General features: G+C 42.5%; 2 protein-coding genes across 8 annotated transcripts in view; one reads left to right on the top strand and one right to left on the bottom strand.

Annotated features, from left to right (window-relative positions):
* Positions 1-19,734, top strand: part of LOC123761304 (inactive tyrosine-protein kinase transmembrane receptor ROR1) — a 521,433-nt gene extending 501,699 nt beyond the window's left edge. For 3 of the 4 annotated variants that reach the window (XM_045747238.2, XM_045747240.2, XM_045747241.2), the window contains 12 exons: positions 551-662; positions 1,519-1,643; positions 4,077-4,203; positions 4,852-5,011; positions 5,175-5,414; positions 7,310-7,543; positions 7,772-7,992; positions 10,096-10,225; positions 11,042-11,177; positions 11,926-12,058; positions 12,228-12,373; positions 17,742-19,734. In XM_045747238.2, the coding sequence (XP_045603194.1) occupies positions 551-662; positions 1,519-1,643; positions 4,077-4,203; positions 4,852-5,011; positions 5,175-5,414; positions 7,310-7,543; positions 7,772-7,992; positions 10,096-10,225; positions 11,042-11,177; positions 11,926-12,058; positions 12,228-12,373; positions 17,742-18,171 (2,194 nt within the window). In that variant the 3' untranslated portion in view covers positions 18,172-19,734. Of the gene's footprint in view, positions 1-550; positions 663-1,518; positions 1,644-4,076; positions 4,204-4,851; positions 5,012-5,174; positions 5,415-7,309; positions 7,544-7,771; positions 7,993-10,095; positions 10,226-11,041; positions 11,178-11,925; positions 12,059-12,227; positions 12,374-13,582; positions 13,666-17,741 lie in introns of all 4 variants that reach the window. The other variant, XM_045747239.2, reaches the window with a different exon arrangement.
* Positions 19,735-33,530: 13,796 nt separating this feature from the next.
* Positions 33,531-82,623, bottom strand: LOC123761303 (sodium-dependent phosphate transport protein 2B). Of its 4 annotated transcripts, none has more exons than XM_045747234.2 (12): positions 82,475-82,623; positions 64,568-64,724; positions 53,007-53,147; positions 41,276-41,404; positions 40,948-41,033; positions 40,648-40,753; positions 40,234-40,349; positions 39,310-39,652; positions 39,038-39,190; positions 38,730-38,854; positions 38,253-38,442; positions 33,531-36,773 (listed from the first exon to the last, which is right to left on the bottom strand). In XM_045747234.2, exons 1-12 carry the CDS (start codon positions 82,514-82,516, stop codon positions 36,472-36,474), a joined length of 1,890 nt encoding a protein of 629 aa, XP_045603190.2. In that variant the 5' UTR covers positions 82,517-82,623; the 3' UTR covers positions 33,531-36,471. The 4 variants fall into 4 exon arrangements, with proteins under 4 accessions (XP_045603190.2, XP_045603191.2, XP_045603193.2 ...); XM_045747235.2 differs by having other exon boundaries at positions 64,568-64,721; positions 82,475-82,616; XM_045747237.2 differs by lacking the exons at positions 64,568-64,724; positions 82,475-82,623 and adding an exon at positions 62,712-62,857.
* Positions 82,624-144,179: the final 61,556 nt, after the last annotated feature.

The following is a 144,179-nucleotide window of genomic DNA, read 5'->3' as shown; positions in this document are numbered from 1 at the left end:
CCTATAGGCTTCCTGTCCCCGCTATGGGAACCAAACTACTATACATAAAATGTTTACTTTCAATTTCTAGCTCCTGCCCCCCTAATTTTTGTCCATTTTTAAAAAGTACAGCAGTATAACGAGAAGGGATGGGATAGGATTGTCTCGCTTCTCAACAAAAAAGCACAATTTTCTGGAGAATCTGTAAACATGAAAGGAACTGCCTTATTCCAAATAATATAAAGGGAAAAAAGAAATATATATATAAATATATATATAAAGGTAAGGCTTACCTATATATATTATATAGGTAAGCCTAAGGTCAAAATGTTGTGTAGCCTCTGTGTAAGAACTCCTGATATTGCCATTGCCTATCCTATATTCTAGCTCCATTTCCAAGCTTATGTGTTTTATCTTGTAACCAAAAAAAAAGACTGTTGTACATGTCTAATGTTCAACATTTTGAATTTAAAAACTGAATTTTAATACTTTAAAAATTTTCATTTCCTCTGGTGATCATTTTGTATAAACTTTTTTTTTTATTCTGTAATGGTAACATTATTGTTTTCAGATTGCCTGGTGGTGTGCCAGGAATACCTGTGGTGGGTAATATTCCTAATCTTGGAGGCTATGTATTTCCCCCTCCTGGCCCAGAAAAGGATGAAGGACAGGGTTACTGTCAGGTAAATAAAGTGGTGTAGGCTTGTTTATTTTAAGGTACATACATACTGTACATACATACATACATACATGTATGTATGTCAAATATCTATGTTAGTTTTAACTCAAAATAAATGAAGTTAACTCCTGCATAATGAAATTGATAGCTTTATCATTTCATAATAAAAAAAAATGGAAAAATATATAAATTCAGGAAAACTTTGCTTATTAGGCAAATCGAGCCTTGCATAGTATGCCGAGTACTGTGTTCTGGCTACTAGGTACAACATAAATATATATAATATATATATATAATTTATTTTTTTTTGAAAATTTGTCTTTTAAATCAGTTTTACAAATGGCTCCCTTTGTCTTGTAAAGTCATTGAAAATTTGAAATAAAAACTTTTCACTCATTCATCAGCTTCCACACAGCGGTAATTACCAACTAGGAACACTCAAAGAAATTCATAGGTATTTTGCTTAGTTACTCATTCTAAGAGGTTCACGGCAAAATGCATTGCATTTCTTTCATACAGTATATGTATCTATGGATGATAGAAGTGGGATCTCGGTTAATGGAGTAACACTATTATATAATCAGAAGAGTAATTTTTATATTCATTTGAAGCTTTATTTTTATCATTTGTGATAAATATTTATTATTTTGAAAGTATATGGTAGTACAATATTATTATTTTGATAGTACAGTACATGTATTATTACTTTGATAGTACAGTATATGATATCATTTGTGATAAATATTGTTTTGATAGTATATGATACAGTATATGAAAATGATAGTACTTTTTGCATGTAAAGTAAAACTTTCATTTATATGAACAATTGGATATACAGTAATGTGTATTTAACTTTACAGGTATACAGAGGTGCTACATGCAGTGGCTTTATCGGTAATCGATCGATCTACATCTACTCTCCTCAGCATCTGGCAGATATGGAAAAGCGTCTTACAACAGCAATCACAGTTATCAGTCACTCAAAGTAAGCCATCCTCTCGGTTCAATAACAGTTTTGTTTAGACTTTTGAGACATTAGTATTTGTGTGCTAAATATAAACAATAGGAGTAATAAAATAAAAAAAATAAATTGAACTAAAATTTGTAAAGAAAGGGAATAATGTTTATGGAATAATGTTGGTAACCATGGCTTGTCAGTGCCAGCATTATTCCATCTAATTTATGAACAAAAGTGCAAAGTGACAGGAGCCTGAATCTGGGAAGCCTGACATGTGAACGTTTTGTAACCTCAACACTACGCACCTGTTTATAGTTGATATCCCTCAGGTGCATAAGAAAAAAAAAATCCAAAAAATTATTTTTACGTTAATACCTTCTGTGATCACGGGAAAAATAATAAAAAATATTGTCACTTTGGCTGTGGTGGAGCACGGAAAGCCTGTGATGACATCGTGATCCATGAGCATTCATGAGGGTAATCACCTGTGGCAGCCACTATTGGGCTAGGTGTGAGGCGTGAGTTGCCGTAAATACACTTTTGCATACAATACAGTATTTCAGTATCTCTGATTTTTTTTTCAATACTAATATTCAGTATGGTGTCATTTGAGAAATTTATGTAATAAAAGGTGTGGAACATTGGTATACACAAATAATTTGAGTCACTAATATGGACACAATATTTTATTCTTGGAATAACAAATCAAACTGTTTTTGCTGTTATTCCACTGCACAGTATATACATGCTATATATAATTATCTATATTATCATTCCCAATTTGGAACCACTAAGCAGTTTTGGTGGGTGTACAGTAATAGTCTAGTAATCAGTGATCAGACTTCAGCCTAGCCCTGCCTATTTTGCACAAAGTTGCAACTGCACACATTAAATATACTGTATTGTATTTTCTTTGTATTAGTAATTTTTTACCATGATCTATTTCATGTACATTGGGCTGTAAAATTTTTATTTGTATCATAGATGGCGTACAGCATACATACGCACAGATATATTCGTGTAGGTAATATGCTCCCAGTATACTGTGTATTATATTGTTTGAATAAAAAAACATTCTGTTTTTGATGTTATAAATAACATACATGTTCAGTATAATAACTGTCTACATTATTATGAACCATAAAGAACCATAAAGCAGTTCTGGTGGGTGTGGTAATTTTGTAATCCAAGCACAGCTTAGCACCACATAGTCAACTGACAATGCCACCTGACACAGCAAAAAGGCCTACAAATATATTACGCACATTTTCAACTCTAGCCACAGTACTTTTGCTCTTATCACAATCCTGGTCACTAAATCCTGAATACAAATAATTTCCCACATGTTTATTTTCTAAAGCAACATGAGGTCATGTTTCATGATGCATAGAACCACCAAGCTGCAGCTGTGTGCTGTGGATGTCTACCTTATGCTCTGAACATCATAACAAACATTAGGTTCACTGATATCTGAACTTTGTACATAGTCTTTATCACAGTCAGGATCTTCCATGATGCTGTCGTCTGAAAATAATTGCAGATACTTTTAAATGATGCTGTGACTGGGCTGCATGGCAGTGCTGTGAGCTACTGCTGCATGTGCTACTTATGGTCGTTCTCTAAATACTGTACTGAGGCCCCTCACGCCCAGAAAGGGTTATCTTCTTGAGGTTATCTTGAGAAGATTTCGGGGCTTAACGTCCCTGCGGCCCGGTCCTCGACCAGGCCTCCTTTTTGTTACCCCCCCTTTCCCCAGGAAGTAGCCCGTAGCAGCTGTCTAACTCCCAGGTACCTAATTTACTGCTAGGTAACAGGGGCATCAGGGTGAAAGAAACATTTTGCCCATATATCTCCGCCTCTACCGGGGATCAAACCCGGAACCTCAGGACTACGAATCCGAAGCGCTGTCCACTCAGCAGTCAGGCGCCCATGATTAAGGGGTGCCCATGATTTTTTTTTACAAGATGGTATCTGTTTACTGGAGGCCTGAGGAAGCAGATGTGAGCCCTGTGTACCTGCGAGAGTTTAAATCTTGCTCAGTTTTTTTTTATGGGCTGATGCCTCTGCCTAATGACAGCAGGAATGGGTTTGATTAATGTATTTAAGTTAAATTATTTTATGATTTAATATAGCAGAATGTTTGGTACAATAATCCATGGTTTCTGTGCTGTAAAAGTAATTTTGTTTAGATTTTAGAAAGCTGTATTTATTTATGGACAATCTATGGTAATTTAGAATTTTCACTGCAGTATCTCTTTATAGGAAAATATACAAGCAAAGGACAGAATAAAAAGAATTTCATCAGAAAATTACTTAAAATAAGCTTAACTGTTTTATATACAGGAACTGGCTTTCTTTGAGACAAATTTTATCATTATTGTATACATTTATTACGGTGCTTAAAATATTCCAATGTGTAATAATAATCATTACTCTTATAACCATTCTTTTCCTCGCCAGTGATCTTTCGGCAAAGTGTGAGGACTATGCAATTAAATCGCTCTGCTATGCTGCACTTCCTTTATGTAATGAGAATACACCCGAGCCAGAGCCTCGGCAACTGTGTAGAGAAGAATGTGAGATTCTTGTAAGTGCAAACTCTATTTTTGTGCACTTTGCTTTTGAGTTTTGGTTTTAAAGTGCTGAACTATTAAGGTGTAATTTAAATGGGGCATGCTGTGTTATTGATAGTAATTGTTTACCATCAGTAAGCTATTGTATGTTTTGTTTTCTTTCATTTCACTTCATAATCATGATTCTTTGTGTATTCTTATTTGCCTGTACTTTGTGGTGCCAGTGTCTAATGCAACAGGAAATTACTGAGGGGATAGGCCAGAAAGTGGACTTTTCTTGATCTCTGGAACCTAAGCCATTTTTCTTCAATGTACTGTGCTTTAAAGTTTGATATACATGGTGTTTTCAGAAACATAACCCCCATGCAAATCAAAGGAACTTTGTATAGGGTAATGTTTCTGTTGGTGACATGGGCAGTTATTATTTGCAGTATGGATAATAGAAAGTAAGCTTACCAGTGATCCATGAAAAAATGTAAATTTTCAGTATTCATTACAGAATTGTGAACAAACTGCAAACTACATACAATTTAATATGTTAATTTGAGATTTGGAGATGCTTTCATATTTTTCTTCATTGTGTGTATAGTGTGTCTATAGGTCACTTCTCTCTGCAAGTAACTTATATATATTCTTCTGTCTCTTTATTGTGTAATAAATAGGTAAATGATGTATGCAGAATGGAGTATGTTATTGCAAAGCAACATCAGTTAATTGGTAGGAAGCTTCCAATACCTGAATGTGAAGATCTTGCTCCAATCACGTCCCCAGACCATCTTACATGCATCCGCTTGGGAGTACAGAGTGAACCACTTGTTGAGGGTAAATTTAATGTACAGTAGTCATTTTTTAAACTGCACCATATGTTTTATTTGTATATTATCATTTAATATTTTGTTCCTTATTTTCTCTGATGTTCCGTTACATATGATATTGAACCAATTTTTTTGTAAGTTTTTATCTCTAATATAAGTTATTGGTCCAGATGAGAAATGCTACATGAGAAATGGAGAGACATACCGTGGAATGGAGAGTCATACAGAATCTGGACGAATTTGTGAGCCTTGGAGTCAGAATCAACTTTACATGCGAACAGCTGAATATCCAGAGCTTATTGGTGGCCATAACTACTGCCGTAACCCAGGTGGATCAGAGACACAACCTTGGTGCTTTGTGGCTACCGAACACTCGGTGTCAAAAGAGGAGTGTGCCGTACAAGTTTGCAGTAAGTCGGCATTCTTTTACAGATTTGTAGTTATGAGGTAGGAATGAAGGAAGGCTTCAGAAGATATGGGTGGACTTCAGTAAGCTTGTGTGTAAGGAAGTCGGGGAGTGAGTGTGAACATGACGAGGCTGGATGGATTGAAGTTGTTCATAAAAAAAGGTAGTGAATATTTTTGTATTTACTACATGAGAAGCTCTGCTCACTTAGTCTTTATGAAGCAGTAGGGTGCTGCTGCTGTGGAAAACTACTGGTGTTTGATGGTGTTTATTTATCCTTATGGTATACAGTATAATAAATGAGCAACTGATATTTAAATTTTTATATGTATGGTATAACTTTTTTTGTGGGGGGGTGGGATACTGAATTCCCATTTATTCTGTGAGCCTATTCTACCCACCTCACCTCATGAAAAAGGAGTAATAATAATTTGTGGGTGAAAGTAAAGTATATTGTGTATCATTTCACTGCATGTATGTCAAACATGCAAAGACCTGTTATAACCCTTTAGCTAATAGGTATCAGCACATATGCCTCAGAGTTACCGAGTGGGTCTTCCGTAAAACATTGTAGGAGTGGGTGCGAGGTGCCAATGTGAAGGTTTGAAAAGAGGGATTATAATTGCCAAATTTTGCACTAGTGCACCAGGTGATATTTTATTGTCTCTAGCAGATGGCAGCAATTAGCAGGTCTAGATGCCTGTTCTGTTTGCTTTCATGAGCAAGCAAAACATGACATAGAAATGTATTTCTAGGCATGTGGACAGAAGTTGCATATTGCAGCCAAGGCCATATTTCTTTAATTGACCGCTGTTGCATTTTGAAACCAAAATATTAAAAGTTAAAAAAAAAATCATTCCTAATGTTACTGCTGTCACAGGAATAAGAATCTGTACTTAGTCTTGTGAACAAATCTCCATTACTATGTAGAGGTATCTATGCCATTTAAAGACATTGACTTCTCAGGAACGTATCAATTTTACTTTCTTTACAAAGAATTCGGAAGAGAATGCCTTAGGTTCTGGAAACAGATCTCTAAATAACTTTATTCATTTCCCAAAGTTCCTGTACTCTTTAGCAGAGTTTTAGTGGGAACCTCAAGAGCAGGGACGTGCTGCTGAAGCACAATCTGAACCAAAACAGAAGTGGAGTCTGTTTCACCAGCCAGTTAAGTCATGAGATACACACATACACAAGACTCATCTTGCACATACGGACATTGTTTTAAATAAAATGTTCTGTACTACCGTGACGATGGTGCATTGTGAATCCACTGCTCAGGGAAATAAATTTTTCTAAGGATGAAAACCAAAGCATTTGACTGAAAACCTGATCTCGAACCTGCCCAACCAAAATCAGGACGAATCGGGACAGAAATGTAATGGTGCTAGATGTGGACTTGGGTGCTACCATCTGGTGGTGGTTGAATTTGCCTGCCTGGTGGGCAATTGGCGATTTGCACAATTTCTACTTGGGGGATCCTTGTGATGCTTGCAAATGGTTTTGAGGGTCGACTTAATGTGGGCAATCTGGGCTTTAGTTTTTCGATTCGATTAAATTTTTCAAATTGTTACCCTGCCTCGATTGTAATGACTATTTGCATTAGAGACTCGAGGGATATTGCCTTAACATCAAAAAGAGATGACACAATCAGTAGTCAAAGCACAGTAGTGCTTGGACTACTGATTTTTTAAATTTCTTGTACATTATGTACATTTATCATGACTCATTATTATGACATGAAATTGGTGGTACTGCAAATAGCACAAGTACTATTTCAGCTTTTGGAATGCCAAAAGATTCATTTGAATATTGAGGTATATTAATTGTACATATAAAATAATACCATGCATTAATTATATATTCCAAAAAGTATTGATAATCTTCCTTCCACCACAGGTGACAACACTTGGGTATACATCCTTGTTGCAGCCATCGTGGGGGGCACTGTCTTTCTCTCGCTGATCATTGCCCTTTGCATGAAACGCAAAGCCAAGTCCCCTAAGCAACCTTCACCCAAAGCCAAGACTGTGGAGCTGAATGCTCTCCTTCCTAAGCAACAGCAGCTAAGGGCTAGAGAGTTTCCATTGGCCAATGTTAGGTTCATGCAGGAGCTGGGAGAAGGAGCTTTTGGTGAGCTTATGACATTTTTTTTTTTTTTTTTGTAAAGAGCTTTTATGCCAGTTTGAACTACAGGTTATTTTGACTCGTAATATTTATGTGGCTTATATAATGGAGTATATATTGTTTCAGAAGTGGTAAAGATGCTAATTGTTGATTTTCAGTATACTAAAGCTTGTTAAATCTTGCACAGTGATGCTGTACTTTTGTCACCCTATTATATAAAAGTTTAATCAACAGGTAAAGTTTATAAAGGAGAACTGCAGGGAGTAAGTCCTGATGGCAGCTCTGTGTTGGTTGCTATTAAAACATTAAAGGAAAATGCTACTGCCAAGACACGCCAGGACTTTCATAGAGAGGTTGACCTGATGACTGACCTACGTCATCCAAACATTGTCTGTCTGCTGGGAGTCGTTATGAAAGAGGAGCCAATGTGCATGCTGTTTGAACACATGTCTCAGGTTTGTGTGTAATATTGACATTTTTTGAATTTATTGCCTTATTCAACACATACGGATTTTGAGTTGTGCACAATACCAGTACTATAACCAGAGGGGCTGATGTTGGTGTGTTTAAAGTTTCTAAAATAAGTGGAAGAAATATTGAGAGGAAAACAGTAGCCAAGTTAAATTCCACCATTTTTGTATCTAATGATCATATTTTACCTCAGTTTTGTCAGTTGTGAATTTTCATGGCTTGGGCATCTTTTGAGATGCCTCATAAGTACACCAATTTGAGGATAGAGCTAATAGGATGGGTATTGTATGAAACTTACATATACTGTGGCTATTACCTGTTATTTAAAAATTATACAAAATATTGTTAAGTCTCTTTTTAATAAACTAAATTTGTTTTAATATGTAAAAGTAATCATCACATAGAGAGTTAGGTAACATGTAGGAAAGCTAGGATGGGATAGATAGTTGTACAAATAAAGATAGAGTGGCATTCGTGTTGTCTCAAAACGCTTAAATTCTGTAATGGTATACAGAATAGAAGGAACTTTGTTAAAATCTTGGGCAGGGTTGGCTAATTGGGCACTCTTCCCTCACTCATCTTTTTGCCTGTGCACCCAGCAGTAATTGAAGAAATGAATGCATAATAGTGGACTGTGTTCCGAGAAAAAAATGGTGTTGAATACCTAGCCAGTAATAGTTTTTCTTTGTGGGCCTTAAGCCCAAAACCTATCTTAACAAAAAGCATACCCAAGTGTGTGGTTGTATTCTTGTCAAGAAACCAGAGTTTGGAAAGATGATGAGGTTCGTGGATTTATTACCTGAGTTTGTTTAAATTATATACTGAATGAATGATCATTGTGGCAGGAATCACGAGTGCTAGAGTGGGAAATTACAAGTATCAGATGTGGATAAATATTGCGTGTGAGGGAAGTTTTCTTCGGTATCTTGTGCAGTGGTGTTACCAATTAAGCTTGGTATTAGCCAGTTCTATACAGTGCTTAATATATGTGCAATATGCATACCTAGTCTATTGGCCAAATATGAGTAATAGGAGTATGTTAAATATGGATTATACAGATGATGCAATTTGTTTAGCAGAGTGAGAGATACATGTAGACAACTTGAGTATTTGATTTGTGGTGGAATGAGATAAATATTATGATTTTATTACATATATATTGCAGTAGTTGATCAGTTTAAATAGTTGGGAATTTATGCATTTAAAGTTAAGAGTAGAGTAAAGCAGAGAAGAAAGTAGCTCATGCTATGAAAATTCTGGATAGAAAAAATCATGATACTGTAGGTAGAGATGCAGTCTGTGGGATGCATGAAGGAGTAGTGCCAACCCCTGTACATTTAATATTATGCACATTTGTATAGTGTGAATGTGGAAATATAAACAACAAGGTTAGTAGAAATGAACAATCTGAAGAGTATGTGTGGTGTTATGGGTAGAAAAATAGATAAAGGAGTGAAAATATCATAGATAGATGTGGAGAGCAAGAGTCGTTAAATTGCAAAGTTATGGAAAGTGTACCGAAAGGATTTTGAGTATGTTGAACAATATGGATGCTGGTTGACTGAAGATTGTGTATTCAAGGGAATTTGAGGCCTGGAGGAGAGGAAAGATTGGGAAGATGAATGGATACAGTGAATGGGTGTGTGTGTAAGGTTGCAGTGATTGATTGTGAAGAGAACACAGGATATGGTAACAGAAAAGTCTAGATGAAAGTATGTTCATTCATTCATTACACCTGATCTACAGGATTGACGAGAAGAGCACAGTAATGAGTTGCATGTAAATAGTGCCCTGCTTCATTAAATGTTTTAAGGTGACCATAACTTTCTTTGCAATTCACATTAGTGTCCGGTGTTTTGAGATCCCTTATCCTCTTGCATCTGAGAACCTCACATTTTGGTCACTTCATGTCATGAAATTCCTTATTGTCAGAACCAGCTTAAATGAAATGATGCCGGTAAGGTAGAAATGTGTAGCTGGTTTTGAAAGTTCTTCTATCTACAGAGGGTTCCATACACAAAGTGGAGTTTCATTATATCTAATGCTCAATTCTCTCAGTGAATTTATTTTTGTATTTATTTTTTCAGGGGGACTTGCATGAATTTCTGATTGCTCATTCACCAAGGTCAGATGTCTCGGCTTGCAGTGATGATGGCATGTCTCAAGTAGTGTTGGAACAGCCTGACATGCTTATCATTGCCACCCAAATTGCTGCCGGTAAGTTTTGCTTTCATCTTAAAAAACCTGATGCAAAAATGTCTTGAATCCAGATAATTTTGAGAAAACAGATTGATAAATTAAGCAAAATTCCAAATTTCCAAACAATGGATAAAAGTTACGTATTGTACATGCAGATACATTTATTTTAAATTGATTGACTTAAAACCTATTATTAGATGAATTATGAACTAATATTAGTAAGATTGAAACTGATTATAAAACTGAGTAAAAAGTGTGGGTTATATAAATGAATTGCCAGCAGAAACAAAAAACATTAATGCTCCTGTTATTATTTACTATATATTAAATTAATATAAATTTAAACTGATGAAAAGGTGTTATTATGGAGATATTGGTAGCTAAGTAGCATACTGGTACTGTACTATGTATATTCTATTCTATGTACTATGTATGCAATTCCAATATTGCATTTAATTTGTACGAGTTCTAGTAGGATTTAAGAACTGTCATCTCCTTTTAACTGCCAAGGCTGTCAAAACTATAAGTTCTCTTTATAATGTCTATAAATCTGTTGTGTATCGACCTTTGGCTTGCTAAGTTTCATATCGGTTTTTACTTGTATATGCTGACAGAGACTTGTATCTTTTTTCTTGAGGTTAAAGCACTGATACATTTAAATTTTCAGTAAAGGTAAAAAAGTTCAGTGATCACAATGATATATATACCATATTATATAATATATATATATATACTGTATATATATTTTTAAGTACAGTACTGTGGAATTAAATATTGGAGCTGCTAATTTTTTAAAATGTTTATACACTGAATTGATTTGGTATTACTCATTAGGTATGGAATACCTGGCTAGTCATCATTATGTTCACCGTGATCTTGCGTCCCGTAATTGTCTCGTGGGGGAGAACCTTACTGTCAAAATCTCAGACTTCGGACTTTCTCGTGACATCTATTCCTCTGATTATTATAGGTAAGTTTAGTGATCAAATAAATTTACTGCTGTAAGTCGTCATGTGTTGTGAGTGGTAAGGTTCAAAATTTAGGAAAATTGCATCTGTTATATGTACCTTTTTCCAAAACATCAAATTGGCATTGTATATTTATTCAGAGGAGTATTTCCACATCTGTCAGGGCCATGTGAGATCTGAAATAATCATTCTTTTAAGATATTGGAGAGATTTGGGGAGATATTAAAGCTGGGGAAATGGTTCCCTGCTTTTTCTTCTTTCTCTTATTTGATGGTAATTTGCTTCATATATTCATTTTTTTATATAATAATAATAATAGTTTATCAAGGTAAAAGTACATACAAACAGAATGAGTTTAAAAGCCGAGTGTTGGAGCCACTAATACGCACAGCGTTTCGGTAAAAAAAAAAAGTTTTTTAATACCTATGTTACCATGTCATGCTGTATGTTTATGTATGTTTATAATACTAAAGTGCTACTTTGATGTTCATTGCACTGTAAGTTGAAGTGTCTACTGTTACAGGTTTCCACATTCTACCATAACCTGTCTTTTTTCTATTGTTTTCATCATTATCATACTAAATCATTTAAGATATTGGTACTTGCATACATTAATTAAATAACTCTGAGGATCTAGGTACCTAGATCCTATGATATTTACTGAAGGCATACCAGAAATGGGTATGCTATTACATTTAGCATTTTTTTTTTATTAACATTTTTTGGGGGTAAAACCTTTTTATATTACAGAGTTCAGAGTAAGAGTTTACTGCCAGTAAGATGGATGCCTCCAGAGTCCATCTTGTATGGCAAGTTTACCACGGAGTCGGATGTTTGGAGCTTCGGTGTTGTGCTGTGGGAAATCTTCAGCTATGGTTTGCAGGTGAGTGACCTGTAGCAGAAATTTGTTATAAATAATGACATTATTTTTTTGTTAATAAAAATTTATAGTGATATTAAGATTTAAAATCTTCTGAAATGTTTTAAAATATCTTTGAGATACCCATAACATTTGGCAACAAAAAATGATGAATAAACCCCATTTTTTTCAGCCATATTATGGTTATAATAACCAAGAAGTGATAGACATGATCAGGTCACGCCATCTTTTACCGTGTCCTGAGGATTGTCCTCCGCGAATATACGCTCTCATGGTGGAGTGCTGGCACGAGACTCCCAATAGAAGACCAACCTTCAGGTAAAATAACGGCTTAACAAGTTTGCAAGATAAATTCTGAATTTGCATTCTTTTATTTTTTGAGCACAGTGCATGTTATTGGTACCTTTATTTTACTTAGTGTATTTATAATATTAAACCTTGAATAGTAATGGAGAAATGATGCCGATATATTGGAAATTTACTTTTAACTTTTATAAAAATTCATGTTATGAGCAGCAAGAAATGCATATAAAATGTTTTTGGAAATTTATCTTTTTATTTTAGTATGCTCTTGCACCTAAATGGGTAATTAATGGAAATGTTGGAATACAGTATAGCCCACTTTGAGTTTTGTTGAAATGTTGGCATTGAGCTCTCAAATATAAAATGAAGCCATTTTCGAAAAATAGAGATGAATACAAAAGCTGTCAAATACTCAATTTCTGAGACGGTTCCCCTCAGTAACTCCCCAATGTTTATATATTTATTGGTATAGCTAAGCCTTAGTAGTCATCCCAGTCCTTTGTGACCCACACTGACCCACTGGGAGTCGGGAACATAATTCCCACACAAATCGAGGGCCACTTGTGTATATAAATGATCGAAGTGCAGACATATACTTATAGATGATGCCTAGCTACTTATTTTATGATTTTGGCTCAAGTTCATGAATAGAAACATGCTTGCACAGTGTTCATGTTATACGTGAGACCAAAGTTGTAATAAATAACATTTAAGGTCCATAGCTTAAAAACATATATACTGTAGACAAATTAGTTAAGGTTCAAAGGCTTACTATTAAATAGCTCACGTTGAATTTGAGTTGGTAGGACATGTATACCTGTATTGGAAGACGGAATTAATAGGGCATAATATGATAACACATAAAATTACAAAGGAATAAATTAGAGTAGTGTGCACCACTTTATAAGAAAGGCATGAGCTTGGTTTTTATCCAGTAATGACACCTACTGAACGAAATTACACACACAGTATAAATAATAATAATTAACCTTTACACTGCCCCAGTCGCTATCTGCAATTTCCTTCCGTGCTCCAATCGCTATAATGCGTCTTTTCTCATTTAATTTTGTAATTATTTTTAGTCATGCTCCTCAATGTAGTATTTTTAAATAGCTGTGCAGTTTAAGGGTTAATAGCTTCTTTACTTTAATATGAATTATTTGTTTATACTGTAGTTCCCTTTTTTTGTATTGTCCTATTATCTTTAACTCTGTTTTCTTACAGTGTATTGCCGTCCTTTCTGGGCGAGTGCCTCCCCACCCCATGAAAGTGGGAAACGGGGTAATGATGATGATGATGATTTTTATGTATGTACTGTATGGTTCCTTCTGTCTCTCCTTTATTATATTGATCTTATTTAATTACTGCCATTCATGCAAATTTTCTTTGGGCTTACTAACATGATTCTAGTATTGGATGATTATAGACCAACAATGGTGTCTGGGCTTGTGCATGCTCTTCAATTAGGTAGAGTAGTCAGCTGGGTTAATCAATTTGTCAGTAATTTTGTTGCTATAGATTATATTACTGTATATCTAAAATAATGGAAAGCAGGTGGAAAAACATGTAATTTTGTTTTAAATAATGGTGATCACATTTCTTGCCTATAATAACTTGCCCTGCTCTACAGGGAGTCAGAATGCATTGATACATTTTGAGCTAGTTTGTACTGTATTAGAAGTACTGAATGCAATCAAAACTTTGGAAAATATTGTAACTAGTATCTTGCCTAGATTCCAGTAGAAAACTGACATGAGAACTAGTACAGATCTGTAACTTAAAGAAAGTTAATAATAAGCAGCTCAAATGGGTAAAATATTATACAATTTGTTATATCAACTACTCTCAAGAATAGAGGAATTTCAATTTGGCTGTGGGAGTTTGTCTGTCAGAAAGGGAAAATTTTAATATAATACCATGAGCCACTCCTTCAGGACAAAAAAACAGAAGTGTTAGTATTAGCGGGTTCCATTACTGGCCGAGTCAGAAACAAATGGGCAGAGTTTCTTTTATTTGATGCTTCTGTTCACCTGACTCACATTGAGAGACTACACAGAACCTAAATAATTGCAAATTATTTTGTTATTGTTTTGCTTTGGGTGTTAGTGGCTGTACAAGAATGTAAGAACTCTTGTATATATAAATACCTCTATATATATACAAAATTCTCTCTTGTGAGATATATACCTGGGATGCAGCCATAGGATTTGGAAAGTTTTTACATTCTTGTACAGCCACTACAAACATGATTCTCGTATTGGATGATTTAACCCTTTGGCTGCAATTTCAGCTATTTTTCAGCTATTTGTCTCATATATATGAGACAAAAAAGATATGAATTTGAGGGAAAGATGGGTGGAATGGTGGAAAGATGGAGTGATGTGGTGAGTGAGGAAACCAGAAGTGTTTGAACAACACGCATGATATGGGAAGGTCAAGGCTGGAGAGGGGGAAGGAATCATTTTGCAAAGGTGCGAACACGTTTGTTTACAGTGTTCTGGCTCTCAATTCACAAGGATCAGGTGAGATACCAGAAGCACTTTAATCAGCAGATATAGCAACACTACACAAGGGCTGTAGCAAAGCATTGGTTAAAGATTCTGTACTGACCAGTTTCACTAACTTCACACAGTGAAGTCTATTCCACAGGGCAGTCTTTGTATCTCTGCTTATTCTCATTCTCATATCGGATATAGACAAAAATACAAGTCACAGCTTTGTCATACCTGGATGAGGTTCTGAGAGTTCTACTACCCAAGTGACTTGTGAGAGCTTGGTTCAACAGGCTGTTGTTCGGAGCAGCCCACAGGCCCACATATCTACTGTATCTTGGTTGGTCCTACACTTCTTGCCGGAAAGTGTCCAATTTTTCTTAGACTTCACTATTGTTCCGGCAATATTTCTTATACTGGCTTGGAGGATATTGAACAACTGTGGACTTTTGATGTTTAATCAAAGAACACTTTTTGAACATCAGAGGTCCATGGTTGTTTAGTATCCTTCCAGCAAGTATAAGAAATATTGCCACAACAAAAGTGGAAGTCTTAAAAAAGAAACTGGACACTTCTCTGCAAGGCGTGCCAGTCAAACCAGGCTGTAGTGTATATGTGGGCCTACATGCAGCTCCAACCAACAGCATGTTCGACTAACCTCTCGCAAGTTTAGCCTAGCCCTGGGCCGGTTTTGGAGAGTAAAAGTATAAAAGCCCAGACCCCTCATCCAAGTACAATCTAGGTACAAAAATGAACATGAATATTACTTCTATAGAATTTATAGTATGGTATTAGCTTGTAGTTTCTTAAGTGTGTTTTTATTTTGTCTTATAAGTTGTTATTTTTTTCATTTATTTATGGAAATATAAAAAAATAGTTCAGTGTCTAGTTGTTGGCTTCCTTCTATCTCTTGGAGAATGCGGCATGTGATGTCCTAGTGTTTTTCTGTGGGTCAGTGGGCCACTAGTATTCCATTCCATCTAAGTATTCCATTTTTCTGTGGAATTCTTGTGGTTCTCTAAAGCTATCTTAACTGAGATGACACCCCACTACTGTTTTACTTACATCAGTTCCATGAATCCTGTTTGGCCTGCTGAAGACCAGAGCCTGAACCTGGCCCCTCTCGGAGTTTTGGGGGAGTGGTGACTATTATCGTCACCCCACCAGGAAAGCAACCAGAAAGTTTGTGGAGCTTTATAGACAACTGCAAGGTTCATAGATGAATCATCAAAATGGCCAAACGACTGCAAAACTAACAGGAGAACTGAGGGAATCTCGCTATTGAGCATCAACCCATTAGCTCAAATAGCCACCATTTAGGTAGCCCAGAGCCCGGACCCACACTCATTCCACCCCTAGTTCTGTTGCTGATGCATGGTGTTCACACTGTAGTTGTGCTCTCTGGGTTGCCTGATGTTGTGGCAAGTCCCTCTGTTTCTCGGCTGCGTTTCAGCTATCTTCTGGACATTGTCCTACAGGGGCCATTTGCTTGTTTTGTTCTTTGTTGTGTATGTATCACATGTGTTTTTCTCCTGGCTTCTTTTGTGGACTTGGCTTGTTTAGTGTATCCCTCTGCGGATTCCTCTTCTGCTTGTTGGTGCCATTTCTGCAATACAGAAGGATGGCACTGCTCGTTGTTTCCAATCTGCATCACAGAAAGATGGTGCTGCTTGTTGTTTGTGCCACCCCCTTGGGCAGTTCACCCTTTTGACGGTGCTGTGAGAGGGGGCATCTGACCCATTTTGCCAGCTCCTGGTCCCACAATTTGTGTGCCTTTCAGGTTGTCTTCCTTGGCCTTTGGTGGAGTTGATTGGTTCCTTCCACTCTTTCGGAGTGCACCGGTCAGTAGTCCTCTCCACAATTGGGTCATTGTGATGTGGTTGGATTTGGACATTGTGAAAGGACTGCATCCCTTCAGTAGGTGTCTCATTTGTTCCCAGTCCTGAAGTTGGACTCGGCAGACCTTTGGTACATTCTCGATCTGTCCTGTTTGAACAGCTTCACGCACTGTCCAGCTTTTTGTATGACAACGCTGACTCAGATTTGCATGGTCTTGCAGGCAACGTCGTAGATGGTGTGTTGAATGTTGTAACCAATAACCTCTTTTTTTTTGCTATTTGCTGGATATGCGGAATTTGGGAGACGTCCTGTGTATATGTTGTTTGCCTTGGTATGGAATCATGGGTTTCCTTTTTCTGTGCATGTTTCCTGATGGATTTAATCCACAGCATTGCGTGACGTGTTATTTTCTTGCTGAAAGATGGCATCCGGTACTGGACCCAAACTTCTGTTCTAAAGGACAGATGTGTGGTCGAATGATACAGAATGTAAAAATTAATGCTTCAAGGCATTTGGAAACATTTAATCTAAAATCTATATTCACAAAGAAAGTGTACCCGCATATTGCAGCCAAAGGGTTAAATGTTTATAACTAGACAAGTGGATTGAATGAAAATTATAATGTGTTGGATCAAAATTTAACTATTTTTTTATTTATATTTATATATATTCTAGAAGGTATAAAGGGGGAGGGGTTGGAAAGTACATATTTTGGCGATTAAGTGGTACATTCTTTAAAAGCCTCTAATGTGCATATTAAACTCTTACCTGTATTTATATTTTTGTAGAAATTAAGTTAATTTTAGTATGTAGCAGGGTGAATACCATTGTTAATAGGATCTTATACCTGCCTTTTATTCAAAATCAGGCCAAGTGGTGTTAGTTGTAAATGTAATGTTACAAATGCTCCACGGCCATTCGTGTTTATTTATATAGTGATTAATTCTGTTGGTAAGAAATACAAGTACATCATCATCACTACCCATTTTCCTACCTTTGTGGGTGGGGAGGCAAACATATACAGTACAGTATTTTGTATTTATATATTACAGAGAGATCCATGGTCGCCTACGGTCGTGGCAGGGTTTAGATAATGGGGGGCTGGTAGGAGCTCTAAGTGGCAGTGTTTCAGGCCACTCAGGTTCTCAACATTCTAGTACTGGCCCCTCCAACAACACTGGCTCCACCAACCTCTCTTCAAATACTCATCCTCCTCATCTCCATCGGCCATACCACCCTGGGCCCCACTACCCTCCACCTGGGCCCCCACATTCACCGGCATACTCTGCCCCTTATCAACCACCTCCACCACCTGGGATGGTTCCTGGATTATATCCTCGTCTTTCTGCACCCATGGGGCATCCACAGCCAGTTTACTTGGCCCAACGTAGCAATGTGATGGGAGGCTCCCCAGTTACTATTAGAGTAGCTCAGCCGCAATCTCTTAATATGGGAACAGAAACCCAGTTGGCTAATCTCTGAACAAACTAAGTCAGGGGTGTTTATTTGTGAATCTCATAATTCAAGTGAAACTTTTGTACTATTGGGAGTCTTTACTGTGAGCTAGAAGCAGTGAATGTTAATGTGAGCATTTGAAAGCAACAAAAACTTTTGAATTTAATTTCTGTGGGACTTCGAAAGAAGCTGCAATAATATATTCAATATCTCCTGAGTGTTACATAGATTAGAAACTTGAGTGTCGAGAAACTGTTGTGCTATTGTTTAAATACTCATGAATACTGAATCTGCTTGTTTTCAAATGTGGAGAGAAATGACTTCATAGTGGTCTTTAAATTGACGTTGAAAGTAGGAAAAGATAAATATTCCTAATTTCGTGCAGCCATCCCATGATATGCGGCATTTAATCTCCCATGTAGTAAGATATATCAAATATATAAATTGTATGTTGAAAGCAACAGAACATATTGATTCCATTATTTTCTACAACCTTGTCTAAAATGAATAGAACTTGGAGTTTAGCAATTCCGACAAAAATGTAGGTTACTCTTCCTGTTGGTATGAGTAACAGTGTTTAGGACCAGTCAGATTTTATTTGCTTAAACAAGAAAATGTTGACAACAATTTCAGCCGGTTCATGCATATCCTGCATAATGAGATAAAAATGATAGAACTACAAATACAAAATATTGCTAAAGATTGCTTGATGACCATGTTAAGTCATGCACAAATGTGAGGCGCTTTGTAAAATGAACTATTTTTGATGCCCATCCTGTTATGCACTCTCCATGCTTGACAATGCTGTCATCAAGTTACTAAGTCAATATATTTGCTTAAATGCATTAAGCTTTAATGTGATATTTTTATCCAATTTTTCTCAATTTATTTTAAATTTGCTGACTATACCCCTTTTATTCATGGTCAAAATAATAGCCAACATAGATATAAGGATCATTTTAATTTTGTCTCAATTGTAATACATGTTATCTTTTGGCATTTAATCTTAACATTCATCTCTTAGCACAATTGCATTCTACGTTTTGAAAGCTTTCAAAGCTGAATATAGTCGGTCTGAAAAATTACTGGTCAGTTATGTACAGCAAATTGTGTTTGGTGTTATTGTTGTAAGTCAAACAACGTTAATGTGTGTCAACCTTGACGTGAAGCAAGTCACATAAGTAATTCAAGAATTTGGCTACACATCATAACAGTAATTCCATGAATATTGGCTGTAATCGTGGATGATACTAGGGATTTTCAAATGGCTCCATGACTCTACATATACTGTACTTTTGAAAATCCCTAAGTTGCATAGTCAATGGTTATATTTAAAGTAGAGGCTTTCTAATGTTTATAATTATTTTACAAAAAAAATGTGCAAGTAAAATATATTACATATATTGATTTTCAGAAAACATCAGTCATAGGTCATCTGACTGATCTTAAAAAAACTTTATTAAGGTATTAAGAAAATGTAAATAGGACTGTAGATTATGCTATTTATAACAATAACAAATCATTTTTAAGAATACCACAATCAAGTCTTTTTGTACATGCAAGCAAGTGGTAAATATATAGTAAAATTATTGTTTTAGTATCCCTTACCAAGATGAGCCTGAATGCCGAGTTGGATTATTTAGTATTAGAATGTATAGGAAGACCATTTACCATGTTGAACCACTTGCCATGTTACCAACCATTTGCCTGGTTGACCAGTCCAGCAACGAGGAGGGCTGGTCGAGGACTAGACCGTGGGGGCGCTAAACCCCGAACACACCTCAAGGAATGTTTTTATGAATATAAACCATATTTTTTCTCCCTTATATGGCATGCTTAGGGTGTAGGTTTAATTAAATGAATGCCCGAATGAATTTCTCTTTCTCTCTCTCTCTCTCTCTCTCAAACGAGAGAGAGGATACGCATACACATTACAATCCAGACTCCACACACACACACACACACACACACTTGTTCACCACACATATACACACACCACGCAGTTGGGGGCCTCGCGGATGAGTGGACATCGCTCTGGGGTCATAGTCCTAAGGGCCCGGGTTCGATTCCCAGCTGAGGCAGAAACAAATGGGCAGAGTTTCTTTCATCTTGGTGCTTCTGTTCACCTAGCTGTAAATAGGTAATGTACTTGAGAGTTAGACAGCTGCTACGGCCTGCTTTCTGAGGATGTGTGCGTGCGCACATGTGTTAATAGAAGAATGTTCAGTATTTAGTAGACAAGAAAAATAGATGAGTTAGAAAGGTGGGGTCCAAGAGCTAATAGCTAGAGAGTGTGCAGACCAGGGGCAGTCTGTCTAATTACCCAAAGGTACCCACCGCTTCCTATCATTACAATACAGTAATGAAGAACTATGATATATTTACTCACTATAATGTTGGTGCTGAATGTAGAACATGAAAAAAAACTATTTTTACTCTGAAATAATAACATTTTGTTTTTTCATGTTCTACATTCAGCACCAACATTATAGTGAGTAAATATATCATAGTTCTTCATTACTATTGTAATGATAGGAAGTGGTGGGTAATTAGACAGGCCTGGCCAGGGGTGCTGTGTGCAATATAAAACGGGAATGTGAGATGACTAAACAGAAGCAATGGGCAGAGGAATATTATAATAGGGAAATTAGGAAGAGAGACAAAAATTGGGGACTGCAATTGAAAAGCTGGATCTACTACCAGGATGGGTGTAGGGTCCTCTACCACCCACAGGATGGGTGTGGGGTTCCCTTGCCACCCACAGGATGGGTGTAGGGTCTACTACCACCCGCAGAATGTGAACTAGGGTCCTCTACCACCCTGTGAGGGGGGCCTCGTAGCCTGGTGGATAGCGAGCAGGACTCGTAATTCTGTGGCGCGGGTTCGATTCCCGCACGAGGCAGAAACAAATGGGCAATGTTTCTTTCACCCTGAATGCCCCTGTTACCTAGCAGTAACTAGGTACCTGGGAGTTAGTCAGCTGTCACGGGCTGCTTCCTGGGGGTGGAGGCCTGGTCGAGGACCGGGCCGCGGGGACACTAAAGCCCCGAAATCATCTCAAGATAACCCGCAGGATAAGTGTAGGCTCCACTACCCCCCGTAGGATGGGTGGGGGGTCCACTACCACCCTCAGGATGGGTGTGGGGGTCCCCGACCACCCAAAGAATGGGTTTAGGGATCCCCTAAAACCCACAGGATGGATGTGGGGGTCTACTACCACCCACACGATGGATGTGGTGTCCCCTACTATCCGCAGGATGGGTGTGGGGTTCTCTACCACCCACAGGATGTGTGTGGGGTCCTATACCACCCGCAGGGTGAGTGTGGGGGTCCTCTACCACCCACAGGATGGATGTAGGGGTCCCCTACCACCCACAGGATGGGTGTGGTGGTCCAGTACCTCCCACAGGAAAGGTCTGGGGACCACTACCACTCACAGGAAAGGTGTGGGGTACACTACCACCCACAGGATGGATGTGGGGGTCCTCTGCCACCCGCAGGATGGGTGTGGGGTCCTCTACCACCCACAGGATGGGTATGGGGGTCCCCTAACACCCAAAGAATGGGTGGAGGGGTCCCCTACTAACCACAGGATGGATGTGGGGGCCCACTACCACCCATAGGATGGGTGTGGGGTCCTCTACGACCCGCAGGATGGATACGGGGTCCTCTACCACCCGCAGGATGGGTGTGGGGTCCTCTACCACCCGCAGGATGGGTGTGAGGGTCCACTACCACCCGCAGGATTGGTGTGGGGTCCTCTACCACACGCTGGATGGATGTGGGGACCACAACCACCTGCAGGATGGATGTGGGGTCCTCTACCACCCGAAGAATGGGTGTCGGGGTCTTCTACACCCACAGAATGGGTGTAGGGGTCTTCTACCACCCACAGAATGGGTGTGGGGGTCTTCTACCGCCCACAGGATGGATGTGGGGTCTTCTACTACCCACAGAATGGGTGTAGGGGTCCCCTACCGCCCACAGGATGGATGTGGGGTCCACTATCATCCACAAGATGGGTGTTGGGGTCCCCTACCACCCACAGGATGGATGTGGGGGTCCCCTACCACCCACAGGATGGATGTGGGGACCACAACCACCTGCAGGATGTATGTGGGGTCCTCTACCACCCGCAGAATGGGTGTGGGGGTCTTCTACCACCCACAGAATGGGTGTGGGGGTCCACTACCACCCACAGGATGGGTGTGGTGGTCCACTACCACACACAGAATAAGTGTGGGGGTCCACTACCACCCATAAAATTCCAAAATTTCTTGTGAGATTAAAAGATTAAAATTTTATCACAAAAATCGCCCAAAATTTCGCTACTTTTTAGCCCAAATTTTCGCTACTTTTTAGCCCGAAATTGGGCTACTTTCGCTACTTTTAGCCCAAAATTTCGCTACTTTTTAGCCCAAAATTTCGCTACTTTGTAGCCCAAAATTGGGCTACTTTCGCTACTTTTAGCCCAAAATTTCGCTACTTTCGCTACTTTTTAGCCCAAAATTGGGCTACTTTCGCTACTTTTAGCCCAAAATTTCGCTACTTTTTAGCCCATAATTTCGCTACTTTCGCTACTTTTTAGCCCAAAATTGGGCTACTTTCGCTACTTTTAGCACAAAATTTCGCTACTTTTTAGCCCAAAAATTCGCTACTTTTTAGCCCCAAATTGGGCTACTTTCGCTACTTTTAGCCCAAAATTTCGCTACTTTTTAGCCCAAAATTTCGCTACTTTTTAGCACAAAATTGGGCTACTTTCGCTACTTTTAGCCCAAAATTTCGCTACTTTCACTACTTTGTAGCCCAAAATTTCGCTACTTTTTAGCCCAAAATTTCGCTATTTTCGCTACTTTTTAGCCCAAAATGTCCCTACTTTCGCTACTTTTAGCCCAAAATTTCACTACTTTCGCTACTTTCTAGCCCAAAATTGGGCTACTTTTAGCCCAAAATTTCGCTACTTTCGTTACTTTTAGCCCAAAATTATACTACTTTCGTTACTTTTTAGCACAAAATTGGGCTACTTTTAGCCCAAAATTTTGCTACTTTCACTACTTTTTAGCCCAAAATTGGGCTACTTTCGCTACTTTTAGCCCAAAATTTCGCTACTTTCGCTACTTTTTAGCCCAAAATTTCGCTACTTTTTAGCACAAAATTTTGCTATTTTCGCTACTTTTAGCCCAAAATTTCGCTGCTTTCACTACTTTGTAGCCCAAAATTGGGCTACTTTTGCTACTTTGTAGCCCAAAATTGGGCTACTTTCGCTACTTTCTAGCCCAAAATTGGGCTACTTTCGCTACTTTTAGCCCAAAATTGGGCTACTTTCGCTACTTTTTAGCCCAAAATTGGGCTACTTTCGCTACTTTTAGCCCAAAATTTCGCTACTTTCGCTACTTTTTAGCCCAAAATTTCGCTACTTTCGCTACTTTTTAGCCCGAAATTGGGCTACTTTCGCTACTTTTAGCCCAAAATTTCGCTACCTTTGCTACTTTTTAGCCCAAAATTTCGCTACTTTTTAGCCCAAAATTTCGCTACTTTCGCTTTTAGCCCAAAATTGGGCTACTTTTAGCCCAAAATTTCGCTACTTTCGCTACTTTTTAGCCCAAAATTGGGCTACTTTTGCTACTTTTCAGCCCAAAACTTCGCTACTTTCCTCTACTTTTAGCCCAAAATTTCACTACTTTCGCTACTTTTAGCCCAAAATTTCGCTACTTTCACTACTTTTTAGCCCAAAATTGGGCTACTTTCGCTACTTTTAGCCCAAAATTTCGCTACCTTCGCTACTTTTTAGCCCAATATTTCGCTACTTTTTAGCCCAAAATTTCGCTACTTTTAGCCCAAAATTGGGCTACTTTCGCTACTTTTAACCCAAAATTGGGCTACTTTCGCTACTTTTAGCCCAAAATTTCGCTACTTTCGCTACTTTTTAGCCCAATATTGGGCTACTTTCGCTACTTTTAGCCCAAAATTTCGCTACTTTTTAGGCCAATAACCCATACAGGTAGCGGCGAAATTCGCGCGATTTTTGCCCGCCAGCTGCAAAAATCGCATGGTTTCTGGCCGCTAGCGTTGAAAATAGTGCGGTTTTCGGCCGTTAGCGGCAAAAATCGCCCGATTTTTGGCCGCTAGCGGCGAAAATCGCACGGTTTTTGGCCGCTAGCGGCGAAAATCGCACTATTTTTGGCAGGTAGCGGCGAAAATCGCGATTTTTGCCCGCCAGCTGCAAAAATCGCATGGTTTCTGGCCGCTAGCGTCGAAAATAGTGCGGTTTTCGGCCGTTAGCGGCAAAAATCGCCCGATTTTTGGCCGCTAGCGGCGAAAATCGCGCTATTTTTTGCCGGGAGCGGCGAAAATCGCGATTTTTGCCCGCCAGCTGCGAAAATCGCATGGTTTTTGGCCGCTAGCGGCGAAAATCGCGCTATTTTTGCCCGGTAGCGGCAAAAATCGCGATTTTTGCCAGCCAGCTGCGAAAATCGCCTGGTTTTTGGCCGCTAGCGGCGAAAATCGCGCTATTTTTGCCCGGTAGCGGCAAAAATCGCGATTTTTGCCAGCCAGCTGCGAAAATCGCCTGGTTTTTGGCCGCTAGCGGCGAAAATCGCGCGGTTTTTGGCCGGTAGCGGCTTAAATCGCTCGATTTTTGCCCGCCAGCTGTGAAAATCGCACGGTTTTTGGCCGCTAGCTACGAAAATCACGCGGTTTTTGGCCGGTAGCGGCGAAAATCACGCGATTTTTGCCCGCCAGCTGCGAAAATCGCATGGTTTTTGGCCGCTAGCGGCGAAAATCGCGCGGTTTTTGGCAGGTAGCGGCGAAATTCGCACGATTTTTGGCCGCTAGCGGCGAAAAGCGCCCCATTTTTGGCGGCTAGCGGCGAAAATAGCCCCTTTTTTGGCCGCAAGCGGCGAAAATCGGTCGATTTTTGGCAGGTAGCGGCGAAATTCGCGCGATTTTTGCACGCCAGCTGCAAAAATCGCATGGTTTCTGGCCACTAGCGTCGAAAATAACGCGGTTTTCGGCCGTTACCTGCAAAAATCGCCCGATTTTTGGCCGCTAGCGGCGAAAATCGCACGGGTTTCGCCCGCTAGCGGCGAAAATCGCGCTATTTTTGGCCGGTAGCGGCGAAAATCGCGATTTTTGCCCGCCAGCTGCGAAAATCGCATGGTTTTTGGCCGCTAGCGGCGAAAATCGCGCTATTTTTGGCCGGTAGCGGCGAAAATCGTGATATTTTTGCCCGCCAGCTGCAAAAATCGCATAGTTTCTGGCCGCTAGCGGCGAAAATCGCGCGATTTTTGGCCGCTAGCGGTGAAAATCGAACGATTTTTGGCCGCTAGCGGCGAAAATTGCACGATTTTTGGTGCTAGCGGCGAAAATCGCCCCATTTTTGGCCGCTAGCGGCGAAAATAGCCCCTTTTTTGGCCGCTAGCGGCGAAAATAGCCCCTTTTTTTGCCGCTAGCGGCGAAAATCGGTCGATTTTTGGCAGGTAGTGGCGAAATTCGCGCGATTTTTGAACGCCAGCTGCAAAAATCGCATGGTTTCTGGCCGCTAGCGTCGAAAATAGCGCTGTTTTCGGCCGTTAGCGGCAAAAATCGGCGAGTTTTGGCCGCTAGCGGCGAAAATCGCACGGTTTTTAGCCGCTAGCGGCGAAAATCGCGCTATTCTTGGCCGGTAGCGGCGAAAATCGCGATTTTTGCCCGCCAGCTGCGAAAATCGCATGGTTTTTGGCCACTAGCGGCGAAAATCGCGCGGTTTTTGGCCGGTAGCGGCGAAAATCGCGCTATTTTTACCCGCCAGCTGCAAAAATCGCATAGTTTCTGGCCGCTAGTGGCGAAAATCGCGCGATTTTCGCCGCTACCGGCCAAAAACCGTGCGATTTTCGCCGCTAGTGGCCAAAAACCATGCGATTTTCGCAGCTGGCTAGAGGTAGAGGCCAGAGGCTAGCGGTGAAAATGAAACGATTTTTGGCCGCTAGCGGCGAAATTTGCACGATTTTTGGTGCTAGCGGCGAAAATCGCCCCATTTTTGGCCGCTAGCGACGAAAATAGCCAGTTTTTTGGCCGCTAGCGGCGAAAATCGGTCGATTTTTGGCAGGTAGCGGCGAAATTCGCGCGATTTTGCCCGCCAGCTGCAAAAATCGCATGGTTTCTGGCCGCTAGCGTCGAAAATAGCGCGGTTTTCGGCCGTTAGCGGCAAAAATCGCCCGAGTTTTGATCGCTAGCGGCAAAAATCGCACGGTTTTTGGCCGCTAGCGGCGAAAATCGCGCTATTCTTGGCCGGTAGCGGCGAAAATCGCGATTTTTGCCCGCCAGCTGCGAAAATCGCATGGTTTTTGGCCACTAGCGGCGAAAATCGCGCGGTTTTTGGCCGGTAGCGGCGAGAATCGCGTTATTTTTGCCCGCCAGCTGCAAAAATCGCATAGTTTCTGGCCGCTAGCGGTGAAAATCGCGCGATTTTTGGCCGCTAGCGGCGAAATTCGCACGATTTTTGGCCGCTAGCGGCGAAATTTGCACGATTTTTGGCCGCTAGCGGCGAAATTTGCACGATTTTTGACCGCTTGCGGCGAAAATCGCCCCATTTTTGGCCGCTAGCGGCGAAATTCGCACGATTTTTGGCCGCTAGCGGCTTAAATCGCGCGATTTTTACCCTCCAGCTGTGAAAATCGCACGGTTTTTGGCCGGTAGCGGCGAAAATCACGCAATTTTTGCCCGCCAGCTGCGAAAATCGCATGGTTTTTGTCCGTTAGCGGCGAAAATCGCGCGGTTTTTGGCAGTTAGCGGCGAAATTCGCACGATTTTTGCCCGCCAGCTGCAAACATCGCATGGTTTCTAGCCGCTAGCGGCGAAAATCATGCGATTTTTGGCCGCTAGCAGCGAAATTCGCACGAGATTTGGCCGCTAGCGGCGAAATTTGCACGATTTTTGACCGTTTGCGGCGAAAATCGCCCCATTTTTAGCCGCTAGCGGCGAAAATCGGTCGATTTTTTGCAGGTAGCGGCGAAATTCGCGCGATTTTTGCACGCCAGCTGCAAAAATCGCATGGTTTCTGGCCGCTAACTTCGAAAATAGCGCGGTTTTCGGCCGTTAGCGGCAAAAATCGCCCGATTTTTGGCCGCTAGCGGCGAAAATCGCGCGGTTTTCGGCCGTTAGCGGCAAAAATCGCAAGAGTTTTGGCCGCTAGCGGCGAAAATCGCACGGTTTTTGGCCGCTAGCGGCGAAATTTGCACGATTTTTGGCCGCTAGCGGCGAAAATCACGCGGTTTTTGGGCGGTAGCGGCGAAAATCGCGCGATTTTTGCCCCCAGCTGTGAAAATTGCACGGTTTTTGGGCGGTAGCGGCGAAAATCACGCGATTTTTGCCCGCCAGCTGCAAAAATCGCATGGTTTCTGGCCGCTAGCGTCGAAAATAGCGCGGTTTTCGACCGTTAGCGGCAAAAATTGCCCGATTTTTGGCCGCTAGCGGCGAAAATCGCACGGTTTTTGGCCGCTAACGGCGAAAATCGCGCTTTTTTTGGCCGGTAGCGGCGAAAATCGCGATTTTTGCCCGCCAGCTGCGAAAATCGCGTGGTTTTTGGCCGCTAGCGGCGAAAATCGCGCGGTTTTTGGCCGGTAGCGGCGAAAATCGCGCTATTTTTGCCCGCCAGCTGCAAAAATCGCATAGTTTCTGGCCGCTAGCGGCAAAAATCGCGCGATTTTTGGCCGCTAGCGGCGAAATTTGCACGATTTTTTGGCCGCTAGCGGCGAAAATCGCGATTTTTGCCCGCCAGCTGTGAAAATCGCACGGTTATTTGCCGCTTGCGGCGAAAATCACGCGGTTTTTGGCCGGTAGCGGCGAAAATCACGCGATTTTTGCCCGCCAGCAGCGAAAATCGCATGGTTTTTGGCCGCTAGCGGCGAAAATCGCGCGGTTTTTAACAGGTAGCGGCAAAATTCGCGCGATTTTTGCCCACCAGCTGCAAAAATCGCATGGTTTCTGGCCGCTAGCGTCGAAAATAGCGCGGTTTTCGGCCGTTAGCGGCAAAAATCGCCCGATTTTTGGCCGCTAGCGGCAAAAATCGCACGGTTTCTGGCCGCTAGCGGCGAAAATCGCGATTTTTGCCCGCCAGCTGCGAAAATCGCATGGTTTTTGGCCGCTAGCGGCGAAAATCGCGCGGTTTTTTGCCTGTAGCGGCGAAAAATTTTATCAGAAGATTAAAATCTATCACCCACAAGATGGGTGTAGGGGTCCGCTACCCCCCGCAGGATGGATATGGAGTCCCCTACCATCCGCAGGATGGGCGTGGGGTCTTCTACCACCCCGGCGATGGGTCATATTTTGCCCAAACCCCCCTGCAGTTTTCAAAATGTCTGAAATGTCCGAAATTTGACTCCTGAGCGTGATTTTTGAGCCGAATTCTGACTCTCTGCACCTATTTTCATTTTCAAATTACGACTTTTTATACCGAAAATATGCCAATTACTGAAAACGGCGATGGGTCATATTTTGCCCAAACCCCCCTGCAGTTTTCAAAATGTCTGAAATATCCGAAATTTGACTCCTGAGCGTGATAATGAGCCGAATTCTGACTCTCTGCACCTATTTTCATTTTCAAATTACGACTTTTTATACGGAAAATATGCCAATTACTGAAAACGGCGATGGGTCATATTTTGCCCAAACCCCCCTGCAGTTTTCAAAATGTCTGAAATGTCCGAAATTTGACTCCTGAGCGTGATTTTTGAGCCGAATTTTGACTCTCTGCACCTATTTTCATTTTCAAATTACGACTTTTTATACGGAAAATATGCCAATTACTGAAAAGGGCGATGGGTCATATTTTGCCCAAACCCCCCTGCAGTTTTCAAAATGTCTGAAATGTCCGAAATTTGACTCCTGAGCGTGATTTTTGAGCCGAATTCTGACTCTCTGCACCTATTTTCATTTTCAAATTACGACTTTTTATACCGAAAATATGCCAATTACTGAAAAGGGCGATGGGTCATATTTTGCCCAAACCCCCCTGCAATTTTCAAAATGTCTGAAATGTCCGAAATTTGACTCCTGAGCGTGATTTTTGAGCCGAATTCTGACTCTCTGCACGTATTTTCATTTTCAAATTACGACTTTTTATACCGAAAATATGCCAATTACTGAAAAGGGCGATGGGTCATATTTTGCCCAAACCCCCCTGCAGTTTTCAAAATGTCTGAAATGTCCAAAATTTGACTCCTGAGCGTGATTTTTGAGCCGAATTCTGACTCTCTGCACCTATTTTCATTTTCAAATTACAACTTTTTATACGGAAAATATGCCAATTACTGAAAAGGGCGATGGGTCATATTTTGCCCAAACCCCCCCGCAGTTTTCAAAATGTCTGAAATGTCCGAAATTTGACTCCTGAGCGTGATTTTTGAGCCGAATTCTGACTCTCTGCACCTATTTTCATTTTCAAATTACGACTTTTTATACCGAAAATATGCCAATTACTGAAAACGGCGATGGGTCATATTTTGCCCAAACCCCCCTGCAGTTTTCAAAATGTCTGAAATGTCCGAAATTTGACTCCTGAGCGTGATTTTTGAGCCGAATTCTGACTCTCTGCACCTATTTTCATTTTCAAATTACGACTTTTTATATCGAAAATATGCCAATTACTGAAAACGGCGATGGGTCATATTTTGCCCAAACCCCCCTGCAGTTTTCAAAATGTCTGAAATGTCCGAAATTTGACTCCTGAGCGTGATTTTTGAGCCGAATTCTGACTCTCTGCACCTATTTTCATTTTCAAATTACGACTTTTTATACCGAAAATATGCCAATTACTGAAAAGGGCGATGGGTCATATTTTGCCCAAACCCCCCTGCAGTTTTCAAAATGTCTGAAATGTCCGAAATTTGACTCCTGAGCGTGATTTTTGAGCCGAATTCTGACTCTCTGCACCTATTTTCATTTTCAAATTACGACTTTTTATACCGAAAATATGCCAATTACTGAAAACGGCGATGGGTCATATTTTGCCCAAACCCCCACACTAATTTCCACACTGCAGTCTACACTAAGGAAACGAACATAGGAATGTGCCTAAATGCCAACAGCGACTGCCCAGACAGGTACAAGAGGAGTGTTGTTAACGCATATGTCGACCGTGCTCTCAGCCACAGCTCAGAATGGAAGCAAGTCGACGAAGAACTCTGTAGGGTAAGGCAGGTCCTAGTCAACAACGGCTTCTCCAATGGTTTCGTCGAAGACATCATAAGAAGGAAAGTGAAACGCCATGCAACCTCTGAAGAGACAACTAACACAACACCTATACCCCCTATTAGACTATTTTACAGGAACTTCTTTTCCACAGCTCATAAAACGGAGGAAAGGGTCCTGAAAGATATTGTTAATAGAAACGTTATCCCTACAGACAAAAATCAGAGGATACAACTGACGATTTACTATAAAACCAGAAAAACGGCCAGCCTACTCATGAGAAACTCTCCAGACACAAAACAGAACGCTTTAAAAGAGACTAACGTCGTCTATGCCTTCAAATGCCCTCTTGGGGACTGTAAGCTCCAAAAAAACCAGTATATAGGCAAGACAACAACATCTCTTTCTAGGCGTTTAACGATGCATAAGCAACAGGGCTCCATTAAGGAACATATAATCTCTTCCCACAACCAAACCATCGCCAGAGAAATCCTAGTAAACAACACAGAAATCATCGATAGATACAGCGATAGCAGGCGGCTTGACGTTTGCCAGGCATTACACATCAAGAAGTCAACACCAGCAATCAACAGCCAATTAATGCACAACTATATTCTACCCACCTCAAGACTCAACTCCAATATAGAAGCATCAAGAAATATGGACCAATAGGCTTTCTATAATCACTTCTTTTCAATACCCATTGTTTCATGTTCTGGCTTGTGTTGATGAAATTAATACCTTATTAAATACCACCTCACCCCATCCACCTCACTCAAATGTAGATATAAACAAAATCGGAGATGCGTAAGTTCTATTCAGTTGTGTATTTGTTAACTAAAGTCTTTGAAAATGTAATATAAATATAAATAAATTATATATATATATATATATATATATATATATATATATATATATATATATATATATATATATATATCTTACCTAGTAGCCAGAACTCACTTTTCAGCCTACAATGCAAGGCCCGATTTGCCTAATAAGCCAAGTTTTCATGAATTAATATATTTTCTAAAAAAAATTTCTTATGAAATGATAAAGCTACCCATTTCATTATTTATGAGTCAATTTTTTTTTATTGGAGTTAAAATTAACGTAGATATATGACCGAACCTAACCAACCCTACCTAACCTAACCTAAGCTATCTTTATAGGTTAGGTTTGGTTAGGTAGCCGAAAAAGTTATGTTAGGTTAGGTAGTCGGAAAACAATTATTTCATGAAAACTTGGATTATTAGGCAAATCGGGCCTTGCATTATAGGCTGAGAAGTGCGTTCTGGCTACTAGGTACGACATATTTATATATATATATCTATATATATATATATATATATATATATATATATATATATATATATATATATATGTACATATATAAATATATGTATATATATATTGCACAGCAACGTACATAAAAAAGGGGCAGTGGAATTACCACTATCTTGAGTGTGGGACCCAAAACCTAGGTCGGGTCAGGAAGGTGTCGTAACTGTGATAACAGGGAGGAACACTATTCCGTCAACTGGAAAATGTTGCCATGGAGTGTCACTCCTTACCAGAGGAGTTTTAAAACATTATGTTTGCGTAAAAGCGCAGCTCCTATGACAAGTTGTCACAGGCGTTGTCAATACCCGTTGATTGACAGTTGAGAGGCGGGATCAAAGAACCAAAGCTCAACGAACGCAAACACAACTAGGCGAGTACAAAGTACAATGTATGTAAGTGAAGCAAATGTATTACAAAAATAATAATCTGAGACGTAACAGCAATTACCCAAGTCAATATGGGCCGTAGAGAACCGAATACCCACATGTTATAATACCGACGACAAACTGAACTCGCCTTCTAATGTGATACCACCCTTCCGTCACAACATTGTGGCAGGACGAAGAAAACAGACTTAAACCACTTAGCTGCTTAGGAGGGCACTATAAACATTCCTAGTCAGTCTGAGCTATTCCACCAGGACCTCTGTGGAGTGCAGGAACCTACTCTCGTCGCACTCAACACAACACTGGTGGGTTACTGTTATGTTGTTTACGTTTTCTTTCGAAGCAGGGAAGCCAGGGATTTGATTCACAGAGATCTAGACCAAAAATGAGAGATTGGATAAATGCATGGAAATGGACACAGCAAGTGGGTGACAACAATGTGAGGGAGAAACAAGATGTATGTATTTCGTCGACAGAAGCACTCCGATACTGCTTGGGGGTTCTGTCCGAGCCACCACACTGGTACCCGTTCGACTCTTCAAGCCCAACACGGGCGTTTTTCAGACTTGTAACAAACGCATCAATTCGTCCTCGTCAACAAGGCCCAAATACTCGCTTATCAAGTCACCATTGTTTAATTTTTTTTTATTTTATGTTTACAAATGAAAAACACTTTACACACAACTAACATTTGATGAAGTATGTACTTATAAGTCTTGAGCATTGCTTCGTTCACGTCCTCTGCTCAAATTGCACCTTTCTAAATGCTTCATTCACGCACTGCAAACACCATTATTAGCCAACATACCCTAACCACGTAACCAAGCCTATTCAGCACATCTTGGTATGAAATATTAACTTATACGCACTACGTTAGAATTTATGAAATGAGTCTTTGGGTTCAGCCGCCTGGACAAGCCTAGCCTGAGGTTGACAAAACTCAACCCATGGGATTTGTTTTGTTGGGCGATTAGAAGTTTTTTGCTTGCGAGTTTTGATAAGGCACACGGAAGATTTCGTTGGGCAATATAATGCAATACAATATACAATAATAATGGGCAGAATGCAGGGATTTTTTTTCAGTTTAAATCGCTTCTACACAAATGGCAGAAAGTAAAATTGACTAGTGTGTATGGATTGAGTTTGAGAATCCCGACGTCACCGGGCTCAGCGAAACTTATGAGAGAGAAGATATAACTGAAGGAGCATTCCATCGTCCATGGTAGTACCCACCTTACAATAAAGACACAAGAATAAATAACAGGTGGTGTTATAATGTGTGCACGGATTTTATCCAGGGTGAATAATTTATCGTAAAATTGAAGTACAGTATTCTAAATTTGACTAAATCTTACTTAGGCATACAAAGCTTCGTGTCTAAGTGGGATTCAGGTGAACACACACACCTAAAAAGCTTACGTGAATACAAATTCCTAGAAGCTTAGGAAAATACACCTCCAAAAGCTTAGGTGAACACAAACAGGGGAATACATTATTACATTTTATTGAATATAAGATCATTAATTGCTCAATTTTTTAATAATGTATTTACTAATATTTACATTTACTATCACAATATCTACAAATATACATCTTGCCAGAAAACGAAATGCCTCGTGACATTTATGATACATTACACTTTGGTGCAACCAGTAACATCAGACCCTTGCTAGTTGTAGATACATTTATCCTTTCACAACCAACTTACAGACTCGAAACTTTAGAAAATTGTATACAAATTACATCTGACATAATAAAGCAAGGAGAGAGATGTTACTGAAGCCTTCTTCAATAATGACTTGACCTACAAACGGATTATGAGCTCGAGAAGGCCTTGTAGGTGTCAGATAATATTGAACTTCCCTGGTAAATTATAACGATATTCACTGTAAACACAGTTTGCCCGTCATGAGTTACGAGTTCAGTTTTATGAGAAACTTGGCTTGTTTTTCCTCTTCGTATTGACATACTCAGGTACATATATGCATTTATGCAGCTACCCTACTGGGTTTTTGTTGTATTAAAAAAGTATCTACGGTGTATTTTTTTTAACATGCTGACTTGTGTAAATTCGTAGAGAAATGTTATGTTTGTTACATTCATGGCTGTTATTAACCATACACAGAATACATGACTATGGGAAAAATGTGACTTTAGCAAACAACTGCCTACTGTAAATACAATACAATATTACTTTGTATAGTGTTGTTATATGTACAATAGTGTGTTGCATACTGTACACTCAAATACAATACTGTTTTGCATTATGCAATTATACATACATTACTGTATGGCATTCTGTAATTAAAACAAAACCTACTGATAGACTAATTATTAATGCAATACTGTATTGCATGCTGTAATTATAAATGTTATATTACATACTGCATTATATAAACAAAACTGTATTGCGATCTTTCTACAGATTCTCATGTATTTATAAATGCGTGTGTTTACAGGAAAAAACATAAAATACAGTAATATATTAATATACTGCTTCTAATAAAATAATTGACACCGTTAACCTTTTGATCTACGAGTGTATTTCCTCGTGCTTGCATGCATACAGCATACGTCTTGGAGAGTATATACTGTACATACAGTATATCTCTTAAGGTGTATATGTTATACACGCGTTTACGTCTTTGACAATGCATATACTGTGAATATTCTGCACCAACATATGTCTGCACAGTACATATGTTGGACAAGCGGTATGCAAACTGAATACTGTGCATGTCTATACATAATATAATTTCAGCTGTGCATATACAAGTTGTATTTATAAGCTCATCACAGAAAGTTGTGAGAGAGAAAGGTAGTGAAAAGGTCGGCCTTACTGCGTGTTTTAAAACAACGACTCGTGCTATTTAGAAAATCTTAATATACATTACAGTGCCATGCAAATCAGCTCACGAGAAAATCATGCAAATAGTCACCTACAAAACTTAAATTGTATGAATTACAACACAAATGCAAAGTTGGTGAAGCCTGAAGTTTGAACATATACATGTTGATCATTAAAACATTGAAGCCAAACGAAATGCATAAGAACTGGGTTCGCAGCTAATAAAGGTATCCCAACTATCAGGGGACAGGCTTACCAAGGCCCCCTCCCTCCCATAGTCCAAGTCGAAGCAATCAGCGTGGTCACCCACCAACTACTGACCTGACCACAACGGTGTTTAACCAACTGGGAAAGTGACCTTCACATCATCCACTGTGCCACGCTATAGACTTGTATAAACATCAAATGCAACACGAATCTGGATAGGAATTATAAAACTGTGACTATTCAGGTACCTAAGTCTTTAATGATTACCTTGCAAGACAAGGACCTAAGTTCAACTTCAAAGTGAAAAGGTCATTGCATTTTTTTAACTCTTTATTTATGTGAGAAACAAAATTGTAGTTTCCTTCATTAACAAGAGATATCAGTATGAAAATATGAGTTGAAGTCTGTATAGATAGCTAAAATGAATTATTTTTTACAAATAATGTGTCAGATAAAGAATTATTGAGTCAGATAATACCAAAAAATATCCTAAATAATGTTTGAATTCTGATATGTTAAACAACTCTTCTTAAATTTTGCTTCTCACGTGTCAAATCTGGTTACGATGATTAAAACAATATATATTTATTGCATCATACGATTTGTGAATGCAACATCCTTGTGGTACATTGTAATGATAATGTTGATGATGATGAGTGATAATGAAGACAACGAAAATATGTTTGGATGAAAATGACCTAACATAAAAAAATAACATGTTTTAATAGTAAAAAAAAACAATAAATAAGCCTTCAGTGTAAAACCAGACCCGGAATATCTGGATCATTAAGAAATCAAATATAATAATAATAATCTGCAAGTACCCTTGAAGGACCAAGAAGATGCAGACAGCAGGTTCGAGACATATCACTTAAGGACAGCAGCGTATGTCCTTGACGAGGTGGAATTCCTAGAGATCTAGTGCCTGTCTATTAGCTCCCATTATTGACTAATAGTAATAATAATAGAGATCAGGGGCAGAAAAGTACACAACCACTGACGTTAACCTTTTTGGGGGGCTAAATGTTGCACCTTTAACATGTGTATAATGCTAAAACATTTATACTAAAGCATGACAAATGATGAGAATTAAGTACAACAGTTCAGAAAAGGAGATTTGCAACGCGAATAATTAGGCACAATATTCGTTTGAATGGAATGTAGAGAAAATATAAAAGGAATAGAAATACTGTCATGGCAGGACGTACCAGCAGTACTGTCATGGCACTTGCCACCAATACCGGCCTGGCATTAACATTCAACCATTAGTGCCATGGTAATAATTGCCAAAAGTAGGCCTACTGGCATGGCAGTAGCCGCCACCAATCGGCCTGCTGCCATGGCAGTACTCGCTACAATACTGAATCAACCAGTTTAAAACCTAGTATCAGTGCCCTCGAAAGCTTTGTTTTCCAATCCAGAATTCTTGTTGACTTCAACTCTTTGCAAGTCGTTGCTTTCGCTTTCTGAAATACGACAGGATTTGCAGCAAGGCAGAGCCAGGCAGCAGGCATCGTAGGGCTGGAGTGAATGTAGGGGCTTCGGTAACCAATTCCACGTCCGCAAAAAGCTTGGTAAGATACTGGGCTTTTTGCTTTGAAGAATGTTGATGATGACTGCAAGAACAAGGATGATTGCCAGAGGCAGACCGACGATATACATGGCTAAACTCCCTCCTGGAAATGAAAGAATCATATGTAAGCAAATTATAAAATATTCTCAAAATATTACAAACAATTTAGAAACTGATAATTTTAGTATAAATGTGTATATATATATTTTTTTAATTTATAGAGCAAGAAAATAAATTTTGTAGACAAATAATCATAAAGAATGTGTCACTAGCCGGCTAGACATATCAGAAGGCAAACACGATATCACATTCATTGACAACTGGGAAATCTATAGAATTAAATGTATACAAGAGATGGGATGCATTCATATATATGGCAGGGATTCTTTATATCGTTTCTTCATTAGAAGCTAGTGTGGTTTACGTTTGTCGAGGTCTAAACTGATAAAGTATAAGATTTGGAAATGTATTTGGGTAGAAAAGGGACATATCAGGTGTGCTGTTATAGGGTAAAGGAGGTAACTGGGTATCGTGGTGCTGTTATGGAGTAGAGTTGTACAAATTAAAACTATGCTAAAAATGAGGACAAAAAGAAAATATAGTAAAATGGCAATATTTACAGGGGCTTTAGAAAGAACTCTTAGAGATGACAGTGATAGCAGATAGTATAATAAGAAGTGGATAGAACATAGGAACACAGCAGAAGACCTATTGGTCCTCTGTGAAGAAGCTATTAATTCCTAAACAAACTCATTCATATACAGTATATATGTCTTGCCTACGCTTAAAACAATCCAGTAATCCCGTCTCCATTGTGTCCCAGAAATTTGTTCCATTAATCTAAAGCCACATTCCCAAAAAACAAATACGTAACAAGGAATTTTAGGTATAAAAAAATATCAAATTTATATAATTGTTTCAGGTTCTCTCTGCAGACACATATTTGACATCCAATTAAAATTACCCATAACATACTCTTGTATACATTTGTATACTTCGAGTCATATTCCCGCTTACTCAATGCATTTCAAGAGAATGAAAATTAAACTTCCTTAATTTCTCTTCATTAGTCTTCATGCCATGTCTTAAATTTGTCATCCTTATCTTCTCACGTCCAAGTGAATTTATGTCCATTCCGGAGTACGGAGACGAAAATTATATAATCTAATTTGGGCCTATCAGGGGGCAAAATAAAGCTATAGAATAACATTAGACGTCTAATAAGACGTCTAATATTAGACGCGTATAGCTAGTAGTGTTACCACTTACTAGGTATACGCGTATGTTACATTCAATTCCGTTTTAAACAAACATTATATATGACTAAGAGAAGTATCTAAGTGAAATTAACCGAAAAAATATATCCTTACTTACAATACAATACTGTTTTGTAGTCTCTAATTATGTATATTGTATTACATACTGTAACCAAAACAATACTGCATTGCACACTAAAAAAAAATACTGAGGGGAGCGTTATATATCAAACAAAGAGTCATAAAGAACCAGGCATATAACCAGCTCAGGAGACACCAGTTGATGACACACCCGAACACCTCCATTACTGGCGTACATCACTCACCTAGAGAGAGGAGGAAGACAAACCCAGGCACGAGGAAGAACATCATGATGAGGTAGAGGACGGCGAACCAGCGGTACTTGGCTGTGGTGTTGCCCAGGCGCTTGGCCAGCGGGATGGGGAACCTCATGAAGGGGATCGGGTAGAAGAACAGGATACCGAAGATGTTGAAGAAGAGATGGACGAGCGCGATCTGTGAGGGAGAGAGACTGGGTCAGCAGCAGTACTAACTTGTCACTTAACGAATAGTGCTGAGACAGAGAGAGACACAGAGAGAGAGAGAGAGAGAGAGAGAGAGAGAGAGAGAGAGAGAGAGAGAGAGAGAGAGAGAGAGAGAGAGAGAGAGAGAGAGAGACAGACAGAGGGGCAGAGACAGAGAAAATGACTAAAACTACTAAAATGTGAACATATTTATTAAAAACAACTAAACTGAAAACTGAATAACAGGGTTTACTTAAAGCAAAATTAATGAAAACAGACCTGGATGGCATAGACGAGGCCGTCTCCCTCTCCAGCCATAGATGCCAGAAGAGCCGTAGTGGTGGTGCCCAGGTTGCTGCCCAAGGTCAGGGGATACGACCTCTCCACCGTGATCACTCCGATCCCTAATTAGATATACCACATTTTAGCATTAAAAAAATTTCAAAATTATGAAACCAAAAACCAATTATTTCCCCTTTTTCAGAAAACTTAAATGTACAAATTATGATATTTACAAATTGTTAAATGGCATTCAAGTTGCGCAAATACGAGATGATATAATTGGGCAATGGATGCACAGGACTAACCAATGAGAGGTGTGAGTGTGGAGGTAAATATAGAGGAAGACTGCACTACGAAGGTCATGAGAGCGCCCACCAGGATAGCGATGTACCCGGTAAGCCAGGGAAGGTAGGGGATGTTGGCGTTGATGGTCTTCTTGATGATCACAGCCATCTTGCCTGTTGGAGGGGTATCATCAACACGGTTAAAATACGCCAATAAATACAATTATGGGGGAGACACAAACATCTTGCGAGGATTATTCAAGGTGTTGGAAGTTTCATTTGAGGAGCTGTACCTTTCATCATGGAGTTGAGGATCTTGACTATGGCGATGAGGGCCGAGCACAGGATGAGGAGGGAGCAAATGAGGAGGATGATGCCCACTTGTGCATCCGTAAGCGAGGTCTGATAGAAGAGGAAGTGACACGAGTTGGGAACAGCCACTTTGACACATCCAGCAGCGGTTGTGGAGGCCGCCAGGGCGGTTGTGGAAGCCGCCAGGGCGGTGCTGGTGGCTACTGGCTCGCTGGTGGAGGAAAACACCATACACGATTTCTTGCAGTACTTCTTCACGAGTGAAGTCTCGTTAACCAAAGCCCCTTGATTTGTGCTCCAAGCCGTCAGCACGTCCTTGTCCAACTGTGGAAATATTGAGAGCGTCCAGTGCATATTCCATGATATACACGCAGAGAATCAGTCACTATGTGGAAGAAAACAAATAACCCAAGCCACACATGTTATGAAGAGCGAATGACGACGTTTCGGTCCGTCCTGGATCCATCTAAAGTCGTGATTAAATAAGTCTCCAGGACTGATCGAAACTATCACTTTCGTTTAATTTTATTAAGTATGGGTTGGATTATAATGAGTTTGTTATAAACGTCTTAAGAAGGTAGACTTTGAAGAGCTTGCTGATATTGCAAGTAAATATAATGGAAGATTTTATTTACATTACAGAATAATATAAATTATGTAAATAGTTTCATTAAAAAATCTATTATTCATTTTAATGTTGACACTGATATAATAACTTGGATACTTCATTATTTTAGTCGACTGGATGCCGTATGTTAGAAAATAATCACTAATCACTTTAAAGACAGAATCTATTTGACAGGCCATTTGGCTTCACATACTTTTTACATGAATACAAAGCACGCATATAATATATATTTATATACTCGCACTGTTGTTGTTGTTGTTGTTGAATCAAAACTGACCTGTATGATGAGTTTGGTGAATGGGTCAGTGATGACTTTAAGCATCTTGATCTCTCCACCACCTTTGACCCAGGCGAGATCCGACACCATGGCCGTGGTTATTTTCTCCAACATGCCTAAAATTGGTTGAATAGAATCATTAACACATCGTGATACTCTGATATTCATCATCTCCATCACATCTTACTTTCTCTAATTTATCTTCATTTACCATCTTCCCTTGCATGACATGTCAAGCCTCACTTTACCAGATAAGTAATACGTTCTAACATGTTACAATATTCTTAATTGCTCGTATATAGTGTTCTGGTATTTTATTATCAAAAATTTCAACTGGAACAAGTTTAATAATGCCGACTCTCTCTCTCTCTCTCTCTCTCTCTCTCTCTCTCTCTCTCTCTCTCGTTTATTTACCTGTAGCGATTTCGATGATGAGGAGAGTGATGACTGAGAGCCAGTTGAACATGTCATGGACGGTAGCTCCGGCGAAGGCGCGACGAAACTCATTACGGTCACCAACCTGTTTCATGAAGAGACTATGGTGACCACTCGGCACTAACATATTGACCCGTGTAACACGAGTAAAGCTGTGAGACTCAAAAAGAAACGTGTGAGCACAGTTACAGGGTGAGAGCTTCGTCACACTGGATATATTCACGTTACATCCACCATACGAAAAACATTATTTCAACCGCACACGAACACACTACTGACCTGCGTGAGGGAGACGATAGTATTGGTGACGGAGGTGCCTATGTTGGAGCCCATGATCATGGGAATGGCTGTGTGCACATCCAGAACTGTGAAGAGTAACAATAAAAAGGATTAGCAAAATAAACAAATACTGGAATTACAATAGAAACATTATTGGCAAACTACTTGAAAATTTAAACAAAATCCTAAGTGTTGATGTACACGAGCTAGAGCAAGAGATAATGACAGATATGATAGTCAGAAACACACACACACAGACAGACAGACAGACAGACAGACAGACAGACAGACAGACAGACAGACAGAGATGGGGGAGTTGAGAACTTACTCTGAGCGGACACCATGGAGACGATGATGGAGGTTGAGGTTGAGGAGGACTGGACGAGGACCGTCACCAGGATGCCGATCATCAGGCCCACCACAGGGTTCTTCACGTACTGGTTGTTCATCACATCACCTACAATTAACAGAATTATTACATTAACAAAATAATCATTTACGTCGTCGCTTCTCCATCTTCTTAGGTGGGATTTGGTCATCATTTCAACAGCCACGTTATTGTGCCTTATATTCTGCAATTGATAGTTCCAGTGCCGTTAAGTTCATCAGGGAAATTTTGCATATAGCTGCAGAATTATTTTGGCAGCATTCGGATTCACTCTTCACGTTGCCAGTAAGTAGCCAACACGGACATGATCAAATACATTTTTAAGGTCAATACTTCCCTATGATAATGAGCAAAGCCTAGAAAATACAGATTGAATAATATCTAACTTTGAAACAGCATTATTATCACACTGTTTTATCACAATCGTTATAGCCCGGCTCCTGTGCCAGGTAAGTCCACTACGGGCTCACCATAGCCCGTGCTACTTTGAAACTTTTGTTCTAAGTACCTGAATCTAAAACAAGAACAACTTATCACACGTTTACTCTTCTGCCTCCACTGGCTGTTGTTTTTGTTGTTGTTTAAGATTCAGCTACTGGGAACTAAAAGTTCCAAGTAGCACGGGCTATGGTGAGCCCGTGACGGACTTACCTGGCACAGGAGCGGGGCTGAAACTTGCATGCTCCACTGGCACATCACCTGTAATTTAAGCAACACAGGTGAGGCGTGGAACACAAGCCAGCCAGCAACGACAAGTGTGGATACAATTCTAAAACATAATGACAATTTGACAAAGGTCAAGGTGGAGATTTAGTCACCGATGGCAAAAACGTGGGCCATCCAACCAGCTTTTATCACGTGTGGTGGAGACAACCTCCCCCCATCCTCTTCCCCATCCCTCCCTCTCCTTTTCTCCCTCTCCTCCTCTGAGTCACCTCTTATCTCTTATTTCTCTGCGTCACTTACACACTTCCCCCACCAGGACCGGCTGTGAAGAGTCAACCAGCAGCTTCTTGCTCCGGGTGTCGTCAAATACCTAAATAAGCATCGATTGATTCATTTGTTCTTCCAGGGGGACCACAAGGAGCTGGGTCGCTGGAACACGTGTGTGTGACGCTCGGGCCGTCAGTCCCGGGTAGGCCTGGGCCTGAGCTGCTGGGTGTGGTTATGAGACTTAATGAGAGGCCGAGCATGACCCCCCCCCCCCCGGACTGGGTGGGGTGGGTGGGGGTTGTGGTGAGCGGTTGGGGGTGGATGTGAGCGGGTGGGCGTTGTTTTGAGCGGTTAGGTGTTGTTCTGAACGGATGGGCGTTGTTCTAAGTGACGGGGCGGGGTTACAAACAAGTGGTCGCGGCACCTAGTGAGTGGGTCTGCAAGCTTGAGCAACACCATTCTAAGACCCAAGTGCAGGAGGATACAGGTCTGCAAGCTTGAGCAACACCATTCTAAGACCCAAGTGCAGGAGGATACAGGTCTGCAAGCTTGAGCAACACCATTCTAAGACCCAAGTGCAGGAGGATACAGAAGAGTTGACTCAACCGATTGGCTCATTCATCCCGTATTGTACAACTTTCTTGCCTCCTGAAGCAACTATGACAGTGAACACACAGTCTCATCACACTCCATCCGTCCGCTCACCCAATTAAGTCACATTATCATCAAAATCGATCAATCCGTTACAAATACAATGCTATAATAAAAGTAAAGGACCATATTATTGACATTTATCGAGCTATGACCTCGCTGGGTTAGGTGGGTGGATTGGGTTCGTACGTTTCTGGTAAGGAAATATTTGTAATAGCTAAGAGATAGCTTGTAATAGCTACCTAAGATAACAAACACTAACAATAATAAGATTATATTGACAGCATCTCTTGGCCATTCAAGAAGAGGCCAAGATATCACTATGTTATAAGAGATATGTCTAGTACTGTAGTATATTTGTATTATTTTGTATCGTGGTTCAATGCTGAATTTTATTGCAGTGCGCTATTTTGTAGCGTTAGGCATAGAAATGCATTACATTGCAGCGTAATATCCTGTGGAATAATACAGCGGATGAAATGTATTATGCTGTGTCTCAATGGCTTCTTGTGTCGCTGTACCTCCCTTTATTATAGTCATTAGCATAGTAATGTATTCTAATGCTCCGTGAGAATTTTTTTGATAGGCAAGAAATGGGCTGCATAAACTGTTTTAACTGTTTTAGACACTCATTATATCCGACGAGATAAAATAGCATCGCATTAAATATAATACGTGATGATATGAGAGAGCGAGAAAAAGCCATTTTCTGAAACAGGAAGTTACACTTTTCAATACTAAAACTTCCAGTAGCAAAACAGGATAGGTTCTTTGAGTGCGTTAAAGTCGCCTAGAAGACTGAGATAGGTGTGGAAACTGGGATGGTACAGGGAGGCGAGGGAAGGTGAAAAATGGTGCAAAGAACCGAAGTGGTGGTGCAAGGGGATGCAAGATAGTGAGGATGTCATTGAGTTACGGTGAGGTGCAGGAAGTGATTTGTGAACAAGAAATAGTACCCGATTTGCTTGTATCATGAGAGAGACAGAGAGAACTCGTTAAATTAAATTAGGACATAAACTATGAAAACGCCCTTAATGTCACACGCAGAATAAATAAAATAAATCCACTAAAATTAATTTAATAAAAAATACGATTAAATAAGAACGATAAAGCACAAGAAAATAAAATATGAGGTAGGAGGCGCCTCAGCCATGGCAAAAATGTGGAGGAGGAAAAGGAACAAGAGCAATAGCTAACAAATCGCCTAACGAACCAAACTAACTTCTTTAATAACAAACACTAACTCAGTTACGCGTGACGGACGCTGCGTGATAGACACCACCCTTATTGTACTGGGGGCGCCATACTGCCAATTGTAAATCCCTTCCCAAAGCTAAAATTCCAATCCTAGTTACCTGTCAACTACCAGTCAGCTACCACCTTCCACCAGTCAACCAACACAGTATTACTATTAAGCGCAAGGCCGCGCAGGTAAAGACTGGCCTCTTCAAGAAATCCCAATAATAAAGATGCCTAGCAAGAGAGGGTGAAGGAGGCTCCGACGAGCTCCATGATCACCTGGACCATTAAGGGTCAGTCTTCCCAGTCGCAGGTTGTGGCTTTGGCCTTGAGCGTTCCCTTCGTGAACTTCTGCATGCTTTCCCGGCATGTTTTTGTATGTGTACCGGGCGAGTGGTCACCCCCCCCCCCCTCTCCCACACTCCCTGGCCTTCACCATTTGGCTTTTTTGGCTTGGGTCGTCCGGCAAAGATGGCATTGTTACCGTCATCTCCGGGGCAGCGTGATTAACAGTTATGGCTTCGAGAAGTGGCAGTCCAGGTCGGTCAGTCTTATTATGCTGTCTTGTGTACGACGACAAAAACATTGATTGAATAGATAACTATGCAAATTTAATGATTTGGTTTCGATTATACGTGAGTTTCAAGCATTGATATAATGGATTCCTTTGTAAGGGGATGCATGGTTGGGTTTTTTTTCCTACGCTGGCAGCCGCAAAAACTGTGGCATAGGAGGTAGTGAAGACTGGATGATGATGGGCAGTGGGGAGTTTCCCCCTCTATATCGGTAGAAGGAGAGGGAAGGGAGTCTGATGGTGGTAGTGGTGGTAATGGTATTGGTGGTCATGGTGGCGGCAGTTGAGGTGGAAGTCGTTGTGACGGCGATGGTAATACTTGTGGTGAGGATAGTGGTGGTGCTAGTGGTAACGGGTGAGGTAGTGATGGTGGTGGCGGTGGTACTGACGTAAACCCACCACCGATAGTGGTAAGGGTGGTCTTTATGCCTTTGTGACAGTCTTGCGTAGGTCTTGATCATTAGAGTGACGCGATGGGCGTCACTCGGTCAACTGTGTGCACACGCTCACGAGCGCACACGTGTGCGTGTACAAACATAATAGTCCATGCGGCCGAGTAATTAAGCTTATTGAGAACCTTCTTATCTTAAAGTTATTTTGAGACGATTTCGCGGCTTAGCGTCCCCGCGGCCCGGTCCTCGACCAGGCCTCCTTTTTGTTACACATCCCCAGGAAGCAGCCCGTAGCAGCTGTCTAATTCCCAAGTACCTATTTACTGCTAGATAACAGGTGCATCAGGTCGAAAGAAAATCTGCTAATTTATTTCCACCTCCAATGGGGATCGAACCCGGAATCTCAGGACTACGAATCCGAAGCTCCGGCAGGACCCAATTACCTTGAGCAGTAATTAAAAACTAATTACTCCTCTCAGCCTCTACCCTAGTAATCGCCTTCCATTCATTCGTTAGTTTACACACACACAAGTAACGTGGTTTACACTTATTCCTTTACTTATATACCTGCACCTGAATACCATAAATATAAAACGTCATTGTTTAAATCACAAATCCAAAAACGAAAAGGATATTAGACAAAAACTAAATCGTCAGGAATATTGTTGCGAATCCCGTGTACCTGACGAAGGTGGTGATGCGATTTGATTGTTCACTTCTTTACGCACAGGTTCGACAAGTAGATACATCAAGGAGCTTAACAACTAACTAAAAACGTTACGTTTCAGGTGGACGAGTCTGGCACTGCTCATAGCAGCCCCTGCACCGTTATTGTTATGTCTCTGTTGACGTAACTATGTGGTGGTAACACACAAACGATGCAGACCCATCCAGGAGGATATAGTTGACCTCTGACCTGCTGACCTTACACCGGTTTCTGATGACCTCTCTCCCTCCTTACTTCCTATTCAACCACCACCAAATTGCAACTCCCCCCTCCCCAACCGTCCAAGTGGTTGGGCACCATTTCTTCCCCCCATCCTATCCCAGATCGTTATCCTGACCCCTTTCCCAGTGCTATATAGCCATAATGGCTTGGCGCTTTCCCTCGATAATTCCTTCCTTCCCCCCTCCCAATAAAAATATTACTACCCTCCCCTACGGAAATCCTCCTCCTTACCCCTCACTTCCTTTTAACCCACGACTAAACTACCTAACCTTGAAGTGTGAGTAGCGTTTATGACATGCCCCGAAAAGCGATCCTGGTCGCCCGGGTAGTGAGAATAGTACCAGACCCGGAACACTCCATCATGCCCCGCACCTCAGGGCATGATACCTCTCCCTACACAAAGGAATCCAGAACAGGACCACATGGGCACCCAGAACAGCTGACGGACCACATGGGCACCCAGAACAGCTGACGGACCACATGGGCACCCAGAACAGCCGACGGACCACATGGGGCCCCCAGAACAGCTGACGGACCACATGGGGCCCCCAGAACAGCTGACGGACCACATGGGGCCCCCAGAACAGCTGACGGACCACACGGGCCCCCAGAACAACTGACGGACCACATGGGGCCCCCAGAACAGCTGACGGACCACATGGGGCCCCCAGAACAGCTGACGGACCACACGGGCACCCAGAACAGCTGACGGACCACACGGGCACCCAGAACAAGGAACAATCAGGCGGAACTTAGCACCACACTTCCTTGAAAGGGTTGTTGATGCTCATATTTTTTGTTTTGTTTGGGGTGCGGGCACAAGTATGTATATAAATAGAGGTCTTCTCCAAGGACACCAGTGACCTCTGACCTTTGTGTGCAGGTGCCTTCGTCCGTATCCCACCCCCCCCCCCCTCACCCCGATACCACAAGGATCCAAAACCTGTACAGACATGAAAATTATGACGTCATAGTGGCGTCACACATCGTGCACACCACATACAAGAAGTTGTTGTTTTTGTATCATATTTGCGTTACGACGGGACGGGACATTGGGATGGGTTCGGTTAGTTTGTAGAGTAGCAATGACGTGGAGGGTTGCATACCTTTCTACGGTCTTGGATCCTACTCTCAGTCATTACCGGACACACAACTGACATGGAACACACATATACGGGCTCACCATAGCCCGTGCTACTTGGATCTTTTAGTTCCAGGTAGCGAATCTTTAACAACAACAACAACAACAACAACAACAACGGAACACACAACCGAGTTTAATAAGGACCTAGAAACTCTAATCAAACAGGATTCGGACAAAAAAAAACATACTGGGGATTTAATACACGCACACCAAATAAATATATTAACATCCTGTTTCTTAATTACAGAAGTGAATCCAAAAAATTCCCTTCACATGGTGGTGCTGACGATGAAGAAGTGTTGATGGTGGTGGTGATTATGAGGACGAAGTGTTGTAAGTGATGGTGATCTTGAAGGTAGTGTGGTATTGATGTCGGTGTTGAGGAAGGTAATGGTGATATGAGAAAGTTCAAGCACCTTGCTGTTGTATCTAGAGTTTCAAGGGGGCAGAGTCACCTGACCACCTGGCCATCGCCGCCACACCACATACGACAAGTTTTTCTCCTGTCCTGCTCTCACTCCTGCCCACCTCATCTCTTTTCACACGCTTTTAAGAGCCAGTGCAACTGCGGCTTCTGCACTTCTCAAGTAGCGGAAGATACAATCTTACTAGTATTTTTTTTCCCTAATTCTTGTAACCGGATTATTCGAGTAAAATAGTAACATATACGCTCTTGGGAATATTAAGACCGTAGTATTTCAGAACACGAGACGTGCAGCTCTCGCCAATGTTAAACACAACCTCAAGTCCAATTGTCGGAGTAAGAGTAATCAAATTATATGAAGAATTTGAGAGAAGAATGGGAGATGGTTATGAGGGGAAGTAGTGGTGCTCCAAGAGGAGATGCTATGGATCTAAAGTGAATAGAGAAAGACCACAATAATAGGCATTCTTATGGGCACTATCTAGGCAATAGGCTATGATCTCGACACAATCTACCAGACACAAAAAAAATAAATTTATTTCAAAAAACATAAATAATTTATTTGGTCGGTTGGCATACTGTGTCTATCAACTATTTTTTATTATTCTGACAAAATATTGAAGGTGTACGATGGGATCGAACCCACATCCCTGGAGGTCATTCACGAGTGGCTCTAGTTCGAAATATACTGTACAGCTGGCTGCACGTAATAAAGTATTTGGCTGCTACATTGCCAGCATTTTATTGGTATTATACTCATGAGCACCATTGAACTCCTTAGCCTCACTAGCAAGCATCACCACCGCACCACCAACACGTAGCAAACACCATCATTCCCCTTCCTGATAAAACTGACTCCAGTCTGGTCAGTTTTGTGTTAATATCAATGTTGTTGATGTTACAGTTGTCTTGTACAAGTGTCCGCAGCTGGCTCTTCATGTGTCCGTCCGTCCGTCCACGTGCTCACCACCACCTGGGAGCTGAGGTCAGCAACAGTACGTAACCAGCAGATAAACAAAAAAGTTATCCTTTCCTGTGGGCAACCTTGCAGACACATGCGCTAATGACTTCCCTGAGCTCACTTGCAACATACAAGAAGGGGCTAAATTACTGTTGCAAGACCTTATGTGCGCTGCATATCAATTGGTCTTTATGCGGGTACTCGCCTAAGTACTCGCTTTACTCATCTATTCACCTGAAACTGTATATCGAGTTATCAACAACTTCTTCATTTAATCCATTCCATTTGTATACTACTATTATGCTAAACAAGTTTCCCGTGATGTCTGTGACAGCTTTGTCTGGAATTTACATTCGTTTTCCCCTTATTTTGCTGTTCGTATCTTTGTCTAAGAAAAATTCTCATTAGAATTTTGAATGTCGGTATTATGTCCATTCTGTACAGTTTTACCAATCACTCGCTTCATGCCCGACTTAATGTCTTCCATATGCTTGGTGGGTAGAGCACAAAGACTCGCTTTATGCCCACTGTGCACCAACCATCCGACCCACCATCCACTTTAGGAAAGTTTTCCAATACAAATACGACCCACCGGCCACTTTGTGAAGGTTATTCAATACAAATTCACTAAATCGTTGCAGTAACGATGTTAAGCGCAAGAATGTCGTCGAGCCGCTTGAGCGGTGCTGCTGGAACTTTGTTTTTTTGTTTTGTTATCAGCAGGTTGAATTTTCCTTCCTGTTTCCTTATGAATTTCTCGTCACTTTACCCCTGTTTACTCAGTGAGTCCCGACAAGGAGTCCCTACATCATGGTATATGATGGTCGCTGGCAAGAGATTCGTTAGCTGGATACTAAGATTTAATCAGTGATTTCTTGAGATGTTAAATTACGGGATTTGATAAGGAATCATTAGCAAAAGAGAAACATAAGCCAGACACCACACGGTCCGGCAGAATAATTAGTTGAAATATATACACATGAATTTTGTGTGTATATATTTCAAATATATACACATGATATATTTGTATGTGTGTGTGTGTGTGTGTGTGTGTGTGTGTGTGTGTGTGTGTGTGTGTGTGTGTGTGTGTGTGTGTGTGTGTGTGTGTATTCACGTACTTGCAAGAATCGAGCTCCGTCTCCTTGGCCCTGCCTTTCTATATATCTATAAATCTATCAATTTTTGTAAAATCTCTTGTATGTATGTACCTTACCTGAATAAACATTTATTATTATTATTTTCATCCAACAACCATCTGGTATGTACGTGTGTGTGAATACCCATTTGCAATGAATCGGGTGTTTGCCCAAGTCTTTGACTGCATGTGTTCAGCTGTTCGAGCTGTGAGGTCACCTAGGCGACCCTTGGGAAAGGTCAGGCCCAGCCAGTTGTCACCTGACCTGACATATTTCAAGCCAGCCTGCCCTCCTGAGGTTTGCTAACGTCAATAAACTGTCGCACTAAAGGGCCCTATGCTAACCTACCAGAGGACCACAAATAGAAAAGGGGACAGTATGTCAATTTTGCGAGGCGCTACCATTTTCTAGTACGGCGATTTTTTTTGTCTTTTGTAAAATATACGTCAAAATACGACGTTCTATTAGGAGGACGGGTTGTTGAAAGTTAGCAAGATGTAGCCGGTAAACTAACTGAACGAGACACTCCATAAATTGGCCTTGATCTACTTACACTCAAAGTTAGATGTTCTATTGTGCCAGAGGTTATCATGCATTTTGTATTTGTAGAGAAATAAAACAATCAGTCTAAAACTCTAATGGTCTCTTGAGCTGCTTGCCCTCTAACTTGGAATATCGCTGAGGCTGGTCCTGTTTACCTCACAGGTAAAACAAGACCTACCAGGACCTGCTGTAGGTCCTGTTTATACACAACTATTTTCACTCCTGTATATCTCCGGTCAATACTTTTATATTTCCAGGTAATATACTGCTATACAGTCCTTAAAACTTATTCCACATTTTATTAAAAAAATGAAACTACATTTATCTAGTTTTTTCTTGCAAACTCTACCCATTTCAATCCACAGTTTCGTGTTCTATCGAGAGGTAATATTTGTTAGAAACCTTTAATGTGGGAAATGTGTTCATGTGGGCATAGGGCATTCACCCTATGCCCCTGTTACCTAGCAGTAAAATAGGTACCTGGGTGTTAGTCAGCTGTCACGGGCTGCTTCCTGGGGGTGGAGGCCTGGTCGAGGACCGGGCCACGGGGACACTAAAAAGCCCCTAAATCATCTCAAGATAACCTCAAGAAGATATTGAGCCAGCTGGAGATGACTCAGGTCACCAGATAAACAGTGACCCACCTCCCTCTCTCCCTGGCCTGGCGTCCTCACTGTGACGACCTCCTGGCAACCTTAACTTTTACTCAAACGAGATTTCTGGCGCTCGACCGAGGTGCTACTTCGCGCTAGTATTAACATTTATGGTGACGGCTCAACCATAAGCAAAATCTAATGGTGAGGCTCTTAATGGGCATCACTATACACCGTGTTTGTGTGTGTTTTTTTTTATAACTGAAAAATGACACCATTAAATGCCAAATATGTTTACATATAAAGAAGTAAACTCATGAAGTCAGCAACCATTTAGGCCTAAAAACTAGCAGACCTCCTAGCCGTAGGTTATAGGCTTCAACAGCAGCAGCAGCAACAACAGTAGCAGCTACAGCAGAAGCAGCAGCTACAGCAGCCACAGCAGCAGTAGCCACAGCAGCAACAGCAAAGAACGTTTCTTCCTGACATTCACTCTGATGACGCTGGTCAGAGGCAGGTCACCACAGTTCCCGACAGCAAGAACTACAATTCAACACGACCAATTCGCGCCGGCTCATGTGTGCCACACCTTAACAACCGATGAAACATGTTGATTACCTCATAATCACCACCGAGCCCAGCCGAGGGCTACTGACTCAACACAGGACTGTGCCACAGCGTCTCAATAAGTGGCTCTAACAACAGTTTGAAGCGTTGTAACCAAGAACGTTTTCGACAAGTTTGATAGATATATCTTTACGCTAAATTTAGGTAAATTTCAAACAGTGGCTACTGAGAAATTAAACAAAATATTAACACATTAAATTGCACAAGCAGCACGTATACTCTAGTCCTGGACTATGTATACGCTCAGTACATATACATCATGAAGTGGAGTACACCTCTTGGTACATATAGATATACATATCCCTTGTTATTATTGACGTGCAGGCGATGAGTCACAATAACGTGGCTAAAGTAAGTTGACCAGACCACACACTAGAAGGTGAAAGGACGACGACGTTTCGGTCCGTCCTGGACCATTCTCAAGTCGATTGTGAATGGATCACAATTGATCACAATCGACTTGAGAATGGTCCAGGACGGACCGAAACGTCGTCGTCCCTTCACCTTCTAGTGTGTGGTCTGGTCAATTATTGACGTGTAATTTGGATTAACACTACTAAACACGTGTTATAAAATCTGTATCATCAGTATCGCCCAGTTACGGGAGATATTAGTGACAGCAGGAATATATATTTCAGAGACCCGTGACCGCTGCACTATATAGATACCGTAAGCCAGTGTTGAAAGTTCTTCAGGAGATCACTTACAAACAATGTTTCTCTAAAGGAGAAGGTTCAACCTTGTCTCATACCGACGGCTGTAAAACTCCAGAAAAACTAGTTTGTGCACTCGAGGTGGTGTTGGCCGACCGTCAAAACATTGAAATTGAAATTGAAATTGAAATAAGTTTATTGAGGTAAAATACACACAAAGGGATGAGGTAGCTCAAGCTATTCTCACCCCGTTCAGTACAACGTGTTAATATATACATAGACACACATCACAAATAAACATATTACCAAACATTCTGAGAGGTAAACATATACATTTCCTCCTTCACAAGTAGTATAGTAAGGTCAAAACATTGATCCCTGCCTCGAGTGCAAATGTTTATATTGTTGTGATACATTGAGACTGTTGGAAGGCAGAAATGGCCAAGGCTACTCTATCCATTTTTAGGAACTATTATTAACTCAGTAAACTTATTTTATTAAGGTCGACGTTGAGATCTCAAGAAATCTTTGCACTTTTGACGAGGGGCGAAAGAAACGCGAGAAAAACTCGCTATGCATGATTTTTTGGTGTGTGAAATTAACCTACAGTGAACAATGACATGTAATTTATATATTCCGATCTCAAGTCCACAGTTCAAAACGCTCCTTCGTCTGGCTCTAGTACTCCCGCTGCTCTGCTCAAACATTACTAAGTGGAGAAAAACCAGTTTGTCTCTACCTATTCCACTCAAGCGAATCGGATCCAAAGCCTACAGCAAAAACAATTATTACACGGAATATTATACACAATGTATAAAACATCTGGAAAATAAAATAGTTCGGAGGGCCTACCTGTAGTCTTGCCAGCGATGAGTCTGAAGGATGAAGAGAGGAAGTCGAGGGAGCAGATGAAGAGGTAGAGGAAGCCCAGGACGAGGACCACCTTGGAGATGTTAATCAGGACCCTCTTCACCTTCTGCGTCCCCGTCAGGTCTGCGGGAAGAACAACACACACAAGGGCAGTCAGTCACACCGTCTGCACACACAAGGTGAACTTTCAAAACGCCGCAGAGATTGTTCAGAATGACAGGGTTAATTGTGAAGCTCTTTTTGTCAACTAGAAACTTTATAATTTTAGTTTCGAGTAAATTTAGTGAGGCACAATAAGTTGGTATAGAAGTGTTTTCTCATTAGGTATACTTTATAAGGAAAAGTTATCACATTAATACAAGTTTATAAGCCTTTATTCATTAAGTAAACTTATTAATGAAACGCCTTACCTACTATCCATACACGCCCACACACACACACACACACACACACACTAGTTTTCTGTCCGACAAAACGAATTATACTTTAGTCCATGGACTCTGAGAAGATCAATACACCTTGCGGAATACATATTCCTTGTTTAATGATTCTGATTGCGACAGTGTGGCAAATAAACTTAATCCATGATCAATATAGCTCAATACCCGCATATTACCGTCTGAATTACGCAAATGAATTAAGTACAATCTTACGAATACTAAACAGGAACATTAACAAAATTAATTGTAGCAAATGGTTAGTGTAAAGATTATTTAATAGCTAATATTATGACAGGCGACAAATAGGTAAATGACACCCAATGACCTAAGTGAGGGTATTTTACCTATGATTGCTGGGTGTAATAATCAATAAATTTGTATGTAAAATTCACCGGTGCAATATAACAGTGACTCAAGATGGGAAAATTACTGTTGTCGGTACTGAGAACCAGCATTAACTTCTCCACGTGGAGGAGTTAATGTAGCCGGCAACTATAGGATACAAATTACTGGTGACATTAATTCCCTTGTGTATTGTGAGTGTTTGTGTTGTGGTTTGGTCAGTGTATTGTGAGCGTTTGGTCAGTGTATTGTGAGGGTTTGGTCAGTATTGTGAGCGTTTGGTCAGTGTATTGTGAGCGTTTGGTCATTGTATTGTGTGTTGTGGTTTGGTCAGTGTATTGTGAGTGTTTGAGTGTGAAGCTTGTGTGATGTGTGTTGCATGTTTGGCACAGACACGACACCTAACGTAATCCTGGACAAATCCAACAGTAGCCTTGATGGGGGGTTCGAATCCATGCGCTGAGTGTTCCTATGCTCGACTCTAGTCTAATCTCTAGTGCGTAATCCTGGAGGTTGTTCAGTAAGCTAGTTCGTGGCCAGCTATACCCATCTGGCGATGACTTTCCTGGACGTACGAACAACGAGACGCTGCCTCCTACGCAACGACAATTAATGGCATGACTCTAAACATCATTTTTCCCCAATTCAAGGCAAAGCCTGCGAGCGTGCTTAGGCATGGAGACCCAGATAATAGGGGCCAGGACTCTTCAAGATATTTACGCGACCATTTACAAAACCTGTACATGTATAATCACTGAGGCTTTATTTTCAATTATTAAATAGTTTATAAGCTTCACTATCCAAGATTATTATTGTTGTAAACAACCTCGTAGCCTTCCGGAACTCACATTGTTTACGCCGTTATAACTGAGAAAAGATGCACAGGTTTCGTAAGTAATTGCGTAAATGCTTGAAGAGTTCTGATCTAGGACGGTCACACGTTCACGCCAGCCAACGCAGGAGTTATTGATGATAACGGCCAAGGGAGTGCCACCTGTTATATGTGGGAGAGTGAGAGAAGAGAGAGAGAGAAGAGAGCGAGAGAAGAGAGAGAGGGAAGAGGGAGAAGGGAAGTGTGAAGAACAGCTTCTGGATTCTTCCAACTCCTTGTAATTGACTTTACAACAATTGCATGCCAATTCACACACAACCAATACTCAACATTCTGGTTGTGGGCAGAGGTGGTGTGGAGGTGATTGGTATTGTTATAGATTCAGCTATTCGGAACACGTTCCAAGTAGCACGGGCTATGGTGAGCCCGTAAGGTGTGAAGGTGTGGGTTTAGGCTAAAGCACCAAGTGTTACACACACAACACAACCATGATATGCCCCCCCCCCTCACATGTAGATGTGCTGCACCCTTTGTTGTCTACCTGCTGACTGTTCCGAGGATCATTTCCCCACGGCCCGGTCTATGGTCAGACCTCCTGGTTGGAGGTGGCATTGCCCGCGATGTAAGAAGGATGATAGGGAGGAGATGCATAAAAGGCCCATGGTTCGAGACTCCTACATCCCGGGTGAATGGAATAGGAATGTTCCCAAATATAAAATAATATAGTTATATATTAGCATACTGTGCATATTTTGGCATAAGTTAGGTTAGGTGTTTAGGCGATTATTTGTATTTGTGGTACGTGGGTGAAGCATTTACAGCGTTGGGGTTCGAACAAAAGTCGACAGCGAAGCCCTTTTTCCGGAAGTGTTCGGACGTCATCAGTTGTTAATCGTGTGTAAATCGTTTTTCATTCATAAACGGGGGGTTGGCGGGTGCATGGAATGGACTTTGGCCTTTGTTTACGAGTACTGGCTGCACAATGAAAGACCCTCGTTTGTGAATCTCTGACGCTTGGAGATTCTCAGCTGTACCGTACGCATGTATTCTACGCATGTATCCTACGTCTGTACCCTATACCTGTACCCTACACCGGAGGGCTTCGTCTTCTGTACTTCAGAACTAGAGTAACAAGGTTATTTTTACAGTTTATTTATTTTATTAAATTCTTCTTCTGTGTCCCGAACATCGCGGTGTTCTCTGAGGCCACTTGGGTGTAACACCAGACTAGATTTAATAAGTTTTCTCTTGCTCAACAGTATTACAAGCAAGGCATTCGAGGGCCAGCAGGAAACACACTTACGTGCAATACTGCCACACCCATCCACCCCCCTACCACTCTCACCATCACCCTCACCATCGCTACCCTCACACCACCTCCAAAACTCGGTATCACCATCACCTGCAGTTAATGCAAAATCCCCTGTGAACATCCACATCAGCTGCATTAAACTAACATCACCTGACGTGTAATCTAACAGCGCACTATAACCTAAGACCCAACACCTGAACTCTCTCAACAATGCCTATGGATAGTACAAACAACACCTGTAACAGTCAATGAGGCACCAGTCTCCTCTCAGAAACTGTAATTTGCCACCATCAACCAGGATCACTCACGGAGAGTGTTCGACCATGGCATTACGAACCTGGCCACACGAACAAACGTTTGTTCGACCACCGGCAAAGTACATGCGTGTATAAACTAGCGTTGCAATATCTATAGGTATTGACCTGTGATCTCTGACCAAACAATTTCCTATAAATTAAGGTCAAGGGAATGGTGCCGTGGCTGGATTATCATCACAAAAACGTGTATGGTTCGTCACCGCCCGCGACCACATTCTTATGATAAATTAGGCAAGTGTAACAAGCTGAGTCCCGCAAGGGGCAGTACTAGGTCTTAACTGTTCGTGATACATATTAACTACCCTGTAATTTAGAGGACTTGTGATAGAAAATGTAAGACTATTTTGTCAGACAGCAGCAATACTACAAAAAGTGGCTATTAGTGTTCATAGTAAGTGCAATGTAATGAAACCTGTGTTCCAAGAAATGTTGCTGGAGACAACATATCTTTAGGGAAAAAGCTTCAGTTGTCAGGTGCAGAAATAGATCAGATGTAGAATCTATTACCTCATCTATCACACACTACATCGGCTAACATCAATGTCGTATGCAAGTTTGGTAAATGCAACGACCTCCCACAGGAATTTGAATAAGAAGCCTTCATTATGTTATACGCCATACATGCGAGACAAGTTTCCGAGCATCCTGTTGGAAAAAACACGGATCTCGGTTGAAGAACAAGAAGACTGAGAAGCTCGCACGAGAATGTATGGAATTTTGACACCAGACTGGTAGAAGAGCTGAAGGGCGGGAGCTACGAGGAAGGAATTTACGCGGTAGACCTCTTGACACGAAGGAGCGTACATCAAGGCGAGATATGGTCTCAACTTACAGTTCTTTGTGGTATTGTTTGAGTATAACAGATGTTTTAACGGGAGAAGGAGCTGTTGCAGGGCACGCAGAAGGAGACTGAACACCCAAATGGACATGTAATGGACTTGCAGTGAATGTTTGATAGTGGAGGAGACATGGAAGAAGTCCAGGGAAAAGACGGTGGGCACTGACCCCCATTCTCGCAAGTCAGTTTGATAGAACTTAACAGCATCAGTCGATTGAAAGTTAAGAGGATGACCGAGGAGCTGAAACTCAACACCCGCTAACATCTACATAAACAAGGCTGACTGACACACACATACCAGTGACAAACTATTGACACGCATACCTGCACGCTCTCACCACCTGACACGCCTCTACTTTACAGCAGCTTTGCCAAGCCATAAGCGAGTGAACATGCAAAAAAGTACAATGTCTTTGCTTTTTTTCTCGCCTTGATCTGCAGACGTGTAAAGCAGCCCACACCAGCGGAAGCAAGGAGGAATAGAAATCAGTAGTAGGGTGAAAGTGTTCTTGAGCATTGCAAAAGAACTTCCAGACTTGGGCAATTAGTTCCATTATTGAGATACTGTGTATGTCTGGTGGTGTCGGAGGCCTATCCTGGGCCTCCGACACCGTGGGCCTATCCCAGGCCTATAGGGCCTGTGTTCTGCACTTGTGACGTCTGTTTGGGAGCGGTGTTCGAGTCTTGGCCCTTCAACATTATTCACTAGAGGGGGGAAGAGTAAAATTAACTATCACAATATATACATACATGTATATTCATGTATATTATATATTAGGGTATCCGGCGGTGCCCGGGTCGATCCGGTGACAGGATCTATGACAAAAGACTGTTTTGTTCAAGTATTGGGAGCCCTGGTCGACCCAAGCACGCATGTCAGCATACATCAAGTGTCATGTGTGATACATGTGTGTCAGAATGCATCACATGTCGAAGGAAAACCTTTATATTAAAATGAAATATACAACAAATAAAATAGATTGGAGTTTTACCACATACTTGACACGTGAGGCGTTTGGGGGAGGGGAGACGGGTGAGTGTGAGACTAATCGGGTTGAGTGGGCTCGGAGTGAGAGAGAGAGAGAGAGAGAGAGAGAGAGAGAGAGAGAGAGAGAGAGAGAGAGAGAGAGAGAGAGAGAGAGAGAGAGAGAGAGAGAGTGAGAGTGAGAGTGAGAGTGAGAGTGAGAGAGAGAGAGAGAGAGAGAGTGAGAGAGTGAGAGAGTGAGAGAGTGAGAGAGTGAGAGAGTGAGAGAGTGAGAGAGTGAGAGAGTGAGAGAGTGAGAGAGAGAGAGAGTGAGAGAGTGAGAGTGAGAGTGTGTGTGTGTGTGTATGTGTGTGTGTGTATGTGTGTGTGTGTGTGTGTGTGTGTGTGTGTGTGTGTGTGTGTGTGTGTGTGTGTGTGTGTGTGTGTGTGTGTGTGTGTGTGTGTGTGTGGGGTCTTTTTTTTAAGACAAAAAAATATTTTTTGTCTTCAAAATATGTGACTGGGCTAGCCGTGCTCTTAAATAGTACCATATCTGACCTGGCCATGTTGAGCACTTATCCAAAAGCAATCACAGTGCAGAGTTAGGAGAGGTTAGCCACACGCATCAGGCTTTCAACCTCTGAATAATACGCATTCTGATGTATAGATATAGCTACATATTAACGCAATACTGCAGATATTTAGGAAACCTCTAGCTGTGGTGTGGCATTGACAGGACAGGTGATGATAGAGGTAGAGCATTAGCAGAGACCTGACAAGAGACGGTGACAGCCTAGAATATATTCCAGGCTGTCACATCTGGATCGTAATTTACTGCTCAACGCAGCACCCATTAATTGCAACCAAGACACGCCGACTCGCCCCTAACTCCTGTTGATTAAATTCTAGACCTATGGCAACGCGTTGCGATAGTTCACAACCTATCTTGAGGTTATCTTGAGATGATTTCGGGGCTTTTAGTGTCCCCGCGGCCCGGTCCTCGACCAGGCCTCCACCCCCAGGAAGCAATCCGTGACAGCTGACTAACACCCAGGTACCTATTTTACTGCTAGGCAACAGGGGCATAGGGTGAAAGAAACTCTGCCCATTGTTTCTCGCCGGCGCCTGGGATCGAACCCAGGACCACAGGATCACAAGTCCCGCGTGCTGTCCGCTCGGCCGACCGGCTCCCTATGTGCAATGTGCTGACTGGATAATTTTGCTAATCTGTAGCACATGTGCTACTCTACAATCTGGGCGTTGCGCGCCCTGAAACGCACACAGTTGCGTTCAGTAGAGCAGTCACCGAGCAGCTGACCCTGTTGTAAGGTCACTTTCCTTGCCCTTTGATACAGTTAGGTACTATCTTACCTCTCGGTCCCTGCGTTTATTTCGCTTGACAGATTTTGATGAGGCTGTTTTTATGAGCACACTAAAGGCCGTGACCTAAAAAATTTAAAGGAGTCGATGAAATAATTGAATGAATTGTACGCTGTTCACGACAAAACACTGTTCAAAGGTGAGGTATTGTTAGCAGCGTTTCGTTATGTTCACACGGATTGATTTAGAGAACTTTTTAAAAGAAATATGAATGTCCAACGCGAGAACTGGCAGAATGTAGGACATGCCCTACATAGGCCAACAGGCAGACACAGACGCACACTATATAGTTGAAAAACTGGATTACTTTGGGCCTATACGACAGAGGATTGCAGAAATCTTCATAAAGTCTTGTCCCTAAGTAAACTGATGCTTCCTAGAGTCCAACCGAGATAATTGCAAGATGAAGGAAATAGGAGTAAGAAAGCCAGAATAACAAAACTGAAAGTTATTAGCTCGCCAGGGTCACAGAGAGAAAAAACTGAAAGCAGGCCTCACATTGAACCTAACGTCGATGGCACACACACAAAATTAAATCAATAGCGTACTTGAAATAGCAGGCCATCAAAACCTTAGACAAATGCGCTTTTAAAACGCCATAAACAGCTTACGTGGTGACCAGTGTTAATAGTACACAGTACCTTGGTGGAGGCCCCTCTTCACCTCAAAGCAGAAAACATTGATCGAGAGAGTACAGAAGCTTGGCACAAGACAGGTACCGGAAATGAGCTGACTGAGTTATGGGATAGACTAAGATAACCGAAGCAATGCCACCAAATAGAGAAATAGTGGGGAAATTATTCAGACTTACAAAATATACTTGGGGTACTAAGGTAATAGTTGATTTAGTTGAGGAGTAAGATAACGAGAGTACATGCAGGCGAGTGTTAAGAGTGAGGACAAACGGGCAAAGCATTAAAGTTAAGTTGACCAGACCACACAGTAGAAGGTGAAGGGACGACGTCGTTTCGGTCCGTCCTGGACCATTCTCAAGTCGATCGAGTTGAGAATGGTCCAGGACGGACCGAAACGTCGTCGTCCCTTCACCTTCTAGAGTGTGTGGTCTGGTCAACTTACTTTAGCCACGTTATTGTGACTCATCGCCTGCATTAAAGTCGGGTCATGTTAACTATTATGCAAAGTCTGTTAGGGAGGAACACAGACCCAACCTCCCATCCAACAATTGTACAAATGACGCCAGTGACTCCAATCATCACGTAAACAGATCCAGCAAAGACAATGCAGTCTAACTTTACATATGGCGCAATCTGTTCAGCTGAAGCTAGTTTTTCATTCTCCAGGACGTGGTGAAGCAATGTGTCTACGATGTTCACATGTGGAGAAGCCTGGACAATACCACACTGTTATACCTGGCGTCACTGGACACCTGATCTGAACAATACCTCACTCCTATTTACCTATTAACTGAAATTAACTTTACTACCATTAAGAAGAATTCATGTTTGTATCACTACACCTTACGTCGTCAACATTTCCTAAAACTAGGACATAAGAAATGTGTGATAAAACCACCTACCAGACTTGTGACGTGCCCATGACATGTGGTTCATAGGGCTCACCGTCACTCGTCTCAATTCTATCAATCTAATCTACTGTAACTATCAATTCCTCTCTTCATCTCTCATTCCTCTCACCACCTTCCCCTTCAGCCCGCATGCTGTTCCTTGCTGGTAGATTCTTCCCGTTGTGCATTGTGTCACATGCTGATATTCAGTGTGCATGAGTGAGTGTCAATACGTCTGTTGTTGGGATGCCAGGCGGAGTGTTGCAATGATTAGTCTTGTGTGTGTGTTGCGTTATAATGGCGAGTGTTCTCTCTCCAGTTTATGTGCATTTATAAATTGTGTCTGAAGGGTAGAACTGTTAGCTCTTAGACCCCCGTCTTTCTAGCTATCGGTTGTCTAATGTACTGACTCCAGATCTATTTTTCTTTTACCTGTGCTTAAAAGAGTTTATCATCAGCTTCCAATTCTATCATTCAATTTTTTTTTTATAAACGCCATGACTGTGATTTTTTATAATAAAAATATATTTAATATTGTGTATTTAATTATCTCCAATCATTCTTTATCAAACCCATTCTACTTATTCACTGAAAAAAGTTATTGCATCTGTGATTCCTCTGTCTCTAGTCCCCATCTATGTCACTTGGTTCTTCACCTAGTCCTCCGGGAACGCTTGGACAGAGGCCGCTGATCATCCGAACTGTCGCCCGCAGCAGGAGGCATCGCAGTAGAGCCCACGGCCGGCCGCAAGTCACCGGGCAACACACGATCCGTAAAAACATCAGCCTCACCCACAGGGGGTACAGGCCCACACCCTTCAGGCAACACAGGAGCCGGAGACGGGGCCGGCGGAGGCGAGGAAGCCGACGACAGGGGCGGGTCCGCACCCCCCCACCACCCCGACACCCACACCACCAACCGCACTAACTGGAGTGGCACCCATCACCTTAACTGTCCTCTCACATATTCCAGCCTCCAGCTATGAGGTCGAAAGGAAAGGATGGTACCCCTCACACAAGGGGGTACCATCCACAACTGTTACATCCTCACGCTCGGGCAAGGGAGGAAAATCCGCTTCATGAAACACATTTACCCGATCATACATCCGAGTGTCGCAGGCAGCAGCCAAATGTCCAACGTGGCCACATTTAAAACACGTCCGAGTCTGCCCAAGGTAGGAGAAGCAGACCGTAAAGCCAGCAAGCGCGAGAGAAGAAGGCACATTCCCATTAAGAACGATCTTAGCCGTTCTGTAACCATTACAGAGCCCCTTGACGTCCCCGGTTGTGTATCTACAGGCACGAATAGAGTCTACACGCCCATATCTGGCAAGAGCCCGACGGAGAAGATCCTCAGACATTACAAATGGCGCATTCTTAATAGACACGTATGTGTACTCCACACTCAAATTCGTCACAGCCACAGAGCCACGACCGTTGCTCAGCCCCACCACCTTGTCCTCATACTGGTCGAGAAACCTCCGGAACAAGCCACTCTCGGCGAACTTCACAACTACTCTGTCGTCACGAACAACCTGTAGACCGACGAGATCTTCCACTTTCACACCCATAACCGCAAACAGTGTTGCTGACGACGCCAATATCCACCCGACAGGTAAATGTCAGCCCAGCCGAGTCCTTCCTCCTTAGTGGCGGCACGTAAGTCCCCATACTGAGACTGAAAAAAAGTCACCCTGCAGTGACAAACAACCACCCGTCAGGGCAACCAACAATCACCCAATGTAAACACCAGCAGGGAGACCAGGGGAACGTCCGACCCGGCTGGTGGTTGCCACCACACTCTAGCACCGTAGTGGTAGTTCTACGCTGTTCGTAGTGCCGTTAGCGCTGTTTGGCCCAAGTCTCATAAGCCTGGCTCTTTCACAACCCATTTTCTACTCTTGGGGTGTATTCACTTGCTACAGTCAGCTATGGGTACATTATCTACGCGAGGGCAGCTGACCTTTTCTAAGCAACTCATCTGAGGCTAGCCGGTCACTATGGTCGGGCAAAAAAGATGGGGTCGGGGGCAAACGAACTTACCAGGCCACTCACTCACTCACTCACAAGGTCAAGCGAAGCAGCAGTATCAATGTGTAGAACAGGGCAAACAACCCTTCGTGGCTAGTTTGGTAAGGTCTGACGTGGAGCCAGTGTCAAGGTGAATGTGTCGAGTCGGATACACACACTGCTCACTGTAGCCTAGTGGGGTACACACACACACTGCTCACTGTAGCCTAGTGGGGTACACACACACACTGCTCACTGTAGCCTAGTGGGGTACACACACACACTGCTCACTGTAGCCTAGTGGGGTACACACACACACTGCTCACTGTAGCCTAGTGGGGTACACACACACACTGCTCACTGTAGCCTAGTGGGGTACACACACACACTGCTCACTGTAGCCTAGTGGGGTACACACACACACTGCTCACTGTAGCCTAGTGGGGTACACACACACACTGCTCACTGTAGCCTAGTGGGGTACACACACACTGCTCACTGTAGTCTCACTCCCTAGCTATAACTGACTCTTCCATCTCCCATTGCATTAAACACTAAAATGTCTAGTTACGAAAACCAGTACATTTTCCCTCGTCCATGATGGGTTGGCTCACATTTACTAAACAGTTCGAGCTCTCCGAAGCGTTACGAGGTTGTCCATAACAATAACAACCTTGGGTGGAGGACAAGCAGCGCATGCCAGCTCGTACACTGTTTAATAAATACAGGCTTAGTCGTCATGACTGAGGAAAGATGTACAGGTCTCGTAAGAGACGTAAAATTCTTGACGAATCTTGCTTGATACCTGCTTGATGGGGTTCTGAGAGTTCTTCTACTCTCCAAGTCCGGCCCGAGGCCAGGCTTGACTTGTGAGTGCTTGGTCCAACAGGCTGTTGCGTGGACCGGCCCACAGGCCCACATATCCACCACAGCCCGGTTGTGTTGGGCTACAATCCTAGCTCTTTTCTCAAAAAAAATAAGAATACATATAGATACTATGGATTGAATGTACTGAATATGGACTGTTGAACCAAAAGCTACAAGTCCGCGTTCTGTGATATTAAATTGTAGAGGGCTCGAGAAGTTGGCAGCAGTCAAACCCAATAGTTCCTAGGCCTAGTAATATACTAAATTAGACAAGATTGCGTTTGTTAGGCATATGATTCCCTATTTAGGCCTAGGTTATGTTAGGCTGTTTCAGTTATGCCCTTTAGAATTTCAGTAGTTCAAAACGAGGGCATATTTTTGTGGATTTCGTCCATAGTAGCTGTGTACTATTATTTATGGAGGATGGGTTGCTCGCGTCTCATTAGTTCATTCTCTCCATTCGCCACTCCGTAAAAAATACAACTGTTTTGCCTAACTAGAACTGTACACACACCCAATCATCCCACCTAACCTATCGAGACAAAGTCACGAAAACGTCAACATAGGTTTTACGTTTTCATGCCTCGAACTATTATTTGATACCACAAAGTATGGACTCCAAAGCTTACTCAAGAATCATAATGATCCACTAAACCATGGAGGGGCCACTAGGCCAACTAAACCTCTGTGATCAGGGGCTTTGAGAACTGTCTCACCTTCCCACTTGACACCGTCGTCGATCTGTAGTTCAGTGACGGCCCAGGGGTCCTCCTCGGCCGCCTCCTGCTTCACCTGGCTCTCTCGCTCCTTCTCCGCCACCCTCGACAGGCCATCGCTGCTGAAGGCCACGTTCACCACACCATTCGACAACTGCTGGGGAAGGAACAATAACTTTCAATTAGTACAACCTCAAGTGTTACCTGAAGACTAACTTCACACTAAACTCTTGAAGGAATAACAACTTATTAAACAATCTAGGGGTTGTGGGAAGTCTAGGAATCAGTGTTCGATCCAATTCCACAACCTCAATGGGTTTTTTTATGACATGCCTACAAATCATGTTTACCTTTAATTAAAACAAACTTAATATGGATGAGAGGAATTGCAATTTTTTCACAATATCAAGCACAACCATTGTATAACGCAACAGCAATTCTTAGTATTAGAAATATTCTTTACACTAACAGTGCACAACCACTTTGACTGGACCATCGAGCTTCACTTCTGTCAGACTGGCGTTCAGTTCCCGACAGTCCAAGTGGTTGGGCACTATTCCTTTACTTCGTCCTATCTTGAATACTTATCCTCATATCCTTTCCAAGAGTTATTTAGTCGTAATGGTTAGTGTTTTCTCCTGATAATTACTTTACCTAACGCTAATAGTATGAGAGCAATGAGGCACCATGTAGAGGAGAGTATAACAGGGAATGAAATGACTCGAGTGATTTTCTTCATGGGAGAAAAATCATGAACACAGAACATTTATAGGGCATTGAAAACAAAAAATCAACAGAAATCAACTCAATAGAGGAAAAAAAACAAAAATTCAAAATTTTTGACTGTCAAAAATCCCACCTAAATAAGGATGTCAGGAAAAATTGGGCTGTGTAAATTGGTTTATATAGATGGAATAGTTGGGTCAGAGTAGAATGGTCAAAGGAAAGGGCAGCTAATTAATTAATGGTTCTTTAGGTTCTCTGGAGCAACATCCGGGTTGTTCACAAAACGGAACAAAGGGTGGATGGAACATGACGCAGACAATGACGGTGATGAACAGAATCTTCACCCGCGTTTGCCCATGACTTCTGTCCGTATTTCTGTGTTTCTCTCCGTCTCTCATTCCTTCCCCATTTCACACAAATGACCAAAAGAGACAGAGACGGATTTCAAAGGACAGATTTCACTCAAATGGCCAAAAAATGGCCAGAAAGATGGAGGAGGAGGAGAAGAGGATTATTTCCACCTAGAACTCAAGGTTAAAAAAAAAAAATCCCCATAACATTGCACCAGAGCCAAGCGAGTGGCAGTAAATTACCACCCACGCCCTTCCGGCACGCACACGCACGCACGTGCACACACACACACACACACACACACACACACACACACACACACATACACACACAAAAGTAACTATATGTATCTAGAGCAGCGATTCTGAAATGACGCAGAATATAACGCTGGTGATAAAATGCCGATGACGATAACAGTGATGAATTTTGTCAGGTATTTTGTCAGGTGTGTTTGATGCTCACAGACGTACGTAGGTTCGAATCCTCGTCACGGCCCTTGTGGATTTGTTAATTTTGTTAGGATTATTCCAGCGCGAGCCCTCAGCCTGTGACTGGCCCGCTAGACGATTCAAGAGGACTTAAAAAGAGGACGATAATAATAATGAAGAATGACGGTGACAAATAATGCTGACAATGACTAATAATGACGAATATGATAAATGATGACAAACTATAATGGTTACATTATGATGACAATCGTGATGGTAACGGTATATACATTCATAAAAACTAAAATACACATGGCACTCAAATTCCAATAATTATGAAACCAGTAATAATGAAAATAATCGGCATGTATATTACAGAAGCTACATGACTGACATGCAGGCGATGAGTGACAATAACGTGGTTGAAGTATGTTGACCAGACCACACACTAGAAAGTGAAGGGACGACGACGTTTCGGTCCGTCCTGGATCATTCTCAAGTCGACGAGAACTTCGACTTCATTCTCATCGACTTGAGAATGGTCCAGGATGGACCGAAATGTCGTCGTCCCTTTCTAGTGTGTGGTCTGGTCAACATACATGACTGACACTTTGTATTTATTTAAACATGTACTGGAAAGTCAGTGCTTAAGCTGCCTAAGCTGACTTGACTCAGTTTGGGAGCCGAGACCCGATTGCGCGGTTCTCATATTCGCGTGTCGCCAATATATGGAAGCGCGAATATTCCCAGGTAGTGTGTAATACACCTAGAAGTTCCGTGCGTGATTGGTTAGTTGTATGATTCACCTAGAAGCTCCGTGTGTGATTGGCTAGCAGGGTATCGTATCTTTCAAACTCTGTCACTCCAGTATATGAAAAAGAGAAGAGTAATAACCAATAAGAGACTATTGGTAATGTATAAAAGTTTAAAAACAATCTGTAATATTTGGGTAACGTGTGGAAAAGAGAGAGAAAGAAGTGGTTGTTAGTCTTTAAAACCCAAAAATGCAAGGTTATCAGAATATAAACAAAAATAGAGCCGACGGAGCAATACAGAGTAAAGAGGCGAGGAAGCCATCAGGATCAGTGGATCAGAACCCACAACTAGACAACATCAGAGGTACACATCCACAGGGTAGCGTGTGGAGCCACAGTCAAGCAGGGACGCGCAGCCAAGAGCAGCAGAGATTGAAACCGGCACCGAGTCTTGGCACTCAACCTTCAAAACCACATCCTTCAGCGAGTCACCCCTTGAGCCCCGTCCATCCTGTCTCAGAGTAGATGGCGTGGCCAGCGGGAACTTTGCACCACCAGTCAACGATAAACTGTCTCCGTGTGGGCATCACCAGATGCGACCCTTCCGGAAAATTGTGCTCCGTCACAGCTCTGCACGACAGGAGATGTTCTAAAGGCGTTCAACGGATTGTAAAGTTGATGGTAAAGTATGCATCAGTGGCCGCCGAAGGTGGACGTATGGCTTGCTAGTGCTGTCAGCGTCCACCAGCGGCCTGAAGGTGAAGTGGACTGACGGCTTACCAGCACCAAGCGGACACCTTAGACCAGATACAATACGTATATCTGTGTATCTATGTATTTACGTATGTAGGTTAGCTTAGCACTTTAAAAGCACCGAATCACCTTCTGTGGTTGAGTGTTCAATAAACCCTTGAACTATATGTTTAACACTTCTCTAACCCTGTCCATGGAGGACAGAAGAAAATGTATATATGCTGGTTAGCATTGTAAATATGTGGCCACGTCTGTGGTAGAAAATAATAAAAAAAAAACAGATACATCGTCACGTACAGCAGTCACTGTTCAATTCAAAATACCACGAAAATCGATATAGTATCTTGATATATCAGGTACAACCGGTGTCATGCAAGGCGGTAACAACGACAATGGATTATAGCACAAGGGTTGTTGTTGATGAGTGACTCAACATATGACACGTGATGGTAGAGGGGAGGCCACACAGCAGTCTGAACAAGAGAGAACTAGTGGCAGTCGTGGCTGGTGGTCACAGGCAGCGCCACAGTGATCACCATCTTCACATTCTCTTCATCCGTGTCACTATACCTGGGAGCTGACGCTCTGATGTCACGTGTCGTCCTATACTTTTGCCTGTCGTTTGAGTGTCGTTTAATCCTCAGATGAAGCGTTAAACACGAAAGGGAGGCAGTAATTCTTCAGTTATTTTATGATATCTTGTGCACACACGATATCTATACAAATATATTTCGCAAATGAATACAAGATGCAAAGGGGGGAGGGAGACGGTTTACGTAAAAGTTTATCTGGATGCCATTTAGGGCCTTTCACTCTCCATGAAACCACTCGAGTTCCTTGTTTTCAATTATCACCACCACGAGTTTAAACTCTAATTTAGGCAACGAAAAATTAAGAGAGTTAGAGAATGATGACTGAGCAGAGGCATGTTTAATGTCTACAAAAGTCTCGTTACAAGAGGAGTGGGATTCTGATCTCTACAACATTTCGGAATTGAACTACTTCCTGGTGCGTCTACCTGTCGTCGTTTCCTCCCTCTTAGACCGGCTCCGCCACACGGAAGTCTGACTAAGCATCATCATAGAGGCGACAAGGACAAAGCAACTGACCAAAACAAAAAAAAATATTGATAATAAAATCTTATTTGACTTCAACCAATCTAAAGAAAATATATGTGATATATTTCTTCCCTTAAAGTCTAAATAAGTAACCCATTATCAATGTGTATTGTAAAATACTTCACAGTATTATAACTCCAGTGAATCTGAAAACAAGACGCGGGTGACGTTTCCAGTTTTTGTTTAAGACGGACATTTTGAGTGCGTCTCAAGGACGGGGTCAAGAGGCTACACCAGATGTTGAGACGGTGGGTTGACCCAGGTGGCAACTCAGCCGGTGGTGGGTTGGCTGAACTGGCAACCCGTCCTCCTAAGATATCCCAACGTCAAGGAAACTGTATTACTAAAGTGCCCTTATCCTAACCTACCAGAGGACCCAAAACAGAAAACGGGACAGTATGTCAATTTCGCGAGCCGCTACCATTTTCTAGTACGAACAATTTTGCCCTTAGGTAAAGTATACGTCAAAATGCGACGTTCTATTAGGAGGACATTTTGGAACTAGTGAACACCACTCTGAAGAACACTGGAGAACACAGCATGTCACAGCTTTACATTTCTCGGCCGTATATGTACCGAGAACGCGTGCATTAGCTTTCTGACACATCATAAAAACATTATAACAAGATGTACCAACTTTGTAACATGTCGTAACAATAGTGACCACTGTGTTGTGTGTTTGCAGGGCGTGTAATGGGTAAAAGAACACAATTGATCTGGTCATTTTGACACTAACAACACCTCACTGGATGTCAGACAACAATGATGGCACCAGAGAAGGTCAAATGCCACCGCCTCCTACAGAACCTGTAGCTACCAGAAACCACATGAATATTGGTAAGAGAATCAGTCGTCTATAATTATATAATATAAATATACACATGTATGCGGAAAATCCACAGAGAAACGGAAAAGAACTTTTCTTTTTTTATGCAATACAATGTATGCGGAAAAGATTTTCAGCATTCAAATGATCAGTGTTTCGTGATCGTAAAGTACATATATACAATGCATACATACATACATATTATATATATATATATATATATATATATATATATATATATATATATATATATATATATATATATATATATATATATATATATACACACACACACACACACAGGTTAGAGGAACTTGTAATCAGGAACACGTATACCATATGACTGACCAAATTGAGTGGCGGGACCAAAGAGCTGAAGCTCAACACCCGGGGAGAGGGGAGGGAGAGGGCAAGAGAGTGTTAGGGGGGAGAGGGAGAGAGGGTGGGAGAGGGGGGGGGAGAGGGAGGAGGACGGATGTGTACACAGGGGCGAGGAGGGTGTTAACGAGGCACACAACAAAGAGGTGATGCAGCAACGTCCGCAACTACATGCAAATACAAAATCCACCACACACACACACACACACACACGCACACACACACACACACACACACACACACACACACACACACACACACACACAGCCAGAGCTCAACCCCCGCAAACACAACTAGGTGAGTACACACACACACACACACACACACACACACACACCACGACACCATTTCGTCGAACGAGGTTGTTCTGGTGCTTCCGTCGGAGGTTCGGTCATCCCCTCCCTCCCTTCCCCCTCCCATCATCCTCACCTCTTAAAGCATTCTTCTTCTCCCTTTTAAGTCATTTATCTTTAGCTCATTCGGCGCCTGAGCACAAAAATATTCGTACCACCAGAACTACGCAATATTAGCACTAAAACACCCAAATCTTTCAATCCCTATCTTTAAAACTGACTTACATTGGATAATACATCAAGTGAAGATTGATTATTCATTATTTCTATCTTTTTTTGTATATAAAAAGTTATTATTATTAATATTTTGTGTGGGTCGGGTAATTTGTTTTAGTCATGTTGTTTCGACTTGATCTCTGCATATTATTAATTGATTGCCAACAACATTTGCATCCTAAATTCTGCCGTTTCCGCTTAATTAAGTGGCGAAAAAAGGTGCCTTTTTGTTACTAACCATAAGAAAAGGTGCCTGATACTAGTCATAACAAAAGGTGCCTAATACTAACCATACCAAAAGGTGCCTGATACTAACCATAACAAAAGGTGCCTGATATTAACCATAACAAAAGGTGCCTGATACTAACCATAACAAAAGGTGCCTGATATTAACCATAACAAAAGGTGCCTGATACTAACCATAACAAAAGCAGTACAATATACGGAGACAAATTAAACAAAGTTCTCATATTGTTGGTGGAAAAAGTTACCTCATTGTTGGCTAACGTATATCATTGTCCTTATCTTTCAGGACGTGTCTTGCGACTGGGAGGATGGACACTGAGGGACGGGGTAGACAGAGAGGGGGTAGACAGAGAGGGGGTAGACAGAGAGGGGGTAGACAGAGAGGGGGTAGACAGGGGGGTAGACAGGGGGGTAGACAGAGAGGGCGGAGAGAGAGAGGGGGTAGACAGAGAGGGGGATAGACAGAGAGGGGGTAGACAGAGAGGGGGTAGACAGAAGGAGTTGGATAGACAGGGAGAGGGTGAATATTAGATAAGTTTACATCAACGATTTCAATATGGAAATTATTAATATTAATAATATAAATTGTCACATTACTATTAAAATAATAATAATAATAATAATAATAATAATAATAATAATAATAATAATAATAAATATTTTATTACGACAGCTGTTTACGTCATAATTATGATGAACTATATATGTCATTATGGCTATTACAATCACTACTGCATTTATTGCTGTTACAATCATATCCAACAAGCACAAATAGGTGAGTACACACACACACACACACACACACACGCCGGATTTCAAGACTTTGGTACCTAATATTTTTCCATTGAGAAGTTAAATACTATATCAAAGGGTCAACAGTTCTGCTGCTTCTATTAGTAGTCACTGTGAGATCTTGTTTATGCCAAGGACTTTCCTCACATCCAGTTCCTCTAGTTATTCTTCTGTATTTGGCTTCACATCAGTTTCAACGAACCCTTATTGCATAGGGTGCGGTTCTCTCAAGGATCCTAAATTTAGCATCTAGGATCCTAGATCCTAGTACTTGATGAAGGCCTTATCACTTTCATTGTATCCTTGCCTCTATTGTGCAACCTGCATCCCTTGGTTATTTGCAGACAGTTACCTCCTGATGAGATTGTGGAGGAGGGTAGGGTGGTCTATGCCTTTTGGTTGCTATGTAATTCTCATTCTCCTCTACTACCAATCTTCTAATTTTTATGCACTTGTGCCTCACTATTTTATTAAAGTATAATAAGGCTGTTCCGTTCTCCTTGTTTTTCTCTCGATATATTTGGCTTCCATTTTTCTGCAGATTATGTGTCTGTCTGTCAAGCAATGGGCTTAGTGTCCTTCTTGGCTTCTTTATTGTAAGTAAACTTAAAGAAATTACTGTATAGAGTCCCTCTATTTGCATGTGGTTTTTCCTACATATTATTTTTCACCACGTTTCTCTCCATATCTCTTTAGGAAATCCCTGACTATCTAAAACTCCCCCTGTTAGCTAATCTCGCACTCTGTCCTGGTGTTTCTATGTGTAGCTCTGTGCCAACATATTAATCCAGTGGTCACTGGCCCACCGCTGCATTTCATGTTGAAAGCTCACAATTTTCGTCTCAGCCTGCTCGATGACACAGTTCAACATAATAATTATTGAGAACACAGTAACTGATGCTGTCAGAGAGAGAGAGAGAGAGAGAGAGAGAGAGAGAGAGAGAGAGAGAGAGAGAGAGAGAGAGAGAGAGAGAGAGAGAGAGAGAGAGAGAGAGAGAGAGAGGGAGAGAGAGAGAGAGAGAGAGAGAGAGAGAGAGAGAGAGAGAGAGAGAGAGAGAGAGAGAGAGAGAGAGAGAGAGAGAGAGAGAGAGAGAGAGAGGGAGAGAGAGAGAGAGAGAGAGAGAGAGAGAGAGAGAGAGAGAGAGAAGAGGGGGGGGGGTGTTCCTTCCTCTGTATTCTAATCCACTTGACTGCGTGTGTGGCGGTGTTTTTGGGAAGAGGAATAAAGGGTAGGTGGATTGAAAAGAGGGGTGGGAGGAGATGAGTTTTCGTGGAGGTGGAGGGGGGTCGTGGGATCGGAGGATGGGCGTGGAGAAGGGGGGGGATTTGTTGGGGGGGGGGATTTTTTTTTGTGGGGGGGGTCGTGTACACTAACCAGGCGTGTATGTCCAGTGATCATCGCGCCCTGTGACCCTGATTCAGCATACATCGCCATACACACACACACACACACACATACACACACACAAACACACAAACACACATACACACACAAACACAAACACACATACATACACAAACACACACACACACACTCACGTCTGCCTTATTCCTCCATATCTGCCACTCTTTTCCCTCTTCCTCCCCATTTTTATTCCCCCCCTTTTCTCTAACCCCCCTCCCATCTCTCTTGTCTCCTTCTCCCGTCTCCATCCTCCCCCCTACCCATCCTTCACCCTCCTCTCCACAAGATGTTGAAACTACTGGGGATCTGCCTGCCAACTAGGCGTTATCTTTTACGGAAATGCGGTTTAATCTAGTTTTCGGAGCCAGTCCATATCTCCTCCGGCACGCGGTAAAACCCCAAATGTCCCTCCCCCCCCCCCCCCCTCTCTCTCTCTCTCTCTCTCTCTCTCTCTCTCTCTCTCTCTCTCTCTCTCTCTCTCTCTCTCTCTCTCTCTCTCTCTCTCTCTCTCTCTCACACACACACACACACATACACCTAGCGGAGATATACAAACCCTCCACCTTTGTGGAGTCCCACCTTCGGGGAGCCGGTCGGCCGAGCGGACAGCACGCTGGACTTGTGATCCTGTGGTCCTGGGTTCGATCCCAGGCGCCGGCGAGAAACAATGGGCAGAGTTTCTTTCACCCTATGCCCCTGTTATCTAGCAGTAAAATAGGTACCTGGGTGTTAGTCAGCTGTCACAGGCTGCTTCCTGGGGGTGGAGGCCTGGTCGAGGACCGGGCCGCGGGGACACTAAAAGCCCCGAAATCATCTCAAGATAACCTCATCTCATCTCAAGATAACCTCGCACGCTCTCTTATGTCTCCCTATCATAAGTCTTCCAAGTCCATTATCAGAGGAAGTAATATGTTAGCCACACTATCGCCATCCGATTGGACGTGTATCTTAGCGGACTTGTTGAGGATGGTAGGTGGGTCCCGGTGGGTCCCGGTGGTTCCTGGTGGGTCCCGGTGGGTCCCAGTGGATCCCCGTTGGTCCCGTTGGGTCCCGTTGGGTCCCAGTGGGTCCCGGTGGGTCCCGGTGGGTCCCGGTGGGTCCCAGTGGGTCCCGTTGGGTCCCAGTGGGTCCCGGTGGGTCCCAGTGGGTCCCGGTGGGTCCCGGTGGGTCCCAGTGGGTCCGTCTAATTACCCAAAGCTTCCTAGCATTGCCTAAACAATGAGGAAACGTGAGATATTTTCTCGCTATAATGTTGGAGCTGAATGTAGAACAGGTAAAAAAATTATTTCTACTCTGACATAATATAACTTTATAACGAAATTGGACGAAATTAAGTGGCAGGTGACCCCATAGGAAGTCGACGATCCAAGCGACAATGTTGTGGAGCGACTTATCCAAAATATATTGTTGCTTGGAGAATGTTTGTTGGCATATCAGCCTCCTGTGCCAAACCAACCCAAACCGAACCTAACCTCCAGGCGTCTTGTTCAAGTCGCCCCACAACATTGTCGCTTGGATAGTCGACTTCCTATGGCGTCACCTGCCTCTTAGTTTCGTCCAATTTCGTTATAAAATAATGACATTTCAGAGTTAAAACTTATTTTTTACGTGTTCTACATTCAGAACCAACATTATAGTGAGTAAATAAATCACGAGTCCTCATTACTTAGGTAATACTAGGATGCTTTGGGTAATTAGACGGACCGGGTCCCGACACTTTTCAATACATAGTTGTATGGGTGTTTCCGTATCTCTGGATGTTGTCGGTACCGCACTCAACTTTCCATTTTTTTTCACCTACTTCCACCAGAAGGCAAACCTGCCACAATCCGGTTCTATCCCCCATCAACGCGCCCCTTTCTAGAGGCGCTATAAGTTGGATTTTCCATTCTCGGTGTTTGGTCCGTATTGTTCTTCCCACACTCCCTCAATCAAAAATTTCTTGGCCAAAACTGCCCCTTTATCAACATGCGGAGCTTCAAGGCTGCTCTCGTCATCAATATACTCAGCCCCAAGCCTCACCCTCCCTCAACATACCCAGCCTCAAACCTTACCCTCCCTCAACATACTCAGCCCCAAGCCTTACCCTCCATCAACATACCCAGACCTAACTCTTACCCTCCATCAACATACCCAACACTACGCATGATGTTCAAGCGGCCTTCTCTTCAACAATAAGACCCCCCTCCCCCCCCTCCCACCACTAAATGTCTCTGTTCCTCCCCCTCTTCCTTGCCCCCCCCCCCTCTCCTTGCCCCCCCCCCTCCTTTGCAATAACCTTCCATCCAGCTGCTCCTCCTTCTCCCCCCTCCCCATCCAGAGGCGCGGGGAGCCCAACCATCCTGGCCTAGTGACCAACCTCACCACAAAAACTGGCCCTGGGAAAGACAGATCGTGCTCACAAGAGAATCCTCCTCCCACTCATACTCATCTTCCATCACATTTTCTCATCATGAAAAGCCTCTGTCTCCTAGGTTATTGAAATTCTGTTGGATTTTTGGTTTGATAAAAAAAATAAACGTTTTGATTTTACTGAAAATGTTGCAGAAATCGGCCACAAACAGGCATTGGAATAGGAGGAAAATGGAGAGATGTACAGAAGATAATAATCAAGCGGAGGTAGAGGAGGAGGAAGAGAGGGAGGAAGAAGGAGGAAGAGGCAGAGGAGACGGAAGAAGATAAATAAAGAGAAGCAGAATTAGCACACCAGGAAAGTATTAAAATAAAAAATTAAACCTGTGCTTTCTCACTTCATATCGCTAACTCCACTAATCAAGGCCAGGATTTATTAAACATTTACACATCCACTTACGAAACCTGTGCATCTTTCCTCACTATAGTGGCTTTGTTTATATGTATTAAACAAAGGAATTTATATATATAAATTCTAGGAGCAGAGAACTGTGCTTTATTCCCTCTTAAGAATCTATGTCAGCAGAGAAACATTGAAATGTCAAAGTCTGTATCAACCGTCAATTTTTTTAATCTGGTACAATTACCAATATATATTACTGTGGCGTAATCCGTCGTCTTTACCTGTCTGGCGTTATCGCTTAGCTTTATCCCGTCAAACTCACCTGGTTTTATCAAGTGGATTTATTACCTGGATTTTTCTCGTTTTAATCACCTGTCTACCATCCCTGTCCTCCTCACCCGCCTCTTCATCCCTCCCGGTAACACTGCTCCTGTCACAGTTGCCTCCCGTCTATTCTGCATGTCACCGTCTCTTGTGTTTCCTCACCTGTCAGTTCCATGTCCTTTACCGTTGTCATTCAATCCTTCACCTGTTGCCGGTAACCAGTCATTAATTATCAGATTTCCCCCGTACACCCAATCACCGCATGAGAGAGAGAGAGAGAGAGAGAGAGAGAGAGAGAGAGAGAGAGAGAGAGAGAGAGAGAGAGAGAGAGAGAGAGAGAGAGAGAGAGAGAGAGAGAGAGAGAGTGAGTGAGTGAGTCAACTGAGAAATAACTGAAAAGACCTGACAAACCCGTCGGGTCAGAGACTCCTCCCCCTAAATCACATGAACTAGCTTTTGCTTTCCTTTAACCAGCCACACCTCACCCCACCCCAGCCATAACTCAAGCACCGTGATATCTGTCACCCTGATTATTCCGACAATGTCAACAGGCTATCAAATCTGAGACGGCAATGCAATACATGCATACCTGGCCTCGAACGTGTGACCTGATACATGATCACCAGTTCGCCACACTGCCCACCCAACCATGGAGCCCACAACCTAGCCCCACAGTGCCTAAATCTTCGTTAAACAATAATATTAATCAATGTTACATACTATACCGTTTTGAGTACACTTCACATTGTGAAGTATTGATTAATACGTGTATGGGGTCGGTAGCAGCTTGGACAAACGTATAATGAGGGAATTCATAACATAAGTGAAAACTTTCAAACCCACCAAAGATTTTGCCAAACATTTACAAATTTCTATGATTCTTTAACCAAAATTTGGTCAAACTGGTTTATTTGTTCTCATGTTCGAATGAAACAGTGTAGTATGAATGAGTGAATTCGAACAAACATTATTATGCAATCTCGTATACGAGGCAGATACAATAATGTACATATGTGTGTATTCACCTATTTGTGTTTGCGGGGGTTGAGCTCTGGCTCTTTGGTCCCGCCTCTCAACTGTCAAACTAGTGAACAGGTTCACAGAGTTCATGTGTGTGTGTGTGTGTGTGTGTGTGTGTGTGTGTGTGTGTGTGTGTGTGTGTGTGTGTGTGTGTGTGTGTGTGTGTGTGTGTGTGCGTGTGTATGTGTACTCTGCTTTGTGGAGGCGGAACTCTAGCTTTTGACCCCCCATCCACCCCATCTTCTACGCAGTAATCGTCCAGTGAAACGCCTTCATGATTTTCATGGTTCTTTAATCATATTTATATTTGAACTCCACGACTTCCTCTCGTAATATTTTCATACGCTCCACCCCCCGACCCCCGCACACTGACCTTCCCAACACTCACACTGAAGAAGTTCCTCTCACTCAGCACCTTCACACTGAAGAAAGTCTTTCTCATATCTGGCCATTGTTTATTCAGCGTTCATCCAATGTATTTTTAATGCTGGAATTTAGGTCGAATACTATATCCGGTTAAACTAGAACCGGTTAAGTTATTCAGAGACGTGTTTTCCTCAAGACACGATCCATCAATCATTTTATACCCAGGTCCTCTATTACTGTTGGGTGAACAGTGGCGAACGGTGAAGAAACTGTGGCAAGTCGTCCCAAAAAATTCCAAGATTCAATACTCCTGGTTTCAGATGTATCAAAGAGCCAATCTTCACCTTGTCGATATCTTTAAGTAAACAAATCCACAAGGGCCGTGGCGAGGATTCGAACCTGCGTCCTGGAGCATCCCAGACACTGCCTTAATCGACTGAGCTACGACAGGTTCGAATCCTCGTCACGGCCCATGGATTTGTTCATATGATGCATCACGTTATTGTGATCTCTGTGTGTGATCTTTAAGTATTTTGTACGTAGTGCCCACGTACTCTCTATGTCCGATTCTCCTGTTTAGTGGGAATTCGTTATATCTGCGGACTTTTCCAAAGTTTCCTTATGTACTTCTGAAAGAGTTCACGCCGTGCTTGCCCTGCATACTTCAATACTGGTCTCACGTACGTGTCAACAGTATTCCGAATGATTCCTTAAGGATGACCTAATGTTACCGAGTGTGCTTCAGCCTCTTAGCTGGATTGTGTGTGATTACTGTTTAATTAAGGGCAGATTGACGACTGATGGATAACTGATTAAGTTAACATTTGACTGAAGGTTTTGTATTCAAGTATCTATTATGAAATGCATCAAAAGTCATAAAAAAAGGAGAAAAGTTCGCGACATTCACATTTGAAAGTGTTTGAAGACGATACAAAATAAATTATTCATATACAATTGGACTCTTAAAGCCAACTGAAAAGAAATTAATGCAATGTAAGCAATACAAATGTAATACACTAAAACAATATACACATGCCAATCAGGTGGTTACTTTGGTCAGTCAGGTTAAGCAGCACTGAGTGTGGACAGTAATTAGACCTGTGATCAAGTCTATTTACTGTCAAGTCAAGTCATCTCCCTCTATAGGTCTAGCAAGCGTTCTGACACCCTTGACACCCTCTTCCCCCCCTTCCTCCGTCAACTGTGTATAATACGTACAAGATCTCTTAGTACAGCTGCCTTCGTTCTCGACTCACAATCGGGGATCCCTAGTTCAATTCCCAAGGAGGGACAGAAATAGTTGGGCACGATTCCTTTCATCTAATGGTACTGTTCACCTAGCAGTAAATAGGCACCAGGGAGTTGGAAGACTGTTATAAGGGGAAGCATCCTGGGAAGGATCAGTAGTTCGACCTTAGGCCGGATGGGAACCTCGATACAAACCTAAAAAAAATATATATACACAGGCATCCTATCCGACGAATCGAATAAAGTATGATAAAGTAACAAAGGACGCGAGGAATAACTGGAAGGTGCCACCTGGCAACCCTTTCAGGAAACAAATGCCAAAACCGAGACATCGTGTATACCGTTTCCAAACAAGCTGAGCGTCACGTCGAGTCGTTTTGACCATGAAGCTTTTCTTGCGATTGTCATACGACAGAAGGATTCTACGTCCTATTGCAGTTTAAACCGGTGGAGACAACGCGATTCTTGCAGTTCTTGCGGCTTTGGCACACGGGATAATTTTGTCGTCGTTACCAGGTAATCTAATGGAAAATTCTTTTGTGTACCATTTAAGTTTGGTCGAGTGACACTAGGACATTGAAGACGCTTTCCTTTGAAATTCCCTTTCAAAGAAAATGAAAAATGACGCGTGTCAAGGATTCTCAATGGGTGACTATTATATAAATATATACGAGCTGTTATGCTTCTCGTACAGACTCTCAATACAACTCTTCGTACCACTTATTTTTATCAGCTTTCTCTTATATTGCTCCTGTATAACAAATCTCTAATTTCCACCACTTTCCCTCATCTGTATGCGTAACTTCTAAGACTTTACAAGCTATTCACTTTAATGACATACACCACTTTCTCCAGCACACACTTTATACGGCACTTCTACAGTACAATACTTAATAATACCGTTCATAAATATTAATTTCTTACGACTGCTTAATACTATTTTATATTTTTTCCTATAGTTTATCTGTTAATAATGCTGTATTCGTGCCCGCTGGTGTTATTTAATATATATAAAGAATCTGAATCTCAATATTGTTGGGGCCAAAATTCTAATTCTGTTTAGCCCCAGAATTATGCCCGTGTGTGTATACTAACCCTGAGAGGCGGAACGTTAATGGTTACCTGGGATGCCATTATGTCTGACCTTGGGTTCATCTGTGACTCAAGCTCTTCCGTGGATGAAATCCGGCCACGAACCTTCTCCTCCACCCCTCCCGCAGGGCGTGGATACCGTCACCCAGCAAGCCAAGTGTTGTAGAATGCAGAGTAATTTGGCGGAAACTTGAACTCGACTGTTTTGCAAGCGCATGGATGTGTGTGTGTGTGTGTGTGTGTGTGTGTGTGTGTGTGTGTGTGTACTCACCTAGTTGTACTCACCTAGTTGTGCTGGCGGGGGTTGAGCTCTGGCTCTTTGGTCCCGCCTCTCAACCGTCAATCAACAGGTGTACAGATTCCTGAGCCTATCGGGCTCTGTCATATCTACACTTGAAACTGTGTATGGAGTCAGCCTCCACCACATCACCCCCCTGTGTGTGTGTGTGTGTATTTACTGTTTGTGTCTGCAAAATCGAGCTATTAGCTTTTTAGACCCTATTTTTCCACAATTATGTCTACTACATGTATTTCTCTCTAACATACACACTTCCCCAAGAAGCAGCCCGTAGCAGCTAACTCCCAGGTACATATTTACTGTTAGGTGAACAGGGTGTGTGTGCGTGTGTGTATTCACCTAGTTGTGCTTGCGGGGGTGGAGCTCTGCTCTTTCGGCCCGCCTCTTAACTGTCAATCAACTGTTACTAACTACTATTTTTTTGTTCCCCCCCTCCCCCATACACCCCCAGGAAGCAGCCTGTAACAGCTGTCTAACTCCCAGGTACCTATTTACTGCTAGGTAACAGAGACATCAAGGTGAAAGAAATTCTGCCCATAGTTTCCCACCGGTGCCGGAAATCGAACCCAGGTCCACAGGACTACGTAACCAGCGTGCTGTCCACTCAGATATCGGCGACTCGAAGATGTGTGTGTGTGTATGATAGAGAGAGAGAGAGAGAGAGAGAGAGAGAGAGAGAGAGAGAGAGAGAGAGAGAGAGAGAGAGAGAGAGAGAGAGAGAGAGAGAGAGAGAGAGAGAGAGAGAGAGAGGAGAGAGAGAGAGAGACCTGACTTGCATGGGTCCACACCCCACACCTGGGAATGAGGGAGCGAGAGAGCGACCTTGAGGGATGCCATCCACGTCTGGTTCACTCCCTCAGCCTCTCGCCCTCACCGTCCCGTGCGACGCCCCGCTTGCAAAACGAATATGGAACACCGTGCCGCTTTGCAATCAAAGTAAGGCAAAGAGCATCCTAAGCAATTTCCCGTCTTAAAATAATATTATCCTGAACCTATAAATAATCTTGCTACAATAATAAAGGTTAATATATATACGTCACACACACACACACACACACACACACACACACACACACACACACACACACACACACACACACAGAGAGTTTACGAATGCTGGGTCCCAGGGGTGTTGGTGGGGGCTATGATGGAGGAGAATTGTTACCGTGAGGTCAAATTATTTGGCTTTAGAGATGATGCATAAGGAAAGATAATGTTGCCAGAGGAAAACACACTCATCAAAGCCTGATCATCAAATCATCAGAACGTTAATTCTCTGGGCTGAAGGAACCAAGGGTCAAATAATCGCGAAAAAAGGGTCAAATAATCGCGAAAAAAGGGTCAAATCCTCGTGATCAAACTGTGGCGAAATCAGGTTTTTGGGTCAAATTAACTTGTTAAGGGACTGAAGTAAATGTATTCAACAACCCAAGTTCTCGTCTTCGGGAGCTAATCATCGAGGTGAGAGGAGTGAACACCGGTCATGTTGTTGTTCTAGATTTAGTTACTCAGAACGAAGTGTCCATGTAGCACGGGCTATGGTGAGCCCGTAACGGGGTCATATTCTGAAGGTCAGCTATAGGAAGAGGGCGAGTTTCAGGCAGTCAGCGCTCATCAGCCTCGTACTTCACGATGCGGCAGAACACACACATTACAGAGGGAGGCGGATTACAGAGGGAGGCGGATCACAGAGGGACGCGGATTACAGAGGGCCGCGGATTACAGAGGGCCGCGGATTACAGAGGGACGCGGTACACAAAGAAATACGGACGAATATAAAGAAACTGATGGTTACAAATAATGAGCCAAAAACAGACAAACGGTGAACCACGTAAGAACACTATAGGTATGAGGAAGGAATGAAGAACACAACTGTATACTGATGAGCACGAAGGGAGAACACGGAAGAACACGGAGGGACACGGCTGACCTTCCTCACGGAGCACGTCACCATCCACACTACCATCCTCGGCTGTTCACCATCGTTCATTATTAGTTTAGCGCCGATTCTTTCTCTTAAACAGAAAATCACGAGAGATCACTTGACATTCCGTGACGCCAAACTCGGAGTGTCCTGGGCTAGGCCTAGGTGACGGGGAAGAACCTAGCAACTAGGTTCCTTCCTGTCTTGCCCCTCCAGACCGGGTTCTGTACCGTCCTCGTCACGAGAGGAAATATGAGCACACTGTACCATAGATTCCTTTGTTTTTCTCCTGTATAAAACTCTTCTTTCCTGATATCTGATCATCTAGGTACATATAAAAATACATGCATGTATACATTTATATATATATATATATATATATATATATATATATATATATATATATAAATATATATATATATATATATATATATATATATATATATATATATATATATATATATACACATATGTATAAGTATATATGCTTTATATATGTATGAGAGAGGCATACATGTATGGCAGTAATGTACCTGAATAGGGTAGGGTGGGGGGTCCTGGTTTAGAGCCACCATGGCGTCGAGAAGTGAACACAAGTGTCCAGAGGTAGCGTCTTTCACTGCCGGTACACAGTCGAGGACTGCAACAACACTAACACCGTTTACAGTGCCTGAGTGGACTGGAGTCCTTGCCACTCCACCATATTTATCTCCTTCGACCTGTGGCTCCTCCCCCCGGCGCGGCAGACTCCGCCCCCTTCGTGTGCCGGAAACACTTCAACTCGCTTTGTACCCACAAGAAATGTCCTTAAAGATATCCGTGTTGTTTATGGCTATATAGACACTCAATCAAGTGAATAATTGCTTAAATGTCTACTATTAAACGTCATATAGCTTAAGTAAAAGAACCGTGACGTCATCGCGCGTCACGGCTTACCTGGGAGCGAGGCATCCAATCACAAGTGACGTATCGTCAAATCGCGTTTTTGATTGGCCGGAAAGACTTGGGCCGCATTGCGGGTGAATGTTGAGTGAGGATAACAGGTGACAGCACTTGCGACCAGGCCAGCCCAGGTCGCGGACACGGCCAACAGATGCTCCTCTCTTGTCCTGTGAAACCCAGGCACGTGGGAGGCTCCAGGACCCGTTTATCGCTGACCCAGAGGGCGCCTTACTGTCCTACATCCTCTCCGGATATTACTCATGTTCTTATCTCCGTCGTAAATCCTGCAGTCTCGAAAAGAAGCTTTGGCGACGAGGGAGGTGTGAGCAGGGGTCCCAAGTGGCCTAGGTAGCCGGGCAGAAGGGATCCAGGTCCAGCTACCTGGGCAGGGTTCAGGACCCTACCCTTGCCCGTAGCCACACCCAACACCGGAAGTAGCCATCGAACGAGAACAAAAAACCGTGCAAACACTTTGCTGAAATCTTAACCCCAGTGTAAACAATTCGTCCTTCGCCGTTATAAGGAGAGACGTCTGAATGGGCTACCAAGTAGTCACAGTCACACTACAGCCACAGTTCTGTTACCTCTACCGAGTAAGTCTTGAGCCGATCAAGTAATCTGCCACTGCTGGGGCAAGCTGGTATTTGGGATGTTGTTGTTATAGATTCAGCTACTCGGAACAAGTTCCAAGAAGCACGGGTTATGGTGAGCCCGTAGCTTACCTGGCACAGGAGCGGGGCAAGTAGCACGGGCTATGATGAGCCCGTAGTGGACTTACCTGGCACGGGAGCGGTGCTCGTGAGGTATTTGGCCACTAACACAAGCAGTTATATTCCCAGGGGTGAGCACGTGGGGCCGGAGTTTCCCAAGAGCACGAATGTAGATGTAGTACTCACCTAGTGTATTCAAGTAGGTCGTAGGAGAATGTTGCTTGGCATTCCACTTGAATAAAGGCCATATGGAATTTGAGTAAAATTAAAAATAGTGGACATATTTTGTCTATCCAGTAAGTGTATTAATAGTGTGTGACGGGTGAGGTTGGTGTGTAAATGGGACTGGTGAGGTCTTAGTGGTCAAGTGGGCGTAGTGGTACACACCTAGTGGGTGGTAGGTGGGTTGTGGTGCCAGGTGTGTATGTGGGCCATGTATGGCTATGATGGGTATTGGGTTAGCAAGTGTTGGTGGGCCTAGAGTGGCGAGATACGTAGATAGGAACGATGGAGGTTGTAACAAGCGTGTCGGTGGGTGGAATAATGTAGGAAATACGGTTATAAGTGTGGTTATAGTGGAAGACTTCCTGTGTGGATGTGAATGTTGTGGAGGAAAGTGTACAGATGTGCTTGGTGGAGGCATCAGCATGTGTGTTAATAACCGAGGTCTCCCAACAAGGTACTGCAAAGACTTGCTAAATTCACCGCGTCACCCATTATTCCTCCCTGACCTGCTCAGCGCAGCTCAAGGTTACTTTAAAAAAAAAATCCTCCTCTCATGCGAAATTATCTCCGTTTTTCCTAGTCAGGTTAAGCCCCCTTTTTACCCCGACACTGAGATACTCGCGGCAGCATCCCCAAGCCAGCCTCTGCCGCCACATCTGGTGTGTGTGTGGAGGTGTGGTCGTCGTGGCGGTAGCACGGGGAGACGCCGCCGCCGCCAGGTGAGTGACCACCACCACCCGTCATAGGCAACCTGCTCCTTAAACTAGTTCCAGCCAGCTAGTGTGGCGGCAGGTATAGGCTTTCACGGGAGTTACCAGAGGCGCTCGCGCGATAACCCACACACACGCGCGCCCCCCCACGGAGTCTCAAATCTAGATACAAGAAGCATAAAGGGTCGAAAGCTATTTGCGACAGGCGACTAAAGAGCAAGATCCAAAAGCAAATTGCAGCATTGATGAGCTAGTTACAGAATTTCTCAATATACTCTATACAACAGCTCAATTGACTACGAACCTCGCATCTGCCGTGCGGACGGGCGAGGGACAGATTACAGTCACAAAAGATGTTCAGGAACTATACCCCTTATGTTCGTTTAGCTAGGCCGAAAGTTCTTGTGTTTAATCCTTGTGTTAAACTGGTTTCAGTAACCTTGCATTTGCCTATAACGAATCCTTCCAATGGACGGCGGTGGAAGGATAACAACTACACACTGAATTATACGCTATTTTACTATAGATAATCTTGAAATACTAGGATAAGATTTGGGGAATTATTAATTTTTGAGGCGAAATATTTACACATTTTAAAAAGGTTACTAAGAGAATTCTCTAAATTATTGAATTTCACGCCATGTTCACAGTCGTCAGACGGCTGTGGGCAGCGTCATGTTCACTACGAACATGTTCATTATGATCAAATTCATTATAGTTATATTCACTACGGTTTGGCCCCTGGTAGGCACAATGGGGTCTCGTGTTACCTAATACAATCCTGCATTTTGTAACATTTTCAATGACAAGTTCACTTTAAAATCAAAATATCTTTAATTTTACAAATATTGACCGACTACATCGAAGTGGACAAAATACACTGAACAAAATCAAACAATACTGTATTTCGTAGTGCAGGCGACATTTAGGCTGCCAGGGCAAGCAATCTTGTTTTTATAACCGCCCATCGTGCTCACATGAATAAAATATTTGAGATACCTCGCAACGCGATATATTTATCGAGAATTTAACATTTGAAAAGAGAATCAATTCTCGTTTCTGAGAAGGCAAAAACAAAGAGTATTAGCACTCAAAATGGCAGTAGGAAAACAGTTATTTATTGAGCAACTAATCAAGTGCGTCTTGCTGGCTCCTCCGCCGGCAGCGCCCCAATATTGCACTAAAAACAATGACGAAACTTGTCCAGCCTCTAGTCGGACCTAGAACCTCCTGTACTACACACACACACACCCCCATGGAGACAGCCCAGCCTAGCGACCTGTGTATTCCAGCTCCCTCGCGACGGCTGCATCTCACCAGCATGTCCCTCCCCCGTCACGCCTGTCGTCTTGGCCAGCCCCAGCTTGTTCGCAGCACCGAGTGCCTTCGGCTGCAGGTACAGTGGGCAACGCGGCCGTGTTTGGCGCGGGGGAGCAAGGCAGAGGGACCGACCACGTGGCGGGCTTGTGAGGACCCACTGCCTGACATGTGCTGGCCCGGTGCTCCTGCCTCCAGCATGTTGCTCCTGTGCGCTGGGAAGTGTAACCGTGACCAATGTTTATTATTTTGTCGAATAACGATAAAAAATGTATTTCGTGTCGTATTTTGTTTTTTAGGTGTGTGTGTTGCAACTAAATTATTATTATATGATAATGATTTAGGATATGATTTACATCCATGATATAAATTATATATCATGGATACTAGAATTCTAGAGGTGGATATAAACTCCACCATTTGGGGAGGGTACGAGGTAGTGAGCCTCGTGGGAGCATCATGGCACCGCACTATACCTGAAGGTTAGTCTATGCTTGGTCACCGAGTTTTGACACAAATTAATTATGTTTAACATTCCCCGGAGGTTATCAAAACAATGATAAGGCTTCCGAGCATTTTTACTGCGTATATACCCACGGTTCCACGACTACGGCAGAGATGAACGTGTATTAGATAATTTGAAGGGTGGAGCAGGCCAAATGATCAAGAGACACACTTGGAGCAAACTGAATGCTCAGTGCAATATTGCAACGACTTGTGCAACTGTGGTTATATAATAAGGTGTAATGAATAGTTTAAATACAACTATTATGAATAGTGTTTTTATTTGTGTAAAGGTGCAGGCGATGAGTCACAATAACGTGGCTGAAGTATGTTGACCAGACCACACACTAGAAGGTGAAGGGACGACAACGTTTCGGTCCGTCCTGGACCGTTCTCAAGTCGATGAGAATTGTTGTGTAATTATCATTAATTATCAGGAGAAGGCGCTAGGTTAGAAAGACTATAAAGCTTGAAAGGGATACGATTACAAGGAGCTGGGATAGGAAGAAGGGAAGGAACGGGGCTCATTCACTTGACCCATTGGGGGATCGAACGCCAATCTGTAAGAACCAGCCTCGCAGCCCTTACTATCCAGAGAATTTGAAAACACTGATCCACTTTCGTCTGATCGTTCAATTTTCAATTTCTTTTCTTTATTATGCACCCCATACCCATCTCTTGGGCGGTGGTGGAAAGGGCTACAGAGGCACATAATCGGCTCAGGTTCTCGCAGATTTATGACGACAAAATTCCCATAAATGAAGTAAGTGCATCTTGGTAGGCATACAAAATAAAAATATATTCTCAAACGACTTGAGAATGGTCCAGGACGGATCGAAACGTCGTCGTCCCTTTACTTTCTAGTGTGTGGTCTGGTTAACATACAAAATAATATATAAACCAAACTGATTCAAATTGGATTTTAGTGGTTGGTAATACTCTTAAGAGAGCTTGTTTAAGCGCCCTAGTTATTGTTGGCCTCAGGTGTCACAGTTCGTCTTCACTGTCACACAGGACAGGGGGACCATACCCATGACAGCAGGCCTAAAATACTGAAGCACCGGACTGGGTATTTATGTTTGACATCGAAGCTGTTTACAATATATACTAAAAGGTATAAACTATGTCTTGAAATAACTTTGGCAAAGTATACGTAGGTGAAACATTTGGAAACTTCACAGAGAGGGTATACGAACACCGAGAACCCTTATGGTCCATCACACACACACACACACACACACACACACACACACACACACACACACACACACACACACACACACACACACACACACACACACACACACACGCACACACACACACACACACACACACACACACACACCCGAACCAAACATCTCATGAACTTGATAAAGGCCATACCTATCATTAAATACAATTGGTAAACAATTCGTATTAAAAAATTAGAGTTCTATAACTGGATAAAACAAGAGGGAGGAATGAGCAGACTGTATATGGCTTGAGGGCGGCTGAAGGAGTGCCTCTCTGGAAGGAAACAAAGGGTTATAGTGAGAGCAAATATATAAGAGTGCACAGAGTTATAGATAAACGGATTATGCAGATGCTGCAACACTATTTCAGAAGAACCATAATGGTAGATTCCTAATGGTAATGGTAGTAAATAAATAAAAAACTGAACCTCACAACGCTGGAGAGATGAAGGAATATAGCAGACATGATAATGATGTACAAGATTCTTAAAGGAATTAACGAAGAAGACAGAGAAGCAATATTAAAATGAGTAGAACGATAATTTTGTTTATGTTTCCACGGCTCTACTCTAGAAAGTAACACATTTGGAGTACTTTCAGACACTCAACACTACTGGTACCTGTCCTCAAGTGCTACTCTTGGGTAGCTTGCAAGTACCTACCAGACATATTGCATAACTCTGGCCCAACATGTCTTCCTCTTGCGCAAACAGGAAACGATATTCTGAAGGATAAACATCGTCAGGCCTTCCTGTCTATCGTTCGCAAAACTAGCATGCAAATAATAAAAGATTCATCAACTGGAAGTTAGTAATCAATGCCTACAGCATTGATGAAAGAATATGAAAACGTTTCTGCTCAGAGCCGAGGAGAGTGTGTTATCAGGCAGCCGACGTTTGCCAGGGTAGCAAAAACCAGGTGAACCAGTATCTGTAGGGCTACGCAGCTGTCTCACTGCGCATAGCGTACTGCGCACAGCCAGCCTCTGCCTCTCTCAAGAATGCCAATTATAGTGAGAAAGCACCGAGCCAGTATGACTACATAGCACTTGGAACTTCTCGCTGAGGGGACCCCATATAGCTACCGTGTCCTAAACTCACCAGAAAGATCCAGTTTGATGAACTTAAGGCGGAAAAAAACATAAAAAAAACTTGTGTTACACAATGCATGTATTTCTCAATGTAGCCGCCAGAGAATGGTGAAGCTTTTTATTCTTTCATTTTGCACCACGGGTTTACACACATTACGTGACGTCAAGCATGACCCTGGTGATTAAGTCTCAGGGCCAGCGAGACCCTGATGAGCAAGATTCAGGGCCAACGAGACCCTGTTGATGAAGTCTCAGGGCCAACGAGACCCTGGTGATCAAGTCTCAGGGTCAGCAAAACCCTGGTGAGTAAATCTCAGGGCCAACGAGACCTTGGTGAGTAAGTCTCAGGGCCAGCGAGACCCTGGTGAGTAAGACACAGGGCCAGCAAGACCCTGATGAGTAAGACTCAGGGCCAACGAGACCCTGGTGAGTAAGTCTCAGGGCCAGCGAGACCCTGATGAGTAAGACTCAGGGCCAGCGAGACCCTGATGAGAAAGACTCAGGGTCAGCGAGACCCTGGAGATGAAGTATCAGGGCCAGCGAGACCCTGGTGAGTAAGACTCAAAGCCAGCGAGACCCTGACGAAGGTCACCCCCAAACATGTTACTGATGCTCTCAGTATTCTAGAATGTAAACATATTGAGGGAACAAAAATGGAAAACGAGAGCCAAGTGAGAAAAAGATAAAACCTCAAGAAATATGTTTGCCTCGCAAACCACAAACGACAAAGCCACTTTGCTAGCCGGCTTTGAAGTAACTAGCTATTTTCAACCTAGGTTACCTAGTTTAGTACGATGCTAGTCCGTTTAATTTACCTTGGAAATATATATATATATATATATATATATATATATATATATATATATATATATATATATATATATATATATATATATATATATATATATATATATATATATATATATATATATGAATGAAAACTCACACCCCAGAAGTGACTCGAACCCATACTCCCAGAAGCAACGCAACTGGTAACTACAGGGCGCCTTAATCCGCTTGACGGATTAAGGCGCCCTGTAGTTACCAGTTGCGTTGCTTCTGGGAGTATGGGTTCGAGTCACTTCTGGGGTGTGAGTTTTCATTCGCATATAGTCCTGGGGACCATTCAGGCTTGTTCGCATTTGTGTTCCTCACGTGTGCCCCAAAGAATGAGGTGATTTGGTGAAATGCTATGCCCAAGATTACCATCCGAGTTGCCGTCGGGGAAGTGGCTCAAATAGCCTCGGCTATCACTTCCTTTTGACGGCCGTGATGGTCAAGCGGATTAAGGCGCCCTGTAGTTACCAGTTGCGTTGCTTCTGGGAGTATGGGTTCGAGTCACTTCTGGGGTGTGAGTTTTCATTCGCATATAGTCCTGGGGACCATTCAGGCTTGTTCGCATATATATATATATATATATATATATATATATATATATATATATATATATATATATATATATATATATATATATATATATATATATATATATATATATATATACAAGTGATGTTAATGGTAAAGACATCTGAAAATTGCTCAAACGTAGGCAAACCATTCTTCTAAAACCTTCTAAATCCATAGGTTTCAGTAAGGAAATTTGTTCGTAAGATTCAGATATAATGATCGAAGCTCGAGGAATTTCATTTTTAATTGTCAGGGGAAAGCGCCAAGCCTTTACTTTATAGCACTGGGAAGGGGTCAGGATAAGGATTTGGGATGGGACGGGGGGGGGGGGGGTGGGAGGGGGGGAGAAATGGTGCCCAATCACCTTGAGGAGGAGGCAAGCTTCCTGTTTCACCTTCTCCTTCCTCGGCGTCAGAGCTTCCTCGCAACACTGTGCTTATTCAATATACAGAAAAACGAAACGAAAATGGAGCATCATGTTCTCTCGCAATGCCGGCGGACCGTGAATTAGTTAGTAAAATATTTATATTATTAACATAATACAATTAGCCAGGTCACTTCAAGGTTTAGGAGGCACAGTGTGTTTATAGTAAGAACTTATAATGAAAATTTATGTTTATATCTAGAAAACGTTATCAGATTTTAATTAAATTAATCTATAAAATTGATAGGAATGTATTTAAGTCAAGATTTGCCTATATTGCGAAGTGTGAAAAATATACATTTTAAGTTAGGTCAAGTTGCTAAATTAATTTTGGCTCAAACAAAAACGCATGCAAGGTATGTTAAAGTGAAAATATATATACATTCACAAAATAAAAAAAAATGTTTGCTAGGCAGCTATATATATATATATATATATATATATATATATATATATATATATATATATATATATATACATACATACACATACATACACACACACACAAGCACATTACATACTAAAATAGTTTGAAAGCGATCATTCTTACTGACATGTGAATATGAGCGGAAAGGTTCGTTCAATTTTTGTATCTTGATTCTACTGTATATTTCTGTTGCTTTTTTTGTTTTAACTTGAAAGGAAGTTTAAAAATTAACTATACAAACCTAATATTACCCTTTTATAAGCCCGATTCTAGTTGCTAGATAATGTATATCTTTAAAATACATACAAAGTTACGGGCTCACCATAGCCCGTGCTACTTGCCCCGCTCCTGTGCCAGGTAGGTTACGGGCTCACCATAGCCCGTGCTACTTGGAACTTGTTACGAGTAGCTGAATCTATAACAACAACATTTAAAATACACCTGGGTATCCGCGGGGGCAGTAGATATTTAGTTAACTGGTAATTCTCCCAACGTCTTGAAGATAATATGACGCAACTAGGTGCAAGATGCTGTTAATAATGGAATGAGAGCGCTTGAAGTGAAGTGCTTCGGCTATGTCTAATTCCTATTGTCTCAGTATCTGTCGATAATTTCGCTTCTTAGGACACTGGTGATGCTGTTGTGTAACTAGCCTCACAACATTGTCACTTACTTAGCTAAACGAACTATGGGTTCAGTTCTTGAACCGATTATGTGCCTCTGTGACCCCATCGCCCACGGGATGGGTATGAGGTGCATAATAAAGAAATGAAGTGAACGATGTGGATGCGAATATGATATGTGACGGTGGGTTTAATAGAGATGTTTTGCTAAATATTGAGATATCTGGGGATATCATCGACTTGAGAATGGTCCAGAACGGACTGAAACGTCGTCGTCCCTTCACCTGCTAGTGTGTGGTTTGGTCAACATACTTCAGCCACGTTATTGTGACTCATCGCCTGCATATGGGCATGTAAAGGCATAGACAATTATTCGTGTAGAAAGAGTTCTTCAAGAGCAAGGTGGAAGTCTTTTCACCCTTAGTATAACGGTGAGTTGCTTCTTCTGTTCTGTGTTGATAGGAGTAATGTTTCAGGACTCTTATCCTCAGTCCTGTTAGCCGTTAAGCAAAGTTCCTGTTCTAGAAGTTAATAGGTGGGACAAGCTCTGTGGTGTTGAACTTTGCTTGGCGGCTCACCATCTTTTTGATGATGTCATCCACATGACCTTCAAGGTATTCGTTGCTGACAAGAGTCTGACTGACTACTGACCTTCCAACTGGAGCTGTGTCAAAGAGTTGACTTCGCCGAATTATAATTGTTCTTCGACTCACTGTTATTAAAAGAAAATATCTCCGAACCTATACAATAAGATTAAACAGTCAATTTTTAATCTAGAAGGGATGAAGAATTAATATTATTACATAAGCGTACCAGGATATTCCCTGTGGTTTAATAATTATGCAAACAAACTCACTGATCGTCAATATTAAATGCTGTAGAAGCATTGATACCGACCGCTAATATATCACTCCCTCGCGACACATAACGTGAACGGTCAGCACGCTGGACTTGTGATCCTGTGGTCCTGAGTTCGATCCCAGGCGCCGGCGAGAAAGGGCAGAGTTTCTTCCAACCTATGCCCCTGTTACCTAGCAGTAAAATAGGTACCTGGGTGTTAGTCAGCTGTCACGGACTGCTTCCTGGGGGTGGAGGACTGGTCGAGGACCGGGCCGCGGGGACACTAAAAAGCCCCGAAATCATCTCAAGATAACCTGAAGATAACGTTGAAAAGTTTCCGTGGCCATTGCTAATGACCTTTTAGTTAGCAAAATTGGATAAAGAAGTTCTGCAGTTTGGAAACTGAAACTAACAGAAAAATCCGAAATATAGGTAACTAACGAGATTAGAGAATCTAGTTGTTAAAAGATTGGCTGGTCGTGATCCAGAGCACACTAGTAGTAGTAGTAGGCATCCATCAGTCTCAGGAGACTATGGAGTTGCGCTCTGGTTGTCGGTCTGGAGTGGCCTCTCCAGGGCGCAAAGCCAGGGTAGGTTGATTCGGGGGAGAAGCTGTTCTGAAACCAGAGCACACTAGTAGCACGAGGCTTACCTTCAGCAATAGATAAGGCGAGCACTAAGCCTGCTAGCTGGAGTCAGAAGCCGTCTACTCCTGCACCAACCTAAGAAAAAAATACATTGTGCCCTCTACTTTTATTCCTCAAAATCTTTGCAGTCCGCTTTACCAAGTCAGAGACACACACGAGCTATTTACCTCGGTGCTTCTTGCTCACTTTTTCCCCCACTTATCGCCGAGTGATATTTGTTTTCCAGCTAGTGTTTCGCCTCACGCTCAGAAAGGGGTCTTATGTTCTCTTCCAGGACCCGCCCTGGAGCGGTGACGTCAGGGGAAGGAGCGTGTATGTATTGCGTTGTCTTGACATTTAGCGAGTTTGGTGTTATCAACACTCGCCTTCCTGGTCGCCAGGGCCTTGTGCATGTTGCAATGAAAAACATCGTAGAGCAGAAGAGTGCAGCGGTAACGACCCGCCAAACACACACCGAAACTACGACGTTGGTACAACGTTCGAACAAGTTTTAACACCTCCTAACCAGTTATAACAACCAATATAGCAAGTTGTAACAACGTTCTAATACGTCATAAACAAGTTAAGCCAAGATGTAACAACTTTATTACAAGTTGTAACAAGCGGAAAATAGAGACAGTTACAGTTTGTGTTTCCAGGGGAAGCACTGCAGTGAAATCCAATACAATGGAATCAAATACAACACAATTACATACAACAGAACAAAGTACAACACAGTGTGGTACAGGATAACACAATAAAACACACTGCAGTATACCTTACCTTGCGGCTACCTTGCGTTAATTCCGGGGGTCAAGGTCCCTGCGGCCCGGTCTCGGACCAGGTCTCCTGGTTGATGGTCTGGTCAACCAGGAGTTATACCCACTTGACAAATGGACTACACCAGGTCCAAGATCAAAGGGTAAAGGATTATGTTTGAAATAGGTTCCAGTCGCGTTAACATTAGTAAACACAAATTTGGAGTTCATCAGTGGAAAAGTTCGTCTCTGAATTATACGAAGTTCTTAACGTAATGATTCATAATACCAAATAATAATAGGGTAGGGATTCATAATAAGGTAGGGATTCCTAATAGGGTTGGGATTCATAATAGGGTAGGGATTCATAATAGGGTAGGGAGGGGGGGTAGAAATAGCCTAAGCTACTCTATCCCTTTGAGATGTATTTCTTTCTTGTCTCAATAAACATACTTGAACTTGAATAGGGTAGGGATTCACAATAGGGTAGGGATTCACAATAGGGTAGGGATTCATAATAGAGTAGGGATTCATAATAGGGTAGGGATTCATAATAGAGTAGGGATTCATAATAGGGTAGGGATTCATAATAGAGTAGGGATTCATAATAGGGTAGGGATTCATAATAATAGGGTAGGGATCGATTCATATTGTAAGAATGAGACTCGAGTTGAACAACTCCGAGTCCTCGACACACTGGTCATTTCAGTCTGTCCTCATAAACAAAGGCTAAAGTCCATTCCATGCACCCGCCAAACCCGCTATCTTGAGATATCTTGAGATGATTTCGGGGCTTAGCGTCCCCACGGCTCGGTCCTCGACCAGGCCTCCTTTTTGTTACACACCCTCCAGGAAGCAGACCGTAGTAGCTGTCTGACTCCCAGGAACGTATTTACTGCAAGGTGAACAGGAGCAGCAGGGTGAAAGAAACTCTTCCCATTTGTTTCCGTCTCCACCGGAGATCGAACCCGGAACCTCACGACTACGAAGCCAGAGCGCTGTCCACTCAGCTGTCAGGGCCCTATTTATGAAGGAAAAACGGTTTACACACGACTCAACTGATGATGTCCGAACACGATGTCCGAACACTTCCGGGACAAGTGCTTCGCTGATAACTTTTGTTCGAACCACAACGCTGGAAATGCTTCACCAACGTACTACAAATACAAATAATCGCCAACAGAAGCTAAACACTAGCCTAACCTATGACTAAATATGTTCAATATGCAAATATAACAATATTAATTAATTTATTTTTTCCTTTACCTGGGACAAGGAAAAATAATTGTTTTTCCTTCACCTGGGTGCCCAACCACGTGAGTTGGACGGTAGAGCGAAGGTCTCGCTTCGTGCAGGTCGGCGTTCAATCCCCGACCGTCCAAGTGGCTGAGCACCATTCCTTCCTCCCGTTCCATCCCACATTATTATCCAGATACATTCCCAGTACTATATAGTCGTAATGGCTTGGCGCTTACCCCCGATAAATTCCCTGTTTCCTTCATCTGGGCTGTAGGAGACTCGAACCATGGACCCCACGCGTGCTAGGCAGAGGCACTATGCACACAGCTATGAGTAGTCTTAATAAGAAAAGATTCCAGAAGCAACTACTGCTGCTGTGCCGGACTTTCCAACTTCCCCCTGACTACTATTGAAGCTCAGAGGAATTAGTGATCCACGCCCCCCTCAGAGGAATTAGTGATCCACGCCCCCCTCAGAGGAATTAGTGATCCACGCCCCCCTCAGAGGAATTAGTGATCCACTCCCGCCTCATAGATTGTTATCCACACTTCCGTGATTGAAAAGATTAAAATATATTTGAGAAAATTCCTGTTTTGAATGAACAGCATATTCAAAATTGACGAATGCGTCTCTGGGGTCAACCGCTGGATAGAATCGACTTTTGTCCGGGTTGCCAACAGAACCTAATCGCCTAACCTAAAACCCACTGTTAACTATACACAGAACTTGAATATATAATATTAATATATAAATGAAAGCAAACTACCCTTAGTACAAAATACTTTAAAGTTTGATGAATGGGGTCTTCGGAGTACGGTCCCCAGCTTTAACGAGCCGAGCCTGAGGACTATATATGAGGTTACTATACTGCCAACATACATTCATTCATGAGCACACGGGAGACATCTCCCGTCACGCAGGGTGCAGTCGCACCTCCGCAGAACTCCAGTATCAGCGCTTGATACTGGTAATGGCTCAAAAGGGCCACCACTTACGGGCTATTCATGCCTGTGCCACCTTTTGGGTGGCTTAATCTTCATCAATCATCAATCAATTCATGAGCAGCACTGTGCCGCTCTTAGAGTCAACTGATCGCCTACAACACAGCATCAGATTTTTAGGTTGGGTTGGCTTGGGTTGCGTTAGGTCTGGCTCTGTTAGGTTGGATCTGCCAAGACAAATTGATTTCTTTGTTGCTGACGGTGAATTGATCACTGGCGCATCCGGAATAGACGATAGTCAATCAATCATCGTCGCTGATAGGATAATGTATTAAGGTATTATATCAGATTGATTATCCTCTGAACGGGTGAGAGAGAGATCTGAGTGAGAGATCTGAGTGAGTGATGTTTGTGGCCTTGATGGTGGTCATGAGTGGTAGTTGAGATGGTGGTAGATGTGGTTGTGATGTCAGTGAATTGGATTGTTGTGAAAGTTTGATGGTGACGACGAAGGGGATTGTGACAATGAGAAAGGTGTTGTAGGCCTATCGTCGGGTTGAATAGAAGTAAGAAAGTAGATCCTCACAAATATGGTCCTAGTTTGCCATTCACCTTAAACAGCAATACACTCAAGGCTGATAAGAAATAGGTACAACGGTACAATAGGTACAACGGTACAATAGGTACAACGGTACAATAGGTACCAGGGGTACACTTAGAGTGGTATATACTAAAGAGGTGACACCTTACATTCAGTTTCGTTTACAATAGGTACATTTTTTTATATATTTAAAAAAATACAATATAAACCCCATATACATAAGTTTTACAAGGCAATACTACATTATAATTCTCATTGGACTTGTACAAGATTCCCTCAGCGATGTACTCAGACTGACACAAATGCCGCAGTGCTGTAAACTGTTTACACGATAGTCATTACAATAACAAATAGACCGATATACGATAGATAGTCTGGGACTATCGCCCTATTTCGCGATCATTTCAGCGATTTCCCCAGAGCAGACCGATTCACAATGGGTTCTGTGATACCCCCAAACTGACAGACGATAGGCTCTACGATACCCCCATAGAGAGGGTACATGATAGTATCTGTGATAAGCCCAGTCAAGTATTGTACATCGCCTTTTTCTGGACTTTGTGTCCTAATATATTTCCTTAATAAAATTCAACCAAAAACAACAAAACAAACTTTTAATAAAGAATCTGGATTTTTTTCTTTAAACCTCAGATTACAAAAAAATGACATATTGTAAATTTCGCTGCGATACAGTTACATAAAGAGTGATTGCGCTTCCATCCGCCATCGTCGAAATATGTTGTAATAATCGGTATATCAAATGGCGTCATTAAGTGCATATTGCAGATGTTATCTGGGTAAGGATCAAATGATCGGTTATTGCACGTTCCAGTTACGGAGTAGAGGGGAAGGATGGGGGAATGGGGTTGGCGTGAGAAAGGATGAATGTGTGGGGATGATGTGATTTGGTGTGTGGGGGTTATGTGGGTGGGCATGTGGGGGTGACGTGGGTGGGCATGTGGGGGTTATGTGGGTGGGCATGTGGGGGTGACGTGGGTGGGCGTGTGGGGGTGACGTGGGTGGGCGTGTGGGGGTGAAGTGAATGGGTGTGTGGGGGCGTGAGGTGAATGTGCATGTAGGAACGAGGTGTATGGGCGTGTCCCCCATTTGGTCACCATTTGGTCCGGGAGACATCTCCCGTCACGCAGGGTGCAGTTGCGCCTCCACAGATCTCCAGTATCATCTTTTGATACTGGTAATGGCTCAAAAGGGCCTTGGGACTTACTCCCAAGGCCCTCAAAAGTCCTCAAAAAGTCCTTAGTCCTCAAAAGGGACTTACGGGCTATTCATGCCCGTGCCACCTCTTGGGTGGCTTAATCTTCATCAATCAATGGGCGTGTGTTGGGGCACTGCCTATCAGTACTTACCTACTAGCCTTGTACCTGTTGTGCTGTAATTTACCTATTTCTGACGTTCGAATTCATTTTTTGAATCTGGCCTTAAAGTTGAGGATGGAGGTGGCTTCCACAACTTCCTTTAGTACATTCCACTTATTGACCACCCAAACAGGGTATGGGAATTTCCTAATAATTTTTCGACTCATTTGTGTTTCTAACTTCCACTTAGGTTCTATCGTCTTACTTTCTCTAAATTTAAAAAAGGTGGACAAGGAGATCCTCATCTGTTCCCCTCAGTATCTTTAATGTTGCGATCATGCCCCCTACCCCTGTTTCTTCTATCTTCTAGGGTTATGAGATCCAGTTCTATTAACCTAACTTCATAGCTTAGTTCTGTCACGAATCTTGTTTCAAACTTCCGTACTTTTTAATTTTGGGTTTATGCTTCATAAGTGGAGGATTCCAGGCCGGTGCTGCATACTCCAGTATTAGTCAAACAGAAGTTGTGTAGGTTTCAGTGAAAAAAAAAGAGTCCTTATTTAGGTTTCTAAACGATGTTCTGATGCTTGTCAGCGTTCCATATGCTGCTGTTATTACCTTGTTTGAGTGTGCCTCTGGTGTTTGCATTGGAATTATAGCCACACCCAAATGTTTATCCCTTTCCAAGTTCTTTAGTTACCTTTTCCTTATTTAGTAGATACATTCTGATCTCCTTGCTCCCTTTCCGCTATCTTCAATGTCTTGTAAATTAGAATTAAAGATTTCAACTGGGTCTGGCCTCACGTGGTGATCTCCACAACCCGTCCTCTCAACTAAATGGTTATATTTGTTTACGTTATCGTGTCTAACGTTACAAGTGCAACATATTATGAAAAGTAACGTCTCTCACGTAATCACGTTTTCTATACAACAGCCTCGATTGGTTAGGCGAGTTGCTTGGGTTCGTTCGTTTCAGGTGGAGTTAGAAGGGTTTTTTTTTACAGAGTAGCAAATCAAGAGGCTGTGTATAGGGCACACACAGCCTCTTGGTAGGCCCTACACACAGTGTTGGAGGCTGTGTGTAGGGCCTCCAACACTGCACAGTTGGAAGCTCTGTGTCGGACCTCCAACACTGCACAGTTGGAAGCTGTGTGTCGGGCTTCCAACACTGCACAGTTGGAAGCTGTGTGTCGGGCCTCCAACACTGCCACGCTGCGCTAATGACAGGCTGCAGACGTGACAGTACCGTCGTGACAGCCGCCGGCCTCCGCAACACACTGGGACTCTTGTCGTCGACGACAACACCGCTCCACTTCGGTAATGAGCGTGACTACAGCAATTAACCTTTCTGCTGTTCTCCCAGCCCGTTTTCTTGATTTGCCACAACGTTCAAAATACAGGGTTCTATCCTATCGAGAAACGTGCCAATCCAAGCAGCCCACCTAAGCTGCATAGAAGTGGATCTTCGTGAGCCCCTACTGTTCATAGTGCTTTGTAATTTGTACTTTGGGGACGATAACGTCCGAAACGAGACGAATTGATAGAGAGGACGGGTTGATATCCAGCACCATCAACCTCCGTCCATATCAACCGTCTCCCACCACACTATGCCCCAACGCCCCAACTAATCTTCCCTCAACACCCCTATCAATTCCCACCCAGCCCAATAATCTCCGACCCCCCGCACCCCTCTCAGTACCCCCAGAGGGGGTAACAGGTACCCCTCTGTTACCTCAACCTCTCCCCTGCAAGATGGGTCACTAAACACGGTGACCTAGTTTACCAACCCCGCCACCAGTTCTCATCCTGAGTATAACATTGAAATCAAAACCTGCCCCAGACAAAATAAGTTTGTAGTGACTTGCGTAGTATGATGTCAGTCGATGGGGGAAATAATAGTGTTATTAAAAGGGGGTCATGTTCACTTAAGGCTCTGACACACACACACACACACACACGCACACACACACACACACAGGTTGCAAGGCGAGAAAGAGAAACTGGACGTAGTCTGAACACATCACACTCTTAGCACATCACTGTGTCACAATTTATAGCAATATCAATACATCAAACTCAGCACACATTGTACTCTCAGCACATTGTACTTGCTACAATCAAAATGTAACAAGTCAAGAGAGATAAGACAGCAACTTTGGTAAAACGTCACCCCTAAGGTGGGAAAACCTGGCCAATCTAAGCACTTTTTTTGCCTATAGTAAGTAAACAAAAAATGATATCGACATTCTGGCTGAGTGAGAGGAATGGGCGTGGTCAGGAGTCGTGACCAATCACAAGTCTCCATCACGAAAACTCCCTTCATCATTTATTATGAACAATTCGTGGATTGATCTTGTATTTGTGTTCATCTAAATGATCTCGCAGGGTCGAATGTCAGCTCTGAAGCTGAAGCTTTCGGATCATCTATAGGTTTCTTTTTTCAGGGATATTCTGCACGAGCTTCAAGCCTCTGGCTTACTTAGGCTGTGGAAAAGTGTATATTACTCGTATGTAAGTTTCAGTAAGATGTGTTTAGCAATCTCTTCTGCGCTGTTAAATTTCAGAGGAAACTATATTTGATTATCTAACACAGTGCAGTTATAAATGTTCTAATAGTCTACTTGATATTTCTCAACAATGCAAAAAAATAAAATCTCTTACCCAAAGAAATCACAATAACGTGATACATCAATAAACACCTTTTACCGTGTCGTGGTACAGTTGACTAGAGCGCGTCTGGGAACATCCAGTGCCATAGGTTCGAATCCTCATCACCTATGAATTTGTTAATTTTTTCTCTTCTTCTGGAACCTGTAAGCCCATGCTCATAGTTATCCCAGCCTGATGCAGTGTATGTGCACTTCAGTTTTTCTGGTGATCCCTCTCATCAAAATAAGTACTTTAGTTGGTTGACATTGAAATTGAAATTGAAATAAGTTTATTGAGGTAAAATACACACAAAGGGATGAGGTAGCTCAAGCTATTCTCACCCCCTTCAGTACATCATGTTAATACATACATATACACACATCACACACAATAAACATATTACCAAACATTCTGAGAGATAAACATCTACATTTCCTTTTAGTTCGTTAAATTCTTGTACCAACTTGCAGGTCCTGATGGTTGGCATGGCCTTTGGTCTTTGGTCTAGTGGTTATAGTACTCTATACGCCAAGGGGTGATTCTGGGCAGCAGGGGTTCGAAGCGTGGTCGGGTCAATAGCGTTCTTAGTGATTATATATAATACATATATCACGGTGGTCAGGGGGTACTGTGTACGCTTGGGGGTCATCCTGGATGTCATGGGGTCGATTCCAGGTCGGTTCATTTAGAGGTCTTAGTGATCTATGGCTTACGTGTTCCTGCAGTCTGTCATACACATACACACACATATTTGGTGGGCTTCGTGGCTGAGTGAACAGCGCTCGTCCTAAGGGTCCGGGTTCGATTTTCGCCGGAGGCGGAAACAAATGGGCAGAGTTTTTTTTCTCACCTTGATGCACCTGTTCACCTAGCAGTAAATAGGTACCTGGGAGTTAGCCAGCTGCTACGGGCTTCTTTCTGGAGGTGTGTGTGTGTGTGTGTGTGTGTGTGTGTGTGTGCTTGTGTTAGAAGGAAATATAGAATTACATAGATAAATATATGTAGTAGATATAATAGAAAAAATAAATTGATTAGAAAAGCGGGGTCCAAGAGCTCATAGCTCGATTCTGCAGACACAAATACTAATAAATACACATACATATTATATTGTCGTTACATATATACGTAACGAGTTTTGTACCGTGACAGATCACGGTAGATCTCATATGTCATTTAGAACACGTCTGTCCTTTCCGGGAAAGGCGAGTTCAGACGTCGACAAGGATATCAGACCTTCACTTCTCCATATCCCACCGTGTCCGTCTCGCATACTGAGTGTGGTGTTCGGAACATATTTAAGTAGAAGTGGCGGCTCTTATCCTGCTTCGGTTTATCTGATATTAATACACTGCTCCTTCAGTCTCTCTCACGAAACCTTCTGGGAAGAGCTCGATACTCAGTATTTCAGATTGCTCGAAAAGTATTATTTTATCCTCAGGCTCCGGATGACCCTCTCTGTAGTTGATATATGCCGCGAGAAGTTTCTGACCTACGAAGCTGGCTTCGGACATGGCACGTTATTTATCCTAATACAAGTTTATCTTACTTCACGGATCTACGATAAGCATAAACTCTATTGAACTGACATGGTAAAACATCCATTTACATTCTATTTGTGATCTTCAATCAGGAGCCGCCTGCCCGTCATCCTGTCAATAGCGCATATGCTGAAACGACAAGCACCTTGAACCTCCGCAGTTTCGCCCGACATGCTCAGCGTCCACAGGAAATGTGCGACGCAGGAACGAACAAAGGGTTGTTCTGTATTCAGGCTGTTTGCCGTGAATGTAAAACAACGAATGGGAGCGCTGGAGTGAAGGTGCAGTGGTTAAGGCTGACGAGGGACGAATAACGGGGATGGAAGATTGTTGTTTGAGGTCTGGGAACGCCCAGAGGAGCACAGCCAGATGAACGTAACTATCAAGGGAACGCAAACTACGGCGCTGCGTACGGACCGGAAGAGGTTGAGAAGAAATAGAAGCTGAAGACACTGAATTGAAGGCTATGGCAAACTGGACGGTTTATGTAAGGAGGAAGAGATAGGGCAAAGTTAGAGATGGAGAAGGTTAGAAGGAAAGAATAGGGCTTGAGGGAGGAGGATGTAGAGTAAGAACAGCTTCAGAGGGCGGGAAATGGAACAGATAAGTGCAGAGTTAACAGCAACAATGAAGGAACGTGATAATGCAGGTGAGAGAGAGAGAGAACCTCCCGACCCCAGCCTGCCAAGGAGAGTCAAGGAGAGACTAAGCAATATTCCTCACCACGTCCTCAAGGGCCGCGCTCTCTATACCACCTCTCCTTTCTGAGTCATCTTTATATTGCCTTTATTATTTGCTCATATATCCGTGGCGTTAAAAATGCTTTTCATATCCACCCGAAAATCCTTATTCATGTGCACAGCAAGGGAAGGGTAAGTTTGAGAGACAGCCCTAAGCCAGAACAACTTTATAGCACTTGGAAGGGTTAGAAGGACAGGGATGTGGGAAAGGGCAAAGGGAAGAATGATGACCGAAAGGTTAAAATAATTTAAATCCTTGCACTATAGGAATGTTTCGCTTCTAAAAGATAAATGACATGAGACCAAGGAACAAGCAATGTGAATAATAATAATAATAATAATAATAATAATAATAATAATAATAATAATAATTATTATTATTATAAGAAGAAGAAGAAACGGCAGCTTTTCTGTGACCCTGTAATACTTCTTTAGCTAAAACAGTCAAGTATTTGCGAAAAGACCTACCATCAATGAAAACGATGAATTGCAAAAACATAGCTTTTGAAATGAAAAAAAATCTGTAACTAGCTGACATAACTATAATGTATGCCGGACAGATTTAACTGTTAATGTAATATTCTGTTTATGGACTCTGTAATCTTTTTTGCGCTCCCGCTCACAGGATGAGAATGGGGGGTGCACAATAAACAAGTTGCCTCCGGTGGTAACAATAAAATAAAACCACAAATTTGGACCGGCGGGGGTCGAACGCCGACCTGCAAAAAGCGAGCACGACTCTGAACCCATTTCAAGTGGTATTGGGTTCAAACGCTGCCAGTTTGATAACCAAATGAAGGCATTGTATAGGCTGCCTGACATGTCCTGGTAGGAATACATTAAGCTTGCTAACGTGATTCTTGGCAAGTTCGCTGCGCAGGACCTGCTGCTTCATAGCTTGTGACGGATAAATTCATGGAGTTTGTTAATTTTTTCAGAATTTTTTTTTCTGAGAAGAGTCGTGAGCGACTTATTTATCGTGTTGCAAATCATAACGTTGCTCTGGAAATGATTGCAAGTTTCCTTGTCATAAAAACAAAATTTCTTGGAATTCCAGCACCTTTCTGTGACTCGAATTTTGAGCTGTAAAGATGGTTCAGAGTTTGGGTTATATTCAAGATTCAAGAAAATTAAAGGATAAGAAATTCAATATATAATTTAACTCAGGAAGAAATGGACATTGCAGTAGGGCTATTAATCTAGAGGTTTGAAGAACACTATAATATCGGGTAGGCCTCTGGCTCAAAAGTTATAGGAACACAGTAGGCCTACTGGTTTTCACCAAAATATTAGCACTCGTGTTTCCGTCCATACCATTTTGAAAACTTCAGTATTTGCTATAAAGGCAATCCTTTAGCAGTTTGCTCCATTTTAAAAATAAATTTGTCTGCGTTAAATCCATTGTTACGAGATCCTTATAGACTGAATATTCTAACAACTAAGTAACATCATCCCTGTTAAGAGTTTTGTTATTTTTTTTAACAGGGATATAAATATAAAATCTTAAATTTTGTCATCCACTGTTCTACTACTTTCCAGAGAACGTTTCTTCAGTGTTCTTTACCTATCTGCGTAAAAAAATTCTTTATGATAATGATTTACTTACTAATTTAACATTGCACGTTTTCAAGAGACCGTTTGTGTATTCTGAAGTGTAGTGGCCACAACTGTATACCATGATCCACGTGAAGTCTCACTATGGCACAATGTAAAGGTTTAGAAAACATTGTGTTGTCACTTCTAGATACAAAAAGAAGTATATTTAGTTGCCACTTCTAGATATAAAACCAATGTATCATGTTAACCTTATTGTATGCATTCATGTACTTATATTTTGATTTCAGGTTTTTATTAAAGTTTATTTCGAAATTGCTTTTTTATTGGCCTGTTAGTGTCACATTGTTTTGCAAGCTTCAACGTGTTCACTTATTTAGACTGACTTGAACCTGCCAGAGAGAGAGAGAGAGAGAGAGAGAGAGAGAGAGAGAGAGAGAGAGAGAGAGAGAGAGAGAGAGAGAGAGAGAGAGAGAGAGAGAGAGAGAGAGAGAGAGTGACAGAGACAGAGACAGAGAGAGAGAGAGAGAGAGAGAGAGAGAGAGAGAGAGAGAGAGAGAGAGAGAGAGAGAGAGAGAGAGAGAGAGAGAGAGGCAGAGAGAGACAGAGAGAGACAGAGAGAGAGAGAGAGAGAGAGAGAGAGAGAGAGAGAGAGAGAGAGAGAGAGAGAGAGAGAGAGAGAGAGAGAGAGAGAGAGAGAGAGAGAGAGAGGGAGAGGGAGAGAGAGAGAGAGAGAGAGAGAGAGAGAGAGAGAGAGAGAGAGAGAGAGAGAGAGAGAGAGAGAGAGAGAGAGAGAGAGAGAGAGAGGGAGAGAGAGAGAGAGAGAGAGGGGGGGGGGGAGAAACACACACACGAAGGTATGTAAAGAGTGAACAGAGAGTGAGGCCAAGCACAACATAGTTCTTGAGTCGTTAAGATGTGTTATTGTGGCTGACAATACTGACTCCGGACACTACTGGTGCTTTGCTTCCCTCACGTTGATTTTCTAACAGCTGACTTCCTACTTTTCTAACTTCTAACACAGTTAACTATTGTGGTTGTGATTCTTGCAGTGGTGTTGATGGTGGAGGTGGTGCCTGTGGCGGTGACGGTGAATGTGGCTGAGAAATTGATTACGAACTGTGATAGTGGTTGTGGCAGTGCCAACGATTGTAACAGTGACAGATTGTGATTGAGGTTGTGACATTTTGTGACAGTGATTGTTGCGTAGACCGTCGTGTTATTGACGGGGTTAACGCTGCTGTTGCATCATCGACCATGGCGTGAGATCACGATAAGGACCAACAGCAGCAGCAGCAGCAGCAGCAGCAGCAGCTGCTGCTGCTGATGATGATGGACAAGAAATCAGTTTATATCCCTGGCGAAGGTTCTCTTTTGAACAAGTCTGTTCAATTGTTACGTGTTTCACGTGATCTTTTGTAAAACATCTTCACGTGCAAACACCGCAAAATCAGTTCAATAAATAGCTAATTAGTTTATATCAATCAGTAAATTCCTGTTATTACTGAGTAATGGTTGCATTACTCAGACTGCGTTAGAGATATTTAATGGTTGATGATATCTTTAATTGTTTCTTAACTAAGCGATATAATAGCCGCGACGGTCTCGCTTCAAGCATGTCGGCGTTCAATCCCCAATTCTTATCCACATCCCTTCCAAGTGCTCTATAGTCGTAATGGCTTGGCGCTTTCCCATGATAATTCCTTCCCTTCTAGACGAAGAACATTGTCTGAAGAAGAACATTTTCCAGAAATACCACAGAAAAAATAATCACAAAAAAATTATTGTCTAACCTTCAAAGAGGATGTTTGTGTATGCGAGGGCTGACAGTGTGAATGTTGAATAATGCAGTGATGGTAGGTGTCTCCTGACCTGTATGATATCATACAACTTGTCTGACTAAGAGACTTGTGTCAGCAAGCTTCTCTAACACTACTTTGCATTCTTTCTGAATGAGTAAATGATATCAGATTCTGGCCTGGGGGATGCCTTGGTAAAACGAGATTAAGTTTTATGTTGAAAATAAATTTGACTTACTGGGATATTCACTGGGTTATTCATCGTGATGCCGATATATTCAATGGAAATTTATCTGGGCTATTTAATGGAATATTCACTAGGATACTGAAATGATCAATAAGATACTCATTGGTATATAGACTAAGATACTTAGTGAGGTTTTTCAGCGAGTTTCTCAGTAAGTTATTCGCTGATAAACTCACTAATACACTGAGAAACACTAATTTACTCTCTAATACACTCACTGAAATAATCACCAAGGTACTCACTGATATACTCATCGAGATCCACAAACGAGAAATTCACCAGCATACACACTTCAATAACGAGATATTTGATGCGATACTCACTGGAACACTCCTTGAGACATTCACGTACTCACTGGAACACTCACCATTGTCAACACAGCAGCGTGCTTGCTGTAGGTAACAAAGGACTATTTGTTGACATTATCAGCTGGCTTACTGTTATTGTCGCTGGAGATTTAAAGATGGCCGCTGTGTTTTAGTACCAGCGGTTAGGAATACTGAAAAGCTGTGCAGGCATTAACTGAAGGAGGATCGGTAAAGGAAGGAGGGGGGGGGGGGGGATCAGTAACTGTGGGGTCAGTAACTGAGATCAGCAACGGAGGGGAGGGGGGGGGGGTGAAGTCAGATTTATGAACTGCGCTAAGACTGCTCTGGGCGTCTACCAATAAATTCGCATATAAATTGTATTTTGTAAATGATTCAGAAGGGTATAAATGTTCGTGTTATATAAATGTAGGAAAAAACACACACACACCCACACACACCCCGCCATCCCTCCCACACACCGGACGATGACCCTGAACGGTAAAATTTTAGTCATTTCTGACAGAGCTCTGCCAGATCTGCTGTCATACACGTACCACTGTCTCGTGGGTCTCCGCCTCGTGGCACGGATGTTTTGGACCAGTGTCCTGCCAGTCCCGCACGTTGTCAGGCGACCTCGGTCATCCTAGGCCATTATGTCGAGTCCCGACGAGCTTCAACAAGACGATCTAAGTGGTTAAGGGTGTGCTGGGTGAAGAAGGGTGGTCTAAGGTCTGTTGGATGATGACAGATGGGCATTTGGGGTGAAGGGTGTGACGGGTGATTTAAGGTGTGAAAGAGGTAAAGGAAATGGAGTGTAGATATCTTTTTCCTACTTATCCCTTACTGTTAGCTGAAGATATCGTGTAAGAAGGTGGGACTACCCTTACAGGGCACAGGAGAGGGTGTCGCCCACTTTAGCGGATAAAGAAGATGAAGTCTTCTTTCATGAGCTTGAACTCTTCACGAGTGGCAGGGGGAGGGGGAGAGGGAGGGTAGCACTTCTCACAGATGTCAATAGAGAGTATCGCCACCTACTCCCAGTACAGGATGCCGGATAGAGTGAAGCCTTTCATAGTGGCAGGTGGGATTCCTTTCAAGCGCCAGGAGAAAGTAGGTCCACTATGAATCCACAATGACTGTTGGCAAAGCCTCTATCACACTAATCAACCCAATTTGTTACAGTTCCATTTCCGCTGAGGGTAATGTTGTCAACGCTAATGTAAAGAACTTCTGATTCACAAATGTCACTTCAAAAGCTGGAAATATTATAGGAAATTATTATAATATGCCCTCTGCGGTAGTGACCCAAGACTGTCGGCCGGAGAGTGTGACCCTCTGGTCATGAAGGGTCGGACGGGAGACTACTCCAACAGGGTCACTGAGAACTTCCATCGTCGTGTTAAAGCAGAAGCCTCAGCGCTCCCGTCATGAACCTGTCAGACGAACATCTTAATTACCTCTGAACAGCAACACAGTTTGAGAGAATAACATAATAGTTCCAGACTTGTAAAACTTGTACAGTCTTTCAAATTTATCGGGCACAAAGCCATATAATTTCATTAAAATAAAATAAACACCTTTATTGCAGCTTGTGACTGAAGCTACAAACCTGTTGCTGGCGCAGATGTGTTCCTACTAAAGTGTAGCGCTATCCCCGTCAGTTAACGTAAAGTTAAGTGCTCAATAGAGCAAAACAATAATACATTCATAATGAAGGCGTTCAGAAGGGAATAGAACGCGAATTTTAGAGTATGAAAACTGCAGAAACTGCCTGAAAAGAAAGAGCTTTGGAAACATTTTTACTGGCAATCATTAAAGCAAACATTGATGCAGCAGTGTCAAGCTTTGAGGAGAGTTCTTAAAGAAGAGATCTAAAAAAATCCTCCCCAGAGTTTTTTCCCCTCGAGCGAATCGCCAAGTGACAGCTGATGGCCTCAGAGGATTGACACACTTATCACGGAGTGTTTGTGCTGGGTGGCGCCCACTTCCATAACACAACCTGTCTCGAATATTACCAACAGATATTATTTTGACTTTAAGAAAGGTTTCATTTGCTTCTGACTGCAAATACTAACAAAATATTACTCCGTAGCATTAATCCGTAATATACCGATATATTTTTTAAGATGTTCAGGATGCGATAAAAACTTGTTAATACGATTTATTATTATTATTTTTTAAAGAGTCTATAGAGTATTAACTCGGTGATATATATTGGAGTGTGTGAGGGAGTTTGAGGAGGCTGTGGCCGCCGGTAAAATTTACATGTTTGTCTTCAGTTGAGAGAATATCAAGCTCTTCGAATTATTTTTTTACGAGTCAACATGACTGATGCATCCTTTTTATTTCATCTTGGTTGAGTCAATTTGCCTTATGCATATTGCTGGAGTCGTCCGGAAATACTTAAAGCACAAGGCAAAGAACTCATAACAATTTAGCAGTTGTGACAAAGTATAAAAGGTGATACAGAGAAACGTGGACACGATGATTTACAGCCACAAGTGTGCCACCTTCCTCACTAGCACCAGCAACACTAGTATCACGCACAGGAGTCACCAGCAACACAGTACCATCGAAAAGAAAGAAAATTCAAGAGTGTTACTCTTCTTCTTAGTAAATACTTCATAAATATAATTGTAACACACAACCCCTTCAGTCTCCCACTTCCGACTCACTGACCTCATTCTTCCCCAGTTTAACCCTCTTTATAAGTACTAGTTCTGTGCACCTCTTATAACAAAGCCAATAAATCCATTATAAGCGAAAAGCTATCGCTTAATATATAAACATATTTATATATGGGGATATTATAGGATCGTAGAACTGTTGTTTATTGTTATTAGACTTGACACAACACAGCCCATTCATAATTTCATATGTCATTTATTTACTAGAAGTGAAACATTAATAGTGTGCAAGAATTTAAGATATTTTATTATTTGTAATTAGTTTGTTTGCCATTTCATGAAGCGTGAGTTTAGACATCTCTAAATGACTATTTTTTTGCACGGTCTAAGATGTAATGTGCTCTAGTGTCTTCGTTCACAAACTTAATCTTGTTTACATCTGACTTCATCTAAATTCCCAATACAATCTGAAGTGCCAACTTGAGGTTGTCACTCCAGCCGGGAGGTAGCTACGCTCTCACTTTCTGCCAGGCATTAATGAACGGACATGAGCGCCCTTCACAGCAGGTCTTCCGTATATTCACGTGCCAAATAAACTTAAATTTATCCTCACTGACTCTATAAACATACATATTGCGCAGTGACTTAAATGTGCGCAGTTAGTCTGGTTCGCAATGAAATGTGCATGTTCTTTTTAGGTGGATGTTTTTGTTATAGTTTTGGTTCATGTAGCTCTCGTGGTGTGTGTGAGGGCGTCACGTGGTGGTCTCCTGTTGTCTCCCTGAACCTCGATTCCTCTTTACTTGACCCTGGAAGGCCCGCCACTAGCAGCCTGCTGTCACGCTGCCGCAGGTCGCCAGACGCCCTGCAGGAGGTACTGGACGAGGGTGAAGCTACAGGATGAGACAGGGACTTGGACGGGGAATTCGAGACGGGGGTTCGTTATATCGGAGCTGTTGAGTTGATGGTTCACCCTCCCCACTGTCCTCTTCCCCCGAATCAAACCTGCCCCTGTTCCACGCCTTCAGATTAGCTCTCACTTTCGTACTCTTAGGTCCTTTAAGTCTATCATTCCTACATGTTTCCCCGTTCTATATTGTCTTCCCTTAGATCTATTTTTTCGCGTATGTTCTATTTCCTCAACATTATTAACTCATTTACCCCCGAAGTATATTTTTTCCGGCCGACGCCCTACACAAGCACGTGAGTCGAACCCCAGCCAGTTTTTGCAGTGGTATCCCGAGGCGGCTGCTTGGTGTGTGTGTGTGTGTGTGTGTGTGTGTGTGTGTGTGTGTGTGTGTGTGTGTGTGTGTGTGTGTGTGTGTGTGTGTGTGTGTGTGTGTGCGTGCGTGTGCGTGTGCTAGCAACCTTTACAAACACCACGGAAGGTCGCCTTGTTGCGGCCCTCTCGCCTGATGGGCGACAGTCTGGACTCGTCTGGTTTTCATTAGCGTTTTTGTATACTCTTTCTGTTTTGTTTTGTCCTTTCCTCCCTTCCTATAATTTGTATATTTCTATCCATCATTCAGGTTTTTTTATTCTTATTGTTTTTATTCTTATTTAAGTTATTCAAGATGTTTCAGTTTTCTATTTTTGTGCGAGTTATTCTTGATCGCCTCTTAGATCCAAGATTCACTCTGTAATATTTCACAGAGAAATAAATGACCTTTCAAGATGCCTTCATCCTATACTTATGGTGAGGGCCATGTATGATGGGGACTATGTATGATGGGGGATCATGTATTGCGTGAATCATGTATCACCAGGTGTTCTGAGGACCCTTAATGATGAGGACCACGTATGGGACCACAGGGACCATGCATAACAGGGACCATATGTAGTGAAAACCATGAGTAACGAGGAATTTTTTTTAATCACGACGACCATGACCCATAAGGACCGTTAATAGCGAGCACCATACATAAAAATGGCCATTTATGACAGGGAGTATGTATGACTAGAATCATGTATCATGAAGACCATATTTTTATGTATAATGACCATTTATTACGAGGGCCATATATTGCGTTAACCTTATACGAGGACGACCACGTTTCCCTTGAGTCATATAGATGAGCATACATAACAAGGACCATGAATACTGAGAACCATGTATCATATGGACCACATATTACCAATCTCTTCCCCTCAAAGACCTACACTATAATGAAAGACTCCGTAGACAGGCGAATCATGTATTGGACCACTTGAGAATGGTCCAGGACGGACCGAAACGTCGTCGTCCCTTCAACTTCTAGTGTGTGGTCTGGTCAACAGAAAGGCTCCGTATATATTACTCTTAAACAGGCCCCCCAATTCTGTGTATACACATTAAATAACACTTGCAGGTGCCGTTTGGGGTACGTATCAACATTGGGCAACACCCGCTGGAGTTACGCAATGTTTGCCTTCTACTGACTTACGTAGGCAAAAGGGTACCCAACATAAGAACGCGTCCCACAAAACCCTCCAGCCAGGCTTAAACGGGAAATAATAAGTGAACTCGCCTCTTCAGAGTCCTGTGTTTATCGGGAGGTCATTTCCTGCACCCAGGAATGACTGGTTGATTTTGAGTGTTCTGCTCTTGCTGTCTGGCCCGGGCCAGGCTTTTCTGGTCTTAACAGGAGTTGTGAGGCTCTTGGTTGAAGCAGCGTCAATATCCATTGTAAGCTGGTTGAACACTATGCATATGAACTTAAATCTCGTCGATGTACGGATTTCAGGAGTGAAGTTTTGCAGAAAAGAGATTATTTTCGTTAAATTTTATTGTAACAATTCAATTGAAATTCAAAAACTTTAAATCTAGAATCAAAATTAATAGAGATTACTCTGTCGTGGAATTCATAAAATTTGTTTGATCATCGTTAAAATGCTTACAAACCTGCTCCACAGGGTGAAATGAACATCAAAATAAAATTTGACAAGCATTTCCAGTTTATGAAGAAGAGTCAACTGACACTTTCGCTTATGGCTGTATTTTTGTTATTAACATATTTAAGTCCAAGGTCATTTATGTAGCAACTCTAAACTGTATGAAGGGTAACATAGTCTGTGTTAAGAGTTAGCTATTTGATACTAAATTGTTCTCCCATCTCGCTGGGTGGTTAGTCATACAGGGCCATGTGATTACTATTCTGAACTGCCAAAAGTAACATGGAGACTGTTCCTCTCCTCTGTTTAGTTTAAAGCGGCTTTGGTTTATGGAAGGCCTTCAGGGATACTGAACGCCATACGTTTCCTTATCTCACCACACCATTTCCTATGCTATTATATCCTAGCTCGACCCACTTCCTTGCTGTATTAAATTCCCTGTTAACTGACCTTCCTGTATTTGTGTAGTGCTTGTGCTGTTATCTGGTCTCCTGGAGATATTTACTCACTTTTCATCTGGTTTTCTTTGCTTCTGCTATCTTCATCTCACATATCCTGGGTAATGAATACCTAATAGTAATGACCTCTATTTCACTCAATTAATATTCTGAAAGATCACTTTCACAGGTCGAATACATTATATTTGAAACTTTCCTAGCTGATAATAATGTTCAGTTTCCATGGTTGCCTTACTCATCTATTTTTGTTTTGAATTTCTGCAAGGTGTGGTGACAGACATGTAGTGGTGGAGGTGGGGTGGAGGAGATGGGGTGCACAAGGTGGGGTTTATAATGTGCGGTGGAGTGGCTGGTGTTGGGGATACTGGGTAGGGGAGAGAGGATAAATGTGGTGTGCAAGGGGGGGAGGATGGGGAGTGGGGGACTACCTGCTGTTGAGCGTAAACAGCGACCCTGAGTGCGTCTGGAACCTCCTACTCAGCACAATAAAGCAACTCCATGTTTCAACATCAATCAACTTGTCCTCCTTCCCCACAGGCCACCGAGATGATGACACACACTCAAGCCTCGTCCATGTACTCCAACCCTTCTGATGCCATAACAAATAGTGACAACATAGCGCGGGTGTGGATGATAACATGGAGCGGGGTGTGGATGATAACATGGAGCGGGGTGTGGATGAACGTATTTCTCAACTGACACTGACCAAGGTTACTGGATGTCAGCGTCGGTTATGAAAATCTGACAGTTAAAAGCGCGTTCGAGGAGCCGGTCTCTGCAGGACTGTGGGCGGTCTTCAAAAATAGCAAAAGAACCAGTTTAGTTCTTTGGAGGGATTCTATCTAATAAAAAGAAGTTTTCATTATTCCACGATCAGTCTTCTACGTAGATGAGTATGAAGTGCGTGTGTAGGAGTGAGCAGAATGTATTGTATGGAAAACATAAACATTTGAGTAATTAAAAAATGTAGTAAATCTTGAGACTCACTCTCTCTCTCTCTCTCTCTCTCTCTCTCTCTCTCTCTCTCTCTCTCTCTCTCTCTCTCTCTCTCTCTCTCTCTCTCTCTCTCTCTCTCTCTCATCACAGACACATACTCACACAATTAGTGCTAGCTTACCTTGTGTTAATTTCGAAATCTTTACATCAGGATTTGTGTTTAAGTTCTAATAATAGGAACACACATGCACACAGGGGTCGAGCTGACTCTACCCCGCAAGCACATTAATGTGAGCACATCTGGGTGATTGCACATGCACTCATAAGCATGATTAAATGCACCACTAATCCCTTCAAACCCACACGTCGTGGAATCTTATCTCAACACCTATGGCCCCCAACTTAGCCCCCCTTTCTGATTCCAACTCCACCATCTACCACCAGTGCTTTATCAACTCACTCCACCTACCTCCATTCCTTTTCTAGCCCTCAATCCACACATTACGGGCTGTGATGCCCATGCATCACATGTGGCATCACACGATGCACTCAACAGGTGCCATGCTGGTGCCACCTGTTGTCTGCCTTAATCTTCATAAATCAATCATTCACACTATATCATCGTCCCACAGAACCAGAGCCACTCAACCACAAACCCCACTCAAATCTCAACCCTCATATCCTATTCTACCCCACATGTCTCCCGAACACGTCCGTCGCAAAACCTACTCTACTTTTTTGTAACTACCGTCTTTTTAACTTTTTGTAATTTGTAGGTAGTTTTGTAACTACCGTTAGGAGGCATGACCTCGGTTTCGGAAAAGTTGTTCAGTGTCAACCAATATTTTTTGACTAGTTGTATATGAAAAGGGCTGCAATTGTTCCAAGTTTCAGTACTGCAGCGTAAATAGAAAGGGATATATATATATATTTTTTTTTTTTCAATTTTTTTTACACATTTTCAAGTGTGAATAAAAAAAAACTTCAGATGTAATCATTCTATGACACTTTTCTAACACATTAACATATAATAAAGGTTCGTAACTTATGGAGTTTCCAAAACATCTTTAGTTTCCTAATACAAATATTCAAAGTTCCCCCCAAAAATTATGCAAATATGTCATGTTTATTGCTAATATAAAATCAATAGATATACTTATGAAAACACGATAAGTTGGGGGTTTAGAGACATACACTTTACATATAAGGTGTAAGTTTCATCCGAAACCGAGGTCATGCCTCCTAAGCTATGCAAGTCTGGATGAAAATGTTTTGTTAGTGTTTTATGGAAGCCTTGCAGAGATACACACAGAAATCCCCATAACGTGATATATCAAAATGACCAAATTCACAAGGGCCTTGATTAAGATTTGATTCGACTAGAACGTGTCTGGGAACATCCAACGTCTAGGTTCGAATCCTGATTAAGGCCCCCTGTGAATTTGTTCATTGCAGAGATTTTTGTAAAGTTTGCCATTTTGGTATGCATGGTAAAATGTTCATCGGGTAGTCTGAAGGAATGTGTATTAAATGAACAAATCCACAAGGGCCGTGACGAGGGTTCGAATCTACGTCCGGAATTATCCCTTGTGGATTTGTTCATTTGATAAATCACGCTATTGTGATTTCTGTGTGTATGGAATGTGCATTAGATAATTATGGCTGCTCCTGCGACCTGTGTGCTGGTCCACACATATCTCAAGGCTGAATTAGTAGTATTTCCTCTTTAGGGTCACTGAGAATGTTTATTGATCAGAGTTTGTCACCACACACGCCTGCCGTGGCTAAAAATACGGACACATACTGTGCCATGGTCGTCTCAAAGGTCAGTTGCAATTCTGTAGGTTGCAGGCACCTTTCTTATTTTCTCTCAATCCTCCCTCCCTCTCTCTCTCTCTCTCTCGTGACATTAGTGGTGATGGTGGTGGTGGATTTATAGACCAAAGTGGTAGAGGAACAGTGGAGGACGAAATATTGCTATATAGGCCCATCTACCTCTGGGCTTGAAGGGATTGATTGCCGTGATGCTGATATTGGGTTAGTCGCCATCTTAGGAGTTCAGATCATTGACTTGCCCTGTACACAATTCAAAGATGTTCGGTTTTCGACAGTGGGATCTGCTCGAAGCATGGCGTGACCGACTGTCCTATATAGCGCAAATTAAAGTGAACATGCTACTGCTTTAAATTAATGTAATGTTCTTAAGGGACATCTATAGTATAGCTTAGTACATTATGGATCATGAAGCAATGGCGCCGATATTTTGCGTATATAAGAGACTATTAGGAAATAGACTATTATTCACATAAAAGATATTTGTATAATAGCTCCATTCATCAGTAATTATGATTTATAAGTAAAACTCCCCTGACAGGGCTGATATATTCAAAATATTTTTAAAGTTATGGCGCTATGATTTCTCCCATTGTTAGGATCAGAATGTCACAATTTTCATCTAGTAGGCCATTACGAAGGTAATGTTTGTTATTCAGTAGTTCAGAGCCTGAAATGTAAATAAACATCAGCTGACCTCTAGGAGAAAACATGTATGGCTAGAGGCGTCAGGAGAGACAAGGTGGTAGTTTGTTTCCAAATATTGGTTCTGGAGAAAGGACCAACTTGATTCTCTATTCCCGACTCTTTATTTATTTTAGCAGTAGCCCGGACGAACAGGTTCTGACCAGTTTAATGCACTTATTGATGGTGGGAAGCGGATCCTGGATGTGCTCTTAACTCTGGGTCACCCAGTACAGATACAGCTGGATAATTTGGTAATAATTGTGTGTGTGTGTGTGTGTGTGTGTGTGTGTACTCACCTAATTGTACTCACCTAATTGTGCTTGCGGGGGTTGAGCTCTGGCTCTTTGGTCCCGCCTCTCAACCGTCAATCAACTGGTGTACAGATTCCTGAGCCTATTGGGCTCTATCATATCTACATTTGAAACTGTGAATGGAGTCAGCCTCCACCACATCACTTCCTAATGCATTCCATTTGCTAACTACTCTGACACTGAAAAAGTTCTTTCTAACGTCTCTGTGGCTCATTTGGGTACTCAGCTTCCACCTGTGTCCCCTTGTTCGCGTCCCACCAGTGTTGAAAAGTTCATCCTTGTTTACCCGGTCGATTCCCCTGAGGATTTTGTAGGTTGTGATCATGTCCCCCCTTACTCTTCTGTCTTCCAGTGTCGTGAGGTGCATTTCCCGCAGCCTTTCCTCATAACTCATGCCTCTTAGTTCTGGGACTAGTCTAGTAGCATACCTTTGGACTTTTTCCAGCTTCGTCTTGTGCTTGACAAGGTACGGGCTCCATGCTGGGGCCGCATACTCCAGGATTGGTCTTACATATGTGGTGTGTGTGTGTGTGTGTGTGTGTGTGTGTGTGTGTGTGTGTGTGTGTGTGTGTGTGTGTGTGTGTGTGTGTGTATAATAACACTTTTAAGATTTTGATACACCATTTCCAGTATTGCCACTAACCATTGCACAGAGACTTAGATAAAGCATTCATTTAATTCGCCACCAAATGGTGACCCTCCATCCTATTTTTCTTGTATTGTCACTTCTTTTCCTCCCTCCCTCTCTCCCTGCCTCTTACCCTCCCTCCATCTCTGTTTTCCTCTGTCCATTCCTCCCTCTTTTTCTCTCCCTCCCACGTGCTTCCTTCTACAAGGCACGGTACACCAATCATTGATAACATGATAACCGTATCAGATGTTGTGCAATCACGTGGCGTGCGTAATACGTCCCATATTACTGGCTCCACGTGACTGCTCAACATGGGAGCTGGATGTGACCACGTCGCCAGCTGTAACTCGTGCTCACAGGAGGCGATGTGTTCATTGGATCACTATATGTTCCTCTTTACATTTCTGTTACTTCATTATTTGACAGGATTTCTTCAGGTGCTGAGCCTGTTCTCTCATTTTTGATTGCGTTATCCAACAGATATCGGACGATTAAGGATATACTGAAAAGGAGAGAGACTTGACAGGTCACAGAGTACAAGTGGTAATGATTGGGATTGAACTCGCGTTTCTGGATACTACAGGGGGAGTTATTCTAACTGTGACTGTAGAGAGTTGTGGCAGTGATTGTAAGGAGTTTTAGTGATTGGTTGTAGAGGGTTCTAGTGATGGTTGTAGGAAGTTGTGATGATGGTTACAAAGGTTGTTGGTGAAGAATATCATATTGTGTCTTATTCCCGCTCTCAAAAAAGGATTTCATTTGTTAAGAATATATTAATAAAGTGTCTTGGCTACAGCTTGAAAGCTCTCACGTAGTGGGTTCAGCCTAATGGCGTAATTCCGCAAAGTGTTTTGCTTGTAAATCTAACTGGAATTAGACTATCCGGTCGACTTATCCATCTATAGCACGATATAAATGGCCTTATTGCGAAATGTAAATAAATCCGCTAGTATTGAACTGGTAAGTACAGATCCCCATTTTGTCCCGCTTCCTGTATCCAGAACTACTCACCACGTCAATATAATACCTTTTTTTTTTAATAAATTAAAAGTTAAGGTCGGACACGCCTACATCTGAAGCCATGTGGACATTTCACAATTTTTTTTAAGGTAATAGGACACGATCCTCAAGCGGAAGCCGGCTCACTATCACAGATGACTCGAGGCTGAAAAGATTGACCGAGGAAGACGGGAATAATAGCGATTCATATAAAAAAAAAAGTATGTCAAGGTTCTCTAATGACATCGCAGTGACTATTTTCAAGGATCGTCATCCCCTCCTCCCCCTTCCCCTCGCCATTATATTAAAAAAGGGCTGATGGGTCAGTGCGACTCTTCGGTCTTATATGGGCGTGGCAGAAGTGGCAGAAAATGTAATTTATTTCCACAAGGTAATTCAATTAAATTTTTTCTCGGTATACTGATGTTACTTCCTGATCACTCGGGTCATCACCTTATTGAAACCCTTGGCTGTAGTGTTGTATGGGAGCCCCAACTTGCCTGTGAATATCGTTGATTACACACCTGTAATACACACCTTTAACGCCGACGGTAAATGATGTTGATTAAATCCACCTCCCGTGCCCAAGTGTAATAAATCCCTATTATCTATGTGATAGACCCCCCTCTCCCTCCCTCCCCCTCCTGTAATAATCTCCCCCTCCCCTCCTCCATGCCTTCTCATGCCTTATCTGGGATTTTTGGTGTTTATAAATAATCTACCGTACAGCGATAGGCGATACAGTATTTCAGATAATCTTATCCTGAAACGTGGCCTCAGGTATGGCTTGGACTGTAAAGTGTAATTGGCTATATCAGCATACCTCTGCTTACCTGCTGGCCTTCCCAGTCTGCCTGCTTGACGGTCGGTCAGTCTGACTGCTTATCTGCAGGTCTTACTACCTTCCTACTAAATTTTATGCATTTTACGACTGAATGTTTGTCTACCATGCCTGCCTTCCTGAGTGCCTGCTTGCTGGTATGGCATCTTAATGTTTCCTCGTTCTCTATTGTTACTTAATTCTATGGCTTGGACTGTAATCTGGTGGGACTGCATTTTTGTGTTCGTGATCTTGCATGTGCTGATTTTGTTTGTATTCATGTGTCGATTTAGTTGTCTTCAAGAAGTGCCGGACCAACTGGGGTATGGTGGATATGTGGGCCTGCGGGCCGCTCCAAACAACAGCCTGTTGGGCCAAGCTCTCACAAGTCAAGCCTGGGCCTCGGGCCGGGCTTAGGGAGTAGAAGAATTCCCAGAACCCCATCAAGCAGATTTATTCCAATTTTAATTCGGGCTTTCGGTTTTTCCATTTTCTGTTCATTTATGTTTATTATACTCACAGAGCAAAATAATTGACAAAAGTGAATATTTTGTGCTGAATAGATTAGTTTTAAGTCGATTGTGACTTAAAATCAACAATTTCGATGACACAATCGACTTGAGAATGGTCCAGGATAGACCGAAACGTCGTCGTCCCTTCACTTTCTAGTGTGTGGTCTGGTCAACATACTTCAGCCACGTTATTGTGACTCTTCGCCTGCAGATTAGTTTTAATTCTTATATCCAAAGAGACTGTGAATGAATCAGGAGTGAAAGTGTAAAAACTTAGATATAATAGTTAGTGATCAAGAGCCAACGAGTAAAGACCTTACAAACCAATGGGACTAGAAATAAAGCTGTGATTAGCCGTTTCATGAGGCTAGCTTGAAGCGTCTGTCTTCCAGCATCAGACTAGTAGAAAGACATTCTCTCTCTTGTAAAGATAACCTACATAAGACAACCCTCGAGTATGCAGCTATGGCCTGAAATACTCACGAAAGAAAAAAAAAATCAAGCCAGAGATTTGCGAGTGGTGAAGAGCCTTAATTAAACATACCGAACGTCTGCCAAAACTCAACCTCATCACACTGGAGAAAAAGTAAGGCAGGGGAAGATATGATAACGTACACACGTAACGTAACACGTAAAGACCTCGCAAACTTGCCTGAAGAATAAAGAGTAATTCAGATTAACCACAAAATATGCCGTATAATACCGAGTGGGTGCACCGAATGCTTCCCTGGTGCTTGTACTTGCGTACTTACGTTCGCGAGTAAGTGCTTCGTAGTGATTTCAGTCATCAGTCAAGAGTGTGAAGGAAATTGTTGGCTCACCATACTAGAAGGTCGAGAGAGTGCAATTATCGGCCAAGATATAAACAGTCGAGTGAACGTAATTCGTTCATACCCTGCTCATCCTCCTCCCTCTCGTTTATCCACGTGTTCAGTGACTCGCTGGCTCGTATCAGCCGAGCTTCTCATCATCAGGTCACACTCGACTCCTCTGGCGACGCTGCGTTTCTCGTCTCGTTTAGACGTTATTTCCTTGCGTGCAGTTCGTGTGTATGTGTGTGTGTGTGTGTGTTTCCTCTATGTTTACATGCGAGAGCTCTTTCTGCGTCTATGGGTGGGCACGTTTTGCGACCGTGTGATTGGATTAACAACAGTGTGATATCACCGCTTTCACATTCAAGGATATTCTGCGGTCATCAATGTGCCGTCTTCCTGGATCGATGTGAGTGAAACTCCAGCGTCCACGTGTGCATTTCCTACGGCCATGTTTATCACGTCGAACGGACGTGGCACGGAAGGCCGAACAGAGAACACGTATCTCGCATATATAGTCGAGGAGATACGTGGCAATTCACTCGCTGCCAAAGTTGATTCTCATTCCTTCACAACCAGTTTTCCCTTCTTGAGCCTACCAACGTCCAATTCCCTGAGGCTATACTTGCATTTATTTCCTCCTCATCTTGAGCCTATAATGTAATACTAAAACCGTTCGCGTCTGTAGGCAAGTCTAGGGAACTGGGCGTTCATGGTGCTTAATTGCCACCTTGTGTGATCGTGTAACAGTTTTAATGGGTCCTTAGCTCTTAAAGCAATGTTATTCCATTGTTTCACAGTTTCTATTTTCTGTCTTATGCGTGTCGCGGTATACAACAGCGTGTTTGTATTTGAATACATTGTACAAAAATGCTAGCCTTTGCAATATATGCTAGTAGGGTAATTAAGGTGGTTTTAACATTCACCGGATTGTGTTTGATGACTGTCTGCAATCTCCTCCGATACCCAGGTTGGATGGATGGATGGATGGATGGATGGACGGATAGCCTTGCCTAACCTATAGTAGATTAGGTACGACTAGACTAAGTTAGGGTGTGTGTGTATATTATGTCAGGCTAGATTTATCTAGGGAAGAACCAGTGTTTACAGAACTAGTATTGTAGCTTTTAAGCAAGTCTGAATATCTAATAAGAACTGAATGACCTCCTAAACATGTCTGAATATTTAATGTTTTAACCTTCAATCATGACAATGACAATTGTTATGGCTCCAAAACATGCCTGTGATTGATTGATGTTGCTGCCTTCACTCATACCTGAATAGCTAATGTTGTAGCTTAAAATCGTACCCAGAATGATCAATGTTGTGACCTCACACAGAGAGAGAGTGAGGTCACAATGTTGTGACCTCACAACATTGTCCTCACAATGTTGTGGCCAATGTTGTGATCAATGTTGTGACCTCACACAGAGAGAGTGAGGTCACAATGTTGTGACCTCACAACATTGACCTCACAATGTTGTGGCCAATGTTGTGATCAATGTTGTGACCTCACACAAATATATAAATAAATATAAAAATCTAAATAGTGCTGGACCATTCTCAAGTCGATTGTGTGAGAATCAACTTGAGTGAAATCGACGAGAAATCGACAATCGACTTGAGAATGGTCCAGGACGGACCGAAACGTCGTCGTCCCTTTACCTTCTAGTGTGTGGTCTAGTCAATCGAAAGATTGCTAAATGAGGTCTTCAATCAAGCATGAATAAGTGCTGTAATGCTGGCTTCTGTCACACACTTGCATGGCTACCGTTAGGGAATTAAAATATATATGAATGGCTACTCTTGTGGTCTTTTATCGATTGAATGACCTCTTGAATATCCGGTGCAGCGTTGTTTCAGCCCTCATTGTTTTGTGCTCCGTGAGAACTGTTCCGCACCAGGAGTCCTATGCCAGTGTTCCCCTCACTATCGCTGTTTATGTGTCATGATGCAATACTGCTCTGTTTAGACATGTGTGAAAAATCGTTGATGACTTCGAGGCGTTAGTTAGGAACACTCATACGTTTCGAGATCAATTTAAAGAAAAGTTGCTTTGCTTAGACACTGACTGGGAACATTTTATTTAGTTTTTTTTGTTTTTAAAGGGCATTGTCGTGTTCAGTAAGAAACGTTGCTGAGGTCATTCAGTCAATGCTGTTGATCTGCTTTGTTACTGAGAAGAAACACAGAATTTGAGATCACAACGTATCTACAGACGACCTAACCAGTTTCAAAATTGGACAACGAAAGCTGTTAGCCACTCGTCTCGTCATTTTCGGCCATTACTTCCAGTTCTGGTGAAAGCTGCTGTCTAATCTGCGTGGCCATGACCCGATGGTGCGTCAGCAACCATCGGGTCTGTGCTGGCCACGCGCCAGAAAAGCCATTCACCGTTTGCACCCGATTCTTGACCTCTGTAGTGTTGGTAACAATGGCTAGCAGCGTTCTCTATAACCTACCACGACTGGAGCCTGCAGGCGGAGCCAGGGAGATCCGTCTCACGCTGGTTCTTGGTATCTTGCTGCCTCGGTGCAGCTGCTCTGTCTACCTCGAGTTCAGGTGTGATAATAACGCCAGGGTTGGGGGGGTGGGAGGGAGAACTGCGAAGGTCGACTCGTCCACCTTGAGGTTTTACGGCAGGGATGGCGGAGTAGGTCAAGGTCGTCTGCCAAACCGGAGTCTAGCCGCCTCCAGTTCCTCGCAAATTCCAAGATCAACCACTCTGCATAATCTGCGGTATACAGTTATATATGTTCGATGTGGATGATGTTATCAACTGTTAATCATCTAGCTCTGTCATCACAATAATTAAGGCAACTGCAGAAAGCCAGTTGACCTATACGAGGCAGCGCCTATTTATATCCACTCAAATTCATTCATATATATGTGTAACCTACGCCTAAAACAATCCAGCGATCCCACGTCTATTATGTTACCTGGTAAACTGTTCCACAAATCAACAACCCCTTTTCCAAACCAGTATTTACCTAGGCTATTCCGAAATCCAAACTTTACGCCAAGATGCGTTCCACAGAGTAACCAGCATTATGAGAGTTCAAGAGCTTGGTTTTAATCTCAGCTCTTCAAGCACTTAGTCACCTGGCGGCCAGTTACCTGTGAGGCTCGTCCGAACACTGATGCAGCGTCTGCCTTCCCGTCGTCTTCCATCCTTCGTGATGGGCGAGTGCTAACTTTAACCGTGTTGCAATAGAAGTTATTAGTAAACAAGCAACAGTGGTCATTTGTTTTCGTTGGAATTGAATTGGAAAGCTAATTTTTGTGTCCTCTTTGTTGAGTTGCTATTGTTTTGTTTAGGAAATACTTGTAGAGGCAAAACCTGCAGAAGAGAGACCTATAGAGACGGGACAGGTACAGGCAAGGCCTGTACAACCAAGACGTGTAGCGGCAAGGCTTGTAGATACAAGAAGTGTAGTAGGCGACCAGGAAGTTCCACCTTGCCTTACGGAAATGTGAAGAATGCTGTTCCACAGGTACTGGACCTCCCCTCATAGTAGGAAAGACTATGGGAACTGACCAAGTAGACAGAGAAAAGTGTTCAGACTGAGACGTTAACCGAAGGAAGAAAAATGAAAAAGGGACAAATCAGAGATATGTCAATAGGAACTTCATCAGCTAAAATGCTATAGGAAGATAGAGGGTTAATGGTGTACTGGGGGGTATTAGGATGATGAAAGCTGGAATAGAGTAATTATTGGTCTTTCCTGGGGATATTGTGATGACAAAGGCTGCAAGGGGGTGGGCATTATGGTGTTCCAGGAGCACCAAGATGATGAGAACTGGGTACAAAGGGAAGAGTGTGGGGAGCACTGATAGTGTTCCAGGAGCGCCAAGATGATGAGAACTGGGTACAAAGGGAAGAGTGTGGGGAGCACTGGGAAGATCAGCACCACCATCCCAACCTTAGCGACCTGACCGTGAATGTCAGACCAAGGCACGAAAACAGCAACGGTGATAATACTGACATTGGAATGGCCACTGGAAGTGCCTTTCCACCTTTCCAGTACTGGCCAGGAAGCGACGACAGAGATATTCGTGTCTAAATCTGACCTCCCCTGGTATAAGAGAGAGAAAGAGAGAGAGAGAGGGAGGGAGAGAGAGAGAGAGAGAGAGAGAGAGAGAGAGAGAGAGAGAGAGAGAGAGAGAGAGAGAGAGAGAGAGAGAGAGAGAGAGAGAGAGAGAGAGAGAGAGAGAGAGGCAAAACGAGACACAAGTGATATATATTTCTCATGAAGGGTGGAAAACTATTCAACTAGATAAAGAAAACTGAAAGGGTAGTCACACCTGGATGTCATTAGCTCTACATACTTGCTCATCTCTGTGCAGGAAAAAGACTAGTAAACTACCATTAACACAAATATATAAATACATATAAAAATCTAAATAGTGATGATCTTTATAAAAAAATCAAGCAGGAACTAGCTTTGGGTTCTATTGATTATATTTGGCGACGGTGAGCAGATGACAGGAGTTATATTTTTAGCGATCTCCAAGAGGGTGCGGACGGCCTTGGCCTGGACAGAACTGTGAGGGCAGCAGTTGGGCGGAGACGGAAACTGACGGAAGTGAGACGCGCCCTGTACACAGCAACACTTCTGCGATGTGTGTGTGAGGATGAACGCGCCTAATGCTCATCTGTTGACCGCTTTCTCCGTGACGTAATGCGATCATTTGTTGGGTCAAATGACGCCGTGTCCGTATTATGTATTGAAAGTCAGATCTGAATAAGATTAAGGGGTTAATCAGTTGACTGGTTGACAGTTGAGAAACAGGCCCAAAGAGCCAGAGCTCAACCCCCGCAAGCACAACTAGGTGAGTACAACTAGGTAAGCGCGCACACACACACACACACTGACTGTAAGAAAAGTACTCTCACAGATTTCAAAGTAATGTTACAATAATTTAATATTTCAATTTTTGTTAGAAGATGCGTCCTTTCTATGACATCAGTCTGTGTCTTAAACCTCGTACTATTAGCAGTTCAAAACAGACATGATAGACAATTGGGGAAATATTGGACATAACTTTGACCAATCTCAGAACATGGTTTGATATGTGAATCAATATTAAAGATGCTAAATTAAAAAAAAAACTTGAATTACCATAAATACAAAACTAAACCAAATAATATATATTTATTTTCCCTATGAAAAGGATCTTGCGCTACAGGCAGTGAATATTATATTATATTATAATATATATATATATATATATATATATATATATATATATATATATATATATATATATATATATATATATATATATATATATATATATATATATACAATGTTTTCAATTATGTTTTGAGGTGAAGGCGCTCCAGAACAACAAGGTGGAGTGTTATGAGTGGGCGGCGGCCTGGAGAAGACCATCACGTGACCAGCAGGAAGGCTGCTCGTGTCCTCCCTGCACAATTCCTCTTATACAGCCCGTACGAGAGCCTCAGTGTGCCGCTGGGGGCTTGGTGAGCAGGACTAGCGGTACAGGCTGCCGAACCCTGGTGGCTGCTGTTACATGTGATGTAAATGAGGAGTTACACGCAGAAATCACAATAGCGTGACGAATCAAATGAACGAATCCACACGGGAGTTCAGTCGATTAAGGCAGTGTCTGGGATGCTCTCGGACGTAGGTTCGAATCCTCGTCACGGCCCTTGTGGGTTTGTTTAAATGAGGAGTGTTGCTGGTGAACAGGGAAGAGGAGGAGCCTGCAGGATGGCGTCAGCATCATAAACAAACATTGACGTTTGAAACTTACATGTTCTCAAATACGATAGTTTTGAAGACATCCTGCAGTCGTCTTTTGGGCCTCTTAACACCTTATTGTTCCGTATCTTGACAAGTTTCCTTACAAATAATAAGTGATTATGCACTTGTTGAGAGGACCCCGGGAGGAGGGAGATGCTGGTGCTGTGAGAGTGGAGATGGGTCGCTGGTGTTCACGTGTGCTCCACGCTGTTTTTCTCCAGCTGGCCTTCGGTGTTAGTGACCTTATGCTGTTGCAGGTGCATAGTGCAACTACACACTGACCCTCATATCCCACTACCGAGATTGTACTAAGTGGTGATGGATCATTCAGGAATTTTGTTCTTCAGTTATATATATTGCTCTTGTTAGGTTATGCAGCTCAGTTTTGGTCGCCATACTATACAATGGATATAAGTTTACTAGAACACGTCCAGCGTCAATCTTTCTTAATGACAGGTTTCTAATTTAGGGGATTAACTTTGTCATTCTACGCTGGACGCGTTCTAGGGAATTAATATCCATTGTCTAGTAGGACGACCAAAACTGAACTGTATAATCTAAATGGGGCCTAATCACAGCAAGATATAACTGAAGAACAACACCATTTTGGAAAGACCTGGTTAAATACTAGTTCGGTAAGAGGATTGTTGATTTGTGGAACCAATTCCCGAGTAACATAATAGAAGTAGGATCCCTTGATTGTTTCAAGCGTTGGTTAGACATATATATATGAATAAGATTGGGTGGATATAAATATGAGCTGCCAATAGACCATCTGCAGTTACCTTCATTCTTATGTTCTTAATTTTATGACGATATCGTATCAGTTATAGTCTGCCTAAGTGCGTAGGAAGAGATAAGGAACCGCCAGAAGGCTAGCTTGAGGCAGTACGCAGTGCCTCGGACGGCTGGCTCTGACGGGGCACCGAGGGCATGATTACGTAAAATCCGTGCAGGTCCCTATAGTGATACGGGGTCTCCATGGTGCCCTGTGCGTCGTAATATATTTTATTTTGTTCAATCCACAACGCTCTTATTGCGCAATTATTATTTTGCCTCAAAGAGTAAAGTCCTTCACTAGGTATAATGTTTACCTTGCCATACCCAGCACTGAGCACCACTGTGCTCAGTGCTGGGAATGTCATCATTAATCACCACGGCCACCATTACTCCTATCTTCTCCCATCATCACTACCAACACAAAAATCACCACGAGCATAACTACCATCATTATTAGCAAGATTAGGCAAGGTTAAGCTAGGCTAGGCTAGGTTAGGTTAGATTAGCTTTCCTAAAGTTTTTGAGGTGTTACTCCTCGTTTCTTTGTCACATAACAACGACTGTCACACAGGGACTTGGAACAATAAGAACCTGTACCAACAGGGACATGGACCAACAGGGACCTGGAACAACAGGGGACCTGGAACAACAGAAACCTGGAACAACAGGGACGGTAACCTCCATCTGGTGTTGTTTCCCTCGGAGATGATAGGCTATATCTGACATTATTCTGGTGCCCAATTTTGTCACTCCAATTATTCAGTACAAAGTATACGATTAAAATAAATTAAGTAGTTCTTAGAGAGCTTGTTGTATTGATATGTGGAGTGAGGAGGAAGGCCTAGACGGCCCATTACACTCCTGAAAGGAAAGGCGACTGAAAAACGACTTGTACAGGATCAGCCGACACTACGCAGCCATAGCTAAAGTTTTATGATCTGCACGACTACGAAATCTGGTCGTGCCCGCCTCAGACGACAGTCGTAGCTACGTGACACCCAGTTCTTTCCTGGTGTATAGATATTGTGGCCATAGATTACATGTATGGGGGAACACAATCAATGGATGAGTGTGGTTACCGGGCAAGACAAAAATATCTCACGTAAGAATAAACTTATTATCACATATTAAGCGAGATAATTTGCATAAATTAAATATAAATTTGATTCCAATCTAATAACGACATTGCCGGCAGGCAATTCCACAAGCTCTCTTATAAAGTGGACACGAGAGCAGCCTCGACCACATGTTGAGGCCAGCTCACTCTACTAGCTAACTAAGCACTCAATATCTAAATTACTAATTATAATTTAGATGGCCCAGGGATTACTAATAAATTAAACAAGTTTGACCAAAGTAATAAACCTAATATCTAAATCAAATCAAAACTCAACGACACTCTGGATGATCTAAATATTAATTAATTATTGAAATTAAACTTAACCAAGGGTGGTATGGGAGCCAAATTAAATCATTCGTCACAAAGTCAACTCTCTAACAACAGCCTAAGCTTTCCCCTCCCTCTAGTGTACTTGCACTAACGCACATTCTGATCCATCCCACGCTACTTATCCAAATTGTTATGTTCTGAATGTCAAACTTGCCCTTCAGGGAGTTGCAGGGCACCGTGTTTCATCGTTGACCAGACCACACACTAGAAGGTGAAGGGACGACGACGTTTCGGTCCGTCCTGGACCATTCTCAAGTCGATGGACCATTCTCAATCGACTTGAGAATGGTCCAGGACGGACCGAAACGTCGTCGTCCCTTCACCTTCTAGTGTGTGGTCTGGTCAACATACTTTAGCCACGTTATTGTGACTCATCGCCTGCACCGTGTTTCATCACTCGACCATAGTTGGAATTTTCTCCTTTTTAATGCGGGGGTCACTGGGGCTCTTAGATGAGTCAGGGTCATCAAGGGTACAATGTAGCCAGGTGTTTCCAGTACACCTGAAATCGACGATTGTGATATCTAGTGTTGTATTTGTATTTTTTTATTAGGCATTGTGTACATAAATCATCTGTACAAGACATCCGTAGATGCAATTACAGTAGCAACAGCATTTTGTTGGGATCAATGGAAGTTGAATATTTTAAATATCTATCTTATTTCTTAGAATGAAAGTCAATTTGGGTAAAAGGCAAAATATCTTTGTTCTCTTTTATAACAAATTTTCCTTATAAAAGACAATTTCAAACTTCAAATACGTGCAATGTCAATTAATTACGCTCAAAAAGCAGTCTAGCAGAATATTTCGAATATCGATAGTATTTTTAAAACTAGGTCAGTTTCAGTAAAATGCAGAAATTTTCCATTTTCTCTATTGATCAAATTTCTTTATAAAAGAGCGAAATTTTAAACTTCAAATGTGTGCAGTCACCTCCAATTACTCTAAAAAAAAAGTAGGATTCAAGCATAATATTTTAAGACACTTTCGTATCTCTTGAACTGCACGTGAATTTAGATAAAATGCGAAAAATCAACGTTTTCCCTTCTCGTCAAATTTCCTCTAAAGAGATAACAAATTGGTCGTAGTTGCCAATGTTTTCATTACATCGATACCTAAAGCATTCTCAAAACATCTATACACTTTCAGTTAGTCTTAATTTAGTACCACGAACCAGACGTTAGTTTAGAAAACCTAAGTGTTTCTTTTCCATCAGAAGTCTGTTCTGTATAACTCAGCACAATCCCCAACTATAAGAGTTGAAATTTATCAGTAACGTGAAATCGGCCATTTCCTGCCTGATTAGGAATATGGTCTAGTTTTCCTGTTGAGTAAATCTGAGGGGTACGTACCTGCCTTCCCCGGAAATTTCCCATCTCATGTTCTATTTTATTCCTCTTAAATTAGGAAAACTCGAGACGGTCTGAAGTTTCCGGTGGAATGAGAGTACTTTCTATTGATTTTTGTTCAGATCTGAATTGAATTGAAATTGAAATTGAAATAAGTTTATTGAGGTAAAATACTCACAAAGGGATGAGGTAGCTCAAGCTATTCTCACCCCGTTCAGTACATCGTCTTAATACATCCATATACACACATCACAAACAATAAACATATTACCAAACATTCTGAGATCAGTTCTGAAGTTCTGTCAAAGATTAATTCATTGTCATCGTCTACAGCGAGAGAGAAAGAGAGAGTGTAATGAGTGCAAATGTATGATGGGTGGGGAGTGATGCGCATTAAGGAGTGAGAGGCAGACGTGCCTTCACACAGTAACCCGCTACTGTGTGACGAGACGTTACTGGGTCTCGGTAACCCCGTCTTTTGCCCTCGCCTTTGGACCCTTGTGTTTTGTCCTCCTCCTCCTTTGGCGAGGTGATAAAGAGGAGATGATAGAGGAAAAGTCGATGATAAATAGGGAATTAGAGAAACCCCATGCTGCAGCATCCACTTCCAGTTGATTGATTGACAGTTGAGAGGCCGGCCGAAAGAGCAGAGCTCAACCCCCGCAAGCACAGCTAGGTAAATATACACATACTCTTATCCGAGTTGCTGACACACACACACGCACACACACACACACACACACACACACACACACACACACACACACACACACACACACACACACACACTTTCATAATAAAAAATCAGAATATACGGAACATACATATGTAGAAATACCATTTTGGAGCCTAGGAAATAGAGGCCTCGGGTGCTATATTACTTTACATGGCACATGTAAGATATATTAGATGAGTATACTGACCCTGGGGACCTGGGGGCCTCGTAGCCTGGTGGATAGCGCGCAGGACTCGTAATTCTGTGGCGCGGGTTCGATTCCCGCACGAGGCAGAAACAAATGGGCAAAGTTTCTTTCACCCTGAATGCCCCTGTTACCTAGCAGTAAATAGGTACCTGGGAGTTAGTCAGTTGTCACGGGCTGCTTCCTGGGGGTTGAGGCCTGGTCGAGGACCGGGCCGCGGGGCTTGTCCACAAGAACCCTCCATTGAACCCACACTTAAAGAAACGCAACACTAAACTGGAACAGTCAAGAGATGTACAACAAGGATCGTGCCAGAACTATGAGGATTAAATTAGGAGAAACTGACCTAAACCTTACCACACTTGTATACAAACAATTCTAGGAGACATGATAACGACATAAAGGATTTTTGGGGAGTTGATAAAGGGCAAATGTTTAGGTTAATACAGGGGTAGAACAAGGGGTGTCTGTGTTATCATTTCAGGTTGTCATTAGGGCGTCTGCGAGTGTTATCGCTCCAGGCCATATGTGAGGCTTATCGCTGTTACTTGAGTGTTATCGCTCCAGGTTGTCCGCGTGTTATCGTGCCAGACCGCCTGTGTGTGTGTGTGTGTACTCTGTTGTTCATTGAAACGCGGAAAGTTTTACTGGGTATGACTAATGACCGCCAGTGCCGCTGATAAACGCAGATGACTCATACTAATCTATGTTTATGATCGGGGTTCAAACAAAGAAACGCTAACAGCAGCAAAAATAATAATAATATGAACGAGAAAATCTACTGGGATTTTCTCGCGGTCATTTTCTGGTCACAGATAATCCTATGACCAAGGCATTGCCAGCCTCGTACTGTACAACTGTACCAGCGCTGACTTAAATCTTTCAACCAGATTTCTGCTGAAATCATAGGATGGTCTGGCTTCAGGAGGGCCTCCAGACCTGTGGAGGCCCTCCACAGGTCTGGAGGGCCTGTAAGACTTATCAAGTGTGGGATGGTACAATAGTATGGTAAGCGAGCCCCGGTGGACTCTCATTGACGTTTATCACGTTAGTGTGATTTTCTGTGTATAAATAATACGAATACACAAAGAAATCACATTAACGTGATATATTTTGTATCTGAAACTGGAGCATAACAGTTGATGAACTACTTTACCCGCGCCAGAGGGCACGAGAGGTGTGTGTGTGTGGGAAACTTTGATTAGCTTCAGGAGAAGCCTCCTCCCCTTCCCCAAACTTTTTGTGAATTCAGTGCAATCCCAGGTTGTGTAACTTATACCAAGTTGTGGTGCAAAGTTAAGGTGCTCGACTGCAAGTACCTTGAATGCTGGTTCGAGTCACTTCAGTGCTCAAACTAATTTTCTCAATATAAATAATAAGCAACATTAATTATATTTCTAATCAACATCAATTAGAATAACATAAAAGAGCGCAAAATTGAATTATGAAAATATTTTGGAATTCTCAGGCGATCAAAAGCTGGAGTTACAGATGCGCAATATATGGGCAAGGATAACAATAATACTGGAATTGTATTGCGAATTGTCATTCGCTGAATAATATAATATTACTATAGTCGTTTCACGCAACGTCTATAGTAATATCCATTTGATTTTTCTCGTCCTCTTCCCCTTCCAATTACTCGAATCCTCTTCCCCCTCTCCTTTAATCGGATCCTCTTCCTCCCGCTCCTACTACCCCCTAATGCATCATAAGCAGTTAAATGTACGTAATTAGTGTCTGCAGTAAAAACAGAAGCAGTTTGTGGCGTGTGGACCGGCGTGGCTAGTAGCTCCTCCTGTGATTTCATGCTTGGAGTCTTTCGGATGTAACAAAAACTTTCATTGGTTGGTTCATTCATTGGTTCAATGGACTTGAGAATGGTCCAGGACGGACCGAAACGTCGTCGTCCCTTCACCTTCTAGTGTGTGGTCTTTTCAACACTTTCATTGGTTCATGCTAACTGCTAGGCTGAGTTCGCTATGATAGACGATTGTGAGTGTTCGCTAAACTGTATCGGCTAATTTAGATATTCACACAGTCACGAGCCATAGATTCTTTAACCCACTCCCCCTCCTTTCCACCGTCCTAAAAGGAAGTCGAAGTCAAGATCGATGAAAGGCCAAGTGAAGACTAGAATACTAGAACCGGCCAAAGGTCAACATTGGCCGGTTCTAGTGCGAAGCTTTCTGACATCATGAAGCATTAGCAGATTACTGGACAAGCTAATGTTCGGCTACCTCACCCCCAGGTTGGGTGTGTGTGTGGGGGGGGGGGGGGGAAGGGTAAGAGGGGCTCGGTCAGGGTGATGGGGCCAGGGTGGGGGGAGACGGGATGGGTAGGTCAGGGGTGTTGGGGCCAGGGTGCGGGGAGACGGGATGGTTAGGTCAGGGTGTTGAAGGTAGCACGAGGGTGTAGAAGGATATGGAGGATTATGGGTTAAGTGAAATGAGAATGTTTGGGGAAAGGGCATTAGCACCACACACACGGACAACACCCTCCGGGAGACCCCAGACACGGACAACACCCTCCGGGAGACATCAGACACGGACAACACCCTTCCGGGAGACATCAGTCACGGACAACACCCTCCGGGAGACATCAGACACGGACAACACCCTCCGGGCGACATCAGACACGGACAACACCCTCCGGGAGACATCAGACACGGACAACACCCTCCGGGAGACATCAGACACGGACAACACCCTTCCGGGAGACCTCAGACACGGACAACACCCTACCGGGAGACATCAGACACGGACAACACCCCACCGGGAGACCTCAGACACGGACAACACCCTCCGGGAGACATCAGACACGGACAACACCCTTCCGGGAGACATCAGACACGGACAACACCCCACCGGGAGACATCAGACACGGACAACACCCCACCGGGAGACCTCAGACACGGACAACACCCTACCGGGAGACCTCAGACACGGACAACACCCCACCGGGAGACATCAGACACGGACAACACCCCACCGGGAGACCTCAGACACGGACAACACCCCACCGGGAGACATCAGCCATGGACAATACCTCTTCAGACACCAACGAACGAGAAGATAAATTATCAAGTTAATGAGGCCATCGAGGAAAATTACAGGTGTGTCGACTGATGACCGAACAAACGAGTCGAGTGCTAACTCGCCCTGAGGCACTCGCGCCGGAGAGACCTAGAGTGAATTTTCCTTTTATGATTTTCTTGTTGGTATCTTAAGCACTATACTCCTGCTTGTAAGTGCTTATTGCGAGTTCTGGCTGTGGTTAGAATAATTGTAAATTTCGAAGCTTCGTGGTGTCTTTTGTTACATTTTTTGTAACATGAGGTGAGAGGGAAGGAGGGGGGGGGGAGTGGGAGGGAGGGGGGGTCTTTAGGACGTCGAAGGGCGAGTTCAGAGTTGCTTATTGGAGGCGAGAGAGAGAGAGAGAGAGAGAGAGAGAGAGAGAGAGAGAGAGAGAGAGAGAGAGAGAGAGAGAGAGAGAGAGAGAGAGAGAGAGAGAGAGAGAGAGACAGAGAGAGAGACAGAGAGAGAGACAGAGAGAGAGAGAGAGAGAGAGAGAGAGAGACAGAGAGAGAGACAGAGAGAGAGAGAGAGAGAGAGAGAGAGAGACAGAGAGAGAGACAGAGAGAGAGAGAGAGAGAGAGAGAGAGAGAGAGAGAGAGAGAGAGACAGACACAGACAGACAGACAGACAGAGACCCCCCTAACTTAACGTCACGTATAAGCTTAGTTAATAATTAAGGCCATTAGCGGATGCAGACAGCACCACCAGCAACAGAGCCTGTAAAAACAAAATGCAGCAGAACCTGCAACAACTACAACAGCCTGAAAAGTTGCAGCAGCAGTGCTAAGAGCAGTTACAGCGGCGTCACTGTTATCGTGTTGTTGCTGTAACACCGACTGGTATAGATGGCCCCCATCCATTGCTCATTCTGGTGCGACGCCTCAAACATGTTACTAATTTGCCTTCTTAATCATCCTCGCAACTCTGGGTGATATGGAGCAGCTGGTAGACTAAACAAACCCAACAGCAGACGCTGGCAATCACTCCTGTGTAGACGTCGGGTGATCATAGTGGAGGTAGTGGTGGGGCTTGGAGAGAGCACACCTGTGGTGAACCCATGCTGATGTTGTTATACAAAGTTCTTCCGCTCCAGCGAGCGAGTGTATAGTGTAGTGATGTATAGATGTAACTAGTGCATAGGGTTAGATACAGTATAATGTAGCTAGTGTATAGTGTTAGATACAGTATAGTATAGCGAGTGTATAGTGTTAGATACAATATGATGTATAGAATATATTGTGTTAGATGTATTAGAATATATTGTGTGGTGGTGGAGGTGATAGCAGAGAGCACACCCTGTGGTGGTGGAGCGTACGCCCTGTGATGGCATTACAGTAGGGGTGGTGGTGATGATACATACAAAGAACACTCATATAGTGACTACTATTTCCAAGAACACAATCCATTAATATTTACACTTCAGCATGATCACCTGAAGTGAATTTAATGATGCCCCAGCGAGCGGCGGGGCGACGCTTTCTTCACTCTCTCGTCTCCATGATCTGGCAACAGTTTGTTTACACAGGAATATCTTTATGAATCACAATGTACTTGTATTTACAATCCTCAATATGAAGACTTTCTACTTAAGATTATTCTCGTTAGGAGACAAGACGGGTGATGATGAATCTAACTTTGCCACATCTCGTCGTCACAGATCGAAGGAGGGATTGTCTGTTCTTTACTTGATATAGCGAACAGGACTTTTTTTTTTGTTAGGAAAGCTTCCCATTTAATTGTGGTTTTCTGCACTGGGATGTCCAAATGTCGTATAATTTGGTCTCCCGATGCAGCACATACCCTTTTGATCTCCCAATGGAGACCAAAAAGAGGGTCAACGGAGACCTTTTGACCTTCGCTAAGCGCCGATGTATCACTCTCTTGCTTTTAATTTTAAATGCGACCAAAAAAATAAAATAAAATAAAACCCATTAGCCTGGCTACATTTAAAGGCCTGAAGACTGGTGTGGCATGCAGCTGAATAATGCTGAAGCGGCAGGCTTAGTGGCCTTTTTTTTTGTAAATCTGAAAGTCGTAGGTCATAACCGCAATCGTTCCTACTTTTGTTTTTGTCGTGCATAAATTTGTAAAAAAAAAAGGGGTGAATTAGCGAACATTGGTGCAGTCTTTGGGATTTGAAAGTTGCCAGTGGTGGAATATTTGTAATTGTTTGTAAATGCCGGGGTTGGAGGGATGATTGAGTTAAGAGAGATTGGTTGCTCAAGTGACCCTAAGTGATCTTGGGTGACCTCAAGTACTCGCAGATGATCCTAAGTGGTCTCGTGTAACTTTAAATGATTTTAGGTGGCTTTAAGTGGTTTTGGGCTACTTCAGGTACTCGCAGGTGGCCTTAAGTGATCTCAGGTGAGCTAATGTGGTTTCAGGTGGCCTTAGAGTCTTAAGACCACAATTACTAGCAGATCGCCCTTTCCATTATGGATAATTACTTACGGTCGCGTTGAAGTCGCCAATTTATATACGCTTAAACCTCCTATAAGGCCTCGTCCCTTTTCTCCGTTATTTGGAAATTTGTCTAATTTGTTAAATTAGGAGGATCGATGAAGTAGAAATCAGTAGAGTCTGGAGACAAGATATCTATTTTTAGAAAACTCGCCGTTCATGTTAGCTGATGAAGAGTATTATCTTATGACAGTTCACCAGTTATCAGTTGTGAAAAAAATATGGCATCTATAAAACCTTGTATGACTGCCGCTGAACCCCGAACGACCAGTCAAGAAGTGGACGGCGTTGAGAATGCGTTGAAGTAAAATTACCAGATTAAAGAGCGGGGAAAAGGTACACCTGCCCAATAGCGTTCTGTTATCGATGCTTAGAAATGCGATCAAACTTATTTTACTCCTCTCTCTCTCTCTCTCTCTCTCTCTCTCTCTCTCTCTCTCTCTCTCTCTCTCTCTCTCTCTCTCTCTCTCTCTCTCTCACACACACACACACCGAGGTCTGAAGCCTTGTGTAAATCTCTTGTGACAAAAGCTTCAGCTACCGGCTAGAAATCAGAGAATTGCCTGAACTTTGGAGAACAGCCACCGTACTCCCGATATGCGACAGATTAAGACAGGAGGCACTAACCTTCAGAATATAAGAGCGACTAATTAGAAGACTCGTCAACATTTGGAAACAATGAATCATTTCCCAACATCAGTATGGAATTGATTGAGGAATATCGTATCTGATAAACCGCCCTCACCAGTTTTTCCTCCTGTTGGCAATTACACAGAAGAGTTAGGGCAGAATGCCTCTCTGGACGCATTTAAAGGCATTTAAAACCATTCCACACCAAATACTCTGGACTAAGCTTGAGAATGTGCAACAAAGGCAATAGGTGCAAGAAGCTGTTGCACCTCGATAGGTGGTGAGTTTAGTAAGATAAGGTAATACTGGCAAAATGTTCTCCTGATAACTCTAGCACTTGGAAGGGATAAGAATTCCTTGTGTAGAAACGGTTATTTTGAGGTTATCTTGAGTGCTCAACCATTTAGACAATTGGGGATTGAACATCGACCCTGTAGGAAACGCGGTTCTCGCTCTGCCGACCAAAGTCAATGTGCTCTTTGAGTTAATGACCGAAGGGTCTAAGTTAGAAGGTATACATAAAAGTGGAAATAACAATTAAGGCTCAGTACTATGGCCCATACTGTTCCGTGTGTATATATAAATGACTTGCCAAAGGAAACTGGATCAGACAAATGTTTGCGAACAAATTACAACTACTTTCATCAACAGAGTAGGACTGTACGTCAACTGCAAAAGAACCTAGATACTTTCCAGAAATTGTAATAATGCCTCTAGATTTCCAAATCCAATATATGAAAGTAAATGCGGAATGGTATAGGCGCAAGGCGACTCAAACCCCACTTGAAAATGAAGGAATATAAAGTTTTAGGATCAGAATAGAGAATGCTCTGAGTTATAACCTAAAACGTGACCACGGATGCACATATGTGCATTATGACGTGAGGGACATTCGCCAAACTGCTAAGCGTCAGGTCAGCCTTCAGAATGCAGTACACTACATATGCAACACTTGTTCTTGAGTATGCAGGTAAGGTATACAATCGTCACTTAGATAAATGTAGACACAACAGTGGAGAAAACAAATCAACAGAAATGTACCAGGATACATTTACAGAGGCCGACGAACGAAAATTAACAGAGAAAATTGTGCATAACCCAATGTCGGAAAGAAAGAATAGGGGAGACATGATTACGACGTATAATATTCTAAAAGGGAATGACGGGGAAGGGGGGGTGTAGTAAGGGATGAACAACACGAGTATTGGCGTATTAGCGTAAAAATAGTAATTAAATAAAAAGATACCAGACAAATTGAAAAGGTCAATGCATTAAAACAAAAAGGAGCGGCTCAAAAAAGTTAAGCTCGATAGCCAGAGCTTGACCCTAAAAAGTAATTTAAGTAAGCATTTAAAGCACACACACACGCGAATAATACGACCAGATCCCCGTATCTAAATATTAATAAAGACCTTTGTACACATACGCCGCAGGATTTCCCCGTTTTCTGTATTCATATTGATTTGGTCTCACCTGACAACAACTGTCGTCACCTCATTTCCTTTATTACCTCACATGTCACCTCGTCTCCTATTGTCACTTGTTCTTAAATCTGTTTGGCATGATCTATACGACTCGCCTACAGATCTGTCAGCCCGTCTTATATGACAGTAAGATCACGGGCAGCTGTGATTTAACTCGTCACGTGTTGACGAAGGAAAAATGTTTTACGGATACGACCTCAGACGTCGACTGGAAGAACGTCTGGCCACCGGTAAATGCTAATCTAAATTAAACCTCTTGCATCAAAACATAATTGAGTGTACCCTGAAACGTTTTCTTTAATTATTTTTGTAATAAGATAAACATCTCTGCTATTGATTATTGGCCGATTTAATTGTTTCTGTGGCAGATTTTGTTACTGTTATGTTGGTTTATTATAAAAAACTTTATTTATCCTCTATAATATAAATGATTATTAAATAATTTTGCAAAGGGCTTTGTTCATGTCTCAGTTCAGACAGGGTTTTCAGAGGGATATATACACATACCGAGGAGTGAACCTCACTTCTGTGTGTATGTACAGAGAGTGTTTTAGATTTTTTAGATTTAGACTTTTTTTTTTTGATGAGGTGATTTCGGAGCTTAGCGTCCCCGCGGCCCGGTCCTCGACCAGGCCTCCAATTTGCTACACATCCCCAGGAAGCAACCCGTAAGCAGCTGTCAAACTCCCAGGTACCTATTTACTGCTAGGTAACAGGGGCATCAGAGTGAAAAACAATATTTTGCCCATTTGTCTCCGCCTCCACCGGGGATCGAACCCGGAACCTTAGGACTACGAATCAGAAGCGCTGTCCACTCAGCTGTCAGGCGCCAGATATCAGGCAGAGCTGTCAGGCAACTAAAGTATACTTCCTGGCTGATCCGTAAATTATTGTCGTGGGCTCAGTTCTACGACTGATAGGACTGAAACCCAACTCCAGACCAATTGGTGGTGGAAGCGGTGATGGTATTAGTAGTGATAGTGATGTTTTTAATTGTGGTAATGGTGGTAGTAGTTATAATGATAGTAGTTGTGGTGGTGTGCATGTGTTAGCCAATCATTACCTAGCATATTTTGGCAGTGGGTGCCTCCACAGTGTGCTAGTGACCTTCACCGTGGAGGCACCCACTGTGCTCTGGCTTTATGGGGATGTGACCTCTATTGTTGCTGTGACCTTTTTACTGGGTTATGAGCCGCAAGAAAACTGTTTAGTAAATAGTAATTAATTTATTGAGGTGTAAATTAAACGAAATATTTAGAGTTTGCGTGTATGTTATGATAGTATTTGCGCATGCGCACGTTGGAGTGCTTGTGTGTGTGTGTGTGTGTGTGTGTGTGTGTGTGTGTGTGTGTGTGTGTGTGTGTGTGTGTGCGTGTGTGTGTGTGTGTGTAGTGTGTGTGTGTGTGTGTGTGTGTGTGTGTGTGTGTGTGTGTGTGTGTGTGTGTGTGTGTGTGTGTGTGTGTGTGTGTGTGTGTGTGTGTGTATGTGTGTGTATACGAACTTACTATTTCCGCTCATCTTAAATCATCTCTGGAACATAGGCCTACCGAACACGAAATTGCTATTCCGGATTATAAATTGCACAGGAAATCTGCTATTAATGTCTCAATCACAGCGGTCACGTTTCGGGTTCATTAAGGTTGAAAGCGTTACAGATCTGTTATTGACTCGGCATTACACCATATCCAACAACCAAACATCAGAAAAAGCAATCATGAATCAATTTAATTAGATAAAAAGTCCCACACCTGTATATTTGTGGAATTTATGTAAGGAATTTACACCAAGTCTTTCGCATTCTTCTGAGTGCTTTATCAAAGTCTGAGTGTGTGATTGGGACGAGACTTACATCTCAACGTCTAAACTAGCTTAAAACATCTAAACACACTAGTTTAGTCTGGGTGTTTATCCTGTGTTATTATGTCTGAGAGAAGACATTACTATTACTAATCAATTTAATTTTGAGAATGTGTGTGTGTCTAGCCAATATATTTAGGTCTAAATGTTTTTTTATACAATTGGTAATTTAGAGCCAGATGGCCATGACCGAAAAAAGGGGTCAGAGAGAGGGTGATAACAGGTCCGAGTTGCTCCTCCTTCCATGACAGTAGTTAGCCCGTCTGTCTGCTACTTTTGTAAGAGAATAATCCAGCCGATTCCTTCCAGAAAGGCGAAAATATTCATACTGTCTCCCTGTGTAATATTCCCTCCGGGGTATCATATTCCCTTCTGATACTACGGGCTCACCATAGCCCGTGCTACTTGGAACTTTTTGTTCCAGGTAGCGAATCTTAAACAACAACAAATCCTGATCGGAGGTCATTAAGGCGGGAGTATTATTAAGACCATGCAGAATGTGTATCTTGAGAGGGTCTCTTAGTGGAGATCTCGATGGCTTTTTTATGTGTATTAATTTACTAGTTTTGTGGTAGTGAGACTCGGCAGCCCTGAAAGGGCCGAAGAAGTGCCTCGGGAACATTTTAAGTGTTAAAGGTCATTCTTATAGTGAAGTGCTCCCTGGTGCATTCTCCTTTGCTCTTTAGAATTAAAACTTTTTTTCACACACACACACACACACACACACACACACACACACACACACACACACACACACACACACACACACACACACACACACACACACACTCACACACACACACCTCGGGGCCTCGTAGCCTGGTGGATAGCGCGCAGGACTCGTAATTCTGTGGCGCGGGTTCGATTCCCGCACGAGGCAGAAACAAATGGGCAAAGTTTCTTTCACCCTAAGTGCCCCTGTTACCTAGCAGTAAATAGGTACCTGGGAGTTAGTCAGCTGTCACGGGCTGCTTCCTGGGTGTGTGTGTGTGGTGTGTGGGAAAAAAAAAATAGTTAGTAAACAGTTGATTGACAGTTGAGAGGCGGGCCGAAAGAGCAAAGCTCAACCCCCGCAAAACACAACTAGTAAACACACACACACACACACACACACACACACACACACACACACACACACACACTCACACTCCCTCTGGATAGGTATGCAACACTAGAATATTATTTATTATTAAAACATCTGGGGAATCATAGGAACATCAATATAGAGATTTCAGAAAAGTCACACTGGGGATCTAACGGAGTGCAGTGAGGACCAACGCAACACAAACACGACCATTTGGAACCAGAAGAACCCCAGGTGAACCAATACTGGGACACCGGTAGTTATAAGTACAGCATTACTAGTATACCAGTAGAGGGCTAACAGGCCTTAATGCACCACCAGAGCCCCTATCCGGAGCGTCATGAGAACAGCCAGCAAAAATTCCTGTACAGCATCACAGGAACACCAGAGTACATTACGGATCATCCCCGGCCGGTGACTAAAGTAACAGTCAGGGTGATTCTGGAAGACCAAGACCCAGAATGGTCTTGGGGTCTTCCCCAAGACCATTAACTGAATCACTGGAAGAGTAATGGCAGGTTAGATAACGCTGGCTGCCGCTGTACTTGTGAACCGACATACAACTGCCCCTGTGTGTCCTACACACATCTGCCCTTTGTTACCTACACACACCTGCCAACAGCTGCCAACAAGAGGAGAAGAATGCAGAGTCCTCGGGACGTTGACCTTCACACTGGCTGTCACCGTCCGCAGCGCCCTTGGCAGATCAAAACAAACCAAGAATGTCCTGCCCCCTCAAGAGTTTTCCGCCAACACCGCTGCCTCCAAGACTCTCCCGCCAACACCGCTGCCTCCAAGACTCCCCCGCCAACACCGCTGCCTCCAAGACTCCCCCGCCAACACCGCTGCCTCCAAGACTCTCCCGCCAACACCGCGGTCATGCAACAGCGTATATTAAATTATAACTTCAAAAGAAAGGTAAATTCCTGTGAAACTCTCTGAAAGACATCTTGGTCATAATATATCTAAGGAACTACTAACTTTGCCCGATGCTACATGACTGAATAATCTGAAACGTGTCAGACTGTGATCTTGGTCATCTTGACCGCTAGGCATAAGTTCAGACGTTTAAGATATATGGATTATTAAATACGTAAGGCGGTAGCATGCACCTGTCTAATCTAAGCTAATGTAACCTACCCAAACTATACACCTGCTGCTTGACCTCATGTTCATACCTGCACCTGTTGCCTGATATCGTGCCCACACTACAGTCTGACCTCATTTTTACACCTACACCTGCAGAATACTTTAAATATTTGTAGTCGCAATATTTCGCTTGTTAAATATGACCGGCTTTCAAAGTAGCAGTTGATCTAGGCATGTAACTGGACTCTGATGCATAATATGTGACTATAATATTTCTGAGAGACATTATACATAATCTTTTAATTATTACAAATTTTATGTATTTAAAAAATATGTAATCTTTAATTTGAGAGAGAGAGAGAGAGAGAGAGAGAGAGAGAGAGAGAGAGAGAGAGAGAGAGAGAGAGAGAGAGAGAGAGAGAGAGAGAGAGAGAGAGAGAGAGAGAGAGTTGGCTCAAGAACCAGCATATTTACCAAACCAGCAACACCGTTAATGGCAAGTATATTTTTTGTTGTAGAGAAGGTATTGCTTTCTGAACAACTGTACCGTTTTAGAACAGGAGGTTTGACGCCTTGTCCCCGGTGCAAAAACTCTTTGCTATCCATAAACTCCTCGTTTCGCCACGTCATTGTTGACAGAAAATGCAAAACCCATGTTATTTTTGGCACCGAATTTGAAGTGTAAAACATGTTTGGTTAAAATTAAACCGAGAAAGTCAAGGTGTATTTTTAAAGAAATATTAAAGAACCTGCTTTTTGAAAACCAAGCGTAAAAAAAGCAGTTACCGCTTGTTAACAGTCGATACAGGCATGCTAGAAGCCTCAATTGAAGATATTAGTTTAGGAAGTGCTGAGTGATCTAGTGGAAGACTTCAGTTGGGGGAGGGGTTGAGGGAGGATTGAAGAGGAGGGAGGGAGGGAAGAGGCATTTGGAGAGTAGGGGCAGGCATAGGGGATGGGTCGGGGGTGGGGGGGGCAACCACACTTGAAGGGGGAAGTGAATTATCAGGAGAAAGTGCCAAGCCATTAGCCTATATAGCACTTGGAAGGGGTGCTATATAGCATAAGGTATAAGGACTTGGGATGGGACGGCACCACCCTTGAGAAGACGCCCATCCTCCGCACCTCTCACTGAAACCTCCACAGCAGAGTGACAGATGTTGGATTGTACTAGTTGACACGTGTACCTCCATTTAGTGCAGCCTCGGGCTGGCTGTTATCGGATGTTATCTTAGAAACAGCATGTTGGTGGAGCAGCAGCACACTATAAGGTCTCGCTTCATGCAGGTCGGCGCTCAATCCTCGACCGTTCAAGTGGTTGGGTACCTATTCCTTCCCCAAGTTCCATAAGTTTATCTGTAAACTTAACCGCTACTACATTAAATTAAAGTTAAGCTCTGTCATGCAAATTTAATTAGATCCGAGGGAAATGTGGCAGTTCAACTGAAGGGTAAATACCTCCAGTAAAAAACAGCCTCATTTAACACTAATGACCATCCAATTACTCAATACTGCTTCTTAATCACTATAACAATTACAAGGGACACATGGATCGCCACACTGATGCTCGGGTTTTCAACATGGCACGAGAAATCAATCGATACACAGCAATGTTAGACTTCTTCAAAAATGAAATATGGTTTGAATGAAATATATTTGTCGACAAATATAAACCTGTGTGTGTGGTTTATGTAGCTACTTCCAAGTCCGTGCCACAGCCGAGTCAGGTACGATGTGAGCTTCCTATCAAGCGAGTCACATCTACATACACGTCCTTGTACTGCTAATCCCCCACCTGTTGTAGGTGTTTCACTGTGCAAGTACTAATGTCCGACCATGTACCTAGCTGCCCATATGTTCCTGCAACACGTATGCACACGCCTTCCCATCTGTACCTGCACACGCCTCCCCTCTTTACCTGCAAACGCCTGCACACGCCTCACCTTTGTACCTGCGCACAATCTGCTATTAAGAGGAGAATATGAGGCGATCGAGTCCTTGTGCGTTGACCTCTGTGGCTGGC

Source organism: Procambarus clarkii, chromosome 7 (assembly GCF_040958095.1).
Source record: "Procambarus clarkii isolate CNS0578487 chromosome 7, FALCON_Pclarkii_2.0, whole genome shotgun sequence".
NCBI classification, from domain to species: domain Eukaryota; kingdom Metazoa; phylum Arthropoda; class Malacostraca; order Decapoda; family Cambaridae; genus Procambarus; species Procambarus clarkii.
Note: the sequence above shows the minus strand (reverse complement) of the source record. Positions and strands in the feature narration are given on the sequence as shown.

Excerpts from the sequence above, each read along its gene's own strand:
- LOC123761303 (XM_045747234.2), bottom strand. The coding sequence starts at position 82,516 with ATGGTGGCTCTAAACCAGGACCCCCCACCCTACCCTATTCAG. Across the intron at positions 53,148-64,567 it reads CGACGGTGTCAAGTGGGAAG|ACCTGACGGGGACGCAGAAG; the intron begins GTGAGACAGTTC and ends TTCTTCCCGCAG. Across the intron at positions 41,034-41,275 it reads CTCCATGGTGTCCGCTCAGA|TTCTGGATGTGCACACAGCC; the intron begins GTAAGTTCTCAA and ends TACTCTTCACAG.